At 34.3% G+C, this 125753-nt stretch overlaps 24 protein-coding genes, 1 long non-coding RNA gene and 1 other non-coding gene across 42 annotated transcripts in view; 16 read left to right on the plus strand and 10 right to left on the minus strand.

Annotated features, from left to right (window-relative positions):
* The window catches only part of LOC108333858 (golgin candidate 2), a 6424-nt gene extending 4514 nt beyond the window's left edge, over window positions 1-1910 (minus strand). The window contains exons 1-2 of the mRNA XM_017569319.2: window positions 1614-1910; window positions 327-1430 (exon numbers count right to left, since the gene is read on the minus strand). Of these exons, the coding sequence (XP_017424808.1) occupies window positions 327-1430; window positions 1614-1667 (1158 nt within the window). The 5' untranslated portion in view covers window positions 1668-1910. The remainder of the gene's footprint in view (window positions 1-326; window positions 1431-1613) is intronic.
* An 846-nt stretch (window positions 1911-2756) lies between these two features.
* Window positions 2757-5090, minus strand: LOC108333861 (ras-related protein RABA6a). The gene is made up of 2 exons (XM_017569321.2): window positions 4730-5090; window positions 2757-3392 (listed from the first exon to the last, which is right to left on the minus strand). The coding sequence occupies exons 1-2, from the start codon at window positions 4945-4947 to the stop codon at window positions 2960-2962; spliced, it is 651 nt and encodes a 216-aa protein (XP_017424810.1). The 5' UTR covers window positions 4948-5090; the 3' UTR covers window positions 2757-2959.
* A 3911-nt stretch (window positions 5091-9001) lies between these two features.
* On the minus strand, window positions 9002-9812 carry LOC108333862 (calcium-binding allergen Ole e 8). Its single transcript, XM_017569322.2, has one exon. The coding sequence runs from the start codon at window positions 9730-9732 to the stop codon at window positions 9211-9213; it is 522 nt and encodes a 173-aa protein (XP_017424811.1). The 5' UTR covers window positions 9733-9812; the 3' UTR covers window positions 9002-9210.
* A 4524-nt stretch (window positions 9813-14336) lies between these two features.
* On the minus strand, window positions 14337-15411 carry LOC108333859 (thaumatin-like protein). Its single transcript, XM_017569320.2, has one exon. The coding sequence runs from the start codon at window positions 15314-15316 to the stop codon at window positions 14570-14572; it is 747 nt and encodes a 248-aa protein (XP_017424809.1). The 5' UTR covers window positions 15317-15411; the 3' UTR covers window positions 14337-14569.
* Window positions 15412-20097: 4686 nt separating this feature from the next.
* LOC108333155 (WUSCHEL-related homeobox 1) lies at window positions 20098-23201 on the minus strand. 2 transcript variants are annotated; one of them, XM_017568506.1, is made up of 4 exons: window positions 22508-23201; window positions 22059-22370; window positions 21738-21814; window positions 20098-21101 (listed from the first exon to the last, which is right to left on the minus strand). In XM_017568506.1, the coding sequence occupies exons 1-4, from the start codon at window positions 22692-22694 to the stop codon at window positions 20598-20600; spliced, it is 1080 nt and encodes a 359-aa protein (XP_017423995.1). In that variant the 5' UTR covers window positions 22695-23201; the 3' UTR covers window positions 20098-20597. The 2 variants fall into 2 exon arrangements, with proteins under 2 accessions (XP_017423995.1, XP_017423993.1); XM_017568504.1 differs by having other exon boundaries at window positions 22059-22376.
* A 4305-nt stretch (window positions 23202-27506) lies between these two features.
* On the plus strand, window positions 27507-30501 carry LOC108333460 (pentatricopeptide repeat-containing protein At2g01390). Its single transcript, XM_017568912.2, has 2 exons — window positions 27507-28324; window positions 29034-30501. The coding sequence occupies exons 1-2, from the start codon at window positions 27538-27540 to the stop codon at window positions 30032-30034; spliced, it is 1788 nt and encodes a 595-aa protein (XP_017424401.2). The 5' UTR covers window positions 27507-27537; the 3' UTR covers window positions 30035-30501.
* Window positions 30502-31951: 1450 nt separating this feature from the next.
* Window positions 31952-33958, plus strand: LOC108334392 (tubulin beta chain). The gene is made up of 3 exons (XM_017570211.2): window positions 31952-32486; window positions 32573-32842; window positions 32940-33958. Exons 1-3 carry the CDS (start codon window positions 32093-32095, stop codon window positions 33614-33616), a joined length of 1341 nt encoding a protein of 446 aa, XP_017425700.1. The 5' UTR covers window positions 31952-32092; the 3' UTR covers window positions 33617-33958.
* A 175-nt stretch (window positions 33959-34133) lies between these two features.
* On the minus strand, window positions 34134-37766 carry LOC108332388 (ADP,ATP carrier protein ER-ANT1). 3 transcript variants are annotated; one of them, XM_017567635.2, is made up of 4 exons: window positions 37662-37766; window positions 36511-36793; window positions 35380-35751; window positions 34135-35064 (listed from the first exon to the last, which is right to left on the minus strand). In XM_017567635.2, exons 2-4 carry the CDS (start codon window positions 36769-36771, stop codon window positions 34753-34755), a joined length of 945 nt encoding a protein of 314 aa, XP_017423124.1. In that variant the 5' UTR covers window positions 36772-36793; window positions 37662-37766; the 3' UTR covers window positions 34135-34752. The 3 variants fall into 3 exon arrangements, with proteins under 3 accessions (XP_017423123.1, XP_017423124.1, XP_017423125.1); XM_017567636.2 differs by lacking the exon at window positions 37662-37766 and adding an exon at window positions 37157-37652; XM_017567634.2 differs by lacking the exon at window positions 37662-37766 and having other exon boundaries at window positions 34134-35064; window positions 36511-37653.
* A 2609-nt stretch (window positions 37767-40375) lies between these two features.
* Window positions 40376-48241, plus strand: LOC108334323 (translocon at the outer membrane of chloroplasts 64). 5 transcript variants are annotated; one of them, XR_008246491.1, is made up of 15 exons: window positions 40376-40733; window positions 40831-40983; window positions 41150-41274; window positions 41638-41763; window positions 42141-42323; window positions 42475-42619; window positions 42912-43080; window positions 43356-43490; window positions 43768-43968; window positions 44738-44865; window positions 44937-44988; window positions 45333-45402; window positions 45912-46073; window positions 47663-47816; window positions 47889-48241. XR_008246491.1 is itself a non-coding variant. In XM_017570097.2 (13 exons), exons 1-13 carry the CDS (start codon window positions 40531-40533, stop codon window positions 45992-45994), a joined length of 1773 nt encoding a protein of 590 aa, XP_017425586.1. In that variant the 5' UTR covers window positions 40376-40530; the 3' UTR covers window positions 45995-46384. The 5 variants fall into 5 exon arrangements, 1 of the variants encoding a protein (XP_017425586.1); XR_008246490.1 differs by having other exon boundaries at window positions 47771-47816; XR_008246488.1 differs by having other exon boundaries at window positions 47771-48241.
* On the minus strand, window positions 47201-49748 carry LOC108334490 (uncharacterized). Its single transcript, XM_017570362.2, has 5 exons — window positions 48934-49748; window positions 48737-48838; window positions 48590-48655; window positions 48051-48132; window positions 47201-47935 (listed from the first exon to the last, which is right to left on the minus strand). The coding sequence occupies exons 1-5, from the start codon at window positions 49510-49512 to the stop codon at window positions 47463-47465; spliced, it is 1302 nt and encodes a 433-aa protein (XP_017425851.1). The 5' UTR covers window positions 49513-49748; the 3' UTR covers window positions 47201-47462.
* Window positions 49749-50000: 252 nt separating this feature from the next.
* On the plus strand, window positions 50001-50876 carry LOC108334488 (protein C2-DOMAIN ABA-RELATED 4). The gene is made up of 3 exons (XM_017570361.2): window positions 50001-50135; window positions 50220-50315; window positions 50397-50876. The coding sequence occupies exons 1-3, from the start codon at window positions 50025-50027 to the stop codon at window positions 50685-50687; spliced, it is 498 nt and encodes a 165-aa protein (XP_017425850.1). The 5' UTR covers window positions 50001-50024; the 3' UTR covers window positions 50688-50876.
* Window positions 50877-51884: 1008 nt separating this feature from the next.
* LOC108333622 (cysteine desulfurase, mitochondrial-like) lies at window positions 51885-52535 on the plus strand. The gene has a single exon (XM_017569092.2). It carries the CDS (start codon window positions 51935-51937, stop codon window positions 52397-52399), a length of 465 nt encoding a protein of 154 aa, XP_017424581.1. The 5' UTR covers window positions 51885-51934; the 3' UTR covers window positions 52400-52535.
* Window positions 52536-53580: 1045 nt separating this feature from the next.
* On the plus strand, window positions 53581-56847 carry LOC108334092 (auxin efflux carrier component 1-like). Its single transcript, NM_001329824.1, has 6 exons — window positions 53581-54867; window positions 54967-55204; window positions 55298-55383; window positions 55767-55924; window positions 56317-56393; window positions 56571-56847. The coding sequence occupies exons 1-6, from the start codon at window positions 53715-53717 to the stop codon at window positions 56635-56637; spliced, it is 1779 nt and encodes a 592-aa protein (NP_001316753.1). The 5' UTR covers window positions 53581-53714; the 3' UTR covers window positions 56638-56847.
* A 4966-nt stretch (window positions 56848-61813) lies between these two features.
* Window positions 61814-66460, plus strand: LOC108334093 (phosphomethylethanolamine N-methyltransferase). Its single transcript, XM_017569731.2, has 12 exons — window positions 61814-61986; window positions 62079-62215; window positions 62739-62876; window positions 62987-63130; window positions 63238-63381; window positions 63984-64094; window positions 64190-64331; window positions 65104-65384; window positions 65517-65678; window positions 65802-65855; window positions 65955-66029; window positions 66120-66460. Exons 1-12 carry the CDS (start codon window positions 61977-61979, stop codon window positions 66216-66218), a joined length of 1497 nt encoding a protein of 498 aa, XP_017425220.1. The 5' UTR covers window positions 61814-61976; the 3' UTR covers window positions 66219-66460.
* Window positions 66461-68332: 1872 nt separating this feature from the next.
* Window positions 68333-71598, plus strand: LOC108333113 (protection of telomeres protein 1b). Of its 4 annotated transcripts, none has more exons than XM_017568449.2 (10): window positions 68333-68543; window positions 68956-69092; window positions 69206-69398; window positions 69493-69557; window positions 69657-69745; window positions 70018-70299; window positions 70381-70457; window positions 70553-70614; window positions 70741-70893; window positions 71131-71598. In XM_017568449.2, exons 1-10 carry the CDS (start codon window positions 68441-68443, stop codon window positions 71353-71355), a joined length of 1386 nt encoding a protein of 461 aa, XP_017423938.1. In that variant the 5' UTR covers window positions 68333-68440; the 3' UTR covers window positions 71356-71598. The 4 variants fall into 4 exon arrangements, with proteins under 4 accessions (XP_017423938.1, XP_052727504.1, XP_017423937.1 ...); XM_052871544.1 differs by having other exon boundaries at window positions 70556-70614; XM_017568448.2 differs by having other exon boundaries at window positions 70018-70457.
* Window positions 68607-68701, plus strand: LOC128195105 (small nucleolar RNA snoR113). The gene has a single exon (XR_008246678.1). It is a non-coding gene; the product is annotated as a small nucleolar RNA snoR113 (small nucleolar RNA).
* A 437-nt stretch (window positions 71599-72035) lies between the features above and the next one.
* On the minus strand, window positions 72036-76756 carry LOC108334183 (ERAD-associated E3 ubiquitin-protein ligase component HRD3A). The gene is made up of 6 exons (XM_017569876.2): window positions 76168-76756; window positions 75564-76055; window positions 75249-75464; window positions 73862-74185; window positions 73503-73745; window positions 72036-72581 (listed from the first exon to the last, which is right to left on the minus strand). The coding sequence occupies exons 1-6, from the start codon at window positions 76687-76689 to the stop codon at window positions 72363-72365; spliced, it is 2016 nt and encodes a 671-aa protein (XP_017425365.1). The 5' UTR covers window positions 76690-76756; the 3' UTR covers window positions 72036-72362.
* A 1229-nt stretch (window positions 76757-77985) lies between these two features.
* Window positions 77986-79542, plus strand: LOC108333262 (ABC transporter I family member 17). The gene is made up of 4 exons (XM_017568657.2): window positions 77986-78172; window positions 78251-78565; window positions 78717-78904; window positions 79005-79542. The coding sequence occupies exons 1-4, from the start codon at window positions 78157-78159 to the stop codon at window positions 79257-79259; spliced, it is 774 nt and encodes a 257-aa protein (XP_017424146.1). The 5' UTR covers window positions 77986-78156; the 3' UTR covers window positions 79260-79542.
* Window positions 79543-80686: 1144 nt separating this feature from the next.
* Window positions 80687-81680, plus strand: LOC108333573 (uncharacterized protein At3g17950). Of its 2 annotated transcripts, none has more exons than XM_017569041.2 (3): window positions 80687-80796; window positions 80917-81012; window positions 81120-81680. In XM_017569041.2, exons 1-3 carry the CDS (start codon window positions 80788-80790, stop codon window positions 81591-81593), a joined length of 579 nt encoding a protein of 192 aa, XP_017424530.1. In that variant the 5' UTR covers window positions 80687-80787; the 3' UTR covers window positions 81594-81680. The 2 variants fall into 2 exon arrangements, with proteins under 2 accessions (XP_017424530.1, XP_017424531.1); XM_017569042.2 differs by having other exon boundaries at window positions 80697-80831.
* A 1485-nt stretch (window positions 81681-83165) lies between these two features.
* LOC108332266 (uncharacterized) lies at window positions 83166-83879 on the plus strand. Its single transcript, XR_001832479.2, has 4 exons — window positions 83166-83197; window positions 83325-83450; window positions 83548-83615; window positions 83816-83879. It is a non-coding gene; the product is annotated as an uncharacterized LOC108332266 (long non-coding RNA).
* A 3610-nt stretch (window positions 83880-87489) lies between these two features.
* LOC108332265 (uncharacterized) lies at window positions 87490-89775 on the minus strand. The gene is made up of 2 exons (XM_017567433.2): window positions 89638-89775; window positions 87490-88226 (listed from the first exon to the last, which is right to left on the minus strand). The coding sequence occupies exon 2, from the start codon at window positions 88222-88224 to the stop codon at window positions 87733-87735; it is 492 nt and encodes a 163-aa protein (XP_017422922.1). The 5' UTR covers window positions 88225-88226; window positions 89638-89775; the 3' UTR covers window positions 87490-87732.
* A 273-nt stretch (window positions 89776-90048) lies between these two features.
* Window positions 90049-93173, plus strand: LOC108332264 (uncharacterized). The gene is made up of 6 exons (XM_017567432.2): window positions 90049-90202; window positions 90309-90440; window positions 90578-90732; window positions 91196-91285; window positions 91550-91708; window positions 92869-93173. Exons 2-6 carry the CDS (start codon window positions 90311-90313, stop codon window positions 92941-92943), a joined length of 609 nt encoding a protein of 202 aa, XP_017422921.1. The 5' UTR covers window positions 90049-90202; window positions 90309-90310; the 3' UTR covers window positions 92944-93173.
* A 1344-nt stretch (window positions 93174-94517) lies between these two features.
* On the plus strand, window positions 94518-103494 carry LOC108334037 (uncharacterized). 2 transcript variants are annotated; one of them, XM_017569631.2, is made up of 11 exons: window positions 94519-95262; window positions 95354-95611; window positions 97089-97331; window positions 97569-97715; window positions 97934-99309; window positions 100605-100678; window positions 101459-101540; window positions 101613-101738; window positions 101906-102012; window positions 102419-102576; window positions 103060-103494. In XM_017569631.2, the coding sequence occupies exons 1-11, from the start codon at window positions 94822-94824 to the stop codon at window positions 103297-103299; spliced, it is 3252 nt and encodes a 1083-aa protein (XP_017425120.1). In that variant the 5' UTR covers window positions 94519-94821; the 3' UTR covers window positions 103300-103494. The 2 variants fall into 2 exon arrangements, with proteins under 2 accessions (XP_017425121.1, XP_017425120.1); XM_017569632.2 differs by lacking the exon at window positions 103060-103494 and having other exon boundaries at window positions 94518-95262; window positions 101916-102012; window positions 102419-102559.
* A 137-nt stretch (window positions 103495-103631) lies between these two features.
* On the plus strand, window positions 103632-110522 carry LOC108333955 (ABC transporter G family member STR). The gene is made up of 5 exons (XM_017569484.2): window positions 103632-105803; window positions 107229-107669; window positions 107801-107980; window positions 108054-108322; window positions 108711-110522. The coding sequence occupies exons 1-5, from the start codon at window positions 105789-105791 to the stop codon at window positions 110344-110346; spliced, it is 2541 nt and encodes an 846-aa protein (XP_017424973.2). The 5' UTR covers window positions 103632-105788; the 3' UTR covers window positions 110347-110522.
* A 112-nt stretch (window positions 110523-110634) lies between these two features.
* Window positions 110635-116034, minus strand: LOC108333956 (TPR repeat-containing thioredoxin TDX). Of its 2 annotated transcripts, none has more exons than XM_052874940.1 (10): window positions 115833-116034; window positions 115708-115741; window positions 115502-115620; window positions 115319-115406; window positions 115088-115168; window positions 114882-114946; window positions 114649-114789; window positions 114435-114566; window positions 111971-112001; window positions 110635-111464 (listed from the first exon to the last, which is right to left on the minus strand). In XM_052874940.1, the coding sequence occupies exons 1-10, from the start codon at window positions 115896-115898 to the stop codon at window positions 111130-111132; spliced, it is 1092 nt and encodes a 363-aa protein (XP_052730900.1). In that variant the 5' UTR covers window positions 115899-116034; the 3' UTR covers window positions 110635-111129. The 2 variants fall into 2 exon arrangements, with proteins under 2 accessions (XP_052730900.1, XP_017424975.1); XM_017569486.2 differs by having other exon boundaries at window positions 115502-115627; window positions 115833-116032.
* A 4072-nt stretch (window positions 116035-120106) lies between these two features.
* On the plus strand, window positions 120107-122974 carry LOC108333479 (factor of DNA methylation 5). Of its 4 annotated transcripts, none has more exons than XM_017568939.2 (6): window positions 120107-120246; window positions 120722-120941; window positions 121204-121493; window positions 121726-121866; window positions 122008-122226; window positions 122310-122974. In XM_017568939.2, the coding sequence occupies exons 2-6, from the start codon at window positions 120722-120724 to the stop codon at window positions 122601-122603; spliced, it is 1164 nt and encodes a 387-aa protein (XP_017424428.1). In that variant the 5' UTR covers window positions 120107-120246; the 3' UTR covers window positions 122604-122974. The 4 variants fall into 4 exon arrangements, with proteins under 4 accessions (XP_017424428.1, XP_017424430.1, XP_052730914.1 ...); XM_017568941.2 differs by lacking the exon at window positions 120107-120246 and adding an exon at window positions 120249-120326; XM_052874954.1 differs by lacking the exon at window positions 120107-120246 and adding an exon at window positions 120356-120593 and having other exon boundaries at window positions 122008-122186; window positions 122310-122449.
* The last annotated feature ends 2779 nt before the right edge of the window (window positions 122975-125753 follow it).

Consider the following 125753-nt stretch of genomic DNA (forward strand, 5'->3'; position numbering starts at 1 on the left):
TTGGACTAAAAAGAGTGGTGAATTTTGATTCTACTCAGAGGGTGAAACCATGAGAAGAAAAGCAGAACATAACCATTCTACTTTGTTCTATCTGCAAGCAAAATACTGCCTATGGAGTTTGACATTTTAATTTTTCCACCAAATGACCAAAAGCAGAAAAAAAAAATCAAATAATTTGTCAACATTACCTATAGGCTATATCCTATAGAAGACACCATGTTGAGTTTAACCAGTGTATATATATATATATATATATATATATATATATATATATAAAGGTTAAAAAAGCAACACAAAGATCAGTTCTTAAATTGTAATTATGTTACCTCTTGTGCTTGTTCTTTAGCTCGCTCCTCGAGTATTTTCTCTAGAGTCTGCTTCTCCCCCTCTAATTTGGCCACCATATTTTCCCGTTCCTTGATAGCGTTTATAGCTTTAGCTGCTGCTTTTTCAGCCAGAATCCTTTCCCTCCTCTTTCTCCTTTCCTCCCTCTCATGCTCACTTTCAGAATCAGATGTTGAACCGGAATCAGTATCTGAATCAGAACCTCCATCGCTAGCCATGGGAGAACCCCTTTTCAAATCGTCAGATATAGAATTCCCAGAGATTGAATTAAGCTCATGCCTTTCTTTTATCGCACTTCTCAATTGACTGCCATCAAAATCTACCACAATCTTAGGCTCTTGCACCTTATCAATCCCTAATGATGGTATTGTTTCTGCAGCCAAAGTTTGGTCGCCCTCCTGCAACGATTCTGGTGGAGAAGTGTCCCTATAGTTAAACCGATTCTCATTTTCTTCTTTTCCATTTTCCTCGATCACAGGCTTCTCAGAACTGCCCTCGTCGGAATACTTCGGTTCTTTACCCCATTTACCATCAGTCTCTGATTCTACATCCAAATTCCTCCTTGTTGAAGTCGAAGATGTAGATTCCTTTCCATCATCAGGGGCTTTTCCACTCAATTTAACTTCTTTCACATAGTCTGACTTCTGAAAGGACCTCGGACCACTGTTGCCACTTCTTGCATTCCTCCTCATATCGGACACCGACGAAGCTGAAGACAAACCCTTCAGCTTCCTACCACTATTTTGCCTCAAAACACGAGGTGCGGGCACCCCATTACCCTGATTGCTCGCAGAAGCAGAAGACTGAGTAACTATGGGTGCATTAAGGAGTTCAGTCCAATCATCGTTTGTTAAGGTAGGGCCAGATTTGGTAGATAGTTTGGGTGCACTGGCTGTAGCTTTAAGGCCATTAAAATTAGGATCACTGCGAAATTTTCCACCATAATCACTACTCTCCGAGGGTTTCTTCTTCAATTGATCCTTCAGAGACACACCAATCCCTGATTTAGCGGGAGCATCAATGTTCGGTTCCTCGGATCGAAAACCCTCGTTCTTGCCAAGCGATTCAGCCGCTTGTTGATCGAGCTGAACCGTCCATTACAAAATTAACAAATGAATATATTTCAAGATAACATAAAGAGAACTAAAATAATCATAATCGCGCTATACATTAAAATTGACGAAGTAAATTACAACTCCTATGGCTAGGGATTCCGAAAAGGGAAAAATGGAAAAGAAAATGCAAAGCATTGTTATGGTTAGACTTGCCTGGTGGAGAATGCTCTCTGCGGCTTTAAGTTTGGAGGAAATCCAATTCGCCATGGCTTCAGAGAGCGAGATGAGAGGGAAAGAAAATGTCGCGTATCCACAATACGAACGTGTATATCGAAACGCGGCGTTTCAAAGAGTTTACGCGGGTGAAGAAGAGATAATTCAAGATGACGGTGCTTTTCAGGGCGAGAGATCCATGATGCTGGTAATGATGAAGAAGAAGAGGGCCATGAAAGCTGCAAAGAAGAAGATCGAGTGAGAAAGTTAGAGTGACACGCGGGTCATGGAACATGCTTTCTTGGGCCAATCAATTTTGAGTGAATTGCACTGCTTCGCTTTGGGTCCCACTCAACGTACCAATGATTTCTGCTTCGGAACTACCAAACAGTCCAAACTACCATCTACCGGGCTTCAACGCTGGGTCTTTGGAGCCCATTAAAGTGTAAAGTCCGGTACAAGCCCACATCCTTTATTCTAAAGAAATTTCTTTTTGCACTCCATGTTTTTCTTCTACATCTTCATAAATATCAAAAGTTTTTATGTTTCTCTTTGGTTTAAAGTTATTTTCCAATTATGCAATTCAAAACTTTAGAAAAAAATATACCAAATTATATTATCCACAACATAAATTTAAAACATATAAATGAATATAAATTTCATTTTAAAGTAGATTTGTAATTTATATTTATTATCTATTAAACCTATCATATCATCGGTTGTGAATCATTCCAAGCTAAGTTTAAATTTCCACAAATTTGAAATGTTCAGAAAAAAAATATCTTATTTCATCGGTTGGGACATCGTATCGAAATCCATGACTATTATTTAGAGCTTGTGGCAACAAGAAGCGCAGTTGCCGTTTGTGTTGCAGCTTTCATCTTCAACTTATGAATTATTTCTAGTATCAATTTTGACGGTGATCATGACTTTTTGTTTATCAATTTTGTTCCTTATTTCTGTTTTTTATTTTATAAAAAAAAAACTATATTAACTGTTCATTAAGGAGTGTTACTATTTTTTTTTTCACATTATAAAACGTGACCTTCTGGAAATGGAAGAGTTCATGCGTAACCTGAGAGGTTACATTATCCATAAAAAAGTACATGAGATTACGCCAAAGAAAAAACTAGCTGTAAAGAATTAAAGAAAAACGTGTATGATATAAAAATCATCATTTACAATCTATCAAGAAGTCACCTTTCGTGTAATTTAAGAACTAAATCGTCTTCACCATGCAATGAAGAAACGCCGATAACAAGATGAAGAAACTTTGCAAAGTAGAGAAAATCGGAAGAATGAATTACTGAAAGATCATGGCAAAAATTTTCCCAGGAAAAGTCTCATCACGAACAGCAAGAACTAGGTTGTCTGGTTGCAGTGACTTCATCAGCAACATGAATCTCCTTCCCGTTCAGAAGATTAATCGGTTTCTCGTCCATTTTTGCTGCCAAATTCTTCTGCCTTGTCATGTGATAAATCCTTGTGATCATTTGCAAGAACACTTCTTCAACGTTGAGATTCTTCAAAGCAGAGGTTTCCATGAAGCACAACCCTTCTGTTTCAGCATACCCTTTTCCTTCTTCTTTCTCAACCTCTCTCGATTGATCCAGATCGCATTTGTTTCCCACAAGAACAACCACCATCTCTTCCCCTCCGAACTCTCTCAGCTCCAATAGCCACTTCCTCACATTCTCATAGCTTGATCTCATCGTTATATCATACACCAGCACTGCCCCCGAAGCCCCTCGGTAGTACGAACTCGTGATTGCTCTAAACCTGCCACAAAGTTGTATCATAACCATGCTTTTTAGACTGAATTATATCACATTTAGATTTGCTCTTTATTTTACAGTCATGCAAGATTTGGTCATCTGATAAGGTAAAGTTGTCATATTTTCTTGTTACCTTAAATATAAATATAGGTAGGTGATGTAAAAAAGGGAAATCGGCATCCCTATGAGTGTCTAAGAATCCTTAGATAATTGGAAAGGAGAAATGAAATGTTTGACTGTGTGATTGCGCACCAAAATCCTACATTCATTTCTCTCAATCACTTTCATCATGTTTTCTTTCTGTAACAAAGCTCAAACATGTCCATGTCTAGGACCCACATAGCCTAATAGTTACGCTATATAGATTGCATTGCATGATCAAACAGATAAAGAAAAGAAAACTTGGTTTCTACACTTACACAGCCTACACTGACCCATGCTCATCATTCAACTCTGCTGCATAATATTTCTGCCTAATTCATTATGAGAATTGAAAATGCAAGGAAAAGAAGAGGGCATGTAAAACCCAAAGGCAAAAGTAGTAATCAATCACTGTTCCTTTTGTTAAATTTTTCGAACAGAACGAAAGTTACATTCACTCACGGAAAAGGAGGAAATTACGACAAGGTTCCAATAAAGCACCAACCTTGGAGGGAGAACATGTTTTGGATTTTTTAATGATATATATAAGTACAGTCTTAGTTTTTGTTCAAAAGTTTATTTACTCAAATACATACAAATCCAGGCATGGAATTCAATAATGATAATGTTAGTGTTTTCAGGGTCCCACTGAACGGATTCAAGAGTTATTCTTTCCTAATTTCATTCCCCCACGTAATTAAACCAGTACTCAATTGGCATTTGGCAACCACGACATTTTTCAATCATCAAATCTCAGAGATCATCACGGATGAACAGTTCAGTTTAAAAAAATACTAAAAATTTGACCAAAAAACATGAGCAAACGACACAGAACTACACTTGTTTAGTTTACAAAGTATAACAGAGAAGTTCGTTGTAATTTCAAGTTGTTCATATTCAATTCTTCTATGTTAAGCAAATCCGATGAACACCCACTTAGAAATCCAAACCCGGGTTTATGTAACCTCAACCTCGTCAAAAACAAGTTCCATGGTCGTGTGATCTCCTATATATGCAACCGAATTCTTAACTACGACCTCAAAACATAAGAATATAATATAACCGTTACTACGAGCTGATGAAACAAAATGAGTATGATCAAAACATTGAAACGATTGAAGAAAGAAGAAAGAAGGGAAAACATAAAAGTTGGAAGTGATGAGCAATTGAAGAGACAAGACAACATGGTTGTTTCTTTACCTTTCTTGGCCTGCAGTGTCCCATATTTGAGCTTTGATGAGTTTGTCTCCGACCTTGATGTTCCGGTAAGCAAATTCAACTCCTATTGTGGGTTTGGAATCCAACCTGAATTCGTCTTTTGCAAACCTTGAGAGCAGATTCGATTTCCCAACTCCAGAGTCTCCAATCAGAACAGCTTTGAAGAGAAAGTCGCACTCTTCATCGAATGTATCAGCCATGAATATGACCCTTTTCAAATGATCTCTACCTTCACCAGTGTGAGAAGAAAAACCTTAACCATAAAGAAAATGTAGATGATGAAGGAAGAGAGTTGAAATAGGGTGCAAGGTCATGATCATATTTATAGAGTGCTAGAATGCAAAACAAAAGGGCATTAGGAGTAATAATAATCTTTGGTATTTTATTTTGGAGGGTGTTGTATGAGTATATTTACATGTGAAACCATTGAAAAAGGCATTAGGAGTAATAATCCTTGATGTTGTCTATACCTATGAGTGACATTAATCAAGTGGAAGAGCCAACCATGGTTACCTCCATCTTCAAAGAAGGTCCAATGGTATTGTTCCATCTGTCTCCATCAATCTTTTGAGTATAAAGTTTGCCATTTTTCATGCCTATGTGGCCTTTCAGGATTGGCAAACACTTGTTTCTGCACATCATTCATGAGATTGGTTATAGAGTGACATTGTTTAGATCATGATCATCTCAAGGAGGTTAAAAATTTGAACAGGGTAATCATTCCTAATTATATGCCTCCTCTTTGGAAAATATAATTTAACAAGGAATGATCATAGATGTTTGTGGTTAGGTACCGTTATAATCATCAAATCAAAAGGGGTTTGGAATAATAATAATAATAATAATAATAATAATAATAATAATAATAATAATAATAATAATAATAATAATAATAATAATAATAATAATAATAATAAGAAGAAGAAGAAGAATAATAATGAATGATATTTTGACAATATTTTAACGTATGTTATTTTGTGATTAGTTCAAAATTACTTCATAATTAATAATAATAATTATAAACACTATAGATCAATCACACGTAAATAATGTTAAAATATTATAAAAAAAATGTTATGAAAATATCATTACTCTAATAATAATAAATAACTCTATCTTTGTAAAACTGTTCATAGTTGAAAAAGAGCACTTTGTATAACAAAAAAATGTACGTTACGCCACAAGAAATTAGTGCTAACAAAAGGAAAATTAACACTGGAACACAGAAGATAGATATTGAACTTTTACATTGAATTCCATTTTTATATACTTCAAAATAGTCAACGATTCAAGAAGCTAATTGAAGATAAAAGTTATTAACATTTAATATAATGTACTAGTGCTGAATGTATTACACAATAAAAGTTTTAAATAAATATACATCAAACACCTGTTACTATATGATCAGAAAGTAAACTATGGACAAATTTAGTTACTGAGTCAATATAACAACCTTAATTATGCAGATGACATAATTACAAATTATCGATATTACTCGATTTTTTTATCTTAAAGTTTAGCAGGGTAAAATAAATAAACCTTTTATATTTTAAATTTATATATATACCTTACCAGATAAGTAGTTGAATTAAAATAACATTAATCATACAAAACTAACGTATCTCATATGCTATGCTTATTTATAGTCTCCTAGTGATAATTGATTATGTAAAAAACACACATATATATTGAGAGAGAAAGAAATTGTTTAGGTTTAAAAAATCATTTTAAAAAAGAACTAATAATAAATATAAGCTATTCTTATAAAAACAAAAAATTATACAATTATAAAAAAAAAAATGCGTGTTAACTAAATATATCTTTCCGTAGTTTTTAAAATCGTTTTAACATTTGCTCATTTTGATAATTTTGTGTAAATTTGTTTGAGTTTTTAAAAGAATTTCTTTTTTTTTAACACAAAAATATTTAGGCGTTTGTTTAAAGTTACAAAAACAACATCAATAATAATAATAATAATAATAATAATAATAAAATGTTTAAACCAACTTGTGAAAAGTTACTTGGAGTATTTTATTAAAATACGTGAAACTTATTTTTAAAAATATTAAAAAATATATGTTTAATAAAAAAGTTTCTATAACTACAATAAAATATATAATTTCAGAATAACTATTTATTTTTATTATTTAAAAAACATTATTTATATGTTTAAACCGACTCAACCATTCACTTGTCAAAATAAATTATAATATACTTATTTTTAGTATGTCTTTTTAATTAAAATACCCTCTAAAAATATAATAAATAATTTAAAAAACTATTTTCCCCAAAACATCATATTTCTCTTTGCACCCTATCAAAACTTTCGGAAAATATTTTAATGTTTTAACGTTTTCTGTAAAGTAAAATCTAGACTGATGGGTGTAAAGAGAAATTTGAGGAAAAGAAGCAACAGTCAATGAATTCACTTTATTCAAAAAACAGGCTTAGTAATTAATAAGACTTTTACTTTCTGCAATCCATTATTTTTTAGGTACATAATCATTTTCTAAAATGATCACTCTACCTTTCAAAAATTGATCTCCAGATTACTTGCCAGATATTTTTCAGAGCAAACTTTCTAGATTAGAATTTATAAAATAAAATTGCTATAGTGGGATCTTCGTAATAAGCTTTCTATAATTGATCTATGTAAGAGGAACTGTATTTACCTTTATCAAATTATTTTTTAGTGATTTAAGAGGTTTCTAAGAGATATAATTGTAATTGTTATTAAATGAGAATGCAGTATTAGTAATTTAATAAGTAATTGTTACCAATTAGTTATTTAAGAAATTTTTATAATATGCACTTATAGTTGTTGCCAAATCATTTTTCTACTTTAACAATTCAACTAACTTTAAAAATATTTATTAAAATTACTTCATATTATTTAGTCAAAGACTTTAATTGATAACTGAAATTATGACTTTGAAGAATTAATTAAAACGTGCTTATAGAACAATATTAGCATTTATTATACTACAACTTCAACATTTTATAATTAAATATTTTTAATACGTTCGGTTTGATTTTTAAGAGACCATTATTCACTGCAAATAGTAATTATAGTGAATTATCAATAAATTATAAAAAAATATATGAAAAAGAAACATATGTACATTCAAACGTGAAGAAAATTTCCTGTATAGTTAGAAGAGACTTTCTTAAAAATTAATCAACAAATTATCATTAATTAGAGATGGAGAAATAAAGAGTAATTTCTCAATATATTTAAAAAGAGGATTTTATAATATATATATATATATATAATTTTAATTGCAATATTTATAACAAATTGTTTAGTAATTATATAATTAGTAAAGGTGATTAAAAATTTATTTTTCATTTGAAAATGATATCGAGATTAGGATGGATTAAGTACGGATATCTGTTTAAATGCTATTTATTTATAATCTGATCTGTAACAAAAAGTAACAATGAGAAAGCATGAATATTTTAAAACGCAAATCGACTGAATATTTAAAAAATATATTTTATAAACTTTTAAAAAAAATTAAAAAAATATAATGTATAAATTAAATTAAATGTAAATTTAATTTTAATTATTTTTAAATTTAACTTAATAAAAACTAAATAAATTTTAATTTTAATTATATTTAACTTAATAAAATATAAATTAAATTTTAATTTTTAATTTTTAGATAATAAATATCGAATACTATATCCGATTTTTTTATAAACAATTATTAAAAATGTTTACTACCATGAAAAATAAATATTTTTAATAAATATTTTTTATATCCGAATTATTAAAATGTTTATTACCATGTATAATAAATATTTTTTATAAATGATTTTTTATTAATCATTTATAGTGAATTTTATCTATAAATATTTGCCACAAATTTTATCCATAAGGATATTTTTTCTATCCCTAAAGAGACCACCATATATTAAAAAAAAAGTAAAATAGAAAGTGTCCATGACCCATATCAAGCACATTCCTTCTACCTTTCCGTGGCCCTGTTATCATACTTTCCTTTTTCCGTATACAAATATTTAATTTAAATCATTGTCGACATTAAAACAACTCATAATCAATTCACGGCGTGATCGTGGAAGAACAAATCATCGCGGCGTGTTTCCTCTTCACAGCTCACCATTAGCCAAAGAATCAACCGTTACGACGTGATTCCACAACCGCAAACACACGGAGGTTGGCATTCTGGAAGAATCCAATTGTTTATCGCCGCTTATCACGACTTACAACAAAATTCATTGAAAACGTAGTAAACAAAGTCACGAAGCTAAATTGGAATTCAAACGGAGAACATTGGAATAATTTTTCACTTAAATTTCTAATTCTAATTCTACTCAGGGCGATTGAACACATAATAAATAACAGAACGAAGGGAAAAGTAATGAAAGAGCACAAGAGGCGCAGATCTACGAGTCAGAGGTTACGGAAAGAAAGCAAGAAGCTGCTAATCTATTTTTCTTCAGCAAGTATTTTCGCGGTTGTTGCTCATCATGCGCTTGAACTCCGCGAAGTTCACGTTGCCGTCGCCGTCGGAATCGACGGATTTGATCATGTTGTGGCATTCTTCTTTGGTGCAGCTCATTCCGAGGCGGTTCAGAACCTGGTAGAGCTCGGTGGCGGAGATGAGCCCGTTCTTGTCCTGGTCGTACATGTTGAAGGCATCCTGGACCTCTGTGTCGCCACCGTCAGCGGTATCTGCGCGGTAGAACGCGGCAAACTCGGAAAGGTTAATGAAACCGTCGTGGTCGGTGTCGAGGTCGTCTATGACGCCCTGGAGCTCCTCCGGCGGGACGCCGGATCCAAGGGAGCGGAGGACGTTGTCCAGCTCGCTGACGGAGATCTTGCCGTCGCCGTTGGTGTCGAAGCGGTTGAAGACTCGCTTCATCTCATCCATGTCTTGGAGGTAGACGGAGGATTTGTTACTGGCGTCAGAGTTTGGAGCGGCGTCGACATTTCCCGTTGCAATTGGATTCGAGGCCATCTTCTCCAATAAACAGAGCTTTTTTATTTTTGTCAATGAATAAGAGAAGGTTACCGAAACTGGTGAGGTGAATGGAACGGTGCCATTTGGGCCCTTTTATACACTGCTTTTCCTTTGAAATTCGATTTTTGTACGTGTAGACTGGACCCACCCTTGACGGAAAAATCCTTCATACTTTTAAAAAATTATTTTTGATTTTTCCCATAAAATATTGTGTCTTTTCAGTTATCAAACATTTTTAAAAGCGTGCTTGTAACGTAAGACAAGACCATAAAAATGTTTGATGAAAAATAAAATATTAAAACACATTAAAAGATAAAAAAATTATTTTTATTAGATAATTCAAAATTTTCGGTTTATTATATTTATCCCTTTTTTTCGGTTATGTATAATGTAAGATAATAAAAATTAACTTTGATATCAAAAATAAATCTACAATGGGTATTTTGGAGTTATTTAATATTTTCTTATTAATGGGTATATTATTATTTAATTTTAGATTATTTGATTTATTCATTTTTAGCAGCAAAACTTTCATATTTTTTGTGGATCTGAATCTTGAAATTTTATACTTTATACTACGACATATTAACGTTTGTTTGTACATTATATTGATTTTTTTTTTCACAGACGTCTTGTTCAATGTTATTGACTTCTTCAAATATTACTATTATTATATCATTACAAAAGGGTCGTGGATTGGTTGTATGTTAAAGTTATTATTAAAATATTATTTTCCTTCTTTTTTTTTTCTTAAAAAGATGACCAGTGTTGAAAACAATCCATTAAATGTTAAAAATAATTTTGTGATGAAAAATATAATATGAATTATTCAATTCCAGCTTCCTTACTTATGTTCTCTTTATTTCAAATTAACTTTTAAAATCTAAAAATAATAAACTATACATTATTTAACGTATATATTAGAATAATGATACTTTGACAATATTTTTTTGATAATATTTTAACATTATTTACGTGTCATTATGTGATTGGTTCATGTTAGTATTTATAGTTATTGTTATTGATTGTGAAGTAATTTTAGACGAATCACAAAATAACACGTGTATAATATTAAAATGTTGTCAAAAAAATATTGTCACATTATACTTATCCTATTAAATATTTGTTAACAGCTTTTAAGAAAACAAATCTTTTTACTTTTATAAAGCTGTTATTAAATATTTTTATTTCTACTAATAGACAATTTCTTGTATCACTTTTGGTACGTTTAATTATTGTCTCTTTTAACATGTCGTTGTTGAACGCTAACTATCATTTTGTCTTCATTATGCTAGTTTGATGTATTTTTTTTGGCTAATTTAATAGAGTTGTCTTTATTTGGACATTGTGGCATTATCTTCTCCAATATAATTGAGGTTGAATTATTTTATAACCAAAAATAATATTCTTGACACACTAATTTTTTTATATTTATTTAATACTATTTTTTATCTAATATATAAAATTTTCTGCTTGAATTCACAAAATGAAATAATTTTAAAATTTAAGAGCTAAAGATGGACTAATTCCACATTTTAAAAACAAAAAATACGTTTAAGTAAATTAATTTTATAGCAGTGGAGAAGGTTTTGTTGATAAAGATTTTACTCACTTTAATGATTTTCTTTTGAAAATAATAGTTTTTTTCACTTTTGACTAAAAACTAAAAGTGGAACATAGCTTTGATAGACAACCACTCACTCTCTATGGTAGATGGTATTGATTTTAGGAATTTCTTTTTTCCTCTTAGGTTAAAATTTCACTTTTACTTATTAAATGAATATATATATATATATATATATATATATATATATATATTATTTGTTCATTTTTAAAATATTATAATCAAATATTAATATTTTTTCTTAAAATAATGTCTGCCAAATTACATTTTTTGTAAATAAATTGTAAATAAACTTGGCAAGTGTTATATATATTTTAGCCAAATTTCAATAAAGAAAACTCACTTGTATTTGTTAATTATTACTAAAAATTTAATGTTATTTTGACTCTGATATTTTGGGACCAAATAGCCGACGAGGCTGCTTGTGGTTCGTGCTAATCTAGGTAGACGTGTGACCTGAAAACAATTCGTAATGTGTGCAACTTTTTTTTATTACTTTTTTATTATTTTTGTATTTATTTATGTCTAATTCTGACGGTAAATAAATATTATTCGTGGCCGCACTCCAAGTGCGACACGTGGCTTGTGAACACGGCTTTAACGCGCAAGTAACTTTAATACGTGAAAAGGATATGAAAACAAGTTTTTCTTTTTCGTGTGTTTATAAAATAAATAAATTGAATTATTTGGCAAGTACCATTTTTAAATTATGTACAATGTCGGTAAATGTACCAAGAAAATTAACAGCAGAGTAATTAGTACAAAATAAAAATACAAGTTTGGGATCTTAGAATAACTATTTTAAGACTAGCTCGTGTATTAAAAAATAGTGCATTAAAATTTCCCAAATATAATCTATAAAAATTCGGAAAAATGAAGTCAATAAATCACATCATGAACTTGTATATATTTTTTAACTATGTCAACTAACTTCAATAATCTAATTAAAAAGTATATTTTCAGACAAGTGGTACCAAATAATAAACTGAAAAAAGAAAAAAAAAATGTAACAGTGAGAACGTGTGAGCGTGTGTTTTCTGATTTTGATGCAATGAATTGCAGAATTTTTTTGTGTTTTCTCTTATAGGAAAAAGTGGGAAATCACCGAAGATTACATCATTGTTGAGTCAGAATGATAATGGATTGGGTAATAAGAAAAAATGAAATTTTTGAGAAAATGAAATTTTGATATAAATACATTTTTACATTTATTTAATATATATATATATATATATATATATTTTAAAATATAAAAATTTGCTTTTATTTAACTATTTTATTTTTTATAATATATATGAAATGAATGTAAAGATGTTATTATTTAAAAAGATTGAAATACATTTCTCCTAAATTTTTTCGAATAAGAGAAGTTTTTTTTAATATAAATTTAACAATGGTTTGGGTCACATTATTTTGAATATTCAACACCAGCAAAAGAAAATCTGAATTTATATCAACAATGCAATTTGTGAGACGTGCTGCCAAATCTTGTGGCTAGCTTGAGAAAATAAAGAACATTCAACTTAGAAGAGAAGAAAAAGTCCTTTGTATTCTAGAAGAGAAGTTGTTGGTTTTAAGAACAATTCGCAGGTTTTCCAGTTTCTAAGTGTAGCCCCTAAACTACTCATCTGACCCCTATCAACCATGAATTTAGATTCTATTGACAGAAAGTAAAATCCAACATTGGAGTCCAAAGTTGCTTTTACTTTTTACACTCCTCTAAAATGCTATTTTCACTTATTGTATTAGTTACAAATTTAAAATAAATTTATAAATTAACCAAGAAACCTACCGTACATTCTTTAAGTAATTTTTTAAATATATAACAAAATTAATTGTTAATTAATTTCACGCACTTATATTTTCACACATAAGTCCTTACAATATTAAAAAAAGAAAATCATGACTTTGGAAATTGGAATGATATTTCCTAGCTGATACTTCAAATTCCAACTATGATTGATAGGTTTGAATAAGTATGAATCGAAATGCTTGGAAATGTTTTTACCATAATCAATAAATTCCACATGCTTTATTGCTTAAGAATCCATTGTTGAATCGCCATTTCTGTATTATTTGTGATTCATATTTTTCTCACATTATGCATTGATTCCTCTAGTGTTAAGGAAACGAGAGAAGAAAATAATACTTTTTAACACCTTTTGAAAAATACACTCACTTAGCCAATAACCCACTTTAATAATATAACAATGTGTATTAAAATTTAAAATTTAAAAGTAGAAAAAATACGGCTAAAATATTATTACATGTAGTAGTCTCTACTTAATGAGATCAAAATGCCACCATCTATATTGAATTATTAATCAATTATGGCCCAATATTTCATTAATTTGAATTTTTTAAAAAATGTACCCATTATTTTAAAAAGGGTCCGGCACTCCTAAGTGGATACGGGCTGTCCCAACGCCATCGTTGAATCAGTTTATTAAGCATCTGCATCACATTTTTAAAATGAAGACACACAAAAGTACAGACATGTCAAAATGTGTCTTTAGTTTGTTAAATTGATTAACAAAATCTAAGATCTTATCTAATTTATTCAAGGTATCTGATTTATTCAAGGACAAAAACAATCAGTACTATGTTAAAAATGAACACTACAAACGACCTTTGAGTGGCTAGAAACACAAAGCAAAAACAGCTACTAATTGCTGTTTTAGCCAAAGGGGCAGATATACACCCCATTGGCCATTATCGATGAACAGTGTATTCTGCAAGAGCTCAAATACTGCTAATTCATAACATCGACAATCTGTCATCGAATTTATGTTCATAGTTTTGTAGCTAAAATACGAGGGTGACATTCATGAATTAAGAGTTTGCAAAATCCAAGTACATCAGTATCAAGCTCTAAAGCCAAACAGACAAACCAAACACCAAATTCGCGAAATAGACAAATCACACGAAAAAAGTACATATCAATAATAGAACGTGGTTCCCAATCATCCACCATATATCGAGCACATCAGGTAATAATAATATTCATCAAACCAAAACCAATTCAAACCATGCAACAGTGACATGCCATATACCACATTCTGTGACACAGATCGAAAATGAATTGCCAAATATGGGAATACACAGCATAGAGCATGGATAAAAAAAAAGTATTATACTAAAAGGGGAATACAAAATAAAAAAAAGATGACAGGGAAGCAGTTAAAGTGGTAGGTGAATAGTAGAGAGAGATCAGTGGCGATGAGGGCAGAAAGTGAGCAAATAGTTAGCTTTGGTGCAGGTGGCGATGCTGGTGGGGTCGTCGTAGGCGTAGGAATAGGCCTTGGGGCAAGCGGTCTTGAAGATCTTCGAATAAACGGTGGGCTTGCAGGCCTGCGGGCTTCCGTAGGAGCCCGTGCAGCAGTACTTGGGGGAGTTGAAAGCGGAGCAGGCGCTCTTGCAGGCCACCACGCGTTTGTTGTCGCGTGAACGCACCTGCAGGCCCACTGGGCACATGGTGTTGAGGTCGCTGACGCAGCCGGCGTAGCTGCATTTTCCGGATCCCTTGAAGGGGGTGATGGAGATGGGCAGGTTGTACCCGTCCACAAGGCTAACGTCGTAGAAGTCCTGCTCGTTGCCGAGGGTGAACTCGGCCAGGGTGGCCGGAGGGGTTCCGCCGATGCCATTGCAGTAGAGGGACCCGCCGCAGTCGCCAGTGGCGCAGCGGCCTCGTCCGGAGGCGTCGAAGGTGCAGCCGTGACGGCCCCAGAAGCGGCCCGACCAGAGGGCTGGGAGTTGGAGAGTGTAGGCCCGGTTGGAGGCGAGCTTGAAACCTCCACGGGCTAGAATGGGCTTTCCGGCACTGGGCTGGATCCCGGGCCACACTGGGTGCGGACATTTGTTGTAAAGTACGAATGACGCCGGTGCTGAAGCGCTGAGCGGTGAGAAAGTAGAGACTAGAAAGAAGATTGCAGTAAGAGTGATGGACATTGAAGCCATTGTGAGAGTGATGAGTGTGTTGGTAAGGAAGTTAGTAGGTTTTATAGAGTGATAAAGGTGGATTTAAGAGAGATTAGTAAATGATGTTGTTTACATTGATTGGTACAAAATGAGGTGAAAGGATTGAAAAGGGGAATTAGGTTAAAATGTGGACCCCATTGTTAGACATATACGTTGAGAGACTCAGCTTTTATAAAGTGTGAATGTGAAAGTCTCTGGCTTGAGCTCATGACCCGATGAAGAACAGTGGGAAGAAAAAGTAGAAAAGAAATTCGTATGCTACAAAATCTGCGCACATTTGATAAGAATCACACGCGCTCATCCATGCACGTCTATCCCACTGTCACTGTGTGTACGGGTACGATTATTTGGAGACAGCATATGCATGCATTATAGTTTTGTTTATTGTGTTTACAAAGATCTATTAGGCATAATGCAAGATTTAGTATTAAATTTTACTGGTAAATGATAAAATGGAGAGAAAATGAAGAAGTTTAGGTAGTTTGAATAAGTTGCCATTGTATTGTAGCAAAAAAAAAGTTAAGAAGAGAATTAGACAGTGCAGAAGGCTAAAAGGCTACACGACATCTATCCCACGTGAGAGCTACTGTTTTTAAGGACAACCTCTTCTACTACTGTTTTTGGTCACAAAGTCAAATATACCTGTTACATGTAAGTATATTTTCACAATTTTTTCTTTGCTTTTAAATTTTTACTCAATTAAATCAAAATAATTTAAAAAACAAGTAAGGCAGTTTTTTTAAAATTAATATTGCTGATATTGCTAAAACTAATCCTACCCAACTTCAGATGGATGGAAGTAGTGAAGGTAACGCTGTAGCATTTTAAACAACTTTTCACCAACGGTTACCTAACGTTTACAAACTTTGGATAGGGAATCGTAGTATCCTTTAGTAAAGCATGTTTATTATAAGCTATGTTAATTGCTAAAGATCATAGTGTCAAAAAAATGGTTAAGAGATTTTTTTTCCTTTGAGGTAAGAAAATATTGATTTATGTAATGGGCATGTGGCAAATTATAGAAATCATTTTTTATTTATTTTTATTTTTTCCATTATTAATTAATGTGACCAGTTTAATTAAATAGTTAGCCTTTTCTCTTTGTGTTTTTATTATTTAAAAGTTTTGGTCAATGAAAGATGTTTTTTTAGCTATAAAAAAATAGATAACGCAATAAAGCTCCTTGGAAGAATGGCCCAATGGTTTTGGGTTCCGCTAAATAGCCCAGTGTAAACTGTATCCAGGGCTTTATTCCAATTCACTTTTAGAAACAATTCCAAATGTGTTTTTTCTTTTCTTCGACTTTATTTCTTTTTTTCTTTTTAACTATATTTTGTACATTTTCTTTTTTCATTCATTCGTTTCTTTTTTGAATGTTAAATTTAATTTTATTGGGAATTCAAAATCTAGTATGTAAAAGGACTCATTAGATTTCGTAACTTGTGGAATGAATAGTTTCAATCATTATTCAATTTCAAAATTTGGTGGAGGAAAACATTATATTTGGAAATCTGATTTATAGAAGCATTAAATTTCCAAATATGATTAAGTAACTCTTTAAGAATTCATTATCTCATTTAACAATTTACTTGAAAATCCTTTTTAAAAACTTATCTAATTTTAAAATTAATTTAAAAAACTTAGTAGATTTTGAAATCCAGTTAAAAATCTTGTCAAATTTTAAAATTTGATTTATAAATTCATTAAATTTTAAAATTCTATCAAAATATTACCAATTTTCTAAATCTCATTGTCAATTTTTAAAATCCAGTTGATAATACTACTAATTTTAAAATCCAGTTAACTAGATTTCAAAATTTAATTAAATATTCTTCTCATATCAAAATCAAATTAAATATTTTCCCATATTTAAAGTTCAGTACTATTTTTATTTACTTAGAAAACATAAAAGAAAGGCCTGTATACCCGTAAAATGGGTCAAATTGAAGCCCAGAAATGACAAATGTTAACAAAATTTATATTTATACTTAATAAAGAAAATTCATTTTAGTTTTTATATACATTTTTTTAATTTTATCTTTGTATTCATTATTTTTTAAATTCAAATAACTACTCATAATAAAAAAACATTAACATAATAAACAAGGTTAATCTATAATAAAATGATAAAATTTACTATTTTTATAATTTTTTAAATTACTTTATAATTTAATAATATATTTTATTTGAATAATTATAATTTTGTTGGTATAATTAAAAAAAGTGAACACTGATGAACACATATGCATACTACATTTAGTTTTACTAGTTACAGATAAATAAATTATATATATTTAATAAATAAATTAATCATTGTATTTTAATATACACGAAAAAATAAAATGAAGTTATTGTGGGACCATAGGAATATAGATCTGCTAAGAGTTATTGATTACAAAATAATTATTCATTGAATATGATATGTCTCTTTCATGTATTTATTTATTATTATTATTATTTTACTACGATTTAAATTTTGTTGTCATAATAAGAAAAAATAACACTGATGACCACTTATTTTTTTATTTTGGTAACATAATTAACAGACAATTTATTTTTTTTCAATTATAATATATTAAATGCCACTAGCATCAAACTTCAAGTCATTTAGGCAATTTTAATACAAATAAATTATTTATTAATTTAATATAAAATATGTCTTTTTAGTACTTAAAATACCAGACTTATTAGTATTAAATTTTTAGTACTTTAAGTAAAGTTAATATTCAAGTTAATTGAGAGTTTAAAAGTTAGTTAGAAACAAAGTTAAAAGGTATAAGTGTTCACTCTGAACTGTTGTGGTTACAGTGTGATTGCTTTTCGTCATGTTTTTATTTTAACATCTTTATTTAATGTTATTTTTTTAATTAATATCTCATCTATGTTTTTCTTTATTTTGGTCATTTGTATTTTAAGGTGTCTGTACATTTGTATTTAAAATAATTAAATTATATAACCTAATATTTCAATTTATTGAGTTTATTTATATAATTATTAATTAATTATCTATTTAACCTTTAAAACAAGGAGTGAATCAAGTTTTTGACTCAAAATTTAAACCAATATAGTTTTTTTACTTTAAAAATTTGAATGGTAAATTTGATGAAGTAGAATAATTTTTTCAAATTTATTTATAATCCTTTACCATTAACTTTGAATTATTAGAGTTGTGTATGTTTTTAAACATTGAAAGATTATTTTTTTATATATCTGGAGAGATCAAAAGTCAACCCACTGTATATATTTCAGAGACTAAAACCATTTTACAGCTGAAATTAAGGTTTAAATTTTGTTAATATTTAAAGTAGCCATTAAATTTATTTCTGCATTTTATATTTAACATCCATTCATTCATTTCTTGAACAGTCTCTTACCTTTAGCTTCTGAACCTTGACACTTTTATTATCATTGTGTTGCTAAAGAGCTCCTAATTGTAAAACATTGATTTGAACATAACTGTAATTTCATAATAAATAGGTGGTTCGGTTTAACTGTTCACACACAACATGTACATTCAACCAGTTTTTGTTCTCTCCGATAACGAGATCCTTTTCATTAACTATATGAAAATTTAAACAAAGCTAACGGTACTGGATAGTTTTTCGTCCTTTGATTTACTAACTATAACAGAAGTGCGATGAATACATCCAGTTGAGTTCCATGTCGAAATCATTTAATAGTAAGAACACAGAGAGAAATGAAACAGATGTAGGAAGAAAAAAAAGAAGGAAACGTATGGCCCATAGTTCCTATTGTTGGTTCAGTTTGGTTCTACAGCGACGGATCTGTGGGTGGCTTGGATTTTAGTTTCTGCAACTTTGGAGTAGATGCTGTAGGGACTAACAGAGTACCAAGTAGGTAGGTAAGCAACAGCTTGGAAATCACCCCCTTTTCACAAACGATTGCGCCACCCGTGATCACCAATCCTCTTCTCTCTCTCCATATACACATGCATACATGTTTTCAAACATATTTCAAACATACTTGTTCTTTCCAACCTAATATGTTTTAATGTTTGATTAACCCTTGTAGATAAAACGCGCAAATATATATGTATGGTCCAAAATATGAGACTTACTGTGCATGCATATTGTTTTAAACTATTATGGTCCCCCACTCACGGCTTCAATGGCTGCAGCGGGAATATTTTAGCCTTCTTTTTACCCTGGTGATGCTTGACGCTTCTTGAGTGACACGTCCTAGTCTTAGCCCTTAAGATTTTTGAAAGGTTGATCATATGCCCTAATGTAATAAACCCTATCTCACATATACAGCTAGCATCTAAGAAGCTGCCCAAATGTCACAGGTTTATGTCTGTGTAATTTTTCAGTGTTGTCTGTCGGTGACAAAAACAAACAATTCCTTCTAAACTATACTCAAGATAATTGTTTTTTTTTTCTTTATAGAATTAAGCAGGGTCAAGAAAGGGTACTGGTTTAGATGGGTATTCTTAGGAGATGTTTGGACAAATCAATTCAATCAAATCAGACAAACAAAGACTGTATATTTATGTATTTCTTGTATTTAATATATTGTGTTGGTTGTTGGAGGATGATGGGTGGATATTCTCTTCGTAAAACTCAAATTCTACTCTGACTATAGCATCAGGATTATTTAATTAGCTAGGAAAATAGTTTAAACCTGTTTGGATTGAATTCACTAACTTTACCTTAAATGCACAGGCTGTGTTTCCTATCGGTGCATTGATGTGATTTCTTTATTGTAATAAATTGGACTACAGAATTCATCCGGTCAGAACATTGATGGTAATGTACTGCATTGTTTTAAGAATGCAACAAAAGAACAAAAGTAATTCTCCAACCCATGCTCATAGTTACTTCCACATCCTAGTCTGTCACATCTCATTCCCATTTCAGATACTATGCCTTCAATCAAACCCTCACATCAAATTCCTTATACATTCTTTATTTACTTCCCTTCCCCACCATCTTTCCTGTTTCTCTCGCCACACATATCAGATACCAGAAGCAACCATGTGTACATACATATCAAGTTACTCGAATAAGGTCCCTAAACAATAAACTCTTGGACTTAACTACTTTTTTGATTCAATCAACATAGTCCAAATGCATTTTAAGGCAAAATACCTCACTCAAACTACCGTCCTATTACAGCACCAATTCCTTGATACATAACATCCATAACAATAAAAGTAGTACTATTTTCTAACAAAATACAATGTTTAAACGCAGCCCCATGATTTTACATACACGGCAAGTTTTTGTTTTCTAATATCAGTTCAGTTCTTCAATGGAAGGAACTCAAAAAACTGGCTTGGAGCATTCATTGCTGAGACTGATACATCTGTCTCCTTTTGGTGGTTAATGTTATCACTGCTTTCATCCCCATTCCTGACCGGGAAAAGTTGAAGGGTTTGAGACTCCACAGAATTATCATCTGGGGTGTAGGTGTTGATACTGCTTAAATGGATAACACCATTTTCTCTGTTAGGTGAAATAAAGAAGCTGAGATCATGAGTCTTAATGAGCTTTGGGTCCATTATTCTTGGTGTAACTGAGGGTGTGGTGGACATGCTAGCAGTAGATATGGTGGGAGGTGCGTTTATGAAGTGGGGTGAAACTGTAGGAGGGGAAGGACAAGATAGCTGCATCATATGCCACGTGGCATTCCTCTCCATTAAGTTTCTTGTGTGCTGTAACTCTCCTTCATCGAATTGGAGCCATCCATCTGTTCTACAATCTGCAACCGCTGCTTTTGCTGCTCTTTGTATTGAAACAGATTCCTGAAGATTTTAAATGTAGGCATGCAATGGAAACAAACTAGTGAAAACCTAAACATGTGTGGTAAAAAGCCAAAGAGCAAAGGTGAAAAAGTTATTAGACAGCACAGATTTCAAATGGGCATGCACTCCTAGTTGGTAGTATTTTCAAATAAAGTTGCATGGTCTATGAGAAGTCAAATTAAAGTAGGGTGAGAGTTGTCTTTTCCACCATCAATACGGGTGCTCAATTCCATAGAATATTGTATGGAGTGTCCAAAAGCTACTGGCCTGAATGACATGAATAAGCACAAGCCCCAAAAGCCCAGCTAAGTTTCATAACAGCAGCCCCGACAGAAAGGAAGGAATGCAGCTTTTAGGACCTTTTCATTTCCCAACAAACAAAGCTTTTGTTAGGGTCCTTTCCCTAGCTAAAGCTAGCCAGCTAGTGCATATCTTTCTATAACGTTTCCAACATCAACTTCATTCTCCAGTAATCATGTGCCAATAATTAATTAAAACACTGCTTAATGGACCCTTATCATACCATAACACTTTTGGGTGATGAAGTAGTGAAAATCCCAAGTTCAGAAAGAAAAAAAAAGGTTTAATTACTTCATCAACCAGGACAAAGACAAAGGAGGATTTAGAATAATAGACCTTTGCAAGCGTACTGCAGTTTGTAGAGGGTGCCCAGTTCTTGGTCTGTTCAACTTCAAACACTGTCCTACTTGCGCCTGTAGACAAAAAGAAAAACAAAAAAGAATATAACTTTACATCTCAAGCAACAATCCTGATGAGAAAAAAAGAAAAGATAAGCAAGGCATGTAAGAACAAACAAAACTCAATTGGAGAAAATGAAAAAGAAACAAAAGAAGGCATCGGTCATGCATTGCAAATCAAGACACGAGAGCCTCTCATTATTTGTCACTTTCATGCAAAGAAACAAGTATGGTGGTAATTATGTCGTGCGGTTTTTACCTAAGTCTTTCTTTTCAAGAGTACCATCAAAGTCACGGGTGTGATGACCCTCAGCCGCTGACTCCATTTGACGGCGGCGTTTCTGTCTTTCCCTCGCTTTGTGATTCTGAAACCAATAGAAAACATTCTTCCCCTCAATTTTTCCAAACCTTCGAAGCTGTGCCGTGATTTGTTGGATTTGCTCCGCAGACGGTGTTCTTGTCCCTCTTCTGTACAATTCCTCCAATGCCCTTAGCTGCTCCGGGGTCGGATTCCACCTCGAACTCACCACTACGGGTGGAGGGTTGAACTCTCTCTTGCCCTGATCTGCGACTGATGCTAATAATAATAAAAAAGAACTCTTTATACACACACCATATCTCGCATGCAAACACAACCAGAGAAACAGAAAGGGTAAAGAAAAAGGGTGGTGGGCTGGTGGGTGGGGGAACTCAAAGAAAGGAGCATACCCAGATTATGATATTGTGAGAAGAAATCGTTGCCATGATGAATACGGGTCAAGCATGGAGAGTTGGCGTTGGGAGTGTTGTTAGGAGAAGACACAGGCCTTGGCATGAGAGGCCTGAGTTTTCTTCCATTGAGTGCATAATCAGCCATGGTGAAGTCGGCAGCTTCGTTGTAACCAACCATCCACATTGGTGTTGAGTTAATAAAAACGAAAAGTTAGGGTTTGAGGAAGTGTTGGGGTGGTGGAAAGGGGTTATAAATAGGTGAAGGAAGGTAGCGTACCTATATATGGGATCTAAAATCAATGAAGTGCAATAATAGTTAGAGGGGGGGTTGTGTTGTGGGTGATGGAAATTGAAATGGAGGAGTGGGGGAGTTAAAGTTGAGAATCTAAAAAGGGGTGTGGAGGATGGAAGGCAGTGAGTGATGTGAAGGTGGCCCAAAAAATGGTAAGAGGTAGGTGGTTTAAATGAAAAGTAGAGAAGGCTTATATATGGCATGGGTTGATGGGAAGAAAGAGGTGAAGGGTTTGGCCATTGTTGAAAGTGAGTATAGTTAGTTGAAGTTGAAGCTGAAAGTAGAGAAGTGAGTGAAGTATTTTGTGTCTGAGAGGATTCAGAGATGGGGATTGATCACTCTCTCTCTAGCTAGCATATGGGGGAGAGAATGAGAGAGAATGAGAAAGGATGGTGTTGTTGGTTTAATATGGGACAAAGTGAGGGGGACATGAGGTTGACTAGGGTATTTAGAGAGAGAAAGAGGGAGAGAGGACAAAGGCAAAAAAGAAAAGCAAAGAAGGGAGTCAGTGAGGAAGCGTGGAATTCTGGGAGATTTTTGGGAGTAGCGAATGAAAAACGACGTGACGATCATGAGGGTTATCATGAGCCTCATCACCCCTTCTCTTTTCCCCCTCTCATTTATTGTTCCCTTCACGTCTCGTGCCTTTCACACTAATTCTCAATCCGAACTGCCCCTCTCTCCCTCTCTGCTACTCCTTAACCTTTTCTTTGTCTAATATGCTGTCCATGCACACCACACTCTCTCTCTGCTGCACCATCCACTGTACGGACTTCAATTCTCTCTCTCTCTCTCTCTCTCTATATATCTATCTATCTCTCTTCAATTTCATCTCACCACATTATGTATGCATAGTAGTGTGTTTGTATATATCTATCACTATTCTGTGTATATTTTCCTTTCCCAACAGTTATTTTTAAAGGGTGAGAGAGCTGAGATGTTGTTTTGTTGAAGTAGGGTGGCTAGGGAGCTAAAAGTTAAAATCTTTGAGCAAGGAAAATTACTGCATGTTATGTTATGTTATGTTACCCATTTGGAATCTTTTTGCATGGTCCAGATGTATTAATTGGAGGGAAATGTGTAGATTGCTTCTCTCTCCTTTTGCCTCTTAGGTATAATCCCTTGGTCATTATGAAGGAATGACTCAATTCTCGAGCTTGGGAGAGGAAGTATTCTGTCACAGCTGATATATGGAATTTGAAAGCTATAATTGATTAATTATTTCTAGCTTTTCGTTGGGTGGAGGGCCTACACCCTGCAAATTCTGAATCCCTACTATTTGTATGTCTGTTATTTATGAGATGTGCATGCAAAATATGTAATGAGAGTACCATGCAAACTACAGCACAATGCATATCCCATATCCACTCTCCACTGTCATTCTGTAATGTTGTGCATTTCCCCTACTTCTGCCACTGCCAATAAAAGCCCTAATCAGTTGTCATTTCTGGCTGGCTATGGAAAACCAAACCAAACAAAACAAAACAAGCAGCACCACCACCACACTCACCTACTCAATACATTTCCATTGCTACTTCTCCCTAGGGTGGCCCCCTAAACTGTTCTCTATTAAGACCCTTCACCTGCATTTCCATTTAGTCAATGCTCTCTATTACATTGTGTATGGGAATGTTTTCTTCTCCAATGCCTCTTCGTCTTTTTGCATGTTTAAACAATAATAAAACAAACCCCATAACTAACATACCATCAATCAACCCAACTTGTCAAGTCATATTCAATGTAATCTTCCTCTTTTCTTTCTCTCCATTCTCTCTTATACATTACGCCTTACCCGTGAATCTGAATCATTCACATATGCTAGCTAATACCTGCACCTACTCTTGCATGTCTGCTTTCCAACATGTGCATGATTAATTCTTCCTTCAGTTCGCCACTATTTTTATCTCTTGTGTTTAAGATTTCAAACAAATATATAACTATTATGTATATGTCTTGGAATATCACGTCAGTCAATAGATAAAGTCAATTTAAAATATGTAAGTAAATACAAATTTTATTTTATAAATATTTGTTAAATTGAATTAAACTTAAAATTTACCTTTTAACCTAACATAATTATTTTAAATAATTATTTTAAATATTTATCCTAATTATAAGATTAATTTAAAATATACAAGTGTATAAAACTGTATAAAAGGTTCCAGTCACGAAAAGTTTAAAGACAAAACAAGTTCTTTTTTTTAGGTCGTAGAAATAGCTTTAGCAAGAAATGACATTCTATAATTAGGCAGGTTTCAAAAGCTAAACCACATTAAGGTGGTGTCTTTAGTTTCTCAGAGTTTGTGTCCCTTTTTTATAATACTTACTGTCATTCAAGAAAAACACTTTAAATATTTAATACGACTGTATTTGAACTGAATAAATAAACTGAAACGATATTATATTGATTAATATACTTGGTTATGTTTCATTGCTACAGTAGTTCATTAAATCATTTTTCTTTTTTAAGTTTACAAGGTATTGATTAATTTTTGCATTTGAACAGGTTTTTAGAAGTAAGATAAAGAAAAAAATTGAATATTTTTATAGTAATCGGATTTTATGTTCTTTTTATTGTGATTGTTATTTTAAAAAATATATATATGAAGAAAAAAATGAAAATTGTTAGTACATGTTGTCTACATGTGCACGCGTTGGCATTCATTGTTTTCACAAAAATTCAGGTGACATTGGTCTTGTTCTAACTCGAGAATTTCTGTATTTCCCAAGAGTATAGTAAAACTCTCAATCTCTACGACAAAACATGATGAAAAGTAATCACACTGCAACGACAACAGTTCAGAGTGAACAGTTATAGCTTTTCCCTCATAAGAATTATATGTGTAATTTTTCTTTATGCAGTCACATGATTAACTTTTAACTTTTAACCATAAGTTTCTAACTAACTTTTAAACTCTCATTTAACTTGGAGGTGAACATAGCTTAAAATAGTAAAAAGTTATTACTGATTACTCTGGTATTTTAAATACTAAGAGGGCATGTGTTATATTAAATTAATAAAAGAATCTTTTTTGTATTAAAACTGCATAAAGGACTTTAAATTTGATGTTAATGGTATTTAATAATGTATAATTTGTAAAAAAGAAATGTCTTTTATGTTATTCATAAGGTGTGCAAGATTTGATTACAAAACTACATTTTACATCCTCACAACTTTTGTTATTAAATTTTACAATTATTACTATCTTTATCGTGTTATTTGTTTTCACAATTAGTATTTTTTTTTTAATATTTTGTCTCTTGATGTATTAGTTTTATTAATGGAAGGAAGAATGAAAATATGAATAGACTTGCTTTCTATAGTTTCAAGTATTAAAAGATTCTAGTCACTATTGTAGATTTGGCTTTTAAATTTATATTATGTGTTTTTATTTTGAAGAAAATGAAATATATAAAAACATTGTGACAATTTTGAAAATTTGGCGAATTTATAAGTGTTGTTTGTATTTGAAGTGAAATCATATATCTCTTTTTGTTTTCATTATTCGATATCTAAGGATGAAAAGTACGCGAAATTTTTTTAAAATTTTTCAATGTTATTTTAATTATTTTATCTAAAAGAGGATATTTAACTTTGATTTTTAAATGATTGAAATATTATATATATGGCTTCGATTATTATAGAATCAAGACAAAAATGTGTACCAAATTTTTTCAAAAATCCTACTTTATTTAAATATTTTATATGAAAAATGTTATATAGCCTTGGTTGCCAAAAAAACTCATGCCAAATCTGAAGAAAAAAAGTTGAAGAGAAGTTTAAAATTGTTAATCTTTTTATTTAATAATTTGAGAAGGGATATCACCTTGGTTACCAAAGAATCGATGTCATATATAATCTAGATCCGAAACAAAAAGAGTTAATGTAAATTTTAAAATTATCACTCTTTTTATTTAAATATTTTATCTAAAAAAATATTTATGATAGCTAGCAATCGAAACCATATACTGCTATGACTTCGATTTTTCGACCAAATCATAATACTCATATATTGATTATAACTATTTCTTATAAATAAACAATTAAATTTATGTCAACTCACTACTCAATATTTAGAAATACCTATAGAAACACCTATGCTGTTTTAGGTCTCTATAATTTCAATATGACTCTCACAAACTTAAACACTTAAAATTTACTCGTTTAAGATTTTCAATTTCAATTCCGAATTGAAAAATCCAAATATGTTTTAAAATGTACAATCCAAATTATAAATTTGTATTATGTGCATTCCAAAATAAGAATTTTTATTGTAAATTATATTTAAGAATGTATAATCCACAATACAAAAATTGTATTCAAAATGTACAATAAAAAATACAAAATAAAAATACATTATAGATTATATAATTTTTACAAAAAATATATTTTTTTAAATGTACTTTCTAGAATGCATAATCGTGATAAAAAAAAAACTAAAGTCCGATAATGACTTAATTTCCATTTGGATTTTTTTTTTTAAATTATTTTTGTCCTTGGTCTCTTATCTTTTCCTACCTTGCCCCGTTTTCTTTTTAAATTATGTAATTCAGAATACATTAGGAATACTTCTGACATTTACTACACTTTTTGGCATTTCTCACAATGGTGGAGGTGTGGGAAGAAATGGCCTTTTCTTTTTATTATATTAACGCGGGAATTATTGGGCCAGCCCACATAATACTGCATGGAATATAGAATGGTTAATGATGGCTATGGTATCAATGAATTGCAATGTTACTGAAGTGTATAACCAGAATCTCCAAGCTTCATGGATTTCTCAGAAACCTTGTACCTTGTCCTTCTACCAAAGTCAAAGCCATGCATTTCCTCAAGCAGCATCAAGGCAAACCAAAAAGCAAACCCATTACTCCATTTCGCAGTGACAGCAACACCGACATGAAAAAACCTGAGAAATTGAATTTGAAATTGAAAGAAAAGAAGAAGAAGGATGAGCCCAGAGAGTATACGAGGAACGTAATTGGGAAAATTTACAACACGCTAAAGTACTCAACCTGGGAAACAGCTGAGTCAGAGCTCAACAATCTCCCTTTGAAGTGGGACTCATACACGGTGAACCAGGTTCTGAAGTCACACCCGCCAATGGAGAAAGCGTGGCTGTTCTTCAACTGGGCCTCTGGGCTCAAAGGGATCAAGCACGACCAATACACTTACACTACCATGCTTGATATTTTCGGGGAAGCTGGGAGAGTATCTTCCATGAAGCACGTTTTCCAGAAGATGCAGGAGAAGGGAATCAAGGTTGATTCTGTTACCTACACTTCCATGATGCATTGGCTTTCCAGTTATGGGAACGAAGATGAGGCTATGCAAATGTGGGAAGAAATGAAATCCAAGGGGTGTCATCCCACTGTTGTCTCTTACACGGCTTATATGAAGATTCTGTTTGATAATAAAAAAGTAAAGGAGGCCACTCGTGTTTACAAGGAGATGATTGGCTCTGGTGTTGCTCCAAATTGCCACACTTACACTGTCCTAATGGACCATCTTATTGGGTCTGGTTAGTGTACCCTTAACATGTTTGTCGTATGGTCTAGCCGGGTATTCAGTTCTTGTCTGTGATACTTATTGAATGATGATTGTTATAAATGATACAAATGTATGATTTGATTGTGTGCCATTAGTTAATGAGTGTAAATTTTTTCACTACCTACCTAATGTAAATCATTTTAGGTATGACCTCTAAAGTAACATTATAGAAGTCAACAGTCCTAACATAGACCATATTCATGATTGGATGACAGTACAAGTGTCAATGCATTCTTGTTAAATTCTTAGTGATTTTATCCTGTCAGTTGCTCTACCGTTTTATAGCTAAATGAGCTTGAGTCTGGCTTAACGTGTCATGATTCTTTTCTGTAGAGTTTGACGAAACAGTAGTTTACTTGCAGAAAGCTCAAGCTTATGGCCTATTATATTAACATTTTCGTTCATGGAGTCCACTTAGGACTTACTCAAAGCCATATGATCTCAGTCCTGATGAAAAAATTTAAATGATGTATTTACTTTGGTTGCATCATCTATAAAGTTAAAGACATATTACTTGAGTTTACAAAATTCTGCAGATCAGAATGATGGCTTTATGCCGTGCACTTTCAGCGCAATTTCATTTTGAAGCTTCTAAGTTACTCGCCACCTTTACTGACTGTTGACTTTTGTTTATTGTTATGGAGTTAAATGTGGTAATTTCATTAATTATTGTATTGTAGGAAAATGTAAAGAGGCCCTAGAGATTTTTGAAAAGATGCAAGAGGCTGGGGCACGACCTGACAAAGCTGCATGCAATATTTTGATTGAGAGGTGTTCTGAAGTTGGTGGGACTGAGTTCATGACACATATCTTTCAGTACATGAAAGAAAACCGTCTTGTTCTCCGATACCCTGTTTTTGTTAAAGCATTGGAAGCTTTAAAAGTTGCTGGTGGGAGTGATACCCTTCTAAGGCAAGTGAATCCTCAGTTTTATATTAGCATAAGGAAGAACAAAATTGATAGTGTCACGGTTGCTGCAGATTCTCATACTAACATGGATAAAGAGCTTTTATTTGTTTTATTGAAAAATAGAAATGTTGTTGCTATTGACCATTTACTTAGAGGGATGATGGAAAAGAAACTATCTTTAGATCATAAGGTTATCTCTACCATTATTGAGGTAAATTGTAGTCATTGCCGACCTGAAGGTGCTTTGTTGGCTTTCAAGTACAGTGTTACAATGGGAATAAGTATAGAGAGAACAGGATATCTCTCCTTATTGGGCGTGTTGACCAGATCAAATAAGTTTTCAAAGCTGGTGGACATTGTTGAGGAAATGACTAGAGCTGGACATTCTCTTGGAATCTATCTAGCTTCACTTTTGATCTTTAGGCTTGGTTGTGCTAGGAAGCACACTTTTGCTATGAAGATTTTCAATTTATTACCTGATAGCCACAAGTGCACTGCCACCTATACTGCTTTGATTAGTGTTTACTTCTCTGTTAAAAGAGTTGATAAGGCGCTTGAGATTTACAAAACCATGTGCAGCAAAGGATTTTGTCCTGTGTTAGGTACATATAATGTACTAATAGCCGGCTTGGAAAGAAATGGTAGACACGCTGAAGCAGAACATTATAGGAAAGCAATGAAAACCCTGAATTCCAATAATGGTTCTCAGGAAAGTGTTTCCATAGAGGGAAACATATGCAATCTTATATTTTCTGTGGATGTCATACTTTAATCTTGGTACTCTGGGAGTTTTCACTTTTGAGTTCAAGTTGAGGGCATGCTGAATAGTTGCTACTGGAGAGTGAAGGAGTGCTGGTTATGCAGCACATCTATCAAGAAATAAACCGACATTTTGATCTAAGTGGCAGTTTATTGGAGATGCCAACAAGGTCTAACTGTTATGTTCTACCTCCACTTGAAGCAACCATATGATGCATAACACAACTTTTTGAAGTGTGTTCACATGCATACGGTCATGGATTTGTGAAGTCAAAGGCAGACAGAATTTGTGATTGAAGGAATGTGGGATGACAACTATTTACTGAAAAGTCCCTATATTAAGCATAATTGCTTTGCATCTGTTTGTTTTCCTTACGTATATTTGGTGTTTTGTAGACAAAGTCATATCTGTAGTGTATATGAAAGGAATTGTCAACATTTTTGTCACGTAAATTTTAACCTTTTTGCTGCATTAATTTTGACTGCCATTTAAAAAGTCCACAGACTTTTTAATCTTATAATTAACACTTTTCAAATTGCATAGAATCATTACTTTAGCTTTCCTTATTATTAGTTAAACTTTATTAAAATATATAAAATTACACGAGTTTCTTTTGTTCTTTAGTAAGTCTTCACTAAATTTTAAAAATAATTTACATATTTTAATCTTTTATACTTATAATTAACAGGCTTAAGTTCATCCCTATTGTTTTTATATATATGTAATTTTGTTTTTTAAAAAAAGGAAGTTTAAATTCACTTTTGATCTTTGTACTTTTGAAAATGTGTAAATTTAATTCCTGTAAAATTTGATTACACATTTCGTCCTCTAATTTTTCAAAATTAAATAATTTTGGTCCATTGCAACATAAATGCATATGGAAGTTAGAATAATATTATTTTTTTTAGTCAATAAGATATTAATAATAAAGGTTAACGATAACCTTCTAAGATCTACCATCTTGATTGATTCATTAACATTTAATATGAGAACCAAATGCAAAACTAAATTTTTCTAAGGACCAAATTTACACATTTAAAAAAGAAGAGTGAATTTCAAGTTTTATATATCCTTTCACTTTACTTAAAACGTTTTGTCGATAAACAATTCTCAACATATAAACACCGTGCAATGTTGAAACAAATACTGTGATTTGTCAATGTGATTCTTATACTTAAAAACAAACAATTCATAGGTAACAATCAAAAGAACCATCCATCGCGCAGGATATTAGAGATGCTGCTACTACGGATACTGCTCCAATGGACTATAATAGCTAGGTCGATTTTCTTTAGGGGAATAGAAAGTAGTATAGTTCAAGCTTTTGTGCATCTAAGCAGCAACAAATACTATTTTTTTTTATCAGCATATATATATATATATATATATATTAGTTAGAGATTTTGAAATATTTGAACAAATTCAAGCTTTTGTGCACATAATCAACAATCAAAGGAAATTGTGCAAACAAATAGTACTTTATTGGTTTTACTTCTAGATAAGGTGGAGCAACATTTATTGCAAGAAAGCTGGATAGTTACTGCATGCTCATCGTTGATCAGAACTTGCCGGCCTTAGCATACCCAACAGATTCTATTTTTCAATTTTCTATTCTATGCTTTCTTTAAGTTGCAGTCACTTTCCACTGTAAATAAAAGACAATAAATAAGTCATTTGGGTCTCTCAAATGGACCAGTCCTTTATATTGTAAAAATAGATGCTGATGTTATATTAAGAAAACCAAAAACTGAAAAGAGTAAGTCCTCTGTGCTAACTTACTATATGGTGGCTTCCAACCTTCTGATATTTGCGTACGTCAGTGGTATAATAAAAAAACCAAGTTGAGCAGGAAACATAGTAACCCTCTTGTGATGCCGGCGAGGTTGCAAGTAGCATCTCACAAATGGCATTCAACCATTCATCCAAGTCCAACTCAACCTTCACTTCATGCTTATTTTCAAAGGGCAATCATGTAACTAGGTCCATTTTCATTTCTCTATAAATGTGACCTCTTTGCTTATTCAATCCAAGTGCAAAGAGTTAATTTTGCCTTCTAAGCCAAGCTAGAAAATGCGTGAGATTCTGCACATTCAGGGAGGGCAATGCGGGAACCAAATAGGAACAAAGTTCTGGGAGGTGGTGTGTGATGAACATGGGATTGACCCTACGGGGCAATACGTAGGGAACACCGAACTTCAGCTTGAAAGAGTGAACGTTTATTACAATGAGGGCAGCAATGGTCGATACGTGCCACGGGCAGTGCTTATGGACCTTGAGCCTGGTACCATGGATGCTGCCCGCACAGGCATTTATGGCCAGATTTTCCGGCCGGACAACTTTATTTTCGGCCAGTCTGGTGCCGGAAACAACTTTGCAAAGGGCCACTACACTGAGGGTGCTGAGCTTATTGACTCTGTCCTCGATGTTGTAAGGAAGGAGGTTGAGAATTGTGACTGCTTGCAAGGTAAAAAAGTAACCAAACATCATGCTAGACAGTTTCATTAAAATATGAGACATTTATGTATTTTACGGTTCTGGTTTTGAATCTAGGATTTCAAGTGTGTCACTCCTTGGGAGGGGGAACGGGTTCTGGAATGGGAACTCTGCTGATTTCGAAGATAAGAGAGGAGTACCCTGATCGGATGATGCTTACATTCTCTGTGTTTCCATCTCCAAAGGTGTCAGACACGGTTGTTGAGCCTTATAATGCTACACTTTCTGTTCACCAGTTGGTGGAGAATGCTGACGAGTGTATGGTCCTTGACAATGAAGCACTATATGACATCTGCTTCAGGACCCTCAAGCTCAGTACACCAAGCTGTAAGCACAATTGCCGTAGAATTGAACTAATGAGCACCTGTGCAAAAGATGTTCTTCCTTTTACTTAATAACCGTTTCCTCAACTAACTTTTTGCAGTTGGAGACTTGAATCATTTGATATCAGCAACAATGAGTGGAGTTACTTGTTGCTTAAGATTTCCGGGTCAGCTCAATTCAGACCTGAGAAAGTTAGCAGTAAACTTGATCCCATTTCCGCGACTTCACTTCTTCATGGTGGGTTTTGCTCCTCTGACATCTCGAGGATCGCAGAACTACCGTGCATTGACTGTCCCAGAACTGACACAGCAAATGTGGGATGCCAAGAACATGATGTGTGCAGCCGATCCGCGCCACGGTCGTTACTTGACTGCCTCAGCGGTTTTCAGAGGCAAGATGAGCACAAAAGAGGTAGATGAACAGATGTTGAGTGTACAAAATAAGAACTCTTCCTACTTTGTTGAGTGGATTCCCAACAATGTGAAGTCTAGTGTTTGTGACATTCCTCCCAAAGGCCTTTCTATGGCTTCGACTTTTGTTGGTAACTCTACATCCATACAGGAGATGTTCAGGAGAGTGAGTGAGCAGTTCACAGCCATGTTCAGAAGGAAAGCCTTCTTGCACTGGTACACTGGAGAAGGAATGGATGAGATGGAGTTTACTGAAGCAGAGAGTAACATGAATGATCTTGTTGCAGAGTATCAACAGTACCAGGATGCATCTGCTGGTGATGATGATGATTCTGGAGAAGAGGAAAATGAGGGTGCTGAGAGCTGAGAGCGTTCGACAAACTTGATGCTTCGAATGTTACAAGCAGTATTTAATCTATAATATTCAGTTCTTTGGCTTTTAGAAGGTTGTGGTTGTTGCATTGCTTCTTCACCCCCTTCCCTCCATATGTGTTTTCTTTCTTATATTTTTGTCGAAATACTAGACTTACCGCAGAATGAGTATTTCGTAAGCTAACTTGGTAAAATCTTATAATATTTCAATACAGCCATCTCATCATGACATTGGACACCGCATAGTACATATAGTGCAAGCGTGCAAGTAAGGGTGTTTGCCGAGGGAATATTCATACATCAATCGAATTGGAATGAATATCACGTAAATCGTGAAAATGTAATTTTATATCAAGTAATAACAGTTAATGATTGGAAACGCTGAACCGCTATGGAAAAGATGTATAAATACTCAATTGGCATGAGATATGCATCTATATGAATAAATCTTCTACTCCAGGCAATTTCCATAGATAAATCTGAAGGATAGTATTAATACAGATAATTAAAGCAGGCAATGTAAATATGCATTGTATACTCCATATGAACACCATTCTTTATATACAGACAGATGGGTTGACTGTTTTTGCAGTCTTGAAACGTTACCAAATAACATTTCCCTATGCTTGAACTAATCCGATCCCAAGCTAAATAACTTCAAAAAGTGAACAGTTACATTTACATCAAGGCAGTAAACTTTATCAAATCTAAATTTCACCACTAAAAGGGCAGAATTTAATAAGGACCTAAAAATCAAGTCTACCTTGTTCAAGGATCGAACCCTGGTTCGGTTCATAGAACAAATGCCTTCGGCTACCATGTCCAAAAGTTTCTCTATTTATGGTCCTTGAGACCAGATTTTTAAAATGAACACCCACGGTATTCATTCTATAAGATAAGTATGACTTTTAAGGTCCCAAAATGCAACACTCCCTTTAAGAAACCACATAACTTTTGGACATGATAAATGTGATTACTTATGAAACTATAGATTAGTTTAAACTTTACAGAACAAATACCTCCGTTATGATCCTTCAGATTAAACCTTTGAAATAAACAGGCATAATATGCATTCTAGATGATGAATTTTCCTTTTCTATATTATGGTTTTCTCGCTTACAAATCCGCCATTCATTTCAAAACTCTTTGATTTGTCTCGTTATAGCGACTATGTCTGGATGAGATGCTATTCAGCTGATCATATCCAGCAAGCACCCCAGCTCCTGCCATACCAAGAAGCATGTTTGCTGTAACTCCTCGAAATAGAGCTAAGAAACCCTCTTGTCCAACAATATCACGAAATGCATGTATTGAATTACGGTACTTGTTTGGATGTCCAGAGGTAAGCATCATTCTCCTGCGCAATGTATCAAAAGGGTATGCACAAACCCCTGAAAAAGTTGTGATGCTCCACCCTAAGAAGAAACTAGCAAGAAAGTTCCCCTGCAGAAAATAAACCGAAACTCATATTGGAAAGACTGTGCATAAACAAACAGAACCAACAATCTAAATTCATGAAAGTGCCATACAATAAAGAGATGCATCTACGATAAGTACACTGCAAAGGAAACATGGCAATCTTTTTTTCCAAAAAAGCTTTTGACTTACGTCTTGAAAATGAATGTTCAGACTCAAGAATTCAACTATCAATGCAAATCTGCAGAATCTATGTGAACTTCAATATTTAGCACACACACCACTGTGGAACAGACTAAACATATCACCAGCCCCGTAGCAATAGAAGGCAAAAATTCTTACCTCAAATGGCCCCACTAAAACAATAGGCTTCATGGTGTCATAGATCCCAAAGTACATCCCACGATACATGGCAATTCCCCATATAGAAATGCCAAATCCCCTGTACAATCCAGCAATTCCATCACTTGATAAGGTCTTCCTATACACATCAATTAGTCCTTTAAACTGGCGTTGACTGGTACCGCGGCACTCTATTGCATCAGTGCCCAATCGTGTACGTGCATAATCTAAATGATATAGTAGAAGTGAAGTTGTTGCTCCTGCAGCACTGCCTGAAGCCACATTCCCAGTAAACCACTTAATGTACCCGTCTCTCTCTTTGGAATACCCAAAAATGCTTTTGAAGTAACCTTTGAATGCAAAATTGAAAGCCTATAGACCAATTAACTGTTTGCTCAAATATTATTTTAATAATAAAAAACTATTATTTGAGACACATGATTCCAGGAATTGATGTATCTTTTTTTCCATATATGTGGAGAATTATTTTATGAAAAAAACAACACACAGGTTATTAATAATATTTGACATGCATTGACAATTTGTCAGGAAAAGCATAAAGCAATCAAGCTTGTAGGTTAACGTAACAGAACAAACTGGAAGCGATCATATATCAAAGAATGAGATTGGATGCAGAGTCTTATAGATGCATCATGCAATGGAAAATACAATAAGCCAAGGCTCCAAAATAAGGTATATAATGATTTATTTGAGAATATAGAAAGGATGGAAATAAGTTAACAGATGTTCCCTCTAATTTGAATACCTAATTAGATGACAGAGAATGCAAAATCTTGCACAAAAGAATGAGTATAATATTTGGTTTGACGTTTTGGAGAATATCATGAGAAATAATTACCCAGATATTCAATGGTTAAGTTTAAACCCATCACTCAGAAGTCCCAATAACTAAACCTACTCACTCTTTTGTTTTCTTTTTCTCTTCCCTGATATCATTTAGTGGAAGTGTTCGGTAAAACTCGAAAACAAAACAATACAAAGTTAACAAACAATAGCCCATTGACCTCACAGTTGTGACAACTTGAAAGGAAGAGAAAAATAAATGGTGAGGGTGAGGATACTAGTCTTTATTTAACACTAATCAGGATGCCAGTGAAGTGAATAACTCACCTGTGTGGGAAAGTATCGGATAACATTGGCCTGGTGACCTCTCCAAAAGGCAATCAAACCCTCCTCTGTGAAGACCCTCTTAAAGCCATCAGACACGCCCAAGTATGGTCTTTTGAGTTGTCCTCTTTTAATCATTTCACCTTGGTTTTGCAATAAAAGCTTTACTCTCTCAATTGGTGCTGCAGCAGTCTTTGATATGATTGCTGCTGCTCCTCCCATTACAAAATCCTTTGAAAATCTTTCATATGTTGGTTTCACCATTTTTAGTCTCTTCCCTCTAATCCTGCCAGATATATTAAAACATAGACAACGAGAAGTGGACATAAACTCTCAAAACTTCCAATAAAAATACGTGGTTCATATCAATGTATACATGACTTAAATTCAACAGTTATATTCAATTCTCCTCGACTTAAAACCAAACAAACACCAAATCTTACAATAATCACAAATAGAGTGAAATAGCAATGACATAAAGCATAACTCTGTTCTATGCATTCATCGAGCAAAAAACCATGCAAACTGTCGGGTTCGTTTCAACCATGAGAAGAACAGGAAAAAAAATTACAGCAAAAGAAGATGAAAAGCAGGTTAGATAAAAATGAAGATCCCCAAGAATATGCAAGCTGCACAGCCGAGTACACACCTAAGCAAATTATATGTGAGGAAGAAACTGCTGAAAAAGGACTTGTCCCCTCAAACACGTCTAACCAGGTTTATTCCCTCTTTAATCTTCAAATGAACAACGGAAAAACGAAAATGATGTATTCTGATTTCTGATGTTCAAAGACTGAAAATAGTATAATTCTAGATTTCACGGGAAAAAGGCCAACTCTTACGAAAATTTAACTAAAAGTAGAATCCGGGGCATGTTTATATAAAGCAGAAATTGAAAAGAAAAAAAAAAGTTCGTGAATTCCATTGCACCCAACACAGAGGTTCCGAAGGGAATGGTTTGAAGCCACCAGAATCCAGAAAGTTTGGATGCAAAACAAGGATGAGATGGTAGATGGTAATGGCATAAATGGGTGAAAAGAATAGCAATCGATGAGAATAGATGGTAAGAAATGTGATAACTAGCAGATGAAATGTGGAATGAAAAATTGAAATGGCACGAATAAGGAGAGAAAGATAGAAAGGGGAAAGGGTACCTGAAGAGCAGAGAGTGGGAGTGCAACAAGGATGAGATGTGAGTTTGTTTTTATTTGATGACAAATCAAATTTTCTTTTAGGTTGCCCAGCATGTGGAAGAAAATTAAAACTGAAATGATAAATTTTATTTATTTGTTTATAAATCCGAAAGAATAAGGCTTTTTCTCTAAACTCCAAAAGAAAAAACATTCTTACTGGTTTTGGTTCACATGTCTTTGAGACATTATGAAGCTTTCAAAAATCACATAGTTGTCTTTTGATTATAAGATTCTGAGTTTCAAAGCGAGATACAGGTAAAAAATAGTTAAAATTCTACATTTAAGATTTATAATATAGATATAAGAATAGGTCTTTTCAATTCATGAATAAATAAATTATGTTTTGCGAAATTATTATTTCATAATAAACATTATTTTTTAAATATAATAAAATATGTGAATTAGTAATTATATCACAAAAATTATTTTATTATAAACAATTTTTATTCATTTCATAAATAGTTTCTTTTAAGGTAGATAATTATTTTGGTTTGAAAATTTTGCTAGTTTTTTTACGTCCAAATTATTTTTAAAAATTTTGTTTAATCTATTGTTTTAGATTTATAATAACCTATAAGTAAAGAGTAAACGAATTACATTGATTCCATGAACACATGTAATCTACATGTATTCATCCACGTTTGAATTATAATGATGAATAAAGTAGTTATAGTCTTTCTTAAATTATAAAAAAAAAAAAAGCTAAATGAATTGACTATGTGGTTGATCCTAACTTATATACTTTCTTTACTTAACAATAAGTAGTAGAAGAATAAATGAGATTTTATATTGTTATAATTGTGTATGTAAAGTCTAAATGAAAATCTGACTTTTACAAGTTAATAATAGATTATTTTACGGACTTTAAAAAATAAAAAACTTATTAAGTTAATTAATGAATTATTATAACCTTTGTTTGAAATTTTGATTAAATGATTTGGATGAATTTGATGATCAACTTTTTTTTTTCTAATTTCTTTTTGCATACTTTTATAAGTACAAATCTAAATAAAGTATTTACATCAAATTTGACTTAAGTTAACTTAACAATTTCTAAATTATCATGCAAAATTAGTTTTCCTCTTTATCCCACATTTTGAATCAATTTTTTATTTATAAACTTTATTAAGAAATTAAGTAAACACCATAACCAAACAACATCGAAAATTTGTTTGATGTAAAAAATAGATGTTTCATTCATAAATTAAATATATACATATTTTGTTAATTTTATGAAGCTCAAGTAAAATATCCCTTTCTCTCCCATAACCTCTCTTTTCCATACTTAACTCTCCATATATGTTTTTTCATAATTGTTTTCTAATTTTTTCTTTAAATAATTTTTTCGATTTAATATTTTTTTGATTTGACTATTTTTAAATTTATCACATTTTTAATTAAAAATTACCTATAAAATAAATAAAACTATTTATAATAAAACTATAAAAATAATTTATATTTAATTTTATAATTATAATAAAAACAATAGTAATAAACTTATTATTTTTTATTATAAAAAAATCAACACTAGTAACGCATGCATATGTTTTCACTAATTCAATTAAAAGAATTTTATTTAATGTTTCTTCCCATTAAATGATAAATCAAAATTACTTGCCATTTTACCTTATCCACGAAGCATACGATTTTAATTAGAGAATAATACTAACTAAATTTACAATTAACATGTTAATCACACCAACAATTAATTAAATATTAACGACTCTTCTTGTCTCTATTTTTTTTAAAAGTACTCATTAAATAAAACAAGTAGATTTATATTTTTCTATTTGGTCATTTAATTTATTTATTTCAGAATAAGTAACCTTTCGTTTGTTTCAATGGGAAAATCCTCTTTGCTTATTGAGTAAGTGTTCCTTTAAAAAATATTTATTTTAAATTTAAAAAACTACTCTAATAAGTTAAAGAGATTATTGTTTGATATTTCCACCTACAAACAAGTTTTTTTTTAAATTTATTTTTTATGTAGAAAACATACAATCAGAATAAAATATCTATAAAAAAATTGACCAGTCACTGAAATTAAAACTGTATTTTCGGCAGTACCCGTGAGGTAAAAATTTAAATTTGTAATTTTGTTGTAAAACAAGTAATTAGTTTTATGAATTTGAAATTTATAAATTATGATTTATTTTTACCATTTTTTTCTTTCAATTTTGTATATTTTTCTATTTTTGATACACACAGATCAAGTAAGAGTTTGTATTACTGCAAATAGTAACAACTTGTAATTTTCTAAAATTAATCAATCTCAAGTTGAAAACCCAATAGGTAATTAATTATTTTGAAATGAAATTAATTATGATTATAATAATTAAAAAAGGTTTATTTTACACCACCTACACAACTCATTTTTGATTTTATATTTGTTAAAATAGAAAAAAAGATTAAAAAATAAAATAACTTGGTAAAATTTTTGTTGAGTGTTATGCCCTAATTAAAAATTAGTTAATTGATAACATATGTCAACCTTTATTAGAAAAATTAGTCTTTACGTTATTTAAATGGATAGTTAAAATAATTTACGTAATTAATAATATGTAAATTATTCGACCTAGATATTTTAAATCAGTTGATGTTATTTAATTTAAATTATTATAGTATAGAAGAGACCAATAGGAAAAGATGTTGTGGTTGTTATATAATGAAGTTATTTTAACAGGGAAGAGAGATAGATAGAAGGAAGTCGAGGCGGCGAGAGTAGAGAATCCTATCTTCTCCGTGCGTCTTCTTCGTAAAACCATACACACGCAGTGCTGTGCTTCGGATGTGGAGTTGAAGCAGAGTATCGCATCAAACGAATCAATCGATGGCGACTCAATCGGCCAACCTATGGGTTCTGTTGGGGCTGGGTTTAGCGGGAATTGTTCTCATCACCAGAAAGCTCAAGAAGTCTGTCAGAGAGGATTTCGGCGCTTTTCTCGAGAAGCTTCAGCTCCTTCCGCCGCCGCAGCCTGCTCCTCCCAAAGCTCCTCATCCTCTCACCGCCCTCACTTTCGCACTCTCCGACTTGTAAACCTAACCTAATCACTGCTATTCTGTCTTTTCCTTTATTTCTTACTATTTAACAGCATTTTTCATCTTCCTCTGATTTCGATTTTCTTTCCAGATTTGACATCGAAGGACGTGTCTCTACGTTCGGCCATCCCGAGTGGGCTAGGTCTCACGAGCCCGCTTCTTCCACTTCTCCCGCGGTTTCTGCTCTCGTCGAAGGAGGCGCCACCTGCGTTGCAACTACCGTTGTCGATGACTTTGCTCTAGGGTTTGTCCTTTTTTTTTCAGTTCCTTCCAAAAAATTACATCTCAACATACTATTCGCATGCCTGTGAGAGAGTGGTGTAAACGATGTGCTCTTGTTTTGCATGTAGGGGTTTAAGTTTTGTTTTGCTATTTCATGAGTTGTTTGACCTTTTCTTTTTAATTTTTAGTATCGGTGGCGAGAATAGGCATTATGGAACACCGACTAATCCCGCTGCGCCTGCACGAGTACCGGGTGGATCCTCCAGTGGTGCTGCTGTGGCTGTTGCTGCCAATTTCGTTGACTTTGCATTGGGTGAGCTTCTTCATATATTATTTATTGCCTATTATCCATTTTTTGACGTGCAATTCGTTAATTCATTGCTACTCTTACTGATTTTAGCTAGCGTATGGGATAAACTTTTATCTTATTTTCTTTTCCCACAAGTGGTTATGGTATTGTTTATCCAAACGTTTAGTTAGGAGAATTCTTCCAGTTATATTGTAATCAATACATACCATCTTTCTTTTCTTGTATTTTTAATTATCTTCGTAACAATAACTAAATATTTGAAGAATTTGCCAGTTTAATTGTCTTCCTGGTGATATCTGAGGGTTACACGTTTATACGATGCAATGGAAAATGTTTTTTATACTTACGCACCGTCATTTACAACAGGTATTGATACTACTGGTGGGGTGAGGGTACCTGCTGGATTTTGTGGCATTCTAGGATTTCGACCCTCACATGGTGCTGTTTCACATTTGGGAATCATACCTATCTCAACAAGTCTGGACACTGTTGGTATGGACAATTCAAATTTTTTAATGTAGTTTAGTTTATGAGCTTATGGGTTCAAGTGACTGTTTAATTTATTTATTTTGAATGATTATTATTATTATGTGATATAAGGATAAATTGCTTGGTTGCCTTTGTTTATTATGTTGGGCCTTTTTGTTTTTTAAATATTTCTCAGTGGACAAGATCTTTTGAAATTTAAATACAAATTAAGGCAATGCAAAAATACACCAGGAAGAGGAAGAACAGATGTACTCTTATAATTGTTTTACATTGAGACATTTTTTGTATAGTTGCCTGTACTTAATTTTTTGTATGTGGAGGCTATTAATATGCCATCTGCTGCACTTTACAAATTTTTAACTCTGAAATGCCATTTTCAGGTTGGTTTGCAAAGGATCCCTCTATATTGCGTCGAGTTGGCCATATACTCTTACAAGCATCATTTGTAGTTCAACGCAGTCCTAGGCAAATAATTATAGCTGATGATTGTTTTCAGCATATAAATGTTCCTCTTGACAGGAGTTCTCAAGTGGTGGTCAAAGCTACTGAGAAGCTTTTTGGAAGTACGTCATCTTTCCCTTTAATATGGTCCCTCTTGTTTCAATCATTATTAAAAGCTCTTACCACAATTGTCACTCGCTGCTTCTTTGTTTGTACAACTTTATTCATGAAATCGCAATCCAAAAATTATTGTTCATCGTCAACTGTCTTCAGGGCAAGTATTGAAGCACATAAATCTTGGGGACTATATAAGTTCGAGGATTCCAAGCTTGAAGGGGTGTTCTGGTCAGAAAACAAACGGTGAAGTGAAAGCTTCTTCACTGAAGTTACTTGCTAACATTATGCAATCCCTACAAAGGTTAGTCAGATTCTGTGACATGGAGTAACTATAATAATTTGCAAACTGTTGTTAACACTGGTTTGGATAATGGCATGCTTTTCAATCTGTCATTTAGAAAACTTTTCTTTGGGATTGTATCACATACTCTATTACTAACATTTGGGCTAACCACAAGGTAGCCATGTCATACTTTATGTTTTCAATTATTATTCATCATTCTGGGTGTGAATAATTAACATTTGTTGTGTTATTATGACTGTCCGCCGAAGTCTTCAATCATATAGTGACTATTTTCTGTATATTTGTGCAGGCATGAATTCAAACATACACATGATGAGTGGATGAACACTGTAAAACCTGACCTAAGTCCTTCTGTTTCAGTACAATTGCATGAAAAATTTGAGGTATCCGGTGTAGAGATTGAAAATTCCAAATCCATTAGAAGTGAGATGCGTTCGGCTATAAATTTGCTTTTGAAGGTAATAATTTGACACCATTCTGCACCCTAGTCTCCTCAAGCCCTTATTTTTGTGTTATTCTTTATGCCTTCTCAATTGAATTTGACTTACATGTTCTGAAGTATTTGATCTTAAACAGTGTCTTGATAATTTTTTTTCTTGCTAAAAATAAAGTCAAGTTCCTGTAGATGTTCTTCCATGAAGTTTTATGTTCTCTATGTATGAGGACTATATCCTGAGTTCCTTATAAACAAGACATTGTTGTGCTGAGTTGCATATTTTTTAACACTTTCAAGGATGAAGGAATTTTGGTTATCCCCACAGTAGCTGATCCACCTCCAAAATTAGGTGGGAAGGAGATCTTATCAGATGATTATCAGAGCCGAGCATTTAGTCTGTTGAGTATTGCAAGCATCTCAGGTTGTTGCCAGGTAAACTTTTCTCCTTGATAAAACATGTTTAACATGATCTGGTTATATATATATATATATATATATATATATATATATATATATATATATATATATATATATATATATATATGTTGTACTTTTTTTCAGCAAATTGTTTCCTAAATCAACATTACACGTAGGCTGTTCTTTTCTATTGGTGTAGAATTATACTTTTACGAGAACCTAGTGAGTAAAGCTTTGGTGGTGATGGTGGTTATGCATTTTTCATTTGTGTTTTCTTGATTTATCCTTTCAGGTCTCAATACCATTGGGATTTTATGACAAGTACCCTATTTCAGTGTCTTTGATAGCCAGGCATGGTGGTGATCGATTTTTACTTGACACACTACAGACCGTGTATACCACTCTCCAAGAACTGGCTGATATTGCTTCCAAAAGCAAACCATCTGAAAATGTTGTCAGTAAAGAGCAGTCTGCTGAGTTCGCTAAAGAGAAGGTATGACATTAAATAAATTATGAACTCAATCCTCTGATTTTAACTGTGATCGTACAATTCAACTGCCATTGTTTTACTTCTAGAACACCAATGATTTTGAAAACTGAATGTTGTGAGCCACATTGTTTTTGGTTATTTTATCTAAACTTATCAGAAAATATGTTGGATTTTGGTATCAAGTTCGTTTTTTCCTTTCTGTGGTTGATGCGTAGACTTCAATCATATTGATGCATATTTATGATGGATTTTTTACAAGTTTCATTTGGTGTATGTTCATCAAAGTTGTAGCTAATTGGCAAACTTACATTAACTTCTGTTGTTTTCGTCTGATCTGATGTATGGGTACAGTAACATTGCAAGCATCTTATAAATTTTAATATTGGTTTTCGTAGTTTTTATGTAGGAGAGTTCTTGTTTCTGGTTTGACATAATCTTGTCTTTCATGAAAATACTATATGCCAGAATTATGTAAACTAAAAGATAACTTTCATTAGTTCATTAATGTCAAACGTATATTTAAACTTTGCTTTGGGACGCTATAATTCTGCCTTTGCAGTCCCCTATGTTGTCCTTTGTTTCAGATTTAACTATCTATCCTAATAATGGAGGTGAACTTTACTTACATAATTTAAACTTTAGTCCATTTAGGAGAAAGTTTTTTTTTATTCTTTATTAAATCAAATATGGTAATTTTGGCTGTTTAATTCTGAGTATTGCATTTATTTTCAGCTAAACCCTCTATTCTGCAATGTTTTGCTACTAATGTCAGGGAAATCAAGCATATAAAGATAGGCAGTGGCAGAAAGCCATTGGATTTTACACAGAAGCTATCAAACTCTGTAGTGATAATGCAACGTACTATAGTAACAGGGCTCAAGCGTATCTAGAACTTGGAAGGTAGTGTTTTCTTCTGGCCATTAGTTGAAAGTGTCAGGCAAAATCTTGATTTGTTTCCTCTGTTTATCCAGTTATCTTCAAGCTGAGGCCGATTGTACCAAGGCAATTAGTCTGGACAAAAAGGTGACTTCCTTAAAAAAAACATTGTGCATGGATTTTGTCATCATAGTCTTGCAAAAGCTTGTCTTCATTCCAAATATGCATGGGTTTAAAATATAAAGCTGTGATTGAAGACTAACTATTCTTTGCCATACTAAAATAAAGTCTTTATATAATTACAAAGACATTTGAGTTGTATAACAACTTTGCATTAGCTTCCAGATTTAGTTTAATAAAGAGAAAACAGAGAAAGATGATAGTGTCTTTAATGGGATAAAGCAGGAAAAATGATGTTTCATACTGTTTAATTCGTAGATTATACCATAAGAATTTTATAGTAACGTTTGTTTATTATGCCTTTTACCCAGAATGTGAAGGCCTATTTTCGTAGAGGTACATCTAGAGAGATGCTAGGCTACTGCAAGGAAGCAATTGACGGTAAAATCTTTCTAGACCACACGTTTCCTTTTTTTTTTTAAACTCATGCATGAATTCATCTTTTCTTTAAGTTTTTAAAATATAAGTATTACATCAAGCATGGGGTCTATACTTTGCTGGTTTTGAGAATAGAAAACACAAACTCTTATTTGATTAGAGTAGTTTTTGGAAACTTTTATTTGAAGTGGCCCACTGCATGTATTAGGAATTAAATCTGTCCCAGAGCCTGTATTTCCTTGATTCTGATTAGGTGTTATCATTTTGTTTTTAGTATATATATATATATATATATATATATATTTAATTTGAAATGGAAAATCAAATATTGGACTGCCGAACTTCACACACATTTTATGTAGTTTAAAATAATTTGTGATGAAATTTGGAGTTTCACTTTCAAATTAGAACATATTGACAGGGTTCATCTTGTTTTATTGGGATTGTTTTCATTTTAGGTAAGATAGGAAAATTTTCCTGCGTTTTTGCTAACAATGGTTTGTGCTTTGCAGATTTTAAGCATGCTCTTGTACTTGAGCCGACCAACAAAAGGGCAGCTGCAGCGGCTGATAGGTTGAGGAAGCTATTCCAGTAGGTACATAATTTTGGCATGGGATAAGGGTCTTCAATTCATTGTTGGTGGTGCTGGTGACCTATAAGCGCTGAGACGATTAGTGAGTTTCTAGTTACAATAATAGAAGAGTAATCCGCATGTGATTTCTGCAAAATGATAATGATTCTTTTGTGCTTTGAGGCATATCAATTCTTAGACATGGAAAGCATGTATCGTACCATCCCTTCTTCAGGTTCTTTTGACAAAAGTTACGTATTTATTGCCAGAATGAGTCCCAATTTTGCTGGAGGTAAATATATTCGGATTGTAATCAGTCAAGTGAGGCGGTTCGTAGGACTATAGCTCGGTGTTTAACTGTTTCTCCATTGTACTTTCACAGTTTTATAATCTTTGCCCAGCTGATGTTCCCCATTTGTTAGTGCTTATTATGACTACAGCTGTGCATTTTTCTTAAAAATGGATCGTACGTCGCTGGTCCTTTATTACTTTGCGCAGTTGAACTCTTTCATTCGGTAGTGTTAAGCTGTTATTTACCTCCGAAAGTGCCTCTTGGAGCAGTGGAGGAATGGCTCTAGAAAATCCATTTTGCCTCTCTAAATTGACAAGGTAATTTAAATGTATTTTAAAGGGGATGGAAAAGCTGTCTTTAAAGAGAAAAGGAAAGCTACTAGAGAGCTTCTGAAAATGTAATGTAAAAAATTATAATTATATATTTTTATATAAACTTATATTTTTGACATTCTTCTTTCTTACTATTTGATGTTTTAGTTTTTTGCAAATTTTGAATTCTTATGATTTTAGAAAATATATTATTAAAAACTAAAATAAAGAATGTAATAACTAAAATAGTATAAGATAGAAAATATGCTAAAAAGTATTTGAAATAACATGTATTCATTTTATTGTTTGATAAATGTTTAACATGAATGTTGTATATTCTCTTACTGACAGTGTGTTTAGATGAAATAATACGCAATAGCTAGAAACCAATGAAGTAACATATTTACCTATAAGTGTTTGATAAAAAAAAAATTGTTAAACTATTTGAAAATTAAAAGGAATGTAAAAAATTATTATTATATGATTTTTTTTACAATTAAAATAGTAAACATTTCATTAAAATATTATACTATATAATACAAACATCTTAATAATTAAAATAGTTGGTTGAGCAATAAAGTAGTATAATAATTAAAAGGGCACAAGGATAGCAATGAAGTAGTATAATAATCAAAACAATAAACACCTAACTATTCTATATAAAAGAAAAATAAAATAAAGCACGATTAATAGTGCAAAAGAAAAACAAAATGCAAACACCTGTAACATTCCTAAATGGAATTAGAGACAAGCCAGTTCTCATCTATGAATGAATGTATTCTTGCACATATTTACCAAACGCGTGCATCTTTAAAATGCAAATATGCGAACTGGGGATATACCAACATCCTCTAGTATACTTTTGATTTGACAAACAGAAATTGTTACCTCAATCAAACGCCAAAAGCTCATCCAGCTGTTCGTCTGTCCAATGGGGGACTGAACTTCTTTGACTATCCATCTGCCTCTGACTTTCCAACTGAATTTCCATCTCAGTTTTTTCAGCACGAGATGTATGAACTGAGTTCGATGTAGAACTATTGCCTTGAGCAATCTGCGCTAAACTATCGGCTTCTTCATTCAATTCAGGAGGATTGGGTTGATCTTCCATCTCACAATCAAGCTCACTAACACAATTTACTTCCACATGTCCAGCATTATCCAGACTTAACGGCAAGTTCTCTCTTTCTGAAACAGTTTCTCTGTGAGACGACGTTGAAGCCAAAACTTCAGCTCGCTGCCGGTCAATATCTGCTACTTGTCTAGAGCTTGACTCAAATCTGAGACCAGACATGATTTCTTCATTTCTTTCCAGGGGCGGAGAGGATGTACTTCCAGATGCAAACAACCTTTCAGGCCTTTCTGTTGCAAAGAGAGCCATGTATGAGTTTCCAATAGCTCGGCATTATCAATTACGCACAAAAAATGTGTTCAGGAATACTTGATAAAAGAACTTGATTCATAGATGTGCACCTACCCGTACTAGGTGTAGCGCGCATCACTGGGCGTACAGGATGTATTAATTGTTCTGATGGAGGTCCACAGTCCTTGGAGAAGACCTGTGTAACATATTAACAAGCTATGTATTCCTGAACATAAGCATATGTATAGTAAAAGGATTATACAATTTTTTCATCCAATCATAAATTGATAAATGTATCAAATCTATCTACTTTTGCAATAAATACCTTGAAAGCCATATCTACTGAGATTTCTGATTGATCTACGTTGACAATGCACATAAATTAAACTTAATAAGAGAAGATAGTGTATTCACCAGTGTCATCTAATCATAGACTGACAAATATGGTAAATTTGTCGTTCCTAAAGAACTAACTTAAAAAACACAATATTATGTTTCTTACTAATAAACAGCCAAAACAATGTTATATTCACAATGGATGAAAACTAAACTCTATAAATAAAGTGACCTAACTCGTCTAGAACGTGGAATTGAATTCATTAACTAATTGGGAGTAACCTGAAATGAAAAACAGAGACGACCCTACGGCTTACCTGTAGAACGTTGCGTAATGTTACATTCAGATAACAGGTAGAGCGGGTAGGACAAAACACAGCAACCTGTAAAGTATAATAGAATTAAATGTAAGCAATGAAAAGGTATGAGACAGACACAGAAAAAGCAATATCAAGGAGAAAGACCTCGCGCAGAACCACGACAGAACCAACAGCGAAGTCCTTCCCAAATTCCGGCTGCGCCAAGACTTTGCGATGGACACTGGCACTAACAGTGGCCGTAGGATCCTGAAATGGGAAATTCATATGAATCTTCTCATGAAACGCATACGAAAGCAGTTACATACATCTATAGATACAGAGAGTAAAAGTAGAGCGAGTACCTTGAGCGTAATCTTCATGTCACCAAGACCGTTGGGAGTGCATGATTTGATAACAGCTACGACCAGCGGCACTCTTTCAGTGTTCTTGATTGAGTTCAACGGCGTGCCGTGTGCGACGTCATCAGCGTCCACCATACCCTGCGAGCAAACAAATCGGATGGCGCAGAGCCAGGGATTGGTGCTGAAATCGCGGTGGCCTTCGAGGCCGACGCGCCTTATGAATTCCTGAGTGGGAAGTGGGTCGTCGCGACAGCGGTTGCTCATAACGGCTTGGACGGCGCCGGCAGGGCCAGGAATGAGGGAAGAGGAGGTGGATTGGGCGTTGCAAGGGCGGAGGAAGGCGGAGAGATCGGACTCATCGACGCCAAGGGCTTCCCAGGGTTCCATTTCCATCGCGCGGGAAAAGAAATCTCCCGCTACTTCCTTTTCTTCTGCTTGGATGAATCCATCATGAGCCGGGCCCGATTGGAAAGTTATATACTCGACTCCTCCACTTTGGGCTTTCTCTTGATGCAACCCCCATAATTTTTGGCACACCTCAACAATCTTGAAAATCACTATTTTTGACACACATAACATAGTACCACCCACTTACACACTTTTACATTTTTACATTTGATAGGATAAAATAATTATAAAAGTATATTTTTATATATTTTTTTAAAAATACGAGGATAAAAAATAGAAAATGTCTGAAAAATAGAGGTATGTTAAAAAATATTTTGTTTTTATTTTCGTAAATTTTAAATCAGTTTCTACATATTTAGAAAGAAATTCCAGTTCCATAAAATAAAATAAAGCAAGGGTTGTGAAAAGAGAACCACTAAAATGGAGGATGAAGAGTGGTATAGGCGGAGAGTAGCGGGGAACATCGTACACGTTGAAGGTGCACGGAGACTACCTTCAACCACTCTCCTCTCTTCTATAAAACCAATCCAACCCTACCAGCGTCAATCTGTATCTCTCACAATCAATCACACAAACGTTCCATCTCTCTCTTCCTCTTAATTATAGCAATTACACCAATAAATTACACAATATTATCGCCAGGAGGAGGGAGACAGTGATTGGGAGGTACACCAGTCTCAAACATGGATGAATTACTCGGCCTTCTGAGAATTCACGTCAAGCGTGGCGTCAACCTCGCCATTCGCGATGTCAGCACCAGCGATCCATACGTCGTCGTTAAGATGGATAAACAGGTCTCTTCTTTTAATATAATCCACCAAGCATTTTCTTAATTATCCGAACTCAATCGTCACCTGTTTCGTCACCTGTTTCTGCAGAGGCTCAAGACTCGTGTGATTAAAAAGGACATTAACCCTGAGTGGAACGAAGATCTTACTCTTTCTGTGACAGATCCCTCTGCTCCAGTGATACTGGTAAAACTACATAACAGAAGAAAAAATAATGTTATTATTTCGATTTGGTTGATGCATTTTAATACTGATTAATAATTTCAGACCGTGTATGATCATGACACTTTCTCCATGGATGACAAAATGGGAGATGCGGAATTGGATATCTCACCGTATATAGAAGCCGTGAAGATGCAGGTGGAAGATCTTCCGAATGGAACTATAATCACGAGAATACATCCGTGTAGACAAAACTGCCTGGCGGAGGAAAGTTGCGTGGTTTTTGAGAATGGTAAAGTGCTGCAAGATGTTGTTCTAAGACTAAGACACGTGGAAAGCGGTGAGCTGGAACTTCAATTGGAATGGATTGATCTTCCTGGGGCCAAGGGATTGTGAATTTTCTTTAAGATCCATGCCTGCTTCCTACGCCAAAAATTTCTTCAAATCTCTACTTATATAATTTCATTTTACTTTTTTTTCTCCCATTTCTAGTGTAATATTGTAGGCTTCACGAGAGGCCAGCCAATCTATGGCGTTTTCCACTCATAACATTACTTATATGCTATTTCTTGTATATATTTTACAGCTTTTTAATTCTCGTTTAATCACTAAATCATGGTTTACAAAGGTAACAAACATGTTTGAATGGTGAAGGTCAATTTTATAATATATGTTAATTAATTTAGACTTTTATCATTCGCTAAAGATAAAAAAAATGTCATGATTCAATTCAAGAACACTTGAATGGATTTTGAGATTGAAAGTAAACTTAAATTTGTGGATTGAAGAGATAGAAGGTGTTGGAAGATGAAAGGGGAAGTGTGATGTGTACGAAATTGACTGAAGGAATGTGTTTGAAATATGGGTGGTTGGGCAAGAAAATATTTAGACATTGGTTGAAGGAATGGAGTAGGTAAGAGGTAAATAAGACAAAGGAGTTGAAATCGAAATGCATGCACTGGTTTTATGGTCTTAGGAAACATAAAAAGCCGTGGTAGTGCGTGCAACTAAGCATGGCGTTTAGAAATTGGAGAATTCATTATCTAACTACTCTTCCCACTCCTTTACTTTCATCCTCTGCTCTCTTCGATGTCTTCCATCATTAACTTCCATGCACGCTTCACTTATCCCTTATAGGAGATACATATATCATATATACTACTATTTCCTCTCTTTTTTCTTAATCACTATTTATATAAAAGTAAAAGGAACAAATAACTTAATTAATTTTATGAATAGTGTGTAAGCCTGATCATTAATAACAAATAGGTTTAATACCTCTTTTGGTCCCTCGAAAGGGGGCAAATGTTCAATTCGGTCCTACCTTTTTTTAGAAGTTCAATGTGGTTCCAACTTTTGTAAAAAGTGTGCAATCAAGTCCTTTTTGGAAACGGCGTTGAGTTTTTAACGGAGCAGCTGACAGGGTGGACTGAAGTTAGCTACGTGGCTGTGTGTGGGTAATACGTGGCTGTGAGAGGGTGATATGTGACTGTGAGAGGGTAAATGTGATAATATTACTGAGGTTAAGAAATCAGAAGTTAGGGTTTAAGGAATTGCAGAGAAATTGGTAATTTGGGATTTATCATCGTGGCCAAGAGAGGGGGATTCGGAGTGGTACTGTTCCCACTCCTTTGGTTGTGGGCATGGGTGCGGCGTGCGAGGTGGCTAAAAACGAGATGGATTATGATGAGAAGAGGATTTCTAGTTTGCAACAAAGACTCCTTAATGGGATTAGAGAGAAGCTTGATGGGGTGGTGGTGAATGGGAGCTTGGAGAGGCGCTATGTGGGGAATTTAAATCTGTCTTTTGCGTATGTTGAAGGGGAGAGTTTGCTCACGGGGTTGAAGGAGGTGGCTGTGTCCAGTGGCAGTGCCTGCACTAGTGCTAGCCTGGAGCCTTCGTACGTTTTGAGGGCGTTGGGAGTGGAGGAGGACATGGCTCACACTTCTATTAGGTTTGGAATTGGGAGGTTCACTACCGAAGCTGAAATTGACAGAGCAGTGAAGCTCACTGTTCAGCAGGTGGAGAAATTGAGGGAAATGAGTCCGCTGTATGAAATGGTCAAGGAAGGGATCAACATCAAGGATATTCAATGGGCACAGCACTGATCATTAGCCTTTCCAATTGCATTTCAGTACAGGTGATGGGGGAAGGAACAGTGATTGGACTCCAAGCATAACTGTCACTGTTGCAATTGTCGGTTTTCACATATGTCTTATTATTTAGCTATAGATTGTATCTCGAGGTTACATTCTGCAATTCCTCAAACCCTAACTTCTGATTTCTTAACCTCACTAATATTATTATATTTACCCTCTCACAGCCACGTATCATCCTCTCACAGCCACGTATTACCCACACATAGCCACGTAGCTAATTTCAGTTCACCCTGTCAGCTGCTCCGTTAAAAACTCAACGCCGTTTCCAAAAAGGACTTGATTGCACACTTTTTTACAAAAGTTGGGACCACATTGAACTTCTAAAAAAAGGTATGACCGAATTGAACATTTACCTCCTTTCGAGGGACCAAAAGAAGTATTAAACCTAACAAATATTGAAAGAAATTTTGTACGGTGCAAAAGTCATTTTTTATATGAACTTGTAATTAACTACCAAAAGATTTCTCGATGTTTTTCTTAAACTGAAATAACTAAGACCTAACCATGTCTAGCAAAAGTGAAAAAAAGTAGCAATGCAAAGAACCAAACCAGTAACACCTTCACATTGATATTTCAGTTATTTTTTTCAATTACTGAAATATTCATTACTTTGAATAAATACATTATTAAGGTGCGAATAAGAAGTATATAACTAAATTAAGTCCGATCATAAGTTTACATTAATACCCATATTTATTATATAATTGCGAGCATCAACTTTCTAATGTTTAAGCAAACATGGATAAAGTACTTTTGACCAAAATGTCTGCATAAAAATCTGTTTTTTAAATTTAAATTTGCTGCTGGATTTTTTTTTCTGTGATTTTTAAAATATACTAAAGAAGAACGGTGATTTTAATGTTTTAAAATATGTTGATTTTTTTTAAATACCAACGTGAATACTTATTTTTAATGTTGGGGCAGAAAAAAAAAACACAAAGAATTTTGGAAAAAAATAATTAACAATATCCCCAGCCCCTTCTCTCTCTGTGTTGGGGACTGAACTGCAAGTGGAAGCTCGTTGCACGCACGTACCTCTCGAAGATGAAAATATTTTTGTTGTATTTTCATAATTACCCCACTTCCACACCACCTCAAAAACCAGACACACGTGCTCTGCCTCTCCTTCATCAACTTCATCATCGTCTTTACCTTCTCTCTCTCTCTCCCCACCAACTTTGTCCTTCTCTCTCACCTTCTCTCATAAACCTCTCTTCTTCTTTCTCCAAACTCACTTCACTCAACCATCCGAAGGAAGAACAAAATGATCACTTTGGCCGACTTTTACCACGTCATGACCGCAATGCTGCCACTGTATGTGGCCATGATACTCGCTTATGGTTCGGTGAAATGGTGGAAAATCTTCTCCCCGGACCAATGCTCCGGCATAAACCGCTTCGTGGCTCTGTTTGCAGTCCCGCTACTCTCCTTCCACTTCATCGCGTCGAACAACCCCTACGAGATGAACTTCCGGTTCATCGCGGCGGACACGCTGCAGAAGATGATCGTGTTGGTGGTGCTGACGATCTGGAGCAACGTGAGCAAGAGGGGGAGTTTGGAGTGGACCATAACGCTCTTCTCCATCTCCACCCTCCCGAACACGCTGGTGATGGGCATTCCGTTACTAAAAGGAATGTACGGGGAGTTCTCGGGGAGTTTGATGGTCCAGATAGTGGTACTCCAGTGCATCATCTGGTACACCTTGATGTTGTTCATGTTCGAGTACAGAGGCGCCAGAATGTTGATCTCTGAGCAGTTTCCAGACACTGGCGCCACCATTGTCTCCATCCACGTGGACTCCGACGTCATGTCGCTTGATGGACGACAGCCCTTGGAAACCCAAACCCAAATCAAAGAGGACGGAAAGCTCCACGTCACCGTCAGAAAATCCAACGCCTCCAGATCCGACATCTTTTCTAGAAGGTCCCAGGGCTTCTCTTCCACCACTCCTCGCCCTTCCAACCTCACCAATGCAGAGATTTACTCGCTCCAATCCTCCACCAACCCTACTCCCAGAGCCTCCAGCTTCAACCACTCCGACTTTTACTCCATGATGGCCCCTCCTCGTAACTCCAACTTCGCTACCAATGACGTTTATGGCTTCTCTGCTTCCAGAGGACCCACTCCCAGACCTTCCAATTACGACGAAGATGCTTCCACCGCTGCTAATACTAACAACAACGACAAACCCAGACATCATTACCCTGCTCCTAACCCCGGCATCTTCTCCCCCGCCACGTATAAAAATGGTCCCAAGAAGCCCAATGGACACCCCCACGCCCACCCCAAACCAGAGGATTCAAGCAAGGAACTTCATATGTTCGTTTGGAGTTCAAGTGCTTCCCCTGTTTCCGATGTGTTTGCCGGACATGAAAACGACCATAAAGAAGTTAAGCTCGCCGTGTCTCCCAAAAAAGGTTTTGCTTTCATATATATATATGTGTGTATACATTCTAATACATTTCTACCTTAATCTTAGTTTGGTTGTTTATCATTATGGTCGTTGTGATCGACAGTGGAGGGTAACAGAGACGGTCAAGAAGACTACCTTGAGAAAGACAGTTTTAGTTATGGAAACAGAGGGGCTGAGAATGAGCATGAAGGTGAGAAAGCTGGGAACGGAAATCAAAAAGCTATGCCTCCAACGAGTGTAATGACACGGCTTATTTTGATCATGGTGTGGAGGAAACTCATCAGAAACCCCAACACCTACTCCAGCCTGATCGGCTTAACTTGGTCACTTATTTCATTCAGGTAAGTCTTTTCCTTGTTCAACATTTTCGTTCTCATGATTCGTTTAATTGATTATTATTGTTGTGTTTGTTTGGTGGTATGGTATGTTGGCAGGTGGAACGTTGAAATGCCTATGATTATTGCCAAGTCCATTTCCATATTGTCAGATGCAGGGCTTGGGATGGCCATGTTTAGTCTTGGTAAGTATAGACAGTGGTCGTCCTTCGTGTATGGGAAAATAACTTTATTTGGTAAAGTATAATTAATTAGTGTAAAGAAGTAGGAAGGCATTAACATGTTCTGACCTTTGTTTTCTTGGAAAAGAAAAAGAGGGAGCAGGAAATCTTTTCCGATTCTTTGTTAGCTTTGGTTGACAAATATTAAATGTTTTGTTTTGATAAAGAAGTGGGCAAGTGTAGTTGTATGAATCTAGTCTAGCAGAAAGAACAACAGTATCAGTATCGTGTTGTTCTGGTATTATTATATTGTGTTGGTGGGGTTGATGATGATGACGATGATGAAATGGTGAGTTTGAAAAACATACTGCTGAAAAATTGTGATGGATTGATATGCACGACAACAGGTCTGTTCATGGCTTTGCAACCGAGGATCATAGCATGTGGAAATTCCACAGCAGCTTTTTCCATGGCCGTGAGATTCCTTACAGGTCCAGCTGTCATGGCAGCTGCTTCCATGGTCGTTGGACTAAAAGGTGTTCTCTTACACGTTGCCATCGTTCAGGTATCCAATCCTCTCTCTCTCTCTCTCTTTCTTTCTGCTGCTTTCCAACAAAACCAATACAATATTCACTCACACAACCTCAAGAAATTCCATTGCATTTAAATATGTATGAGCATATATGTAGCTCTGCCAAGATAAGATATTATATTGGTTAAATTTTCTGCTGTAATGCCGATCTGCACTGTGGTTGGTTCCCTCGGAAAAAGGTTCAAATTCTCTGCAAAATGGTATCTTTAATTGGCATGCAAAGACTGAGTCCGAAAAGAGAACAGAACAGAAACCCACACATCTTAAAAAAAGGTTTTAATCATGAAAATATATTTCTTGAGGTTGTGCTTGTACAACAAACATTTGACTGTTTTTTGATTTTGGCGTTTGAAATAAATATACAGGCAGCTCTTCCTCAGGGAATTGTCCCCTTTGTCTTTGCAAAGGAATACAATGTGCACCCTGATATTCTCAGCACAGGGTAAGCAGAAATTACAATTATCATTATAATTATTTACTGCTTTCCTGATATGAAATGAATTACTTTTTCTGTTTTCTATCAAAAAAAAGATTCTAACTTGGTTAAAGTCAGTGTTAAATAATTGTATTGATTGTAAAATATAGGAGTTATAATTGAAAAATGGTATTGAAAATGCAGAGTTATTTTTGGGATGTTGATTGCATTGCCCATTACACTGGTGTACTACATCTTGCTGGGGTTATGAGAGAATGAGAATATGAAGATTACGTGTGACGCCCATGCAGAGTTCTTAGAGAAGGAGAACGCATGATAGAATAGGAGGCATTGATCCTCGAATGAGTTTTCGTTTTTCATGAATTGTCCTTGCTTTTAGTGAAAATGTAAAATCATGTTTGTAGATAATTTTTTTTTTCAGGAAAACTTAATTTATAAAATGACCATCTCTTTAGATTTTAAATTAAAATTTCTCCTTGATTTAAATAAAAAATATTCTATAAAATTAAATTTTATGTTTTGAAAGATGGAAATATATAATGTTGTTAAAAAATTTGAATTCAAGAAAAAAGTTTACCCGACTTATTTATTTGAAGTATGTTGAAGAAAAAGTTTGTTTGAGCTAACTAGTGATGAATTTAAGATTTTGTAATGAGATGTTTGGAACATGTTACATGTGTGATGTTTGTATCTAGCAGCATGTTTTGTCATTGAATATTTAGTTGATGACGTGGTCTGAAATCCATAAATGTAATAAATGAGTTTGACTATGTTTGAAGTGTTTGGAAATATACGAAGGTAGTGAAGAAAGGGACCCCATCGTAGGTAGGTGTTTGATTTGATGTCGACTCGTTTGGAATATTAGGGGACAACTTTCATAATCTAAAGTTCAATTTTTTTTATTGGAATTATAAAAATCGGATACCTTAGAAAAAATTGGGTATTTTTATAATTTCTTAAAGAAAAATTATGTTCGGTGAATTTTACTATAATTGAAATGAAGTAATATAAGTCAAGATAACTTTCATATAAAATTAAAATCTATCACGCATATTTGATGGTTATAAATCTGATCTTTGACATAAATCTAGTCAGGAGTATCGGCTGTGCTCGAAGCATGTTTGATTTTTTATTATTTCAAGCAAAAAATTCAAAATTATAAAAAAAAAAAGACTTAATATGTCATTTTTACAAACTATTCATCCTTATAAATGAAATAACAAATTCATTTTAATATAATTATTACAAATGTAACCTGTTTTCAATGATTTATTCATCAGAAATTGGTTTAAATATATATTTTTTAATCAGTCTGACACGTGCAAAGAAAAAATAATTGTTTATGGGCCCTGAGGCCCAATATTTGTACAGGTAAGGTTGAGTATGCATGCATGTCAAGATACTCTTACCTGATACCTACATTATATATATTAACATTGCTATGTATTTAATCCTTCACAACTTTCGTTGTCATTAGTATAATTATTTTATCAAATAAACATAACCTTAAGTATACTATCTAAATTTTTTCTTAATTAAACATTCTTATTTTTTGTTAATCAAGGTAAGTAGCATTATATCTATAGATTCGCCTGCACGCATCCATCTCTTGTACTAAAAAAAAAACTTATTCATTAAGCTTGTCAATTTCTTAGGAAGGTAAAGTGATCTCATCTTAAATTATCATTGATATGTATATTAAATACAATTACTTATTTTTTTTTTATCAAATTTTGAAATGAACTTTAAATTACTCTTAATTATAATTAAATTGAGAGTGATCAAACTTTTTATTTAATTTATCAATGTTAGAATTAAGTTTTCTATAAATTGACGATTTGGAGAGTGTTGTATAGTTATGTTTGTTTTGAGGAAGAATGTTTGGACCATCTATTCATAATTGACCAAATAATTATACAGGACAACACTTATCCATAAATTAAATTGATAAAATCAATACAATAAAAGATACAATGAATGTACTAATTAGAAAGATGTATTGTTAGAATAAATGAGAGTTATTTTCTCACATAAAATTTTAATTAATATTAACATCCAAAAGAAAAATATTTTTTTATTAAACAGATTTTAGTAACAATTAAGTTTATCAAATTTTATTTCTTTTGATAAATTATTTTTTCCATTGATAATTATATTAAACTATATTCATCTCTCCCGTTAAGAATTATTTTAATATATTTCTTTTCATTTCTAAATGACGTATCTTATCATTTAAATTGAATTCATAAGAAAATAAAATACGTGATTTGTCCCTAATTTTTAACCACAAAAGAATGATAAAAGGATATAAAGCAATAAAAAAAATCGAAATATTATTTTATTTCTTATATTATTAGTCACTGCCTGTAGTCTATAATAATATTCTGATTCTATGCAAGAAACGTCTCTAATTAATGACTACTTATAATGAGAGAAAAGTTAATACCGTAAGAGTTATACACAGAATACATCCTTTACAATATTTTATTTTTATTTTCTATTACTATTGCTATTAATATTTTTATTTCATGTTTCATTTTTTACTCTTTATATGGTCTCTTAATTATGAATTATTTTATAAAAAATACGTTAAAATATAATTTCGTAAATTGCCACAAGCTTTGTCATTCAAGTTGACTGAACAGAAACAGATTAAATACTGTGTATGATGTGCTATTTTCACTGTATTTAACATTTTATTAATTAAATTCAATAAATTAACTGACTTTAATGTATTAGATTATATTTTAACTTTAAAATTTTAACATTCAATTGTATAATTCAATTAAAATTAGGATAATTATAATTTGATAATATTTTTTTAACAATATTTTAATATTATTTATGTGTCATTATGTGATTGGTCCAAAATTATTTCATAATCAATAATAATAACAATCATAAACACTAACATAGACCAATCACAAAAATAACATGTAGATAATATTAAAATGTTGTCAAAAAAATGTTGTCAAAGTATCGTTATAATTTTAAAAAGGTTTAATGTCTCGTGAGGTTCCTATTTTAGTTCAGAATCTCAAATAGGTCTCTTTTTTTTCGGCGTCTCAGTTAGATCATTTTTTTGTTGTAAAATTGAAACAATTAGAGGTCTGTCGTAAAACTGGACAAACTGCCGTTTAAGTTTGGGTTACGTGACATTAAAAACAAGTTTTGTTTAAAATTTTGGAATTGCACATATGTTTTAGGGAAAGACAAAGTGGCAAAAATGTAAATATTTAAATGCAGCCCCCCTGCTTTTGTAAGTAATGACTACTCTTTTATGTTAGCTGATAAACCTAGTGGGAATGATAATTTAGGTTACAACACTCATAAATCTGTAGAGGGATAGGTGATTTTGGATAACTTTGACAGGTCAAAGTTGATAGTTGATGCAAATCAAAATAATATTGCAGCTGTGTTGTCTTGTTCTTCTTCATACAAGGAAAATTTCAAGTCAGGGGAACACAATAAGGCCACACAACCCCTATTTGGGGCATTCCCTTCTCGAATCCTCAATCGAATATTGGAACCCCCACATCGAAGACGCTGCACTATCTTCATCGTCTCCATCCGTCAGGTTTGGAGATGTGCAGGATACTTCGAACTCACTGGAAAATGGAGGGGCACTGATGTTGCACTCAAGCGCGTTACTGATACATGTTTTGTTGGAAAGCCTTCAGAGCAAGAGCGCATGGTTTGTGTCTTCTTAATTGTTATGTTTTCCATTTTCTCTAACTCTCTTCCATGACCTAAGAATTAACTTCATAACGATTCTCGATTGATGCATCAAACAGAAAAGTGACTTCTAGAATGAGGCAATCAAGCTTGCTGACTAAATCATGGTTATCATTAGATGTTCTTTACCCACGAACCCTCGGGTCAAATAGAATCGCTTTCTTTTCTCTCCTTAATAATACGAAACCCCGACTTTTTTTTTTTCAAATGCATTTCTGAATTACAAGAGGCTGCACTTAATTTTTTACATTTTCTCCACTTTGCTTTTCCTTGAATCTGATTCAACATTCGTCCAATTCAAAAATTTTAAACAAAACTCGTTTTTAATGCTATGTAACCCAAACTTACCGTTTGTCCAATTTGAGATACACCTCTAATTGCTTTAATTTAAAAAAAAAAACTAATTAAGACGCCGAGAGAACCACGTGACTGAAGTCACAAAGAGGATGAAACTATATTTGGGGAAGCGTGCATTGCGTGACGTTCTCAACGTGATATATCCAGGATCTCACATGGAAGCACCACGTGGCCACAGATGATTGGCAGAATTAGATCCAATAGATTCAGTTTAGGTCTACCAAACATTTTATTTCAGTCAATTTCTCGCAAACAAAATCTTCTTTATTCCTAAATAGTATAAAAAATAGATTAATGTCATGATTTAAGAAATTAATGTTTTAGAATTTAAGATTCACTCGGACTCAATTTTCAAAGTAACAAGACAATAAATAAATGAACCTTGAATATGATTCCAACAACATTCATTCACATGTTTTCAGATCCAAAACTGTCCTAAAATATTATTTATTTCACATATTTGCAAGTTTAGAGTTTCCTTGCAATCATTTTTACTTTATGCTGTTATGGGTTTTTGCACATAATTTCCAAGAGAAATGACAAAAAATTACCTCTTTTTTCTAATCATCAACCAATATTTAACTTTTTATTACAATGTTTTATTTTTCAAAAATGAAAAAAATAATAATAACTACGTTAGTTAGTATAGGGGGTACTCTTTTGCAAATTTTAGATTCATTTACAAATATTATTGTTATTTAACTTTGAAAAGGGCTTACGTACTGTTTTTTTTAATAAAATTTAATCAATTTAAGTTATATGTATTACCATATATCTTTTTTCAACATAGTTGTATAATATGATTTGTATCGTATAGACAAACAACTACAACAAATTTAGAGTGAGTGAATGATAGTTTTTAAACATTTTAAATTATCATTGATCTCGATCTTATATCCAAAACATTATTTTATTATTTTATTTCATTAATATATTATGATGATAAGATGATTTTTATCAGATTTTATTGTATAATATTTTTCGTGATCAATGTAATATTTTAAGAAAACTAAAAAAACACTTAAAAGTAATGTAAAAAGAGATTATATTAATTTTTTAAAAACAAAGAAGAGAGTGTGAGATTTGAGGGTTATAAAAGTTTTACTGATACATAAAAAATAGCAGGTCGTCTATAGAAAATAAAAATATGATTTTTTAAAATTTTTAATAAATTTGAATCACTAAAAAAATTGATCTTAAAAGCATGGTGTATATTTGACATGATAGTTTATTTGGTTAAATAAAGAATTATTGGAAGAACATTATATTAGTGAGTTAATTTGATATTTTTTGTGAAGAAAGAAATGGGAAGTGTTATATATAGGGATGAAGAGGAGAAAGAAGAGATAGAAAGGAAAGTAGGGTAATGCAGCAAAAAGGGAGAGGCAACAACCGAAGATCGAGGAGTTTCTCAAGGTCTCGTCTCGCCATTGAAGGCACTTAGCCATCACAACACTTTCTTCTCTTTGTTCTCTTCTGCTCTCTGTTCCTTCAACAATGGCGCCAGGTGAGATCACCGTTTTCTCATCTTCTTTCTTTCGTATTCCATTAGAAGAATTTGAAGTTAAGTAATCGTTTGGGATTGAGTGTTCTGTGCAGGAAATGGAAATGGAAATGGTGTGAATGAGCGTGACATTCAGAAATCGTACTGGGTTCAACATTCCACTGATTTGTCCGTTGAGGCAATGATGCTCGATTCCAAAGCCGCTCATCTCGACAAGGAGGAGAGACCCGAGGTATTCTCTCTCCCTCTCCACCTCTCATATTATTTCATCGTTGTTTCACTCATCTTGCAATAACATCATACGCATTTTGGAATATTCTCCTTCAACTTGATCTCATATAGATTTGATCTGTTCGCTCCAACAAAACCAACAACTGTTTGTGCTGTTCTGTTTGTTTTGTGCTGTGTCGTTTCTCCCTGGTCTTGAACTGCAGCTTTTATCTTTTCAGCAAAAGTGATCACTGTTTTGCCACCTCTTTGCTTTAGATCCATCTTTTATACATTGCTAAAATATGCTTCTGAAGTAAATTCTCTCTTCTTCATGTTGCTATATATATTTTTTGGTTATGATTGTGAATGAAATTAGTACTTTATCCTGTTAATTTTGCTTTGTATCACAAGCAGCAAAGTGGGTTGCAAAATTCTGTGTACATTTCTCAAGATCTATTATATTTCCACGCCCCCCTCCCCTTTTTTTTTCAAGCTGTTCGTGCTTTTGCACGCAACTCAAAAGTGTTTAATTTTTATCTGCCTAGGTACTTTCTCTATTACCGCCATGCGAAGGCAAGTCCGTTATAGAGCTAGGAGCAGGTATCGGAAGATTTACTGGTGAATTGGCTCAGAAAGCTGGTCAGTTGCTTGCTGTGGACTTCATTGAGAGTGCAATCAAGAAGGTCTTGTGGGATTTGTCTTTCCGAAAATCAATATGGTTATTCATGGCAATTTTATACATACTCGCATTATGAAGTAACCTCAATCACTAGTCTTTCACAATGTTTTGCAGAATGAAAGCATCAATGGACACCACAAGAATGTCAAATTTCTCTGTGCTGATGTCACATCTCCAAACATGTCTAATAGTGTTTCCGAAGGATCAGTTGATCTGATTTTCTCGAATTGGTTACTTATGTATCTTTCGGATAATGAGGTCCGTTTTGTTTATTTTAGAGAATACAAGTTTGCAAAATTTTCATGATTCTTTTGTCAATGCGGGCCTTCTTGAGTTACCCTTTTGTTTTTCTCTTGATCCCTCAGGTTGAAAAATTGGCTGAAAGGATGATGAAATGGTTAAAAGATGGTGGGTATATATTCTTCAGAGAATCTTGTTTCCACCAATCTGGAGATTCAAAGAGAAAACACAACCCTACTCACTACAGGGAACCTAGATTTTACACTAAGGTCTGTTCTTCCGAGTGTGGTTACATGTCATCCTTAGTCTGTCTGAATAAAAATGGGCTGGACGTCAACTTTGGGCTCATTTGTAGTGTATGATTTTAATTTTATGGAGTCAGAACCTTTAGATTAAATTCAATAAAGCGTACTTTAAAGTGCAATTAAACCTGTTCAGTGGGAGTTTTTGTGGTTGGAAATATGGACCATGGATCATCGGTTCCTTTCCAAAATTTAGTGTCTGCCTCGTGTTAAGTTCTTTTCAATCTACTATTTCTTTTAGACAATGTTTGGGTTAAGTACTCATGGAAAAGAAGGGCCCAGTCGATGTGAACCATATAGGGTAAGTTTAACTAATGAGACTTTACTGAAAATAATATTTTTACATGCTAGCAACTTAAATCTAAGTCAGTTGAAAAATTGTCTTAAAATATATGTAATTCCCTGTTGCAAGTGAAAAAGTCTTTGATCCTTTATGCCGCGGTTTCAAGATTTTTCTGTTTTATGTATACTTGGCATAGATAAATAGCTTTCTGTATTTTAGAGGTAACAATCTTCTACAAAACCTTGGTTTTGATGACTTGGATCTCTCAACCCTTTCTCTCATGCAGGTTTTTAAAGAGTGCCAAATGAGTGATGATATGGGAAATTCTTTTGAGCTGTCTCTCATTGGCTGCAAATGCATTGGAGCTTATGTCAGAAACAAGAAGAATCAAAACCAGGTAATAAAATTGGGATTCCATTTTTTGCAACGTATTATCGTTAATTTCTGCTTACCCAATTGACTGACTGTATCTGTGTACAATTTGTTGCATAGGTCTGCTGGTTATGGCAAAAAGTTAAGTCTGAAGGCGATAGGGGTTTCCAACGTTTCTTGGATGGAGTTGAATACAGTCATAAGAGTATTTTACGATATGAACAGATGTATGGTCCAGGCTTTGTGAGCACCGGTGGACTTGGTATGTCTTACGAATTTTATTTCTCTCGTTTTGGATTGTTAGCTTAGAGATCTTTCCTATTCCCTTAGCACTGATATGGTAGATATGGTAGTATGATCTTCCGTGACTGTCCACAAGAGCGACCTCTTCTCATTTACCCACTATACATAACTGGCTGATTGCTATGTAGTGATTTGCTCCATGACTACAAGGTCTTGATAAGTTATGATTTTGGTAGCATTGATTTTGGATCCGTGAGAGGGACCATGCGGTTCAAGAAAGAGTTGTTCATCATTCCCTCCTTTTTTTTTTCATTTTGAAATGTAGTTTATCAGTCGTGAAATGTTTGTGTGGTGACAACGACAGCTCTATTTAATTTAGTTTTTGACTGTTAGACTATTTCATAAACTATCGCAAAATGTGGCATTTCATCATTTTTCTTAATTTAATATGTTTTTGTTATAGAGATATATAGTTATACTCTTTTTATTAATAAACTCAGTTGTTATGAACATATTTATGTGCATATTTTCTTTTCTCTCTACTAGCATATATTAAGTGTAGTTTTTTTAGTAAAAGTTATTTGAAGATCTTACGCTGTTGATCACTTAATGTTGTTCTAATTTTGCTCTCGTTCTTAGATTGCTCAAAATTGTATGATACTTTGGTATTTTTTTCTTTTTTTCTTCAGAAAATCGTCGGGGTCACAATCTTAAAAAAGGATATGTGCTGTGTTTATCATAATTGTCTCTATGTATCTTAACCTATGATGTTCTGCTTCTCCGCTTGGCAGAAACGACCAAGGAAATTGTGACAAAGCTAGGACTAAAGCCTGGTCAGAAAGTTCTGGATGTTGGTTGTGGTGTTGGGGGTGGTGATTTCTACATGGCAGGACATTTTGATGTTGAGGTTGTTGGCATTGACCTCTCCATAAATATGATATCCCTTGCCATCGAACGGGCTATCGGACTGAACTATGCTGTTGAATTTGATTGCGCGGATTGCTTTAAAAAGTCTTATCCTGACAATACATTTGATGTAATCTACACTCGTGACACCATGTTACATGTCAAAGTAAGGGGCTGTCCATTTTCTTTTCTTGTTTGATTGTTGATTTTAGTAGTATTATGCGTTAAACCTTGAAATATAGTAAATATCAAATGTGATATGCTGAGGAGAAACCAACATTACTCTGGATCAATACAGGATAAACCAACGTTATTCAGATCATTTTACAAATGGTTGAAACCTGGAGGAAAAATCCTGATAACCGATTATTGCAAAAGTGCTCGAAGTCCGTCTTCAGAATTTGCTGAGTACATTAAAAAAGGAGGATATTATCTCCACGACATGACGGCGTATGGGAAGGTATTGTTGGCTGTGCTATCAATGACATCATCTGGCTTCTCTTTCACCCATTTGGTTTCGACCGAAATCATGTGTTAACTTTTCCTCTTATTGACAATCTTTTCATTTCTAAATCATTTTCAGATGCTGGAGGATGCTGGATTTGATGATCTCATTGTTGAAGATCAAACTGATCAGGTTGTTCTGATCTTATGATATAATACTCTCTGCGTAGTATCTGCATTTCTTTGATTCTGATTCTAAAGTACTAATAGCTTTATTACTTGTTCGGTTTAGTTCGTGAAAACACTAGAGAAGGAGTTAGATGCCCTTGAGAAGAAGAAGGAGGATTTCATTCGTGAGTTCGGCGAGGTGGGTTTTTGATTATGTTGTGAAGATAGTTATTTTATGGCATTTGTTTCTCTGTTAAATAAGATTTAGGTTTGGATTGATTGGTTTCAGGATGACTACAATGAAATTGTGGAAAGATGGAAGGCAAAGCAGAGCAGGGGTGAATCTAAAGAGCAGATGTGGGGCTTGTTCATTGCCAAGAAAAAATGACATGTTCTATCTATATTTAGTTTCTGTGTGACTCTAGTTTTCCATGTAGTTTCACTTTTTATGTTATTGTATGTTTAAAATCCAGAGCTTTAGGATGATAACTTGCCATTGGTTTTGAGTAATTCGTGAATCTCCCATTTTATTTGGATAATTTTTGAGCGTGAAGATGTTGGAGAATATAATTTCCCCACAAGGCGAACACGTTTAAATAAGAATAAAAAATATATACACAATTTAAAGCATGTTATTGTAAGTTTGTATCAAAGTAGATTAAAGATAGTCTTTTTTAGGCCAAAAGAATTTAATGTTAAAGATTTCGTATCAATTAGATAAAATAAATTTATATTATATAAATGAATAAAAGTCTAACGTTACAATAAACTTAGAATACATTTCTCCATACTTAATGCATTGTGGTTAAAAAGAAACAAAAAAAGAAGAAATAAAATTAGAAAAAAATTAATGATTAAATGGACTAACAAACACAAAGAATAATCTAAAAAGAAAATATTAGTAATCGCAAATAAAAAACAAGTAATATCTTTAATCGTAATAATTCTAATACCACATTACAATTCTCAATTTTAATAATATTTACAACACCGTTATCATTTTTTAAAGAAAATCAATCTTGATGAATTCAAATTTTGCGGATTATTTTGTAAAATGAAATAATATTTTACCAATTCGAAATAAAAATCATGGTACGAAAATCAGACTCTTAATCCATTTAAATATGACAAGAATTCTAAACAACATTAAAATAATTTCATTTTTCTAACATTATAAGAAAGAAACATTTTAGTTTTCCTTTAAAATTCAAAACGTTGATTATTTACACTAAGAAAAAATTAACCTCTTTTTGTTAAACTTATTTCCAATTGGTTTGGTAAAGTAAATATATTCTATCCCTAATAACTTTCTATTAAATTAATATGTCATATATATATATATATATATATATATATATATATATATATATATATATATATATATGGGTTAAATATGTTTTTAGTCCCTAAACTATTGGCCGTTTCTGGTTTTTGTCCCTCTTTCAAAGTAAGGTACGATTTGGTCCTCAATCTTTAAAAAACATTCGTTTTTTTTTTCGACTAAAACGAACGTTTTTTAAAGATTGAGGACCAAATCGTACCTTACTTTGAAAGAGGGACGAAAACCAGAAACGGCCAATAGTTTAGGAACTAAAAACATATTTAACCCTATATATATATATATATATATATATATATATATATATATATATATATATATATATAATCGTTTCATAATTACGTATGTAAACTTGTTATCATACATCATATAAATAATAAGCTGATATATTATTTGCACTAGTTTATATTATAAAATTTTAATCAATAAATTAATCTATACGATATGTCATTTTGAATACATTTTCTTTTCTTTGTTATCATTTATTACATCAAATGTTACCTATTTGTTTTATCAGGAGAATATTGCGAAAAATTTAATGAAATAAAATAACAAGAAATTACAAGCACGCAAACACTAATATATAAATATAAATAATCATTTATAATAAAAACTAATTTTTCAATTTTATTATTTGAGTAATTAAATTTTTTTAAACTCAAATAATTATTCGCTATAATAAAATTATTTATATTTTATAATTTTAGGAACTATTTTTTCAAATTCAAATAATTACTTATAATAAAAAATTTATTTACTCAGTATAATTTATAATATAATTTTTTTTATCTTTAAATATATCTATAACTATATATATTTTTTGTTTTCTAATTTTATCCTCTTAATTATTATTTTTAAAATTTAAATATTATTATATATATTATATTCATCAACGAGAAAAATAAAGATATTTGATAGACGAGAGGTATGATGAAAGAAGTATGAGCATTATTAACATTCAAATTTAGATTCTGTATAAGAAAATAATTTTTACTAGAGACAAGAAATTGTAACACTTTTCTTTAAATGGAAATTAAAACATCGAAAAACTGTAAACAGAGAAAATGAACCGTCCCAAAGAGTCACATCACTGTACTTTCTTTTACAGTTTCTAATATTATAATAAACAATAACTAATATATTAAAAGAGTTTTCGAGGGAAGGAATCAAATTGGTTTGCTTTAGGGTTTAGAGTCTCAAACCGTAACAGAGATTGAGAAATACAAAGGGAGTGAGACTGAGGAATAGTTTGATCTTGTCATCACTGCGAGATGGATGTGCCGCTGCGAGATGTTTGTAAATATGTGAATGAAAAAGTAAACGTCATTGGCGTTGTTGTTGAAACCACCTTTGCCAAGAAAACAATGGGCACGGGTAAGCCTAAATCCTAATTTTCTGCATTTCATTCAACAAAGTTTGGATTTTTTCGAGTTTAACTGGCAATGATGATTAAAAGGCCGGACTTACGGCTGCCATTTACTTCTTTGGTAGTAGATTGATGAACTTTATCGTGAAAGTGTGTTCTGAGCCAGTTGTTTTCACCTCTTTTCATTTTCAAAACAATGTTAAAATAGGGAATGAGAAAAAGTTATAGGAGTAGGAGAGGAGAGTTGGAAGCTTGATAGAAAAGAAAAGTTTCAATTTTTGTTTTGTTCATTTAACTTTTTCTTGTGTTTTGGGTCCCTTGATTAATACTTTCAAGAGTGTTCTTTACTTTAATGTCTCTTCCCAGTTATTATTAACATGAAACACGGTATATTATATCCTGTATAAAAATCTTTTGCAGATTATTGTTGTGCCCTCAGAATCATTGATGACACACGACACGATTTTAGCATGGCTGCTAATGTTTTTGGTAAAAGTACCGAAAATCTTCCTCTTGTGGCGGCTTTGGGAGATATAATTCAACTTAGTTTTGTATCGGTAATTTTTAATTGTATTATCTTTTGTGTGGATTGAGATATGTTTGCTTTTTGTTTTCTTGTCATCGGTTTGCTCTTAAATACATGTGTACTGTTTTTTCTTATCTTTTCTAGGTAACAACGTACAGGGGAGAAGCAAATGTTACTTTTAACAAAAATACTTCAACATTTGCTTTATATAAAAGCAAAGATGACGATGGTTTAAATTCCTATCAAGTTTCTCGTCCTTATTTTGTACCCAAAGACGAAGACAAGATAATCATAAATAAACTGAGAAAATGGCTGATCAATTTCCAATTCTCTGAAGGTTTTATATTATTTCAGCTTTGAAGGTTTTCTGTTAAGGGTTTCTGTAGTTATTTATTTGTTATTGATTTCGTTCTCTATTTTGAATTGTAAAGATTCCAGTAAATTTCCTTTCTTCAGAGAACTCAAGGAAGAAACTTTCGTTAATCTGGCATGCAAGGTAATTAAGTTGTTTTTTAGTTTCGAAATTTTGCATAATTGAGTTTGGGAGATCTTCATATAAATACAATAATTAAACTGTTTGAACTTCCACATTAAGATCCTTCATCATAGTGAGGCTGCGAAAGATGAATGGGTGATCTTTGTCTGGGATGGTACTGATACCCAATCGAATGCAATATGTTCAAAGTGAGTTGATGCTATTTTACTTTTAAATTATCAGTTCAGTTCCTTTTCCCAAATGTACATCCCGAATTTGGATAGAATTAATATCTTCTAACTGCTTTATAGTGCAATATTTATAAAGTCATATCATATTCAAGTGTTGGAAATAGGCATAACATTGCCATATTTGGTGTTTTATTGCTTGTTTCACAATATTTTACGATTTTTGTATAATTATAATATTTTATTTTGTGAGAGTAGCCTAATATAAATTTTGTTTGTTTTCTGAATTTCAGCCTAGAAAATGAACTTAAGAATCCACTTCCTTTACAACGGGACCATTTGTCTTTGCCAAGAGATATTTTATGTACTTTTCCAACGGTTGGAACTATCCTTAGAATAATTTTTCATATAGGTGTTGAAAAAAGTCATTTCCACCTTCTAACCATTGGTAAATGGGTAAAAATTAATAATTTGCGTCTTAAGTTGTATGCTGGACTGTGGCATGGTATTTTTACTGTTCAAACAAAGCTTCAATATATATCAAATGAAGATCAGCTTATTGCAGAACGCCAAAGGTCCGTTGCTAGTTTAGTTGACTCTATATGGTGTATCATTTTACTTAAACTTATGTACGTCTCTTACGAATTTTGGTCTAGGTTGGCTGACGAGAGGCTATCCTTAATATTAGGAAGAATGCCTAATTTGAGCTTCCCCGAGCCTTCACCGATTACAGGTATCTCATTCTTTACACATTAAGTCTTTGATTCGTCAATGTTGACTTGGATTTATGATTTTCTTATGGGATGACACTAATTTTTATTCTTACAGTAGTTAATCATCGTGATCATGTGAGACCTGTTACTTTAATGAGTGTCCTCACTCATTCAAAGGTATTGTAAATTATTTTCTTCACCTAAGCCTACACTCTTAACATCAAACTCCCTATTAATTGATGCTATTTACCTTTGAGCGTTACTGTTGCTACTCGTTTTTATAGCTAAATTCTTATGTTGAAGGTGACGGCTATATTCAAGTGTGTTGTTCGGGTGGTAGCAGCAATGCCTTGCAAAGCTGAAAATCTCCGTTCTTCTACTGGGAAATATAGGATGCGTCTAACACTAGAGGACCCAACTGCCAGAATCCATGCTCTTGTAATTGAAGAGGATGTGGTAAGAACAAAGTTTGACTTGCCTGTTTTTAGGATCTTTTTGACACCAATTACACCCCATTACACAAATGATGTTACACTTTACTATTCAGTGGCCATTGTTGATTTCAAATTGTATTCTTGGCAATTACACGTACTAGTCCTGCAAAATGTTTATTTGTTTGCGTTCTGCTTAGCTGTTTTGTTTTATTTTCCGTGTTTGTCATGATGATATATGATAGGTGACCCTTTTTGATAGGTGACTCTGTTTGATGGTATTCCTGACGCTGAAAAGTTGGAAAGAAAGCTGAATAAATTACTTGGAATATCTGAAGATAATAGTATTGGTGGGGTAAAAGATACTACAAGAAATCCACCTTGGGTTTGTGTTTGTCTCAAGTCATACTATCTCTCCAAAGATGATATCTGGGGCACTAGAAATTTCAGAGTATTTGACACCAAAATTCTGGAAGATTCATCATAGAATGGATATGTTATGAATCCTGTTTTTTGCTTCCTTTTGAAGGAATACGTGGGGAAAACCAGAGGATCCTAGGAGATTTTCAAACTATATTTTGTATAGAAAAATGAAATAACTGACCATGTGTATAGAAAGCCTGGAAATCCTTTTGTAGAAATCTTCCAGGCTGTATTTTTTATGTGAATATTTAAAGTATGTAAAATGTACAAATTAAGGATGTTAACAAGTATATATATGTCATTATTACTGCTAGAGCGATATTCTTGACCTGCGTGCCTCGCTGATTTCTCCTCTCCAGATTAAATGCATTTTTGAGAATGTATCTGAATTATATTTTTGGATGGTTCTAAACTGTTTCAGAGTTAATTGTTTTTTTGCACTAGTTTTTAAATAATTATAAATGAATAGTGTAATTTCTAAGTAGATGTTATTTTATACAGTATGATTTGTGCGCTAGTATTTATTTGTAGAGTTTAATTGTTTTTTAATGTTTATTATTCAATTGAAGTGTATGGAATATTAATAAAATCAAATTCACAAATCTGTTAATCCACCTTTTCTCCAGTTCTTCATTTAAAATGAATGAACAAGCCCAAACAAGTATCGTCCTGGAAAAGAAAGATACAAAATCGTCCGATTAAACACCGTTATTATTACTGACTGATATGAATTGTGCAAATTAATTGTGATACCATAAACAAGGACCCATTTATTTAATGTTGAAATCAGTGTCAATGAGAAGTACTTTAGGAGTATATAAAATCTAAAAGAACTTCAAGAGGTTCTGTGCCGGTTAGTGAAATTACTCTGTAAAGTCGATCACAAAAGATACAAAATCTTACTTAGTGAGGATCTTTCTTGAGCTCTCATATTGGGCTATGTGAAAAAGTGTGAAAGCCGTTCCCCTAACTTACAAATGAATATCTACAATGCACTTATAGGTTTCCCTATGGTACGGTTTGGCCTATAACTGAAGACAGATTGTATGTAATAGGGAAGGGCAAGCCGAACTAGCGTGCAGGTACACCAAGCTCGTTGGGGAGATTTGGTTGAGCCACCTCTCCAGCTGCAACACCAGCTTGCCTTCGTTGCCTCTCGCGGAGATATAACACAGTTATGAGGCATGCAAAGAGGGTCAAAATGGTAGCATTTCCCTCCTCCATGAGCACATTCTCCACCCAAGCTTCTAATTTAGGATACAGTTCTGGCAATGAATCAATCACGTGGACCTGATAAAAAACAAAAAGCACATGCAATCCAACAGTGAGAAACCTGAAATATTGTTGGAAAAGTTACATATTGAGGCCACAAATGGTAGACTGTTTGGAAATCTGAAAGCATCAGGTAGATGTTTATTTATTACATAAGAGAACATGAAAACACACTCAACCCAAAACCTTACAGTGATAACTTTGTTAATCTTTCTTATATATTGTTTAACTTGCTTATCTCTATGTACCGTATGACTCCAACTCTTTTAAATGTGAGTCCATTCACATTATAATCTCTCCAACACCCAGACTTGATTCAAGGCCAGGCAGGTTGCAAGAGTACATTAGCATTCCATGATCGACCACCAACTCCATTATACTCGTCTGATTACTTTGATATTCACTAATGGGTCACGAGCATACATACACAAGATAATAAGCATATGTATCTTTTTTTCTTATATTTTAAACTTGTCCATTTCTATGCAACGTTGGATTCCAATTCAAACTTGAATTCCAGTCATGATACGGGGTGATGACAAAGAAAAAGGCGGTGAACTTAGTGATGCAGTGTCTTTACGCAATATTAAGAGATTATACACCAAATAAGCCAGTTGCCGAATTTGAGTGCATAACTCCTTTGTATCAAATAAAACTCTAACAGCAACTATAGATAGATGTTATGAGTTAGCTGTAATTGACTTCGTTAGTTTGTTACAAGTGATTCCTATTGGGTCACTGTAGTATAAACCGTCGTACTATTCAGTCTATAACAACCATACATTTTCTCTCTGTATCCCACTCATTAAAAGGCAAAGAACTAAGCTTTGTTGATGAAATATAAACAGCTCGATGTCATTTACTAAGATTATTCAGGAATTAGAGATATATATCAATATATTCAATGTATGGGATATTAGGGAAACCAAAGAAACTCACCATGAAACTATCAGCATAGTTCTTACGAACCCACAAGCTTGAAAGAGCCAGTGTTACTGGCAACTTTGCGGCACGATCATGATCCAGAGCTTCATCATAGTACCGCTTGGCTAGATGAAGGTCAAATGGAAGTCCTTGTCCATGCTCATGCATGTATCCAAGATTGAACATGGCTTGTGCATTAGATTGTGATTTGGCATGCATGTAAGCTTCAGCAGCTCGCTCATAATCCCTGGCTGTACCCTGACATGAGGTAGAAGGAAAACACAAGAAAGTGAAAAAATTGCAGGGCAAGAGAGAACAATGGCAGAAATTGAATTCATAGCATTGCAGAGTCAATTCATCCCAAAACCACATACCCGACCATAGTAATATGCATCTCCAATGAGTAAAGCAGCATGTTCATTACCCTGCTCAGAAGCTTGCCACCACAGAGAATGTGCCCTCTGATGCCTTTCTGCATCAGTGCAAAATCCAGATTCACCCATGCACATGCTACGTTCCCCGTATTTATCAAGAATCCAAGCAGCATTACTTTGTGCCACCTCATACCCCATCTCAGCCATTCTTGAATACAACATAAATGCCTTGCCAAGATCACCTTTTAAGTATGATTCTAGAGCCCATCTAGACAAAGAACTCCAGGGACCCCGCTCTGCAACTAGTTTGTACAGTGCAGTAGCCTAAAAAACCAGAAAGGAATGTTAGAACATACTTTGTTGGCAGAAACTTTGATGACAGAATAGTCATTAAAAATACAGCATTTCATTAACTTAATTTAAGGCCAGTACTCAGATTAAGTTTCTCTAATAATCGCTGCTACGTGTAAATGAATCATAGATATGATCTCAAATGGTATTGCCCAAAATATGTGTGTATGAGCCATTGCTGTACAAAAAGCTACAAACAGGGGATGTATTAGAGAACACAAACAAAAATGAAGACTACTTGCACCCTATCAGTCATGCATCCATATACGCACCACTCAACACAGAACTTGCAAGAACTACACATAAAATCTAAAGCATTCAGATGTCACTGCTATCAATAATAAGAAGAGTGGGTATACAAAACACGAAAAAATTAACAAAATCCTCAAGCATCACTAGTCGATGTCCCTTTTGGATAAGTAGACACTCATTATCTCTGTTTAGGACCATTCAATTCTTAGTTTTATAGCTTTCATACTACAGTTTGGAAAATTATATACTTCAGATTAACCAACATACCATAATCCTCATCTAATTAACTAAAAAATATGAAACAGTGAGGACTCCTCGTTTTCAAAGGTGGTAGTTGTCCTTCTAATTGTAAGTAGATAAAGGATTGTATCTTAGTATATTATAATTGAATCATTTTATAATCATCAGTCCCAAATTTCAATCAGCCTTTTGATCAATTTCATTCTGCTGGTGCAAGCATCAAAACACATTAAAGCAATATTCAGTAACATTTAAGAATAACTGTCAGCCCAAATTTTTAGACTGACATACTGATGAACCCCACAGATCAACCAATTTAAGAAAAGATGAACAAATAATTGGGTCATCAGCAGAAAACCGCAGTTAATAAAATATGATTGAACTGACATTAGACAACTCGAAGTTAAATATATCTCTTACATATCCTGAAATATATCACATTGTATTAAAATTACGTGAAAATCATATTACCATCAGACTGTCACATACATCTATCCTTCAGATTTAGCAACACGTTCACAAAAGAAAGAATTGATCAACTTACCAAGTGAATATTCTTCTTGAACCCAACACCATTGTGGAAAATCTTAGCCAACTGGTAGAACGCTTTTGGTTGACCATTGTTAGCAGCCACCACAAAGAACTTACAAGCCAGCTTAACATCCCTCTTAACTCCAATTCCCTTGAGATACATGACACCCAAGTTATAGTGCCCCCCAACCTCATCATTCTCTGCAGCCTTTTCAAAATACTCCTTTGCCTGTGATTTACAAATGATATCATAAGTCAATGATAACTAGACATACGCACAGAAAGGGAGACAAATAATGACTAGGTGGAAATATAACCACATTCCTACTTTAGTGTAATTCTTCTGGTCAACTCCATAGCCTTTGACATACAAATATCCCATCCCATTATAAGCAGAATACAGTTGGTGCCTGGAAGCAAGCGTCAGCCACTCAAACGCTTTGGTGTAGTTTCTCTCAACACCTGCTCCCCTAGCATAGATCTCTCCAAGAAGCTCCATAGATCGGGGCTCTCCCTTCTCCACAGCCTTCAAAAACCACGACAGCGCCTTGGAATGATCACGCCTCAATCCCCTAAGGCCAAAGTAGTAAAAGAGGCCAACTTTGTACATGGCAACAGCATTCCCCTTCTGGGCTTGATACTCCAGTATCTGAAAGTCCTCATCCTCTTCCCCCTTTGATTTTCTCAGAGCCTCCTTGTTCTCCTCAGCCCCATTGTGGAGCCTAACCGGTTCAATCACAGGAGAATCTTTCGAAATCAGAAAATTATTCACTGCCACTTCAGCTAATTCAGCATACAGATTAACAGCTTTGTCAAACATCTGTACCAATAGTGATGCAATTTATCACACTATTCACAGAGATCGTAAAGAGAAATGAAGCACGAATCAGAAAGGGGAAAAGAAAGGAAAAAGGAGGAGAAGCCACACTCACGTCTTGACGCGTGTACTTATAAGCCAAAGCCATCTTGGACTGCATGTTGCCGCCCTCGGCGGCGAAGTGGTGATATAAAAACGCCTTCCCCTTGCTTCGCTCTCTCAAAAGCCCCATTTCCCACAAAAACCCTAGAACCGATTGCGCGGCGGGATGGCCGGTCTCGGCTGCAGCAGCGATCTCTGCGGCGCCGTCCTCAATGAGGGCGGGGTTACCGGACATGAGCTTGTCGACGGCGGAGTAGTAGGCAGCATCGGGTTCCGAGAGAGGCTGGGGTTCTCCGGAGGGGGGCTCGAAGATGGGGCGCCATGAACCAGGGTCGAGGTCCTCCTCGGATTTGTGGGCGTCTCCATCGCCGAGCTCGTCCCATTCGGCGGAGGAATCGGGTTCGGCGCCAGGGTCGTCCTTGAAGTCTTCCTGAGATAGCACGAGCACGAATTGGCGTGCGGCGACGGAGCGAGAGAGAGTGAGGAGAGAGAGAGAGAGCGCGAGAGAGAGGAAAAACCACTTGGGGCGAGACATGCTTCTTGCCGCGGTGCTGTACGGACGAGGATTGCAATCACGCACAGTTTTTGGGACTAAATGGGAAGGAAACGCAGTTGCAGGGGTATTCTTGCAATTATAATCTTCAACTTCTCTTGCCACGTTTCTTGATGTACCTCTCTCCACTAAGAAATTGCCACGTCAGAATTCCTCAACTCATCTTTGTCAAACTTTGACTTTCTTTTTAGGCCTTAGTCTGCATTACTCGTTTTAAGTGAAGCATTTGCTTCAACAATTTTAATTAAATATATAATTTAATTTTATAATTTTAAGTATCAAGAGAATACTATTTCTATGTGTTTGGATTGGTAAATTTTAATAGAGTAAATTGTTTTTTTAGAAAATTTAAAATATTCTATGGTAAACTAGTTGTTTGGATAAAAAAGTTTATAAGAAATTGAAACTTTAAAATTTTATTAAAATAATTAGATTAAATCATTTTAAATTACATCTAAATATAAGAATTTGAAACTATTTATATTCTAGCATTTTGTTCTTTGGATTTTCCTTTCAACTTAAATTTTAATTGTAGACGTCATCAATTTTATCAAGAACGATATATTCTCAACTGTTGATTTAAATTTTTTTATTGATGTTAATGAGTGTTATTCTGTTATATAATTTATTAGAAGTTCTTTATTAGTTGAAGTTTTTTCAATTAATGTCGAGAGATTATCTTTCTGTTAATGTGAATTAAATATTTTTCAATCAATGTTGTCATGATTATCTTTTTGTTGATTGCTTATTTTTTTCATCAGCATAAATGTTACTTTTTTGTCAATAAACTATAATATATTTGTTTTACTATTGATTCATATTTCACTAACATTAATTAGTTTTTTTTTTTATCAATAGAGAACATTTTCCAATTTACAGTGATACAAAAATCATACAGATAATCTTGGTTACTCTTAATTTAAGTAATTATATTCGATATTAACCAAAAATAATATTATGAGAAAAGTTTTGCAAATATCAATTAAAAAAATATTGACAAACCTTAACTAAAAAATAATATAGATGAAATGAAAAAAATAAATTATTTTCACATTTTGTAATGTTTAGTAATTATTTAATATTTAACTAATTTGTTTATTTTGTGATAATTGAAATATTTCATTCCAATAAAAAAATCAAAATTTATTAAATTTGAATTGTATTATTCAAATAAAACATCTAAAAACAATGAAAAAATTTAAAATTATATCTATTCAAATTCAACATATTTAAATGTTTTGAATTTGTAACTGTGAAATCATTTATCCAAAAATAAGTTAAATGTATCCTTCTTCAAAACATGACTTCAATAATTTATAATTTGCAAGGGTGGAGTCATCTACTGGAAGAATCTGTGAGGTCTGGGGCAGGCTCTTTCTTCTTCACCCAATTCTTTCATATTCTTCTTCAATCTTCCATCTTCAATCTTCAACCTTGAAGCTCATTCTCATGTCTTCTCTCCTAGGTAAGCCTCCCACGATTCAGTGTTCTTAAAGTCAAATCGATGCTGTTTTTGGCTCTTTTGGACTCAAAACTCTGACAGATGATTGCAGGGAACACTTATTGGAAGTGGATGCAAATGCCAAACCCAAATTCCAGATAAAAAATCTCACCAGAGTTTCCGATGGTGGGGTTTCAATCCTCAAAGGCATCAACCTTGACATCCCAAAGGGTGTTATCGTCGGGGTCATAGGCCCCAGCGGCAGCGGCAAGTCAACGCTCTTAAGAGCCTTGAACCGCCTCTGGGAACCGCCCTCCGCCTCCGTCCTCCTCGACGGCCAAGACATCTCCCATCTCGACGTTCTCTCCCTCCGCCGGAAAGTTGGCATGCTCTTTCAACTCCCCGCCCTCTTTCAAGGTCACAACCTCTCTTCCTTTCAACTTCCCAAATTAATCACTAAATTCATTTGCTAGTTTACTGATTCTTTTTGTGTTGAAAGAAAGATTAGTTTTTTGTGGTTGATTTAAGTTTAACCTTCTGATAATGTTGGAGGGTATCTATTCTACAGGCACAGCTGCTGACAACGTGAGGTATGGACCGGGGCTTAGAGGGAAAAAGCTAACTGATGATGAGGTGCGTAAGTTGCTGGCGATGGCGGACTTAGACGCTTCTTTCATGGATAAGTCCGGGGATGAACTCTCTGTGGGTCAAGCACAAAGGGTTGCACTTGCTAGGACTTTGGCTAATTCACCGGAGGTAACATAAAACTATTTTTTTGCCTTTTAACTTTATTTTCTGTCTGTATTTCTGCTTGTGAATGTGATGTTCGTTTTATTTGGTATCTTTTGAATTGAAGGTTTTGTTGTTAGATGAGCCTACTAGTGCGTTAGATCCTATATCGACAGAAAACATAGAGGATGCCCTGATGAAGCTGAACAAGAACAGGGGCATGACAGTGATCATGGTTTCTCATAGCATCAAACAGATCCAGAGGATCGCAGACATAGTGTGCCTGCTTGTTGATGGTGAAATTGTTGAAGTTCTGAAGCCTGATAAACTCTCTGAGGCCAAGCATCCCATGGCACGAAGGTTTCTTGAACTCAGTTCTTAGGGGTCCTAATCTAAGCTAAGAGTTCGTAAAATTCTGTCTCGACTTGTTTGGATTTGAATTTTAGTCTGTTCTTGAAGCCACGATGAATGTACTTGCTGATTGTTGACCTGTTCTCCATTTTAAATCATTGAACCAATCATCTGTGATTATTTATTTCTATATGTTGCTTTCAAGGCTGCTTCATGACATTCTGGGCTGACATAGGATTGTGATAGTGGAAGTTTGGTTACAATACGATGTTTTGCAAAATGCTTCTAAATACGAATTTTGTTCTTTAAGATTACCATTGCGTCATTGTTTCTGTTTTTTATATATTTTTTTCAATATGCTATTCAACCAGATTTCGTGCAGAAAGTTTGAGTCCCACCCACTAATCCCACTTGAAAAGTTACAATAAGATAAGGCCTTGAACAGTGAATTCTTCGTTATCCTAATATTTTCAATCATCAAATTATCCGATCAGAAATTTCAACGTTGAACAAATGAAAAACTGAAATGACCTTAAGAGTGAAACATGAGGTGTCCAATCCTTCTCACAGAAACAATCTCCAACCAATTTGAATAAAGGAAACCTTTTTATTGCACTGTTAAGAAATAGTGTAGTTTTTGTTGCTTAACGTGAATGAGTTGTGTCGTGTTAACGTGATTTTGGCAGGGGAGACAGAACAGGAGAGCATAGTCGGAATGATAGATGTGTTTTACAGGGCATGTGGGTGTGGTTGTTTCATTTCCAAATTTGAATTTTTACCAGTTGTTGCAGTTCAATGCCGAAAGATACATGTCTTGTCGTTTGGGTTGACGTCGACTGTTCAACAATAACCATATAAACTTTCAATTATTGCGTTCGGATTTATAATGTTTCAGATTTAGTATCACATACCAATGTTTTATTCTGTCTCTCATTGAGTTTAAACCATGAATCTAAAAGTTGTGGAACAGAGAGAGAGAGAGGTGAAAGGTGTGAAACGGATAAGGATAAAATGATTTATAATGTTCATCCGACATCCAAATTTCCAATTTCAATAATTAAGTTAATAAAATGATTTATTTCTAACCTATATGATTCTCAATCAATTATTAATATCAGTTAATGTTTAATTACATCTAGAAAATGATCACGAACTAGATTTCTAAAAGCTTAATTATTTACAAGTTTTTAACTTTAAAACAAATAAAACACAAATTATAAAGAATTTCAAAGTTAGAAGAATAAAAAATTTTGAACAGGCAAACAAAAAGGAATATGAAAATCAAAGAAATTATAAAGCAAGAATGAATCCAAAATCTAATCCAATGGATGTGCCTCCTATATTAATGTCGGCCATACATGCAATGATTTGATTTTGAAGCATGTAAAAATATAGTCAAATTTGAAACACTGATAGCAATTACAAGACAGAAAGTCAATTTATTATACAGACAGGAAGGGAAGTAAAAAAAAAAAAACAGAAATAAATTGTACTAATTTGAGAACTTTGAATCTGTAATTTGGGTAAATCGAAATTACAGAGCATAGCGTTTGACGTGCATGAAGCAGGTGGGTAGCAATCTCTCAGAAGCCATCATTCATTGGTAGTACTCACAAACAGTAATCACTCAACTTAGTATTAAGTTGTATTGTAGTAACCATATTCTCATCTCAAACTAGCGTTTACAGGAACACTCAACAATGCTAGATCCAGCCACTGAACTGCTGCCACCACCATCTTCACCCACCAATTCATCCATTTCCTCCTCTGATCTTGACACCGAGGTAATACTTTTACCCTCAACAAAATCAAACCCAACTCTCGTAATTCCTAAAGTTTTGTTTTTTGCACTTATTGGTTTCATCTTATTTCTGGGTTTTCGATTTCACAGTCTACGGGATCCTTCTTCCATGACAGAAGCACCACACTGGGCACTCTTATGGGTGTCAGCTTCCCGGCTATTACCTTCAGAGCCTCCGACAGCCATCCACATTCAACCATCTCCGCTGCCGCCGCCGTGGCTGGCCCCCAGAGGGCTGCAGAGTCTAAGAAGAAGAAGGCCATCGTGGCTGCGGAGCGGCGGCGGAAGTGGTGGTGGCTGTGCAGGGATGGCGACGCGAGGCCGGCTTCTCTCGGTGAGTTTCTTGAGGTGGAACGGCGTTGCGGCGATGGCGCGTTTTTTGGTACGGCGGCGGAACTTGAAGGAATGGTGATGGATTCGCCAAGGAACCACGGCCGGGCTTTGTTTTCCGACGGGAGGGTTCTTCCTCCGTCGAGCGTTGACGAAGGAGCATCGACGGCGGGAAGTATTTGCAGTAGATTTCCAGTTTTGCTCACCGGGATCTGCAGCGGCGGCGCCGGATAAGATTGAGTTTGAATTTTGATTTTTTTTTCCTTTTTTCTAATAAACTGAAGAGAGAAATAAAAAATGGATGATAATATTTTTCTATAATTATTTGTTATTATTACAATGCCTGATTTACATGCAGACTTTTACTTTTCACTCATAATAGCCATTTTTTTGTCTGAGATTATATAGCTTTGTGTGGTGTGATATGCTGATAATGCAAGGCAAAATAAATTTAAATTGGTTTATTATTAATAATATTATTATTTAAACACAGGGGGGTCGATGTTATATATTATTATTCATAAAGTTCATTTATTCAAAGAATCAAGCAATAAAATAATATGGACTAATTTGCTTTTTGTCGATGAATGTTTTCAAAGAAAGGTGACTATGCAGTCTTTATTCAAAAGGGGCCACGTGGTTTTCGAATTGGAAGTCTGAAATGGATCACTTCTTTCTTTTTTTCATATTCGAAATTTAAAATTCAAGCAAAAGACACACTAGTAGTTTTCAAGATATGTGATAATTTTTCTTAAAAATTATAATTCCTTTTCAAAATAATTACAATTTTAAAAGTATATCAACCAAAAATAGCTTCATAATAAATAAATGCTAAAAAAAAAGGATTGAAAGCGATAAATTTGGCCCTAAATAATTGCACTGGAAAGAGACACGATCCATTACTTTCAAATTTCAGCGGACTTTATTCTTTTATCCATTTTACTTCTTTAATAGCTTGAATTAAAATTCACGTTTAAATAAATTACAAAGTTAGCTCCTATTGATTTTATCGATTTGCTTAACTAATTTTGATTAATTAAGACCCTGAATAAAATGTAAAGAGAATAACGCACTATCTCCCCTACCTTGTCATATACGTTTTCAATCTTATTACGCTTCAATGGCTCAATGATAATTATTTTATACATTTTAAAATAGTTTAATAAAATCAATTATAAAATAAAGTATCAAAAGTAGTTTTTTACTTTCTATATTATTACTAACAAATTAAAAGACAACTATGAAGATTTTACAAACATTTTATACGGAATAAAAATATAATTTGTTTTGAATTCAAAGTTTTTTCACTATTCTTTGAAAGACATATAAAAAATGCATTTAAATTTAAATTGTTTCTTAGTTTAATTTTTAAACAATATGAAATTGTTTAATATATTAAAAGAAAAAAAAAGCTTTTCAATCCTCGAAGACAAAAAAAAACTAAGAAAAGAAAATACTAACCCTTGAGTTAAAAATAAAGAACAAAAAAACTTCAACCTTCTACATAACATATTTTTTGAATAAAAATACTACTATATCTTTTAAATTTAATTAATCCTTTCTTTTAACTATATATTTAAGAGGCAGATGAGTTATTAGTTTAAAAAAAATATTTCAATCATATCTTCCGTAAATTTATTTGCATTAAATGATCATTTAATAAGACGAATATCTAATTTTAATTTGCGATTTAAATTAAAATTGAAGTATGAAGCGCGAGAAACAAAACAATTTAATATTTGGCGGTAAAATAGAGTTCTGTGTATTTAAATAACAGTGTCTCATTACACTTCTCACCACCACAGAGCAAAGACAACGCTCATCCTTTTCTCTTTTCTGTGCGTCTTCCCACACTCTTTCTCTTTTTTTTTTCTATTTCTTTTTCGATTCTGCTATTTTCAGAGTTTATGTTTTTCTTGATAAATTCTTTGACCTGATTTAACCCATCTTTTGATTTTGTCTTAGTTTTCTTCTGTGTCTCAATCATTCTTGCCAAACATAGTCTACATTCTGCTGTTTCATGGCTGTGAAACTACGGTATTTGGCTGTGTAGAATTGAAAATTGGGTTCAATTTTCAGATTCTTCTATTGGTAAGCATTATCAACATTCTACTGTAAATTCTCACCGAGATTGTTTTTTGGTCTTGTACTATGTATGACTTTCTTTAATCTAAACTTGTTTAATCAGAGAATATCTGTCTCTTCCTTCTTGCCGATTCTGGATTGAAGTCGCATGCCTCCCTCAACTCTGTTCATGTAACATTTTCTAATCTTCCTCTGCCATTTGCAATGTTTCTTGTTTATATTCTAATCTGTGTTTATATTTGCCATTTTTCCATCTCTTTCTATTGATATATGCAAGTTTTGTTGATATTTATGAACGAGTGCTTGTTCTTTGAACTTGATGGTTTTATGTTCCTTCGTCAATTACCGATACACGACTCTATTTTTTTCAGAACATGAGAAACATAATATTATCGAACCAGACCATTGACCCAGAAAAACAGAGGTTACATTTGGTTTCCAGAAAGAAAACATGTCTCTTTTACTATATTTTCTTGTGGCTTCTTTCTTTCCTTGTCTTCTTTTTCTTTTTAGTAATTTCTTTTACCTTATTTAATTATGATCTTATATATTGATAATCACAATCTTGTTTCAAGCTAGTAAGGTTTATCACGATTTCGTCAATTACTCTGTATGGCCTGCAAAAAGAAGAATTAAATAAAACAGAAAAGATAATTAATTATTAGAAAAATGTTCTTGAACTCCAATTTCTCAAATAACATAACACCAGTTATTATTATAGTTTTTTTAACATATTTTCTATTATTATTATTTTAAATTCTTTTATAGTTTTAAAAATGTAGTAATGTTTCAAGTAACCATTTTAAAACTGTTCAACAATTATTTTACATATTATTCCATTATTATTAAATAAAATTTCTCTTCCACTTCGGTTAAGTTTTATTATTTTAATGTTTATTTATTTTTATCAAAAGTTTATATTTGTGTTGTAAATAATACATGATTTATTTTCTTAATTACTTATTTGAAATATATTTATATTTCCCTTTTCTTGTTAATGAATTTTAAATTATAATAATATTTCATTTTTCATTTTTTATTTCATAATTCTTTCTTTTTTATAATGTTTTTGTACCAAATATTTTTGTTTTTTATGATTTTCAAAATTATTGAAGTGGTTTATATTTCATTATATTTTTTATTCACAAATAATATTGCATAATATCTAAAAAGGTTAAATATGATTTTAGTTCCTAAACTATCAAGCGATTTTATTTTTAGTCCCTCTTTCAAACTAGGGTACCTTTTGGTTCTTATCCTTTAGGAAAACATAATTTGTCGTCCTAAAAAACGAACAACGTTAAGTAGAGGTTGAGCTGGTGATTGCTATGGCTTGAGTGAAAGAAATTAGGGTTCGTGTTCGATCGATTTGCTTTGGCGATTGTTGTGACTCGAGTGATCTCAAGGGTGAAGAGCAACGACGGGAAAGAAGCTTCAAGAGCAGAAGGTTGGATTTCATCTTCTTCAGCATTGTTTTGGCTGGAGTGGTTGGTGATTATTTACTTTCGCAATTAGGATTCGTCTTCCATCAAACAAGGTAATTATTTACTTTTGGTTTAATGTGGATGCAGTGTTTGTGGTGCATTGTGTGTGTAAATTTTTCATTTTACCATGTTGTGGATGCATTATTAATTGAACAAGGTAATTATTTTTCATTGTCGATGCAATGATTAGTAATGGTTTTTGACGATGAGTGCTTGACTAAGTGAGTAGTCGGATTCAATAAAGGCTGATGTGCCTCAGTGATGGCTTTACAAAGGAAATGGAAATGCAAACTCCCCGGAGTGGGACTGGGGACATGCACTGACACTCACTAACTATCTATTTTCCTTTTGTCGAAGGAAAGTGGGACAATAGACCTAACCATGTATGAAATCCTCTCTCCTACGTTCCATGGATCCTTTGTTACCTTATTCCTTTAAACACGGAATTGCTCCTAGTCTTGACCCAATATATGTCCCTGCAATAAGACAATTTTTCTCTGCATCACATGGGGAAGTTCATGAAGAACAAGGGACTAGAATATGTGGGAGGAGAAATATATGTTATAAAAGGAGGGGCTAAAATATGTGGGAGGAGAAATACATGTTATAAAAGGAATTACCTTGTTCTTCATGAACTTCCCCATGTGATGCAGAGAAACGTCAAAAACCATTGCTAATCATTGCATTTACAATGAAAAATAATTACTTTGTTCAATGAATAATGCATCCAAAACATGGTAAAATGAAAAATTTACACACACAATGCACCACAAACACTGCATCCACATTAAACCAAAAGCAAATAATTACCTTGTTTGATGGAAGACGAATCCTAATTGCGAAAGTAAATAATCACCAACCACTCCAGCCAAAACAATGCTGAAGAAGATGAAATCCAACCTTCTGCTCTTGAAGCTTCTTTCCCGTCGTTGCTCTTCACCCTTGAGATCACTCGAGTCACAACAATCGCCAAAGCAAATCGATCGAACACGAACCCTAATTTCTTTCACTCGAGCCATAGCAATCGCCAGCTCAACCTCTACTTAACGCTGTTCGTTTTTTAGGACGACAAATTATGTTTTCCTAAAAAATAAAGACCAAAAGGTACCTTAGTTTGAAAGAGGGACTAAAAATAAAATCACTTCATAGTTTAGGGACTAAAATCATATTTAACTTTATCTAAAATTATATTTTTTGTACTTGGTATCATTACTTTTATTTCACACCAATATTTTCTTTTAAATCTTTAACCGTGCCTGTATAATTTTGATTCAATAATAACTCGTACGTAATTGAGAAAATGAGAAGACATTAAATCATGTATGCTTTTTTTAGGATTATAATTTATAGTACAAGAATGTTTGTGTATATGTAAATTCAAACTCCTATCCTTAGAGAAAAGTATGTTTCATAGTTATTATTCAATATGCTTTTTGGATAAATGATACTTCTTATCTATATTTGTTAAGTGATTCAACTGAAGGTGAAAAATTAGCCATAAAAATTGATAGAAAGAAGAAAGGTCAAGAAGAAAATGGTGGAGCACTCACACTTAGAGTTCTGGTATGTTCATTCATCTTTCATTTATTCTGGAATTCAGCTAAATATATTTGGAAGTTTTGAATATTGATAACTCATGAGTTTACACTTACTTTCTTAACTCATATAGATAAAATAAATTACTGACTGCAAATAGTTTTTTAGTAAAAAAGAAAGTATTGATGTTCGTACTTGTTAATTAGGTTGTTGTTAAACCTTTTGCTTGAATTAAAGTCATAAGATAATGCATAAGATATATTAAAAAGATGATAATATATATATTTAAAAATTTACATCACAGTTACATCTGGTTAAATAATTCACTTGATATTAAAATAGACAGTGTTTCTATGCGACTAAATAAATTTACAAAAATATTTAAATTAAAAATAACGTTTACGAATATTAAAAATATTTTAAATTCAATTGAAAACAATATTTTAAGGTATTAAATTTTTAAAAATTACTAAGGCGTAAAACATAAAACAATAATCATTAAAACATAGTAAAAAGTATTCTAAATAAAAATATGATGTATTAAAAGAAAAGAAAAAGTCCAACTATTTTTGTATCATAACATGATTTCCGAAAATAGTGAATCCAGTTCTTTTGAGATTTCGGATAGCAATTATGGAGCATTTAAGCTTAATTATAATTATCAGAACTATCATTAATTAGCATTGCTACAATGAAGTAAGTTACATTAGGGATTATTCTTCAGAGTTAAGAACACATGACCTGACAGATAGACTTAGGTAAAGTTTGGCTTCTCCTCAAACAACATTAAGGATGTTTTGTTTATTTGCTCCCTTGTACCTTTATATTTTTTTCATGTCTAGTTCTTATACTTAGAAATTATTTATTTTAGTTTTAAGTTTTAAAATTTACTCTTTTAATATTTGTAAAGTTTGGTTCAAGATCTATGCAAACTCTGTCATGTTTATCAGTTTGATAGAACGTTTACAATAATTACAGAACTGCTATGCTACTACTGTTTCTACACATTCACAAAATTTTATCACTTTTTTTTCGAGGGAAAACTCCTTTAATTGATCAATGAACAAGCCAAGGAAGTTGAAGCAAAGGATTTACACAAGAAGTCCTTCATCAAGCTTACATGCCATTCCACGCAGCTCAGATATTTTGGTTTGCGATAAAGATATATGAACTAATTCTAACATCTAAGTAAAGGTATGCTTACAAAAAAGTAGAAAAGAATGTCCAAGAATTTCTGCCCGACACAAATGAAGAAAAATGAACATGCATCATGGAGTTTCATCAATGGTCTCCAGCGCTGGTCTCCAAGATCTCTGTTTGGAGTACCTTTCAACTGGTTCTGCCTCCCTTACCACCTGATTCGCAGCTTCTAATCTCTTAAGCTCCGAAGGGAACATGCAAAATTCACTGAAAACTGGAAAAATCTTTCCCAGGTTGTTAAAGCTTGCATGCTTGGTTGCCCTTGATGCTTTGTAATTAAGAGAGCTCATTTCTTCATGGGTTAGAACAGAGTAGAGAAGCTCCATTGGTAGAAGGAAGTAAAATTTGCGCCTTTCGAGTTCCTCATCAGCTAGGAGCCCTTGAATGCGGTGTCCCACTTTGAGGTAGGTAGAGTCACAAACAAACTGTCCAGGGTATTCTAGCATCAGTTCTGCAGCTCTGATTGGTTTTGTGTAGGACTCTAACCTCCCATCCAAGAACAACACCTTGAAGACCCCATTGGCTGTCAAGGAAGGTGTGCAAGAAGCTGCGTTGCCCATTTCTGAGAAAGACAGAAGGGTTTCAAAATTGGTAGTATTTGGTATTTTAACTTTGAAATGTCAGAGTATTTATCAGGGAAGCTACCTGGTTGTTAAGAAAGAAAGAAAGAAAAATGGCTGATTGTCGTTTTCTGCCTCAAGGTCCATGGTTGGGTAATCAGTTAGCATATCTTTATTTCGATATTCTGATTTTAATATTTTGGTACTGAAGTTTGTCCTAAGTGTTGTTATATCTTTATAACTAAGTTTCCCATCTGGCAGAGGCTTAGTTTTATGCAGGTACGAAATTAAGAGAAAGTGGGCTTGTCTTTGGGCATATAATCTATTTGCCCCTTGTGTTAAAGATCATCTTTTTTAATTAAAGCCACAGATGAAGGAAATAGGCCAACCTGGCAAATTTTGGCCTATTTTGACTTCGATATGTGGAAAATTGACGCACATAACTTTCCAGTTTGTTTAATTTTGTATTTGTTAGGGTCTATTTGTGGAGAGAAGTGGAGACTAGTTTATTGCAGTGCACATGGGGAGGGATGGAGAAAAAGCTACGGGATTTAGATAACCTCACTCAAGGACACTACCAAACTAATGATTAGATATGGTACCGTGTAATTTTATTTTATTTTATACCATTTATAAAGGATTCACCTGATATCTGCTAATGTCTACACATGCACTTTGTTTTGGTTGATATGAAAAGAGCATCTGCATTTGAGGGCAAACGTCAAATCTCTTGGTATCCAGTCACCATCCAATGCTAGCTTGCACTATATTCCCATCAACTCATTATATTAATTGCCTCAACATTTCTCTTTTGCTCACTTTTACTCACACAGCTAATTAGATGAACAGTCTCTGTTTTGTCAAATCTTAAAGAACAGCTGAAAGAAAATCAACCAATTTTTCGTTTGATAGCTTCTTAGTTTTCTTGGAGTGTCAGGATCTAATTTTAAGATGTTTTCTTGTAATAAACCTGTTGGGAGAGTAGTTGGCGAAAACCAAATTCACAGGGTGTAAAATTTGATTGAAAAAGGTAGGTAAAACAGGTATAAGTATTAAATTTGCCTGCTGAATTAACAAATGAAGAATCTTAAGTAGGACAACTAAATGATTGGCCCATAATTAGTTGTCATAGGGGTTGAATGTACATTGAATGTTTTATCTGATGGGTTTTCTGCTTGTTTCCTATCCAACAAAAGGAATGATTGGCAAGCAGCGGTTTGGTTGTTGCTTAGATGGTTGACATCAGCCACAACATAAAAACACAGACTTCACAAATGTTAAACTGCTTGCTCTCTTTCCTAATTTCTTCTAGAACCCAATATTTGTCTACGATCATAATATGAAATGCAGAACATGGAAAAATGAAGTAATGGGAAAGCAAAAAGATAAAGAAAAGGAATTTAAATTACTTACAGATATACTTCTATATTTTGTACTTTTTATAGGCACTGAGTATATATGTTCATGCACAGGCATACTGGTTCCAGCTCCAACTCATACAACTTAAAGATCTCTGACCAGTTAAGACCAGCTGTTTGCTTTGCACCAAAAGAAAATCAACAATAATCATAAAGACCCCTTTTTTCTGTTTGCTAGCTCAACAGTAGCAACTTTTGGTGCCCAAAAGGGTTGTATCGTAGAGATATTTTATTAATTAAATCCGTAAAATGTTTTTAAAATTAATACATACGTATATAATAGTGATAATTGTATGATTAGTTTCTATCAGTGGTCAAGGTAAAAAAAAAAACCACGACATTGGGCTAAGCGATAAAAAATATCTTATATACTATATATACTGGTTTGTGGTGTTTAATGCAGTGAGTGGGACCACACCAATGAGTAAGGGACACGTATGGTGGAACAGGGATTAACGACACGTTGGGACGTTGAACTCGAATAACCTCATCTCCAACGCGTTAACGTTCTCCACTCATCACTGCCGTTGGTTCTTCTTCTTCTACTTCGTCTTACCCAGGTAAAATGTTCATGTTTGTACTTATCACTTCTTTAGAACGCTCGGCAAGGTTTTATGTTTTCAAAGCTTGCTAGTTGCTGCGTCAGCTGATTCCTCTTCTCTTCAGGGATGGCTTATGTTCAGTATGGAAATGCAAATTGCAACTCTTTATTCCAAAAGTTTGCAATTTTCCATGTTGGTACTTCTGCTTTGCCATTCTTCCAGCCGGGGGTAAACTCTTGTACAATTTTTAACAGAGGTACGTTAATTACTCAACTGCTTCTGTAATTTGTGTTGGCTTCATTGCAATACGATGCATCTTTTCTTCCCTGAAAATTGCAATTATTTTTTAACGTAGTATGTTCGTATTTCTCTGTGCTAACTGTCCATGAACAGTAATTCCCCTGTGCTTAAACGGAAAGAGGAGTTTTGCTTTGTCAGAAAATAGAGTTAATTGCAAGTTGCCAAAGAAAGAGAGATTCTCTATCCCTACAAGTAGAAATTCTTCCAACCCTAGTGGAAGTACGGATGAACCCTCTAAAGAGAAAGAGGTAAGTATGAGTTTAGACTATGAAACTTGAAATCTACCGGCCAATGGAGATTTTATTTGGCTGGAGTGTGCTATCAGAATTATATTTTTAACTATGAAACTTGAAAGAAGTTAAGGATAAAACACGGTTGCAAACCCCAAATATATGTGCTAGGTTTTTGCTTTTTTTTTTTTAGTTAATCCTAAGTTCGAATGTCTAATATGGTATCAAAATCTACTATAATGAGGTTATGATATTTTATGCTGATGTCTTCTGAAAATTATGACCAGTCAAGTGGTAATTAATGAACATTTAGTGATTTTGTTGTGGAAATGGGTTCAATAAATGGAAAGTAGAAAGAATGCTCGTGTGGTATTTGTCTGATTTATACTTAACTACTCTTCTGCTTGCTTTATCAGCCGTGCCATCTCAAGCATTTAACAAAATGAGACACCTGATGGTTATTTTCTTTATGATGTTACAGAAGACACCATTTGGATATACAAGGAAAGATGTCCTGTTAATTGGAGTTGGGGTTACTTTACTTGGCATTGGCTTAAAAAGTGGATTAGAGGTACCTTGCTTTTTTCTTATTCAACATCTTTTTGTTTTTTTTTTTTTACTATTTTTTGTACTTCAACATCTTTTTACTCAGCTCATTCCAATTCATAATTGAGAAAGTACGTATCCTGGAGATTACTAACAAATGGTTCAGGTTCCTTGTAAATAAAGAAGTGTACCTACTTTGAATTGCTTTTGCCAATGATGCAATGGATAACATATAGGCACTTATGTACTAGGGTTAATTCACGCAATTGTTCTTGGATAATTTTTGCAGTTTGCTGGAGTTGATTCACTACAAGCAGGAAATGTGGTTCAGCTAGTGCTGGTTTTGGGCCTCACAGTTGGGTGGATCTTCACATATGTGTTCAGAGTTTCAAACAAGGAAATGACATATGCACAACAATTACGTGACTATGAAAGTAAAGTAATGGAGGTACAACAATCTTAACAGTGTTGCTTTTTGTGCCAAATCTGCGAAAATAATTACTTTTTGGTTGACCAAAAGAATTGAAGTGCGTGTTTGGGTATTGAGTATGATATTTTTTGATGAAATTTTAACTTTTTCTAATCTTTTTCAACCATCTTCAAATTTGGTTAAAGGCATCATATCTAGTTGTATGATATCATAACATAACCTTTTTGTTTTTAAGAAAATACGAAAGAGATCATTAGTCCTTAAATTGTGAAAATGGATGACTTTAAAAAATATGCAATGACAATATATTGGTGCCGTTACATAAGCTAGCTATAAGCAAAACAGTGTCCCCTAGAATATTTACAGTTTCATGACATGGCCAAAGTTCAGATAAATATGAGTTGTAAGGATCCATGACTTTATTCAAAACGTTTCACGCAGTATGATAAAATAATACTTCTACTTTCCTCTTTTCCTGAGCTTTTGAGAGGCTGAGAGTCTGAAACATTCAGGTGTCCTGAAAAAAATGTATAGTGAAAACAATTTTGCATCAAATGTTTTATGCTTTGTGTAGAACATTTTGTTGAATTGCACTGGTCGTATGATATCTTTTTAGTTGTCGGGGGCACTGTTTTTCATAATGTCTTGGACTAAATATGAGTTGTAAGGATCCATGACTATTCAAAACGTTTCACGCAGTATGATAAAATAATACTTCTACTTTCCTCTTTTCATGAGCTTTTGAGAGACTGAATCTGAAACATTCAGGTGTCCTGAAAAAAATGTATAGTGAAAACAATCTTGCATCAAATGTTTTATGCTTTGTGTAGAACATTTTGTTGAATTGCACTGGTCATATGATATCTTTTTAGTTGTCGGGGGAACTGTTCTTCATAATGTCTAGGACTAAATGAGGTGTAAGGATCCATGACTTTATTCAAAACGTTTCACGCAGTATGATAAAATAATACTTCTATTTTCCTCTTTTCATGAGCTTTTGAGAGACTGAGAGTCTGAAACATTCATGTGTCCTGAAAAAAATGTATCGTGAAAACAATCTTTCTAAACATGGCTGAAGCTTGAAAATTTCGTCTGCCACAGGCTGAGGTTAAAAATCTTTCACATTGTTTCTGAATATGACATAACACTGAATAATTTTGCCTCTGTTGAATCTGCAGAAGCGTTTAGAGTCCCTAACAGAAGCAGAGCTACAAGCACTGCTTGAAGAAGTTGAGGAAGAGAAGAGACGCTAGCTAGTGGTGCGCAGGTGAACAGAAGTAGCTTGTTTGTATATATATATATACACTGAAATTTTGCCAAACTCATTGAAACAGAAATTTGAATCTATATGGAAATGGAAACTAGTTCAGAGAGGTTTTAGCTATGTTTTCTTCAGTTTACTCACGGACAAAGGGACGAGAGTTCAAAATTCTTATGATGGTAATGCTTTTAAAATCCATATATTTTGTGACTTTTTCTGTGATTTTGTGACTCATTAAATGTCTTTCTGTGATTTTTTCTTCCTCCATTTTGGAGACCAGTATTTATAATAGAAGTCATAAACGAGGAAAATTGTGTTTCTGATACTGATAAAGATCATGGAAAGTGGTAGAGTTGACAATCGTAATCGTGGATAAAGCTATCATTTGATGTTTCTTAATCATTGAAACATGAAATTGGATGGAAATGACGGTGGGTAATCTAACTTTTTCTTTTCAATTTTTAAAAATAAAATAAATATAAAATCAGACAAATAAGTATTTCCATCATTCTCATTTTATTTTATTTCCTATGTTTCTTTCTGAATCGAAGATATAAGCATAAATGTTTGAATGTTACTCTTCATGCAGACATTTCACGTAACCTTCAGGGATGGGGCGAACTTGTTTTTTTAACAGCTAATGCTGATAAGGTTGATCACTTTAACTTATTTAATTAATACGAAAGCTATATTGTTAAATTCACACATTTAATTTTGGAAAATTCTATGTTTCTTTTTATAATATGTTTTTCTATTTTTTTTCTTGGATTGATTATTTATTAATTAAAATAAAATAGATACATTATTTTGATATATATTCTTTGTATGTATTATTTTATCGCTAAAATAATCATAATGAGCTATTATTTCCTTTTTTTTTCATAATCTTTTCTCGAAAGAATTCACATATTTTAATATATTATTTACTTTTTACATTCATTATAACTCTTTGATATTTTTTCAACATAGAGTGAGCGAGTCTCTTTTTCTATTAAATAATAAATTATAATTTTCAAATTAAAGTAACCATTAATTAATATGGTAAATTAGTTATGAACACTTTAAATATATAGAAATATAGATGTTGAAACGAATTGATTCGAAGAGAGATTACTCTTAATTGCGATGTCAATATATCTTGATCATTATGTATAAGATATGGTATTGGAGAGTTTGATGTATATGTCATTCTCTACGAATTAGAACATAATGGACGTATGTTGATAGTTTAAGAGGGTGATTACTTGAGAAAAGTAAGAAACTTAATTAATAAGAGATAAAAGCAATAAATTAATATCCAATATTTTCTCCCGAATAATAAAATAGGATTTAAACATCTAGATGCAGACACGTGTCATTTTGATCTCAGTAGTATTAGTAATACTATTACTAGTTTGAAAACTTCTCCATATTCAAACACCAAACCCAATCATTACAATGCACTAACCTCAAGTAATTGCCCTTCCTTCTGTCACTAAACACGAAATGATTACTACATTGAATTTTTTTTTTTAAAAAAAAAAAATATATATATATATATATATATATATATATATATAAGAATTGAAAACGTCACCTTCTCTCTCTCTCCCTAACGCTTCATCCGTACTCATGGCCGTTTTTCGTTCGTCCATTCCTCCCAATCCCAAACCACCCTTCTCTTTGTCCATCCTCTGAATTTCCATATCCATCTCCATATTCTCTTTCTAGATATTCTTCTCCATTTTCTTGTTGTGCGAATATCTCAATTTGTTCCTTTCCTTTTTCTTTTCGTTTTGTTTTCCCATGGAGTCGGCGAACGGTGCTGGCTTCGCTCTAAAAACCCTAATTCGGGTGTGAAATTCTTGAGAGGCAAACTCATCGGTGGAGAATGACGATTGTGACCGGAGATCGGTACCTGGTGAAGTTGGTGGAGTTCGTGGAGGAGCAAGCGGGTCCTCTCATCGAAGAGACCAAGGTCTTGAAGATGAATCCGGCGGGCCTCCACTATGTGCAATCGAGGTTAGAGGCGCTGCACGAGGTCGAGAACCTCCTCGCTGGCGCTCCGGTGGACTACCTGAGAGCGTACGTGTCCGACCTCGGCGACCACCGCGCCCTGGAGCAGCTCCGGCGGATCCTGCGCCTCCTCACCTCGCTCAAAATATTTTCTGTGCTGCCTCATCCTATTAGGGATCCCACGCCCTTGTCCTTCTTGCCTTTTGGGCGCTTGAAGGCTCTGGAACTCAGGGGTTGTGACTTGTCCACTTCCGCCGCCAAAGGCCTTCTTGAGCTCAGGCACACGCTTGAGAAGATCATTTGTCATAACTCTACTGTGAGTCTATTTATGGAGTTCTCACAATTTTTTTAGTTGCTTTCTTTCTTCTCTATTAAGTGAGTGTTGAAAATTGTGTCCGTGTTTTCAGAATGCTCTGCGGCATGTGTTTGCTAGCAGGATAAAGGAGGTGAAGAATTCTCCTCAGTGGAACCGCCTGTCGTTTGTGTCATGTGCGTGTAATGGCTTGGTTCTCATGGACGAGTCTCTGCAGCTTCTTCCTGCGGTTGAAACACTAGACCTTAGCAGGAACAAGTTTGCAAAGGTGGATAATCTGCAGAAGTGTACCAAATTGAAGCATTTGGATCTTGGTTTCAATCACTTGAGAACATTTGCACCCTTCACCCGGGTACATGGATATAATATTTGTTTTTTCCTTACATGGTCTTTTGCAATTGCATCCATAGTATGTGCTGGACCTTGTTTGTCTTGGGGGAAAATCTTTTTGCTGCTTATTGCATGTTGGGAAATTATAGTTTTCGATTTAGTTGACTGTATCTCATCAGTGTTGTTGGGAAACTAGAGTTTCTTTCATTGGGTTATTTTCCTGAATCTGAAGTCATCTTTCAATTTCCGTTCTACCAATTGTAGAAGTTTCTTTTGGAAAAGTAAACGGTCCATTCATGACTTTGTTGTGAATAAAGCGATCGGAATAAAAAATTCTATTTTTGTTATTCTATTAGCTTGAATCTGCCTCTCCACAATCAACATTTAATAGAGCATGGTAATATGAAATTTTAAACACTGTGAACATGAATATCAATACTTTATTCTTCCTTTCTTGGTTGTGATAAGATTTTTCTTTCAGCAAACTTGATTGAAAATATTAGTCACCTTAGATATTGTTTTCTTTTCGATAAGGTGTTAAAAGGATTTCAACTATTAGGTTAAGGGAGAGGTGTGTCTTTGCTTCATTTAGAGAACCTGGGTTTCAAGTGATGGGATCCCAAGTGGAGTTGATTTGGTTTGGTTTTCAAAATTCTAGCAGACTCATGCACTTATTGTGTGATTGAAAATGGAAGTATTAAGCTTCTTTTAATCTTGCAATGAGAAATACGGTGTGAAAATCACTGAAATTAGAGTGGTGTGTGATTCTAGTTTTGCTTGGATGAATTTCTGTTTTCAATATTCGAGGGTTATTCTGGATGTTCCTTGCACTACTGTGTCCCCTAACTTCGAGTATGAATCTTCTCTTAGAAATTAGTTTTAGGGCCTAATGCAACCTTATAAAATTGGCTGTATGCTGAGGATTTTCCAAGCTTTATGAAGTATTTTAAAACCAAATCTGCATTTGAAGTGGGACTAAACCACCACCGTTGAGGTTGCAATACAGCCTCCAAAGAGGCAACATCTAAGATGGACTGAGGGTAACCATAATTAAGTCAGTTTTCCAACCTTCCCCCTCACACCCTAGGATTCTGCCTGGAATGTGGCTAATACAGGAGTACCGGTAATACTAGAGTTACCATCATGTATGTTGTATTGGTCATTTCCATGTTGATCAGACCATGCGGAAATGTATGTGTATATTCTTAAATGCCACATACTTGCCAGGGTAGATCCCTAAAAGTAGTTTATGTTCCCAACTTCCCGTGCTATATTTGTTGAGCGTGCTTCTTTTTGTGCTTTCACTAATTTTGGTGAACTATTTGTAAAGAAAAACTAAGTTTTCTTTACTTGCTTGCAGATTTCAATGACATGATCCTTAAATGAAATGAGAGCAAATTTTTCGTAGAAAAGTTATTAATATCTTTCTGTTATAGTTGTATGCCTTCATTTAGGGATTTGCTCTGGAGACCTATATACAATTTTGTTGAACCGTGCAGGTTTCCCCTCAAATTGTTAAACTAGTTTTGAGGAACAATGCTCTAACTACTTTGCGTGGAATTGAGAATTTGAAGTCACTTGAAGGACTTGATCTTTCCTACAATATTGTTTCCAATTTTTCAGAGCTAGAGTTTGTTGCGGGCCTTCCATATCTTCAAAGCTTGTGGTTAGAAGGAAATCCTTTGTGTTGTGCTCGATGGTATAGAGCACATGTATTCAGCTTTTTTGCCTTCCCAGAAAGGGTAAGTCATATTGTTCACTACTCAGCTGATCTAGCTATCTGTCTTCATCTTTGTCTATTTGTTTGTCCATGTGTGCTTGTCGGTGTTGTGTGGCATGGTTTTTATTTAATTGTACCTCAATGTCACTTGCAGAGTTCATTTAATTTCTTTGTAATATCATCTTCATCTTTGTTATTTTTATCTGAATCTTTTACTCTCTTATTTCTAAACACACATCTGGTCTTCTGTGTTAATCAGCTGAAGTTAGATGAGAAAGAAATTAACACTAGTGATTTTTGGAAGAGACAAATAATTATTGCCAGTATGCATAAGCAACCTGCCAGTTTTGGGATTTATGTACCTGCAAAGGATGAGGCTGTAGTTGAAGGTGCCAATATCAGAAGGGTATGTAATTAGTGAAGCTGCGTATATATTCATATAAAATGAAAAACATTTATTTATTATGTACCTTGAATTTGTTGCTAATTATTCTCATTTGTCGAAAATTAAATTTGAAAATCCAATTTCATCTGTACATTTATCTATAATATTGTGAAAAATCTAATACTTTTCATTTTGATCAGCATTAGATATTATTATGATATTATTCTTGATTTAAACAGAGAAAGGCCTGTCGTCTTGTCAGTATCAGAAATGAAGAAGAGACCACTAGCATATATTCTGAGGAAGATTCTGTCTCTTGTGCAAATGATATTATTCAAAGTAGAGAGGATCCTGATTTATCTGACAATGAACCTGAAATAGTAGATTTGATAAATAGAATTGAACATATGAAGAAAGAGCGTTCTATTAATTGGTTGAGGGATTTTAAAGACTGGATGGGTATTCCTTCTGACAAATCAGTGCAGACTATGAAAGAAGGCAGCACTACACTGCATCATCAGAAGGGAAATTACATCATAAACAAGACAAATCCTGAGCAGTCTGGTGAAGTCTCTAGATATGCTTCAGACTCTGTTCTAGCCTCAGGGGATGACAGTAGCATGAATATTTTAGAATCTGATAGTTCTTTTGTAGATACATATGCTAGTTTTCATAGGCAACAACACTTTGACTATAGAGGTTTGCTTGGTAATGCCAGTGGGGCCTCACTTTTTGACTCGGGAGGACTGGACATGGAGAAGCTTAAATCCTCAATTGAGGGCATTGATAGTTCACTTTCACAAACTAGAAGTTCTCATGCTGACACCCTTACCACAGAAGGGGCACAAAGAATGACTGAAAATTTCAACATCTCACCATTGACTATTATTCATGATATATCTGGGTCTCAGTCATCTGCTTGCCCAGCATCTCCTCCTCATTTTCAAGAAGACCTTCTTCATCGAAGGCAACACCTGGTGGAAGAAATTTTGCAGCTGTCGACAGATTCCTTTTCAGTAGCATCTTCTGATAGTAACACGAGCTGTAGTGAAGTTGATTGTGGTGAATTTGAGCCATCAGTTTCAGAAGTTGATAATCCCCAATGTAAAACTTATGTGGATGGTGTTGGTAGTCATTTATCTCAAAGTCAGCTTAAGGAAAAGTTTTGCAACCCAAGACAAGGAAATCTTGAAAGAGAAAATGGAATTTCTTCATGTAGTTCCTCCTGTGATCAAACTTCTAAGCAGCATGCGATTGATTTTGCTGAGAATACATTTTGTGCTAGCCAAGACACTTGTTTGTTGGAGAAAAGAAAAATCAGAAAGAAAGCCAAGAAGAGAATTATTTCAGTACTAGAAGAGAAATTAGATGGCAATGCTTCTCATGATACACAAGAGAAGATAAGTCAGGGACATATTTCTACAAATCTAAAGCAAGAATTGGACCTTAATGATTTTACTGAATTTTCTGTGCATAATTACTCTACCCAAGAGATTGATGATTTTATAGTGACATATTTCAATACAACTATTGCTGATTCTGAAGCCAGTGAGGTCTGTAGTCATTGTATGCGCTGTAATTGTGTCCTTCGGAGGGAGACAAACTATAAAGAAAGGTAATTATCAATCAGTTTAATTCACCAGCATTTGTGTGAATTTACTGGGATGAATCAAATGAATGGTATCCTGATTTATCTTAAGCAATTTTGTTTATTTGGGTCTCTAATTATTTCCATAATTATTTTTGGATCACTAGTCAATCATTATTCTGAATCATTATTTTTATTTTTCGTATTAATTTTTTTTTGGGAACTATCTCATCTGAAAAATGAAAGTACCATATGCTCACTTTGCCATTTCATTCTAATCTTTCCAATACATCAACATCAACCAGCTGGTGCTTTCTTATGGTTTGCTGTTGATTACATTAAACAGTGTCTCTTAGGAGTTGTAAAATATCTGGATCCGTCTTAACTGGCATCCTTCCCTCCATTGTTTAAGTCGAAAACCTCCCCATGTTATCTGTCCTAAAACTTTGTTTATGCATAAGGGGGAAGAGTGAAGTAAAATGGTCAAAAGTGTTTAACTTCATTTATATTTCTTATAAAAATATTTTATGCTCCTGAGACAGAAAATGAGGCCTTTTGTCCAGGCCAAGCACAAACCCTGCCTCCACCACCATATAGAACCCAGGTTGTCAAACTTGGAAGTGTATTTAAACTCGTGGAGCTTTTGTAGACTTGACTCATAATTTGTAATCTCATAAGAGTTTACCTAATATAAATGACATATATACTTGAACATAATACACTTAACATTCAACATTTTAACTCCATACAAAAGCAAAGTAGCAAACTAATGACAGATCCAGACCCACTGATATCAGACATTGTGAATAACAGAGAGAGCAAGAGTGCAGCAAATGGAGATTAATAGTTATATGTATAGTGATAATTATAATATATAAACATATCACATCAAGGAGCATAACACTGAATGAGCTGATGAAAAAGAGAATGGTACAAAAAGTATCAAATTTATTACTAATAAGTCAATAAACAATGGCCTCACTTAAGCTGACTGGACCACTATGACAGAGGAAGGAGCTTTCGCCTTTCACCAAAGGCAAAGGAAGGTGTAGAAGAGGCAATATTGATATAGTTGAGGGAGACGTGTGACTTTAAACGGATGATGAAATGAGCAAGAGAATAGGCAAGTTAGAGACATGACAATTTTTGATAAAAAATGTCAGATTGCGGGAAGTCACACCCCTTTCTAGTAGTTTTGATAAAAAAGGACGTGATATTTTCCAAAATAAACACTTTTTGTATGATTATTATTTGTAGTATGTATGCTAAAATTTCTGCACATTCCTGAAATGGCGTGTTTAATTTTTTTTCCCTGTATGTAGTGAAGTTGCAGTATTACTGAGCAGCCAAAAGAAGCTCTATTTGCTACTGATCAATGTTGCTTCTGATGGGTCAGGTTAGGCCATGAACTTTTGTTTTTGTTGGCAACAGAAACTTAATTGTTCCTTTCATTTTTTATTAGATTCACTTGTCTCCTTCTGTCCATGTCTATAATGTTTGTAAAATTATGAATCTCCTTTTCTGCTCTAGGGGGTTAACGTTCGTCCCTAGTTTAAACTAGGGCTTTGTGTTTGTTAAAAAGAAGTTCCAGAGCATTTACAATATTCGACTGAAAACAGAGTTAATATGACATCAGTAAAAGTCAATTCATATGACAGCTACTACAGGGAACTTTAACTTTTTTACAGTTAAAATGTGCGTTTGATAATTTAGCACAATACAGTATCATTTCTCTCTTCATTTTGTTGTTTCTTTGAAGTTTATGTTAGTCTCTTTTGTTAATTTTATCTCTAAAGATGATTTAACTTCATATTATGCAAACAAAACCTATTTTTTAACCTAATTTTTAATTAATCTCAAATAACAAATCATTTTTGTTAAACCAGAGCTTTCAATATTAATCATTTGGAACCAATTCTTCAACATTCTAAACCAAATGAGCCCTAAAAAAGGCTTAACTTTTAGTTCCTCTGAATGTTAAAAATGATACTTCATTCTTACCAAGTTACCAATATTTTTATCCATGTTTTGCAGCTTGAAAAATGAACACTCTTTTTAAATTTCCTTTATTGTTTTTTGAAAAAAAAAATGCATATTAATTCAACAAAATAGATCAATAAAGCTTTCTCTATTGGTTTTTATATTACTATTAAGACCCTCTCGGTATGCCATACAGGTACAATCTTGAATGTGTTGAGTTCCCACAATATTGAAGAAGTTTGTGAGGTGCAAGTAGGAATGGGACTTCAGGTGTTGAGGTTAGTGAACTTGTATACTTACGTTGACTTGAGAAACAACAGCTTGCTAAGTATAATTATTTTGGCCGTCAGGGTAAATTTTGAGAACGAAGAAACGTATCTTTTTGTCACAAGAAGCATTGAGAAATCAAGAGAATTACTATGCACCATACATGTGCTTGATTCAAGTGATGGAAATGATAGATGCTCAATAAGAAGGTGATTTACCTTTTATCTTAGATACGCACTCATTTAAAGGGTGTATGTCTTTGTGACAGTATTGATATTATCAATTGCTCTACATATGTGATCTATGAATATGTTATGTTTTTTTATTTTATATTCTTCCTGTTATAATAGACGGATTGTGGAAATTTAAATGGCAGTTTGGAGCAGGTCCAGGTTGGGTTGTTTGACAAACAAGTATGTGGTGGTTCAAATGTGAGCATATATCAGTATGCAATGGTGCTCGTTTTTTGTAAAAACGGAAGTGGTAAGCTTCTGTCCAGTCATTTTATACAGTTCTTTTTTCTTTATATTCTATTCTAATGAGAATTACAGCGGTCAATTTATTTTTACGTCATGAACCTTTTTGGAGATTAATTTACTCTATTATTATGTAAAAAGATGTCTTAAAACTATATGTAAAATTGCAAAAGATATTTTCATCAGATGGTAGGAAGTCGGAATAGTGTATATTTACATTTAGTTGGATGATTGTGTGAAGCCACTTTTGACGGGAGTTTCCATCAATTTTATTTCAGTAGTATTACTTTGGGAAGGTTTCAGAAAAGCTGTTTTTCAATGGACAAAATCTTTTTAAAATGTCTTCAAAACGTTTTATTTTTAGTAACTAATAGTTTACAGATATTAAGCTATCCATCGTCTTAAACTTCCAGAGGAATCATGGCTGTCGAGATCACTCTTTGTGATTGGAGGGTATGTGCTTTTATGCATTGAAGATGTTAAGCAGCTGTACTCGTTTTCATCGGATGCATCCGTGTCTCCATATTTCAGAATTGATTCGTTTAGCTCCATTGCTGACATTACAGAGATGGTGAGTACACTTTTTTGGCCAAATGACGTTGGAAGTACCCGACAATTAGAAACAAACAAAACCAGTGGATTTTTATCTCTTAATGTCATCCCAAAATCCTCCTTGTGAATGGAAGATGAGAAGAACATCTTTTTTACTGCGTAGATAATTTTCTACAATAAAATATATTTTACAATTATGATCCTCCGATAGATATCTTTGATGCCACCTTATAATGGTCATTGGCATGATATAAATTCTTATCACGTCATTACTAAAACAGTGACAGAAAACATTTTCAAAAAATCATAAAATTTATAGAGATGAAAGTGAGCAAGAAAATTGCTGAATTAAAATCAAATTTAGTGATATTCTTATATACTAAAAACAGATTTAAGCATTCCTAAATCTCTTCCCACTTATCATTTTGGTCCCGCTTACTCTTTGAACCCCCAATTATTGTCGCTTATTTTTGCTTGGCTTGTTTAATGTTATTCTTTCCAGGTTATTGAGGGTGGTGGCAGCTACTGTGTGACTTTAAGTCTGACATGTCCTCTGGCAGAACTCCATCCATTTACCCAAATGAACCTCGAATCTGTCAATCACGAAAATACGGCTCCTAGCTCTCTTAAATTGAAGCTTCGGTGGTTCTCCAGAAATTACCTTGTGAAGTTTGTGTCATTGTTGAAGGCAATCCATGAAAAAAAAACGGGGTCACCTTTGGTAGTAAGATGCATATCGTAAATCATTTTTGCTGTGTTAGTTCATATTAATTTCATTCATTTTTGTTTTTTATTTTCATATTCTTTTTGTCAATTAGTTTGTTTGCTTGGTGTGTTGAGTCTGCAATAGTTTCCTTCCCCTTATTCTTTGATTTGTGTCCACTCTGTGGCTGTTCTTTGTGTATAGAATTGTATAGTATATCACTAGACGTTATCATCCTGTTGTCTTGCTCCACCCCCCTCTCCCCTCATCCTAGATAGAAAAAAAGCGACGAGAAAATTTCCAATCTAAACTAGATTTGCTATACAACCTTCGACTCCATTTCCAGTGCATTAGTAGTAAAGCTTCCTATTGATAATTAAAACACTTCCTTTCCGCTTCTTGTATGGACAGAGATGAAAATAACTATTAACATTGATTTGCTACTCAAGAAATTGCTGCAAGATCAGCTACATATTTGATAGCTAATAACCACTTACACCTTAGGTCCTACTCATGATTACACATCTTTTGTCATTAAACTTGAACTTTGCTAGTGAAATTTTGGCTCCAAAATTTCATCAGCTGACCGATTAACAAGCTTCCTATTGTACTCATCGATTGCATATAATGGGTTTGTTGTGGAACAGAGTTCGGTTACCCAGCATCGGCATTCATATCACTAGCATTAGAATAACAAAATCCGTAGGTTGAAGTGGATCTGAGCTCCTTCTGCATGAGGTCGTCATCCGCTTGCAGGATATACTTAAAATCTTTCCACAAAAAGACTAATATATTTTGAATTATTCTAGAAATATGAATAATAAATTTTATTATCAAGTGATGTAGAATAATTAAATAGAAACTTTATTTCTCTAATGCATTCCGAAATTTTGTAATTTGAAATGTGTTTTTTAGAGTGGTTTTGGAACATATAATTTGAAGGGAGGAAGAAAAGTTAAAAAAGAAAGAAAAAGAGAGATAAAAAGGTCATCACAATACAATGGGAAGAATGTAGGAAGAAAAGATGGAGGTGTAAAATCCAATTGCTAAGAAATGGTTATTTGTTATTGCATGTTATGGAATAAGAGCTTTTTCTTTTTTTTATCCACGTTTCCTTTTCTAAATATTTCTTAAAAATCTCTCCTCACTCTGTAACCTCGCCACCACACCGCATCCATTCCTCTCACATTCACCCTCACCATTGCATGTTCTGTACTTCCATACGGTTCTTGCATTCAGATGCTCTCATATTTCTTTTTTTTTCTTTTTACATCTCTCCTTTTTTCATCATTTTACTAACAAAAAAATCCCTGAAACCCATTTTGGTTTAAGGGTCTCCCAAAGAAACCCTTACTGATCAATTATATATTCTGAAATACAGAATTAGCTGTACATAATGCAAGAATTGAAATCAATTGGTGATGGAGTTTCGATTGAGAGCTCTTCTTGTCGCCCAAGAGTATAATATATGCATGTATAAGTTTATTTCAAATTATGTTTTTCTTTATTTAACAAAATTATTTAGTATATTTAAAACAATACAAATATATCACAGAAGCATTATAACTTATACATTAAGAACAACTTTGATATACAAATTTGTTCATAAAGCTTTTTTTATCAGAAAACAAAATGTGTTCTTAGTTCTGAATAATCAAACGCCAGTTTGTGATGGAATATCCAAATATAAAGAGAAAGCGAAAGACATAAATTTTATGCTGTTTGTTTTAAACCATGCTTAGAACTAAGTTAGTATATTGATACATTTTGCGTCTTTTGAGTTGCGCAACACTGTTTCATGGTGAGGCTGTGTATTCATTTGTCACATTTAAAATACAATTTTAACGAAGTAGTCACACCTTAAAGCACAATTTTTTTTAAATGAAGTTTCGCTGTAAAGCACATTCTTAGAATTTAAGAAGACGTTTTCAATTAATCTTTTTTATTCTAGTAGTGTTTTAAAGCACTACTTCACCTTTTGAAAAAAATAAATAAATTTTACGAACATTATTTAAAACACAAAAGTAGTTTTATGTTCTAAAACACAACTTTACAAAATTTCAAAAAAATTATCTATTTTAGTAACTTTTTTTCAAAATTACCCCATAAATGTAAAAGACCCTTATTTATATTACCCAAAAGATAGCAGATAAGGTGATTGTAAAGAAAAATGAACAGCTATTTATACCAGAAAAAAAAGTGAAAACTTTGTCTAGCAGCCAAACAAAGTACAAAAAAAAAAGGTTAATTTAAAGCCAACAGTCCTAGTAAAAAGGACGTTCAATACACCTGAGTGTTTATTGTTGGCTGGCAACCGAAGAAAATTCTGGGAATCATTATTTTCTAGAGTTGTTTAGTTCACGAATACAGTTATTGAGATAATTTTTTTAAGGAATGAGCCATTGAAACTTGACCACAAACTCTATAATCCGACATAACGATAAACGAAAATAGGTAGAAAGAGAAAAGTTAGAAGAAAAGGCACGCGATATTGGCGCGGCTCAATCAGACCAGAGAATCAAAGGTGAATGATTGAAGCTAAGGTCAGTTTGAACCGTTCCAACACCTCGTGTTGGTGCCTAACTTTTTGGTATTGCTTCATTGAGACTCATCTCAACAACACTTGCATATATGCTTCAGATTGTATGCAGTGTGGTGGTAGTGTCACTGCTACTGCACTGATCCCTTATTATATATAATAAAATTTGTTTGAGTGTAATGATTAGAGCATTTGATTTTGGTTGATTGAGAAGAACAAACAGAATCCTCCAAAGATATGTTGAATCTACTGATCTCTCTAAGATTGCCGGCCACCATTTGCCGCCTGCCTTTCAATTCTCTTAATATCTTCACCTTTATCATCGATATTTCCCTTCCCATCATCCATCTCACATTTCTATTTTAACTTATTCATACTCTTTAGCTGAAAATTTTTACAATAATTCTACACCATAAGGAATTCAACAGTTCTGGCAAATCATTTTTAATGCCATAGGGGCTTCAATATAAATGTTTTTGTTTTTACAGCTCAGTAAAACTAACTGCTACTCAGTCGGATCTGGAAATAAAACAAATAACTAATCCACACTAATTAAAAAAGTAAAGAAAAAAGTAAAAGGAGAGAAAATTGATAAAAAGTGAGATTGATTTTATAAATTGTTTGACTGTATAAAAGTTATATATATATTTCAAATAATAAGACGTGTTTTATATTAGTTTTTACCAACCATCACTCTTATTTACAGACGTGTACATCCTCCCCAAGGAAACCAGTACTTGTTGGGCAATTGGTTTAAACTTACGAATACATTCTTCTGAATTTGAACACAAAATTGCGTGTTTCAATGCATGAGTTGGGAGAGAATGATTTGTTACTTTTAGAATAAACATACTTTTAAGCTTTTTCAACTGTAATCTAAAATATGCTCTTATAATTTATCAAGAATCCTTTTTGGAATATGTGCATATACTTACAAACGACCATGCTGACTCTATTCAGAGTATGCTGAATTAAATTTTGAGGGAACCTTGAAATTTGATGCCATGTTTTGTTTTGTTTTGAGTTGATTATCATCAAGTACCTGCATAACAGATTATACTATACTAGTGTGATGTTTTTACATAAATACCAGCTATCCTAGCATACAAACATGGTAGCTCTAAATGTTAAACAATTAGTTTAGGGGAAGCAAATATCAATGGATGTTAAAGCCGACTCATGTGGAGAGTGACACAAAAATATCATTCTATTCGGTACAATCAAAGAAAATGTGTTGGTAAATCCAAAGAGAAAGAGAAATGGAATGCACCAATCCAAAGTTTGCCGTCTGACAATTTGTTTCTGTTGTCTTCCTCATTATTCTCGAGTCACAATCTTCCATTGCATTTCATTCCAATGCTTTCATTTCCACCGTCACCTCTTGTCCGTATTTCATACCTTATAACCTTTTTATTTAAACAATCCACAGCTCAACTTTAGCGCTTTAACACCAGCAAGCCCTCCCTTAAACACCAGCAGCAAAGAAGGGCAGAAGTGGTTGCTGAAGTTCACTGCAATGGCGAGGCCAGAAAGGACGCGTAGAAATAAAAGCCTAGAGACTCTAATGGATTCGGACAAACCAGGAAGAGGAAGAAATGTGAACCAACAGGGACCCCAGAAGTCCACTCCTGGCTATGGCCTTGAATTCAGTAACCTCTCGTATAGTATCATAAAAAAGCAGAAAAAGGATGGAGTATGGATCAACAAAGAAACATATCTTCTCCATGACATCTCTGGCCAAGCAATAAAAGGTGAAATTATGGCAGTCATGGGGCCTAGTGGTGCTGGAAAATCCACCTTTCTTGATGCATTGGCAGGGAGAATTGCTAGAGGGAGTCTAGAAGGATCAGTTAGAATTGATGGAAAACCAGTAAAACTGAGCTCCTCTACTTTGTTTATTTATGGATCCAAATCAGATATATGTTTTACTTTTCACCAAAAAAAGGGAGATATTCTCTCTTTCTATTCTCTTTAACTTAATAATGCTATATTATGGTGCAGATTACTACAAGCTACATGAAAATGGTGTCATCATATGTGATGCAAGATGACCAGCTCTTCCCTATGTTGACAGTTTTTGAAACATTTATGTTTGCAGCTGAAGTTAGGCTTCCTCCTTCCATTTCCAGGGCAGAAAAGAAGAAGAGGGTGTATGAACTACTTGACCAACTGGGCTTACAGGTATATATAATCCATCGTCTCTCACTCATTTACAGACATAAAATGGCAGGTTAATGACTTCATCCCCGTTCAGAGTGCTACACATACATATATTGGTGACGAAGGAAGGAGAGGAGTGTCAGGAGGGGAACGACGAAGGGTATCTATTGGCATAGATATCATCCATAAGCCATCACTTCTGTTTCTTGACGAACCTACCTCAGGCCTTGACTCTACAAGTGCTTACAGTGTTGTAGAAAAGGTTAAAGACATAGCTCGAGGAGGAAGCATTGTCCTTATGACCATACACCAGCCTTCATTTAGAATTCAAATGCTCCTGGATCAGATCACAGTCCTTGCAAGGTGAAAATTTCACAGCCTATATTTTCTTTTGTAGATAAAGCCTATATATGATGTTTATATTACTGTCTAAGGAGCCTAAATGAGGAGATATATAAAGCTTATTATTATATAGACCATCTGAATTTGATAGGCAATGATAGGAAGACCTAATAAGATATTGAATACATCAGTTTATGACGAGATAAGAAGTTACAACTGTGAGAAACTTGTAGGAAAACCTTTAGGGGACTTATACCTTGCTGTTAAGATTGTAAGTAGAATGGGCCTCAGCTCGATGTAAAAACAAGGAGAAACTCTAGTACTTCACATGGATGAACTGGAACAATATATTCACAACATATGAAAACAAATTCCTGACCAGATCTGCTTGTGTTTGATGATGTTGTAGGGGAAGATTGATATATATGGGCAAGCCAGATGCACTACAAGATCACATGTCCAGATTTGGAAGGCCTGTTCCTGATGGAGAAAACAGTATTGAGTATCTTCTAGATGTTATAAGTGAATATGATCAAGCAACGGTTGGGCTTGACCCCCTAATCCAATTCCAACGTGATGGCCTGAAACCTGACCCCGCAGCCATGACCCCTGTTCCAAAAACTCCAAGGACACCTTTCACAAGAAACAATCCTTCATCTAAGCACTTAATTAGCCTACGTAGCCAAGGATTTACTGCTGGAACACAACAACCTCATTCTGCACAGTTTAGTTATCGCGACGAGGATGACGATGATGAGAATTTCGATAACTCCCTAGAAAGGAATAGTGTCCCAACACCAAGGAATATGACCAGTGGTGTTCACCCACGTTTGGCTTCTCAGTTCTACAAAGATTTCTCAGCCAAAGATTTCTCTATCTGGCTTTACAATGGTGTCGTAGGAACGCCGCGGCGGCAACCATCATGGACTCCAGCAAGAACACCAGGATGGACGCCTGGGAAAACACCCATGTCAGGACCAAGAAGTGCAGTTTCCTACCAACATTCTGCAGCTTATCGGTATCCTAATCGCCCCAAAACTCCTGCAGTGGATAGTCAGTCTATGGACTATTCGGAAACTTCATATGCCCCTTCTCTTGAAGGATTTGAGATTGAGGAAGTGGTTGATGAGCCAGTTTTAGGATCCAAGTACGCAAACCCATGGTGGCGTGAGGTTGCAGTGCTCTCGTGGCGAACAGCACTAAATGTAATTCGCACCCCGGAACTCTTCCTCTCTCGTGAGATTGTGTTAACTGTTATGGCACTTATCCTGTCCAGCATTTTTGGAAATCTGAGTCATCATTCTTTCAAAGACATCAATAGGCTCCTCAATTTCTACATCTTTGCAGTGTGCCTTGTTTTCTTTTCCTCCAATGACGCAGTCCCATCTTTCATCATGGAGAGGTTCATCTTCATCAGGGAGACTTCCCATAACGCTTATCGTGCTTCTTCATATGTTATTTCTTCCCTCATTGTTTACCTCCCATTTTTCGCTGTTCAAGGACTTACATTTGCTGCCATAACCAGAGAAATGCTCCGCTTGAATAGCAGTCTCTTGTATTTCTGGCTGACACTTTATGCCTCGCTTATCACTACTAATGCATATGTGATGCTTGTCAGTGCACTCGTGCCTAGTTACATCACAGGGTATGCAGTAGTCATAGCCACAACAGCACTCTTCTTTTTGACCTGCGGTTTCTTCCTCAAGCAAACTCAGATACCCATTTATTGGAGGTGGCTTCACTATGTTTCTGCAATCAAATATCCTTTTGAGGCATTGCTAACAAATGAATTCAAGAACCTCGACTGCTACACAGGAAACAAAGCAGAATTATCCCCCGGACCTTTAGGAGACTTGAAGCCCAGCAAACATCATAACTCCAGTCTGCCAGATAACTGCTTATTAGGTGTAGACATCTTGTCCTCAATGGATATCAAAATGCAAAACATATGGTATGACATTTTAATCCTGCTAGGTTGGGGAGTTCTTTACAGGTTGTTCTTCTATTTGGTTTTGAGATTTTACTCCAAGAACGAGAGAAAATGAACCATTTACCGCCCCTTTTTATTAGGATAACATGCTCATATATGCTCCGACCTGCTAAAAGCTGAAGGTCACAGCGGTTACGTTATTTCTTGTATCATTGCTATCATATTCGTGAGAACTCATTATATTCTGTTAAAGAAGCTTGCGAATTTTCTGCATCTGTTCCTAAGGTGCGACTGGCAATTTTTATGCTTACGAAACTACTACAATTAATTGCTCTGAGGAAACAAAAAACCATCATAAGTAAACCTATTATAACGGGGAAGATGGGTATAATAACACCAGCAATAGCCCGACCAACATTGTATCCGTTCATACCATGATCAATGTTAAAATAGAAACCCTCCTATCAATCACACCACAATTTGCATGCTCTAGTAAAAAATAGGAATAATGCTTCGGAGGCCTGACTTTGAACGATAAGAGAAAGATAGGGAGAGAAAAACTGACCCACCCAAATCTTTTCAATGTAACCTTCGGCATATTTGGATAGGAACTCAATCTTTCTTGTATCTTCATGTGCCCCAGTTGGACCCAGTACCAAAGGCTCCCGATTCCAAAACTCATTAACTAATTTTAATAAATATGGTTTACTTCCGTTCCCCCAATACAGTAATCACAAACCTAAAATCAGCTTTAAAATTTGAAACTCGTTCGAAATTAACACTAACATTTTGTACATGGAGAAACGTCTAGACAAAACACATTAACTAAATTACTCCTAGCCTTTGAGTTGCGCTATGGACATGTAAACTGAAATCAGGGTTTTTATAAGGTATTCACTTAAAGAGAGCCAGCATGTTGTGCAATCTTTCTTTCAATTGTACTTTTGTCTGCCCCCACTACACTGTCAACCTCTTTGCCATTCTTAACAAAGAAAAATGTGGGAACACTGCTAATATTCCAGCTTGCAGCAACATTTATGGCCTCATCTATGTCAATTTTCAAAAAAACAACTTTTGGGTGCTTTTCAGCCAAGCTTGTATAAATGGGGGAAATGAAGCGACAAGGGCCACACCACGTTGCAGTAAAATACAGGATCGCCAATCGTGATGTCCTTGATGCAGCACTTAACTTCTTTTCCAATTCAGCAGCAGAATGAATACCAATGACTTGCCCTTTAGAATGCAACAAAAGTAATAGGTCATTAAATTAAATTAAATACAAATTGAAGGAAAGTCAAGAAAATTGCAACAAATGTTCCTTTAGGAATAAAAATGAAATATCAGAATCAAACATGTTCCAAATGCCACAACATCGCATGAGTTTTTAGTTTACAGATTAATTAGGTAACGTAAATCTTACCGCTCTGCATCCTACACCATGAAGTTAGGCCCAATTTGCACAGTAGTTTTCAATTACACAACCAAGAATGGTTTGGGCCATAAATTCAAGCCAATATCCATGTGTTTCCATCAAACTTGTAAAACTATAATGCAGGTGAGCAATTATGACGAAAATATTCATACTAAAGCGTTTACCACAGCCACATGAAAAGTATAGGCCGGAACATATCAGACAAAGAAATATTGTGTACTGTTTTTATTTTTCACATTAACTACAAGACAACGAAGTCAACAAAAAAAGTTTTTACCATCACCAGATGAGAAATACAAAGACTTACCGTCTTTTAAAGCAGATAAGGCTTCTTGAACCTGAAAAAATCAAGTCAACATAAAAAATTTAGCTATAACTAGATCATCCCATAGCACAGTATTAAGGATCATATAGTGAGAGAAAAACTTCCCGTCACTACATATTGCATTCCAATAAAGGAGGAAAGAGAATGTAATAGGACAACTATAGTAGAAGTATGAATACATAGGAAATGACAGATTGTAATTCGTTACATCACAATGTTATCACAAACAGTAGCCTACAGAAACTAAATCCGTTGAAAATAATACTTGATAATGAACAGAATAAACATAGTTACATACTAGATACCCAAAATCAAGATTTTACCTGGCAACGGTAATAGGAGTTAAGATTGCAAAACATATGGCTAAGATAAGTTTGAAAGTCCCTAAAATACATGTCTATGAAAAAACAGCTAAAAAAGTAGTAACTTAGTCTTGAGTCTCAATCAATCCCCTCACTGCTTAATCCTTATAGTCATCAGTCTCATAACTAGGGTTACAAATCACAATCAAGTTATTTTTTAGTATTATCGTGTCTGATTGTCTACTTTATGATCATAATGGAACCTTAGTACATGCCAATAGGGAAACCTAGATTATAGCATGCTTGGCAGGAATTTACTTATCATTATATCTTAGGGACCCTATCTCCAGTCTCAACAACCTATGGAATATAAAAATGAATAAACCTTACTCTTTGGTGCCAGGATCAGACATTCTACCCTGGTGTTCTGCTGGTAACCAAAACTAACAGTAACAGACATTCTACTATGGCCTCTACTTTTTTTCCTTTTGTAACTCCCTAATGTTTTGTCTGGGAAAATCCTAATATACACAATATATGATATTGTATGATACTAACACCTTAGATAGAATTACCACAAATAGAATCAGAAGAAAAGGTCATTGCATTTGGCCCTCCTTTTAACCAAAAAAGAAAAGAGAAGGATATGAAGTAACTCAACTAATAAAGAGAGGAAAGACCTTTGGCGGTAGATTTCTTGACTTTAGCCTACCTATATGTCTTGATCTCTTGCAAGAACAAAGGGGAAAACTAAGAAACTACTTCAGCATGCCACTGGAAGAAAATCTTCACTCAATGCAGCTGAATAGGCCATCTTTAATCTAGCATGAATGACACTATGACTTAATAGAAATATCATCCCCATAAAACAAGAATCCCAGATGATTGAGCTCAAGTGAAGCACCCCAAGAGCACAAGAAGCTCAACTGATTCTGCCAGCCTCAGTTTACTGCTTCTGAAAATACTCGATACTCTAGTGAATAAGTATAGTTTTAATATAGACAACTTCCATCATGTTTGTTCTCCTATGCACTAACAAACTAGCTAAGATGAATGCAATAATAAGGTATTATCTTTCATTGAACAATGCTAACATTTAAATATTGTTGACGTATCATGTTGACAAAAAATGGAACAGTTTGCACTTGTGAACTTCAGAATGCATTAGTCTGTACTTTCCACTGTAATGAAATATATCAACAGTAGAATAGTTCAATTGGAAAGAAGCTCACCATGTGTATTAATATGGGTTGGTGAAATTACTACATACAGAGAGTACTACGAAAAATGGTAAGTAGTTATTCGTTAGAAAATATCTTACCTTATTTCAAATTATATAGATAGATTTGAAGAGTTGAAATTGTGTACAAAAAAGTGTTTGAACTGCTAGTCCGCCAATGAGATAATATGATAAAAGACTCTCACCCAAAGAGCCATACATATTGGAAGTTGGAAGGTCGTAGAGCTAGTAAAACAGTGCCAAGATTTTACCAAGTTTGTAAAAAGAGAATGATATCTAAATTATAGTGGAAAAGTACAACCAATGAAATTTTGTCCATACGTTGCTGGTAGATAATATCATTATAACACACACACCACATATATATCATTATATAACAATCTATTTTCTAGATTCTTTTATGTTAGAAAAATAATGCTTGAAGATGATCTTGAGATTAACTATTCTCTGCTTCCAACTATAACATATATATCATTATATAACAATCTATTTTCTAGATTCTTTTATCGTAGAAAAATAAGGCTTGAAAATGATCTTGAGATTAACTATTCTTTGCTTCCAACTATAAATAAAGGACAATAACCAATTCTTAATTGGTTAGTTATTAAGAGAAGTCCTCACTCTATTTTATTGCATACCTTATCTGTAGCTTTAATGACACAAAGGAAAAATTGGAATGTTAGGTAAATGTAGACCCATTCAAAGTATTGGAGTTGCATCTCGAAATTTTAAAAGATTAGCAATATTCCTTGTATATACACGCATCAAGGAGCATCCAATATGTACCCTATCATGTACGCTCTTGATATTTTTTTCATTTTTGGAATATCAGGGCTTCACAGCATACCGCAAACCCTAATTGCCAAATGGATCGTTCTATCACTGAAAATATATCTATACTTACTTGGGCTTCAGTTTCTTGTTCTTTCTTGACAGAAGCTTCAGTCTTGATAGGATCTCCTTTCTGCTGCTTTTGTTTTCTTAAGCGAACATACTTTCTCCTATGCTCCTCAATTATGCGTGCATTAGGTTCAACCTGTCCAGTAAAAAAAAATACAATTACAAAGAGCACAAGGATTCCTTCTGCAGGTTTCATGTGTCGAAAGAAGGTAAATTACCTTTTTAAGTACCGTACTTAGCTCTTCATCAAAATCTAAGTTTGAAGCCACATGAAGGTCACTTGCTGCTTCTTCCCATAGTCCCAACATAGCCCTCGACATTCCTCTAACTTTGTATCCTTTGGCTGAGTCGGGGTTAATCTGAAACAAATAATAGATCCTTGAGTACAGAAACTCGTGGCACAGATATTGCTTTTACACCATATTTCTATGAGATAAGGAATAAAATAAACCTTCAAGGCAGTGTCAGCATCCCGTATAGCAGCGTTTGGCTTCTTCAGTTTCACAAAGACACTAGCTGAAAACAAGAAATCGAGATTTCCAAATGATACAGAGGGTAAAACGAACAATAAACTGTAAAGTGGGAAGAAAACAATACCGAAAGAAATTTATCGAAAGGCATTTGATTCTGGTAGGAATACACAGAGAGAATCCGTACCTCTTGTAGCATAAAGTATAGCTGATTGGGGATTCAACAAAATGGCTTCTGTCAGTTGGTCCAGTGCTTCGTCCAAATTACCTAAAAACTCATTAAAAAAAACTCAATTTTCAAACAAAAATAATGTCCAAAAAGCTTAAGTTGAGAGATTTGAGAGAGAGAGAGAGAGAGAGAGAGAGAGAGAGAGAGAGAGAGAGAGAGTAAAATATAAGTAATCATGAATTGAATTGCCTTCTGAGATAGCATCGACTGCTTTTGACTTTGCTAGTTGAGCAGCATTCATATTTTCTTCCGTCACTTCAACAGAAGGATCTCCCATCTGCAATAGCAATACAGCTTAAATTACAGAGTTGCTGAAACGTGGAAGGCATTGCAGTGAGTCCATACGCACAAACCATACACAATATATAATACCTTTTGAGGAGGGTCATTATCGGGTTCAACAACATCGGCATTATCCAACTCTATATCAGATTCTACAAGGTCGTCTTGAGCAGATAAAGGAGGGTCTGGCTTCTCCTCATAAGAATCACCTGGTTCCTGCATAAGTTGAGTGAGTAATAAAAAACGGAGATTCCAAAATTGATTCAGAAAATATGAAAAGGAGAGGGGAGGCTCACCGTTTTGGGTTGGGGAGGGATACGAGCACCGAGGCTGCAGCAGAGGGAGAGTGTGAGCGAGTGAGCGAGTAAGCGAGTGAGCGAGAATTGGGAGAAAGAGATGAAAAATGGGAAGAAAGCGAAACCTGAGGAGATAAGCCTTGAAGAAGGAAAGTGATGGAATGTGGAGGAGTGAGGGATTGGATCTGCATGACTCTATAAACTGCTTCAGCTCTCTCAGTTTCTCTTCCTCCATGCTCTCTCTCTCTCTCCGCCGAACAGACACTCCGATATAGGGTTCCGTCCGATCCACTCTTTCAACTCCAACACGCCTACAACTTTGCTCTATTTATAATTTATAATCAACGAATCCTTCCAAATTTGTCTTATTGTTATTATATCATAAAATATTTTTTTAACAATTTTTGTACGCTCGCTTGTACAATAACTCGTGATTGATATGTTAAATACACAAATTAATAAAACAAAACTTAATTTATTCTCAAAAAAATTGTTTAAAAAAATTATTAATATATCATGATCATCGTATAATCATATAAAATATGAATCTCAATTATTTGTTAAGTTAGTTTACTCATTCCTAATGATAGAAACGTAATTTTATAGAAATGTGTAACCATGTATTATACTTTTAAATGTTTTTTTTAATTAATTTACATTAAACTAAAGTGTGTATAAGTTGTATGCATATTCACATGTAATATTAATTAGATTTTTTTCATATAAAATTAGATGTCATAAGCTACTTTTGAATAAATCTCACTTTGAGGGATTCATAAGAAGAAGAAAAAAACCATGTCTTCCACTAAAATATTTTAATTAACTTTAAAAATAATATCTCAGTTAAAAATTAAATTATTATTTTGGGTCAAAAATTAAAATAGGTAGATCACGTGAAAGTTAAGATAAATAGATATGGTTGGAAGGTTAAAACGAATCAATTTGAGATAAAGTCTAGACATATCAGTTTATGCTTAAGGTTGACATGAGTCGACCCAAGTCAAAGATTTTCAAAGGCGAACCATGATTGAAACTTGATTGAATTCGATCATTAAAAAAATATGGTCGAAATTAGGTTGAATTCGACCAAGTTTTTTGTTGAATTTTTGGAGTCGGCCTCGATTGAAATTCTACCAAGTCAGCTACAATTGAAATTTTGTTGAATTCGACCAAGTCAGCCTGTGTCATAATTTGGTCAAATTCGCCCAAGTCAACCCCTACCAAAGTTCAACTAAATTTAGATAAGTAAGATCAAACTGAAATTTGGTCAAATTTGTCCAAGTAAGTCTCAACCGGAATTTGACCAAGTCAAACTCGGCTTAAATTCGATCAAATTTGGTCATGGCCTAAATTTGATCAAATTTGTTCAAGTTCACTACCACTAAAATTTGGTAGAATTTTGTTCAGTCAATTCTAACTAAAATTTAGTCGAATTCGATCGAGTCAATCACGACCAAATTTTGGTCAATTTTTGCTGAGTTCTCTCTGACCAAAATTCAACTAAATTTAACAAAGTACCACAATAGAAATTCAGCTAAGCCGGTCTTGGACGAATTCAGTTGAGTTAGTCATAATCGAAATGGGCCAAATTTGACTATGTTAGCTCTGACTTAAATTTGGCCGAATTCAACTTAGTTAATACTATCCAAAATTTAGTTGAATCCTATCGAGTAAAATATGAATAAATTTAGTTGAGTCAATCCTGACTCATATTGAGATTGGTCATCCCCTAACTTAAGATCAATCATGATTAGTTTGATTGAAGATTGTGACAAGTCTATTTAAACTAAAAGTTTCGAGAGAACTAAACTAAAATCGAAAATTTAATAATATATTTTAAAAAATAATATTTTTTCATAAAGAAAAGTTTCAACTTTTATCCATAAAACTTTTGTGAACATTTTAATCACGTGGGCTTTTTCAAAGGATGGTTTTTTTCCTATGATTTTTTTTTGCCCAAAAGCATGTGAGTTAAGGCCGGACTTTTTCAATTGGAGGATTTTTTTTTCCTATGAGTTTTTTTTTTGGACCAAAGCATGTGAGTTAAGCCATAGGACCAAATTGATACCTCTACATAAAGTAACTAAATGAGACTCACTATCTTCAATATCGAGAGAGAATGTGTGTGTTTAGATAGCATAATGAATTTAACACTTATGCTTTATTTGTTTCAAAACAAGTAAATTATGGTGTTATTGTTGTTTGGATAACATGATGTGCAACAAAATCAAAGTGTTGATGCGTTGGAAAAACTTAGATTCGGTCCCCTACAAGGTTGAAGAGATTTTTACATGCACTGTAGAGTTACTCTTCATTTTTTCACATCCATTGCAGATATTCAATTACATGCCGATAAGATATTCCTAATGATTGACATAGACTCAAATATTCTTTACGCTTCGTTCGTTTGAATAGATTTTACTGTTCAGAAACGAATGCGAGCGATGATTTGAGAATTAATCGTGTTCGGATGAGAAGAAACGCGAGGAAATGCGAGCGATGATTTGCGAGATACCGTGCTTTTTTATCACTCGCAACTTTGAAGAGATTTGCAGGGATTGTAACTGAAATGTCACAACTATCCTCGACCTATTATACATTTCCTGCATGTATATCAGCTTTAACACAGAAAATCCATTCGCAAAAGTATTCGGTTACATAACGCGTATTCGGTTACATAATGCGTATTCGGTTACAATTCTTCTTCTCACTCTGGGATAAGCACAACTTCTTCTTCTTCTCACTCTGGGATAAGCACTTCTGCTTCCACGTTGGTTGGTCGTCCTCCTTGTCGCTGGCGGAGGTCACGGCATACGATGTTTGGGGCTGCTGGGACTAGGATTCGGTCGGTTGAGCGTACGAGGTGGGGAGGGACCGGTGGGTGGCGATGGATCCGCTGACGGGGTTTCGGGCTGGGTGTGTGGGGTTTGTAGGCGGGGAGGGGAGGGAGTTCTGGGTGGTGGGAGGGTACGGCGGCTGAGAAATATTTTTCTGGTGAATGAGTATTACAGAGATGCGGATGTAGTGGTGAGTATTACAGAGATGCGGATGCAGTGGTGATGGAAGTTGGGGGGGTGGCGGGAGGTTGGGGATGTGTGCGGGGATAAATTTTCTTGAGTATTACAGAGATACGGATGCAGTGGTGATGGAAGTTGGGGGGGGGGGGGGGCGGTGGCGGCGGTGGGAGGTTGGGGATGTGTGGGTGGATAAATTTTCTTTCTTAATTATAGGTTTTTAATTCAAATTTTATGGGGATAAATCTTCATTTTTTCAAAATTCAAATAAAAATAATAAAATACTCTTTATATTACAAAATTACTTTAAGGAATATTTTTTGATTCTATTTATTTGGACAGAAATAAATTATTATAAATATAGAAGCTAAGTTATTTTTATGAAAAAAAAAGAGACATTTTATTATAAAAACAAAACAAAAAAATATGTTACAAACAAATACTACATTTAAAAATAAATTTATTTTACTACATTATAATTTTTATAATTTTAAAAATTTAATTTTAAAAATTATTTATAATTTTTTTCTCTTTATAAACATTTTTACAATTAAATATAACATTAATAAATAACATTTTATATTACTTTTATAACTAGGGGCATTTTGGTAATCTTTAATTTTTACCAATTAAACTAATTTTTTAAATCTATCACATCAATCAAATCCTACACTAATTCTCACAAACTTTACTTCCAAATCCACTCTCAATTAACCACAAATCCACTAAAAAAACAATAAAATAAATTACCCTCGAATCCATTGAAATCATCTCCCCCAAATTTTTTGAAAAGAATACACCCCTTAATGTTGAAAGTGACATTAAGAAGGTGAGTTGATCATTTTGGCTTTACATTGTTTCCATAATTTTCTTGCTTTGTGGTTGTATGGTTGGTGTTAGATGAGTTCCATGTTTTCGCATCATTTTTTCTTGAAACCTTTCCATGGCTACTTTTTGAGTTTCTTTCATTTCCTCATAAAACAATTCAATTTCTTCCATTATATCCAACTCTATACTCTTAACTTCCTGCAACTTACTTATTCTTTATCACCTAGAATACTGTTATGTTCTCATCCAGTGATTGTGAGAGAAAGAGTGAATTCATGGTAATAAATGGAAATGAGCACATTCTAGAAACACAGTAGAGGAAAGTATATCTTTGGTCATGATGAGCCCTTATAAACACTGAAGCTGCTTGATTATTTGTCTTTTTTACATGATTGATTTGAAAGGTGGCGGAGAAAAAGAAAGAAAAAGTTAGATGCTACCAAGAGTTTTTCAGGATAAGGATTTACTTTGGAAATATAATCAGACACAGAGCGCAAAGTTTTAGGAAAACAAGAAGACAAAAGGTTCAGCTTTGAGATAAATATTAAATACTATTTTTAATATGTAATTAACTTTTTAATTGTTTGAAATAATATATACAAAAGAAAATATATTTATTAAATTTAAAGAATGTGAGTGAAGAATTTGATGAGGCACTCCGGTATCATCAGTATCATTTTCTTTGCCAAAAGTTAAGGTATTTGTTTCTCATTAGCCTTATGAAATACAGTGCATTCTTCTCCTTGAACCTTTACTTTACTTTCTCTGATCTCTCATGTATTCTTCTTGTACCTTTACTTTTTCTCTGATCTCTTTCTATTCTTCTTGTATCATTCTCTGATCTCTTTCTCTGATCTTTTTCTGTCTTCTCTTTCAATGCTTCTGTTCATGTTTTTCTCTATATCTTCTTGCCTTTTTGTTACTCGTTTTTTCTTTTTATGGTTTAATAACAAACATATTTCGCACAACTTCAATGGAATGTGTATATACTCACGGGTACATACTTCATACTTTGATGAATATGAATGCTAGTACACTCTCAAGGTATAGACGAGAATGAATGCTAATTTATTAGTCATGTTTGTCATTTAATTTTGTCAGAAAAAAGATAGAAAGAAAAAAAGCTACGTAGTTTTTCGTTTAGGAGCTTTTAATTTTGTATCATTTTGCAGATGCAGATGGCGAACCATAAGTGTGATGAGTCTATGACGAAGAAAAACATAGATTTTGCGAATATGGAGGAACTACTACAATCACAGAAACAACAAATTACTGATTTAGAAAATACAAATATTCTGAAAGCTGATCGAAAGAAACATTTGCAGGAGAGTTTAAAAGTGGTTCTGAATACGATAAAGAGAGAAACTTTGATGGATAAGGAATGTGTAAAAGGTATGTATATTTTTCTTGTTTTTGAGTAGTGGTTATAGTTAGTATTAAATTTATCTGTATCGAAAACTCCTTGGATATTTAAATATTTTTTCTTTACCTGGAAAATTAAGATGTATTACTCTTCACCAGTCATGCTTGTTCTTTTAATACTTGAACTTCTTTTTTGTCTTAGTCTCTTGTACAGTGTATCATTGAAATATGGCTTTGATTGCTTCTTGTGTTTTGGACCTTATACGCTAAACATAACTTGAAAAAATTTCAGAATTAAAACAATTGAAAGTGATGAACTCTAACATGAGTGATGAGCTGGAACGTTTGAAGAAAGAGAATGAAATGATGACAAAGGAATTGGCAGAGAGTAAGGCATTAACTGATCAGCTGAAGGAGAAACTTTCTGAGGAGAATATGCGGATGACGATGAAACTTATTGAAGAGAATGGTCGGATCATAAGGAGATTTACCGAGGAGAATGGGCGGATCATGAGGGAACCGGAAAGAAGTGAAGTCCTAAATGATATACAGCCGAAGAATTTTACTGAAGAAATTCGAAAGGTTAGTGGCAGTCAGAGCCTTTGGATTTATGTTAAATTTAATGGAAGCTTGTTTTTTCTTTTTATCAGTATGAGGTAGAACCATGAAGTTGTTTTGATACATCCTAAGGATGAGTTTAAATTATAGTGTGATTTGTTCTAATTTGACAAGTTGGCCTCAGAATAATATATTAGAAATGTTGTTCTAATTTGACAAGTTGGTCTCAATAATATATTAGAAATGGTATCCACAGGATGACTATGAAAAACTCAAAGCAAAAGTGGTTGTGCTTGAAGAAGAACTAGAAAACTCAAAAGATTTCAACCAAGCTCTAATCACCAAAGAGCGTGAAATTAATGATGAGCTTGGGAAGGCTCGGAAGAAATTGATGGAGGTGAGATTTTTATATTAACGTGTCTTTATGTTCTTAATTGTGTTTTTTTTTTATTATAGAGAGATGCTTCCATGAACGATTATGGACCTGGTCACACAATTTTGTTCCAAGTCCATTTCATTATCTGTGGTTCAATCGCAGGAAATTACGGAGATATCGTGTCTTTATGACAATATTTGTGTCAGAAGAGTGGGTGAGATAGACACTGAGCCTTTCATTAGAACTTTCAGAGCAAGGAAAAAAATGAGCAAAGAAGAAGCAGAACAGACAGCTTTGAAAATGTGTTCATTATGGCAGAAGAATGTGGAGGACCCTCATTGGTATCCATTCAAAATAATAACAATTGATAGTAAACCAACGGTGTAACTTCTTTTCACATTTACATTCGACACATTCCCTTAACATAGATAATGAATATGATGAGTATTACTTGGTTGTTTCAGCAAGTTTTAAACGAGGAAGATGGAGATCTCATAAGATTGAAAGAAGAACTGGGTTTTAGAGCATATAAAGCAGTGGTGGCAGCTCTGAAGGAAATGAATGAATACAATTCGAGTGGGAGGTTCATTGTAAGAGAAATGTGGAACAAAGAAAAAGCAAGGAGAGCTACATTGAAAGAAGGAATTGAATTCATGATAAATCAAACAAAATCAAAAAGAAGGAAAACGGTGGATGATGAAGCTAGTGAGAATCATGATGATGGAACTCCATCTATAACAAAAGGCTCTGAAGTTTGATAACCATTTGTGTTTATATTCATATTTAAATAGACAAATAGGTTGGTTTAGCGAACTTAGTAACTTTTTGTTAGGTCAGAGCCTGGCTTATTTAACTATGTGAATCTGGTCTATTCTCCCATCCCAGACACTCTTGTGTCTTTGGTTATTAGTAACTTTTTGTTAGGTCAGAATCTGGCCTATTTAACTATGTAAATATGGTCTATTCTCGTCTCCAGACACTCCTGTGTATTTGGCTATTAGTAACTTTATGTTAGGTCAGAAACTGTCCTGGCCTATTTACCTATGTAAATCTGGTCTATTTTCACTTCCAGACACTCCTGTGTATTTGGCTATAATAATTTTTAGAGTATGTTTGGGAAGATTTGCCTTTCATAAATGTGAGGAATTCAAATACATGAAGTGTTAGGGCCTGGCGAGTGTATGAGAGAAGGAGATATAGGAGGGAGAAGGGAGAAGACGAACGTGCTAACATGGACGAGCAGAACATGGACGAACGTCCGGAGCGAGGGGCGAGGACGAGCGTCTCAACGATGGGCGAGGACGAACGTCCTAACATGGACGAGCGTCCCAACGAGGGGCAAGGACGAACGTCCTAACAAGGACGAGCGTCCTGAATAAAGACGAGCGTCCGCAGCAGAGAGGAGCGACAGCGTTCGTCTAAATGGCAAGCGGAAGATCAGGCGGGAATTCAAGGGGCGATCAGCAGAGTTAATTAGTAATAAATACTGTGAATAAGGACAGAATGATTCTTTCCAAATAATTACTAATAATTACTAATTATTCCTTACCTTTTCTGGAAGGAGTGATTAATATTATTAATAGAGGGCACCTAGAGGTTAGGGGGTATGTTTTTGATTATTGGAAGTACTGTAAGAGAGGTTATGCTCTCGTGTGACTGAAGGAGACCCTGCTCCCAGTCATTGGTTGTGTTTTGTGATTACCCAAGTTACAGCAATAAAGAGTTTTTATTCATCCAGTATTATACGCTTACTGTTCTATTACGTGTGATAGAGAGAGAGAGGTTGCATTAGGATAGGGTACGTACTCAGGTACGTAACAAATTGGTCCGACCTGCCGGATCTTATTGAAGGGAGTAAAGCGTCATGGAGGGAAGGCTGAATGCTGTGGAAGGAAGAATGGAGACCCTAGAAATATCTATGGGCGGGCTGGAGTCAGCAGTCCAGGAACTGGTGAGGGTGTTAGGGGAGCGAGGTCGACGGGATGACGGCCACCTTGATGGTAGCCAAGGATCAATCAACGGGAGGAGGAATGACGAAGAAGAAAGGATTGGAAGCGGCACAGAGGGTGGACACCAAGAGGAGCAGCCATATTGGAGGAGGAGGGTCGAGTTACCCGTGTTCGAAGGAAGCGAGCCTATGAACTGGATTTATAGGGCGGATAAATTTTTCGAACTGCAAGGGGTACCGGAGGACGATAAATTGCGCCTGGCATACATCAGCATGGAAGGGATAGCCGGACACTGGTTCCGGTTCTGGAGGGAGAAAGCCAGGAACAGATCATGGGCCGGGTTAAAAGAGGCATTGGTGATCCGGTTTGGAGGCAGAAATCGAGGCACGGTCTTCGAAAGACTGGCATCTTGTAAACAAACGGGGTCTGTGGGAGATTATATTCAAGAATTCGAGGTGTTGGTGGGCCAAGCAGAGAAAATACCCGAGGCACAATTAATGGGGTATTTCATGGCAGGTTTACAGGAGGGGATACGTAACCAACTCAGGTTGCTTGACCCAAAAGAGTTTATGGACGTCATGAGACTTGCAAGAGACGTGGAGGCGTTCCAGGCTGGGACAAGGGCGAGCGGAGGCATCGTCAGCAAGGGACAAACGTGGGGAAAGCCGAGCGGTGCAGTGACAAGGGTGGATACTGGCCGCCACAATCAGAACCGAACGGGTACTGTGGAAAGGGAAGGAGGTCCAAGACGAGAAGGTGAGCGTACGTTCTCTAGCGCTCAGGGCAGGAACGTACGGGATTTACCGTATGCGGAGTACGTCAAGCGCAGGGAGGAAGGGAGGTGTTTCCGGTGCGGAGGACCGTTCGGTCCGGGCCACCGCTGTCCAGAAAGAGGGATTCGGATGCTGATCTTGGCCGAAGAAGAGGAGCCAGGAGGGGAAGAAGAGGTGGAGGTGGAATGCGAACAACTGGAGCTGTCTGCTCTCTCAGCAGGAGGGCTCACCCAGCCCAGAACGATGAAGTTGCACGGACAGATAGGGACGCAGCAGGTTTTGATCCTAATTGACAGTGGCGCCAGCCACAACTTCATCAGCAGGGAATTGGTAGAAGATCTATCTTTACCCGTCGTGGATACGCTACCCTACAGGGTGAGTTTGGGGGATGGACGGAGGAAGGAGACGAGAGGATGTTGTGAATCAGTAACGGTTCAGGTAGGGGAGATTGTGATCAACGAACGTTTTCACTTGTTCGAATTGGGCGGAGTGGATGTGATACTGGGGGTCGAATGGTTGGCCAAGCTGGGCGAGGTAATCATAAATTGGGGGCAGCTAACCATGGCGTACGTACAAGCAGGGAACAGGGTGACCATCAAGGGAGATCCAACTCTAACTAGGAGGTTGGTGGAACCTGCAGCGTTGCTTAAAATGAAGGAAGTCGAGGTCTGGTTATTAGTGTGGGAGCTGGCGGAGACAGAGAGGGAAAAGGAACCAAGCCCGTACGTTCCGGAAAAAGAGACGTTCGGTCCAGGACTGACTCGGACGCAGACGTTCGACATAAAGCGAATCCTGGAACGACACGCTGAAGTGTTTCACGAGCCGGACGGACTACCACCTGATAGGGGAATGGCTCATCGAATCCCCTTAAAGGAAGGGACAGACCCTGTGAATGTAAGACCGTACAGATATCCCCATGTAATGAAGGAGGAGATTGAGAAACAGGTGGCGGAAATGCTGAAGGCAGGCGTTATAAGGTCAAGCACCAGTCCATATTCAAGCCCTGTAATTTTGGTAAAGAAGAAGGATGGCAGTTGGCGGTTTTGTGTGGACTACAGGGCCCTAAACCGAGCTACCGTACCTGACAAATTCCCTATTCCCTTGATAGAGGAGTTGCTGGACGAACTAAGGGGAGCCAAATACTTCTCAAAGGTGGATTTAAAGTCAGGCTATCATCAGATACGAA

Source organism: Vigna angularis, chromosome 1 (assembly GCF_016808095.1).
Source record: "Vigna angularis cultivar LongXiaoDou No.4 chromosome 1, ASM1680809v1, whole genome shotgun sequence".
Classification (NCBI taxonomy): domain Eukaryota; kingdom Viridiplantae; phylum Streptophyta; class Magnoliopsida; order Fabales; family Fabaceae; genus Vigna; species Vigna angularis.

What these genes read in the sequence shown, in the direction of transcription:
- LOC108332264 (XM_017567432.2), top strand. Translation starts at nt 90,311, where the DNA reads ATGGCTTATGTTCAGTATGGAAATGCAAATTGCAACTCTTTATTCCAA. An exon ending in AACCCTCTAAAGAGAAAGAG is followed by an intron (nt 90,733 to 91,195) that starts GTAAGTATGAGT and finishes ATGATGTTACAG; the next exon opens with AAGACACCATTTGGATATAC. An exon ending in ATGAAAGTAAAGTAATGGAG is followed by an intron (nt 91,709 to 92,868) that starts GTACAACAATCT and finishes TTGAATCTGCAG; the next exon opens with AAGCGTTTAGAGTCCCTAAC.
- LOC108332265 (XM_017567433.2), bottom strand. Translation starts at nt 88,224, where the DNA reads ATGGGCAACGCAGCTTCTTGCACACCTTCCTTGACAGCCAATGGGGTC.
- LOC108333573 (XM_017569041.2), top strand. An exon ending in CCTCTGATCTTGACACCGAG is followed by an intron (nt 81,013 to 81,119) that starts GTAATACTTTTA and finishes TCGATTTCACAG; the next exon opens with TCTACGGGATCCTTCTTCCA.
- LOC108333113 (XM_017568448.2), top strand. Translation starts at nt 68,441, where the DNA reads ATGGATGTGCCGCTGCGAGATGTTTGTAAATATGTGAATGAAAAAGTA. An exon ending in CAAGAAAACAATGGGCACGG is followed by an intron (nt 68,544 to 68,955) that starts GTAAGCCTAAAT and finishes AATCTTTTGCAG; the next exon opens with ATTATTGTTGTGCCCTCAGA. An exon ending in TCGTTAATCTGGCATGCAAG is followed by an intron (nt 69,558 to 69,656) that starts GTAATTAAGTTG and finishes TTCCACATTAAG; the next exon opens with ATCCTTCATCATAGTGAGGC.
- LOC108333955 (XM_017569484.2), top strand. An exon ending in TTAGAATTGATGGAAAACCA is followed by an intron (nt 107,670 to 107,800) that starts GTAAAACTGAGC and finishes ATTATGGTGCAG; the next exon opens with ATTACTACAAGCTACATGAA. An exon ending in TTGACCAACTGGGCTTACAG is followed by an intron (nt 107,981 to 108,053) that starts GTATATATAATC and finishes ATCCCCGTTCAG; the next exon opens with AGTGCTACACATACATATAT.
- LOC108333460 (XM_017568912.2), top strand. Translation starts at nt 27,538, where the DNA reads ATGTTACTGAAGTGTATAACCAGAATCTCCAAGCTTCATGGATTTCTC. An exon ending in GGACCATCTTATTGGGTCTG is followed by an intron (nt 28,325 to 29,033) that starts GTTAGTGTACCC and finishes ATTGTATTGTAG; the next exon opens with GAAAATGTAAAGAGGCCCTA.
- LOC108334323 (XM_017570097.2), top strand. Translation starts at nt 40,531, where the DNA reads ATGGCGACTCAATCGGCCAACCTATGGGTTCTGTTGGGGCTGGGTTTA. An exon ending in ATTATGCAATCCCTACAAAG is followed by an intron (nt 42,620 to 42,911) that starts GTTAGTCAGATT and finishes ATATTTGTGCAG; the next exon opens with GCATGAATTCAAACATACAC. An exon ending in CTATAAATTTGCTTTTGAAG is followed by an intron (nt 43,081 to 43,355) that starts GTAATAATTTGA and finishes AACACTTTCAAG; the next exon opens with GATGAAGGAATTTTGGTTAT.
- LOC108334488 (XM_017570361.2), top strand. Translation starts at nt 50,025, where the DNA reads ATGGATGAATTACTCGGCCTTCTGAGAATTCACGTCAAGCGTGGCGTC. An exon ending in TCGTTAAGATGGATAAACAG is followed by an intron (nt 50,136 to 50,219) that starts GTCTCTTCTTTT and finishes CTGTTTCTGCAG; the next exon opens with AGGCTCAAGACTCGTGTGAT. An exon ending in CCTCTGCTCCAGTGATACTG is followed by an intron (nt 50,316 to 50,396) that starts GTAAAACTACAT and finishes TAATAATTTCAG; the next exon opens with ACCGTGTATGATCATGACAC.
- LOC108333155 (XM_017568504.1), bottom strand. Translation starts at nt 22,694, where the DNA reads ATGTGGATGGTTGGTTACAACGAAGCTGCCGACTTCACCATGGCTGAT. An exon ending in CTCACAATATCATAATCTGG is followed by an intron (nt 22,377 to 22,507) that starts GTATGCTCCTTT and finishes TATTATTATTAG; the next exon opens with CATCAGTCGCAGATCAGGGC. An exon ending in ACTGCAGTACGCTTGCAAAG is followed by an intron (nt 21,102 to 21,737) that starts GTCTATTATTCT and finishes TAAAATCTTCAG; the next exon opens with GAATCTGTTTCAATACAAAG.
- LOC108334093 (XM_017569731.2), top strand. An exon ending in AACCTAGATTTTACACTAAG is followed by an intron (nt 63,382 to 63,983) that starts GTCTGTTCTTCC and finishes TCTCTCATGCAG; the next exon opens with GTTTTTAAAGAGTGCCAAAT. An exon ending in ACAAGAAGAATCAAAACCAG is followed by an intron (nt 64,095 to 64,189) that starts GTAATAAAATTG and finishes TTTGTTGCATAG; the next exon opens with GTCTGCTGGTTATGGCAAAA.
- LOC108334490 (XM_017570362.2), bottom strand. Translation starts at nt 49,512, where the DNA reads ATGTTATGTGTGTCAAAAATAGTGATTTTCAAGATTGTTGAGGTGTGC. An exon ending in ACATGAAGATTACGCTCAAG is followed by an intron (nt 48,839 to 48,933) that starts GTACTCGCTCTA and finishes TTCCCATTTCAG; the next exon opens with GATCCTACGGCCACTGTTAG. An exon ending in GCGCGCTACACCTAGTACGG is followed by an intron (nt 47,936 to 48,050) that starts GTAGGTGCACAT and finishes TCTTTGCAACAG; the next exon opens with AAAGGCCTGAAAGGTTGTTT.
- LOC108333622 (XM_017569092.2), top strand. Translation starts at nt 51,935, where the DNA reads ATGGGTGCGGCGTGCGAGGTGGCTAAAAACGAGATGGATTATGATGAG.
- LOC108333861 (XM_017569321.2), bottom strand. Translation starts at nt 4,947, where the DNA reads ATGGCTGATACATTCGATGAAGAGTGCGACTTTCTCTTCAAAGCTGTT. An exon ending in GACACTGCAGGCCAAGAAAG is followed by an intron (nt 3,393 to 4,729) that starts GTAAAGAAACAA and finishes ACTTTGTGGCAG; the next exon opens with GTTTAGAGCAATCACGAGTT.
- LOC108333956 (XM_017569486.2), bottom strand. Translation starts at nt 115,942, where the DNA reads ATGGAGGAAGAGAAACTGAGAGAGCTGAAGCAGTTTATAGAGTCATGC. An exon ending in TATACTTTATGCTACAAGAG is followed by an intron (nt 114,947 to 115,087) that starts GTACGGATTCTC and finishes TCTTGTTTTCAG; the next exon opens with CTAGTGTCTTTGTGAAACTG. An exon ending in CTTATCTGCTTTAAAAGACG is followed by an intron (nt 111,465 to 111,970) that starts GTAAGTCTTTGT and finishes TGCATTCTAAAG; the next exon opens with GGCAAGTCATTGGTATTCAT.
- LOC108334037 (XM_017569631.2), top strand. Translation starts at nt 94,822, where the DNA reads ATGACGATTGTGACCGGAGATCGGTACCTGGTGAAGTTGGTGGAGTTC. An exon ending in CATTTGCACCCTTCACCCGG is followed by an intron (nt 95,612 to 97,088) that starts GTACATGGATAT and finishes TGAACCGTGCAG; the next exon opens with GTTTCCCCTCAAATTGTTAA. An exon ending in TTTTTGTAAAAACGGAAGTG is followed by an intron (nt 102,013 to 102,418) that starts GTAAGCTTCTGT and finishes TTAAACTTCCAG; the next exon opens with AGGAATCATGGCTGTCGAGA.
- LOC108333862 (XM_017569322.2), bottom strand. Translation starts at nt 9,732, where the DNA reads ATGGCCTCGAATCCAATTGCAACGGGAAATGTCGACGCCGCTCCAAAC.
- LOC108333262 (XM_017568657.2), top strand. An exon ending in ACTCCCCGCCCTCTTTCAAG is followed by an intron (nt 78,566 to 78,716) that starts GTCACAACCTCT and finishes TCTATTCTACAG; the next exon opens with GCACAGCTGCTGACAACGTG. An exon ending in CTTTGGCTAATTCACCGGAG is followed by an intron (nt 78,905 to 79,004) that starts GTAACATAAAAC and finishes TTTGAATTGAAG; the next exon opens with GTTTTGTTGTTAGATGAGCC.
- LOC108333859 (XM_017569320.2), bottom strand. Translation starts at nt 15,316, where the DNA reads ATGGCTTCAATGTCCATCACTCTTACTGCAATCTTCTTTCTAGTCTCT.
- LOC108332388 (XM_017567634.2), bottom strand. Translation starts at nt 36,834, where the DNA reads ATGTCCACTTCTCGTTGTCTATGTTTTAATATATCTGGCAGGATTAGA. An exon ending in TCCGATACTTTCCCACACAG is followed by an intron (nt 35,752 to 36,510) that starts GTGAGTTATTCA and finishes ATTGGTCTATAG; the next exon opens with GCTTTCAATTTTGCATTCAA. An exon ending in TTTTAGTGGGGCCATTTGAG is followed by an intron (nt 35,065 to 35,379) that starts GTAAGAATTTTT and finishes TATTTTCTGCAG; the next exon opens with GGGAACTTTCTTGCTAGTTT.
- LOC108334092 (NM_001329824.1), top strand. Translation starts at nt 53,715, where the DNA reads ATGATCACTTTGGCCGACTTTTACCACGTCATGACCGCAATGCTGCCA. An exon ending in TGGTCACTTATTTCATTCAG is followed by an intron (nt 55,205 to 55,297) that starts GTAAGTCTTTTC and finishes GTATGTTGGCAG; the next exon opens with GTGGAACGTTGAAATGCCTA. An exon ending in CCTGATATTCTCAGCACAGG is followed by an intron (nt 56,394 to 56,570) that starts GTAAGCAGAAAT and finishes TTGAAAATGCAG; the next exon opens with AGTTATTTTTGGGATGTTGA.
- LOC108334392 (XM_017570211.2), top strand. Translation starts at nt 32,093, where the DNA reads ATGCGTGAGATTCTGCACATTCAGGGAGGGCAATGCGGGAACCAAATA. An exon ending in GAATTGTGACTGCTTGCAAG is followed by an intron (nt 32,487 to 32,572) that starts GTAAAAAAGTAA and finishes TTTTGAATCTAG; the next exon opens with GATTTCAAGTGTGTCACTCC. An exon ending in CAAGCTCAGTACACCAAGCT is followed by an intron (nt 32,843 to 32,939) that starts GTAAGCACAATT and finishes AACTTTTTGCAG; the next exon opens with TTGGAGACTTGAATCATTTG.
- LOC108333479 (XM_017568939.2), top strand. Translation starts at nt 120,722, where the DNA reads ATGCAGATGGCGAACCATAAGTGTGATGAGTCTATGACGAAGAAAAAC. An exon ending in GGATAAGGAATGTGTAAAAG is followed by an intron (nt 120,942 to 121,203) that starts GTATGTATATTT and finishes AAAAAATTTCAG; the next exon opens with AATTAAAACAATTGAAAGTG. An exon ending in TTACTGAAGAAATTCGAAAG is followed by an intron (nt 121,494 to 121,725) that starts GTTAGTGGCAGT and finishes TGGTATCCACAG; the next exon opens with GATGACTATGAAAAACTCAA.
- LOC108334183 (XM_017569876.2), bottom strand. Translation starts at nt 76,689, where the DNA reads ATGTCTCGCCCCAAGTGGTTTTTCCTCTCTCTCGCGCTCTCTCTCTCT. An exon ending in ACCAGAAGAATTACACTAAA is followed by an intron (nt 75,465 to 75,563) that starts GTAGGAATGTGG and finishes TGTAAATCACAG; the next exon opens with GCAAAGGAGTATTTTGAAAA. An exon ending in ACTATGCTGATAGTTTCATG is followed by an intron (nt 72,582 to 73,502) that starts GTGAGTTTCTTT and finishes GTTTTTTATCAG; the next exon opens with GTCCACGTGATTGATTCATT.